Source organism: Pituophis catenifer, unplaced genomic scaffold, assembly GCF_029215685.1.
Source record: "Pituophis catenifer annectens isolate HBS135680 unplaced genomic scaffold, rPitCat1.0.hap2 SCAF_15, whole genome shotgun sequence".
Classification (NCBI taxonomy): domain Eukaryota; kingdom Metazoa; phylum Chordata; class Lepidosauria; order Squamata; family Colubridae; genus Pituophis; species Pituophis catenifer.
The window spans coordinates 16,051,750-16,195,928 of NW_027256895.1; the positions used below are offsets into that span (position 1 = coordinate 16,051,750).

Sequence of the window (144,179 nt, forward strand, 5' to 3'; positions counted from 1 at the left end):
ACTCCATGGCTGAAGAAATTATTTTACAATGTAATGAAGGTTCAACCATTATGTTTTATACAGTGCTTGGCTTTCTGGCGTTCTTGACTGCTGTCAGTTTCACTGTGGCCTTCCTAGCCAGGAATTTGCCTGACACCTTTAATGAAGCCAAATTTATCACCTTCAGCATGTTGGTTTTCTGCAGTGTCTGGGTATTGTTTGTTCCCACCTATTTGAGTACCAAGGGAAAATACATGGTGGCTGTGGAGATCTTCTCCATTTTGGCTTCAGCTGCTGGATTACTGGGATGCATATTTTCCCCCAAATGCTTTATCATTGTTCTGAGACCTAATCTGAATAAGAAGGAGCAACTAATGAAAAAATGAAACTGATTTTAACACCATATCCCTTGAATGAAACCTGATTGGTTGCTTTTAGTATATAGAGATTTTTTCCCCAAATTTGAGGTTCCGCCTTTTTCCGTCCATCACCACATCAATAGGACATACAAAGCAATAATTCTGAAAAGTTCACTTCAGAACCTAGAATATTCCGTTAATCTTTTTTTAATGTTAGATAATGATTCTGAGCCCTGTCATGATATACCCAATGGCAATATGATATCAAAGGGACTGTCCCTTCCCTCCAAGTGCCTATTTGCATAGGACTAAAGGATTGTTATGTGTTATTTGAAATAAAGGTGTTTGTGTGTGTGTGTGTGTGTGTGTGTGTGTGTGTGTAGGAGACAGACACAGAGAGAAAGATGTGGGTAGGCATACTTTTCATACATCAACTATTGAGTTAAAAACTATGTGAAAAATTGCATGTCTTTAAAAAGATGTCATTATCCATATAAGATTAGGGATAGAAAAAATAAGGATACAGAAATACAGAATTACTAACCAATGTCATGTTTAATAAAACTACTTCAGGAGCTACATGGATTATGTCTAATTAAACTGGTTGCAATTCAAGTGCCTGGATGTTCTGGAGACCTCACTTTTTAAAAAATGTATCAATAAGATTAAGTGAGTCCAGAGATGGGCAACAAAAGTGGTACAAGAGCAGAGAGAAAATGTATCGGGAAATATTAGAGGAAGCAAATATATTCATCGTAGAGGGAAGAAGGAAATGAGGTCCATGACTGAAACCTTTAAATGAATTAGAGAGTGTGAATAAGGTTCTAGAAGGCAGTATTCTCAGTATTAATTACAACATAAGAACATGGGGGCATAAACTCACAGTGATAGGAGGGAACTTCAGAACTAATTTTATTATTTCCAGAAAGAGTACTGGAACCATAACCAACTTCCAGAGGAGCTAGTGGTTCAGTCATCAGTAATCAAGTTAAAATGTGGTGAGGAGAAATATATGACACTAGACAAAAAAATTCTGCCATCAGTTTCCTATGTCTCTATCTGATTTTAGCATTATCTCTATCTTATCTGTATTTTCTGAGAGAATTAACCCAGTTCTCTTTTTACACCCTAGATATATAATAGCCTAAAATATGCCCTAGAAGGTTTCTATTTTATATCTGGATGAAATGAAAGGCAAAAAAGCTCAAGATTAACAAGAGAGCTTCTGCAATATTTAGATCAGTGAAAATTTTTTACTTTCAACAAAGGAATTTGTTGAATGAAGGAAGTTTCCTGAAGAGAATGAAATTCATATATTTTATGGTTAAAATAATAATATTCATCTCAATTTCAACATCAGTATTAGGGTAGGTCTAGAATTAAAAAAGGAATAAATACGGTCACTGGAACAAGTCATAACAACTGACTAGCAACCAATACCTTTAAGCATAAAAATGAAAGAAAATGCATCTTTTAGGTGGCAATGTGGGGGAAGAGAAAATGCATTATAAGGAGGAGGAGAAGTAGGAGGATACTTACAGGTACTGATCAAGGACTTCGGAAGAAGGAAGGCTTTGAAAAGTGATCTCATTTGTAAGAAAGAACACTTGAAAAATAATACCAGCAATGATTAAATCTCCAGACTGATAATATTTATGAACAATTGGAAAAGGACTACTAAGTTTGCAGGTGTAGGGAGGAGAAATGCTCATCATGGTTGGGGGAAAAAGTAAAATTAATGTTCTGAATATAACAAATTCTTTGTAATATGTAGTCATTGTAGACATCAAACAGTAGCTCCTTTGTTACCATTCAGCTGGGGGCCACTCATTAACTGTATCTAAAGTTAAGATAATGAACTTTATCTAAAGTTAACAGAATAATAGAGATGGAAGGGACTTTGGAGATCTTCTAATGAAATATCTCAGATGAAACACAAATCCTTTTTCTCCCTTCATGCAGATCTGTATTTCTAAGGAGATATTAATATAATGCAATGTCTTAATCCAATGTCTAGTTTTTACAGTATTTGCTGGAGTTCCCTTAAGGTTTGGAGAAGAAGGGACAATAACTATCCTTAATTACTAATCAGTATCATTCTGTGCCCTGGTGCTTTGAGAAATATCAGAAAGAAATATGTTTATTATATCTGAATAGACACTGCTGCACTGCTATGAACCTTGGAAGATGTGAAATAAAAATGGAGGAATGAGAGTTCATGTACACAAAGGAAAACAAAACACAACTATAGAATAAAGTATGGAAATAGATACTTTGCTGAATACAACAATTTGTTTTTTCTAAAAAAAAAAAAACAATCTTAAATTGTTCTGATTTTAAAGCTTCATTTTGTTGATGAAATTGTCCAGCACGCAGAAGTGCCCCTCTGAAGGAGATGGGAAGTAAAGAAGTATGGAAGTAATAAACAGACAAACAAACAGTCAAACAAACAAATAAAAAAACAAACATATATATGGGATCTACCCTGAAAACCTGTACTATAATAATTATTCGCGCTCTGGAAAGACATCATTTTGGAATGTGGAAGGTGGAGTCCATTAGAAATGAGACTCTGAAATGAGAATTGAGCCTGTTCTGGTGGACATATGGTTCCCAAAAGATCAGATGAGCATTTTCAGAGTGCTCCTTCTGTTGTTCTCAAGATCCTGGAGCAATCAGGAGAATGTTTGAGAACATCCAAATATCAAAATAACTTTTCTTCTTTTTCTTTTTCTTTTTCTTTTTCTTTTTCTTTTTCTTTTTCTTTTTCTTTTTCTTTTTCTTTTCTTTTTCTCTAATTGTTTGATGTGTTTTCAATATAGAGCCTGGGACTCACATCATTACAAGAGGAAAGGGTTAACCACAAGTCTTTTTCAGTTTTGTGAAAATATAGACATTGTATCACTCCAGTAAACAGCTGCCCCAAGAGCTTGAAAGAAGGTAGTAAAAGCTGAAGTGATTATATTAGTCAATGAGTTAAGATGTATTTAGGCTTTCCAAAAAGAGCAGGAATCTAATCTAATCTAATCTAATCTAATCTAATCTAATCTAATCTAATCTAATCTAATTATCTAAATCTTCGATCACCATTGAGCTTGGTTAGGGTGCTAGTTTGATGATCAGCAAGCTCACATTCAAGATCAGGTTACTGCCGCATGTTGCAGAGGAGATGGGCTCTCATCATTTCTCAACAGTTTGAAAGTAGATGGCCATGAATAGATAGATGAGTACCATTTCAGTGGGAAATCTATTGAGGACTTGAAAGGGGCCCCCAACTGAGTGTTCCCCAGACAATGGCGATATCGCCGGCTGATCCTTTCACCATGGAAGCACTATGGGGGGAAAAAAACTATCTATATGTTGTGATCATCAAGAAAGGAAAGTTTATGGAGAATAAAATTTCCTGGACATTGAAACCACCCTTCAGCCACAAGGTTTGTCTGTATTTTTTTTCTAGCTTCCTGACTTGTCTGCCTTTCAAGAGAATCTTTGTGCAAAGCAAAAGAGATATACCACTTTATTTTCCACGGTGTCATAAAGCAAGAATAAATTATGCACCAAAAATCAAAATCATTGTCCAACATATCATAAATCAAATTTACCAAAGTTTCCAGTATTTGCAGAATGATGTCATGACATACCCAATGGCCATATGATATCATAGGGATTGTTCCTTCCCTCCAAGTATCTATTTGTATAGGACTGAAGGATTGTTGTGTCTTCTTTCAAAAAATGTGTGTGTGTGTGAGAGAGAGAGACAGACAGAGAGAGAGAGAGAGACAAAGACAGAGAAAGAGACAGAGAGAGAGAGAGAGAGAGAGAGAGAGATGTGAGGTAAGCATACAACTATTGAGGTAAAAATTACATGAATAGTTGCATGTCCTTAATAAGGTATCATTGTCCATTTGGATTAGGGTAAAAAGAGAAGAAATAAGGATACAGAAATACAGAATTGCTAAACAATTTCATGTTTTTAATTAATATAACAGAACTACTTCAACAGCTACCGTATTTTTTGCAGTATAAGATGCACCAGAGTATAAAACACATCATGATTTTGAAGAGGTAAACAAGAAAAAAAAAAGTTTTTGCTCTCCTCGGCCCCAGGAGCACTCTGCAGGCCTCCCAGACCTTCTGTGCATCCCATTTTTTCACAAAAATGGGGCCTGTGGAGGCTTTGGGAGGCCTGCAGAGCGCTCCTGGGGGCTGGGGAGGGCAAAAAGGCCTGTTTTTACAAAAAACTGACCCGTTTTTAACCTCCCAAAACTCCATGTCGTGTTTGTGCCCTTCCCAGCCCGCATGAGCACTCTGCAGGTCTCCCAAACCCTCTGCAGGCCCCATTTTTTGGGGAAAAAATGGGCCTTTTTTGGCCAAAATGAGACATGCTGGGCAGGGTTTCGGGAGACCAAAATTGGCTGTATTCAGTGTATAAAATGCACCAATATTTCCACCCTCTTTTAGGGGGGGGGGGGGGAGTGTGTCTTATACTCCGAAAAGTATGGTACATGGATTATGTCTAATACAATAGTTGTAATTCAAGTTGTATGTCACCCTTCAAGCTAAGCAGGGCACAGAATATGGTAACTATGGACCCCCCTTTTCTAATTATGTCTGCCTTGCCTATAAGATCTGGAGGAATTTGCTTCTTGTGTGCACCTTTTCTTAGGGAATGTATTAACCAGGATGCAAAGGATAGGCTTTTTCAAATATTTTCTTCCATGTATGGAACAACATTGCCTGGAGATTTTATGGCCCCAACCCTTTTGGAATTCAGGAAAGCCATGAATTCTTGGCTGTTCCCATAGACCTTTGAAGTTCGGATGCTGTTTCCTCTTGTAATACTATCTGATTAATATAAGAAATGGTTCTTGGGATATATTTTTTTCAATAGTAACAATAACTATTTTATTAGTTTGTCAAACATGTACAAGATAGCAGGTAGGGAACCGGAAGCTGATGTCGCAGTGATACGAGCAAGAATTTCTGGAGCTCCAGAAATTCCGCCAAATCCCCCCATTGGACCCCAGACCCCACAGTCTTTTTTTTTTTTTTTTATTGCAAAAGTTTTACAATTACATTTTCACCCCTTTTTTTCACCCCCCCACCTCCCTCCCCAAACTTCCCGTCCTCCCTAACCCTCCCTAATCCTCCCCCCCCAGACTTCCCTATTATGTACTCATAACTAATAACACTGATATATAAACCTGAACCCATCCCTCCCCCTATATAATTTTTCCTCTTTTTCTCTTTACATTAAGATATTTCTAATACATTATTTTCAAATAAAAGCTATTTGATACTTTCTAGTTTGGTATTTGTTCTGAACATATTCTATCCACCTTTTCCATTCCCATTCATAAGTCTCTTGTGAACAATCCTTTAAGTATGCTGAAATCTTCGCCATCTCTGCAAAACTAGCCATCTTCAAAGTCCATTCCTCGATAGTAGGCAAAGCTTCATTCTTCCAATATTTACCTATCAACAATCTTGCTGCAGTTATCATATACAATATTAGTTTTATTTCACCCCGTGTAAAACCCTTAACTATACCCAATAAAAACAATTGTGGAGAGAATTGAATTTTTTTCTTCAAAACATTCTGCATAACCCACCATATTTTTATCCAAAAAGCCTTAACTTTCCTACAGGTCCACCAAACATGATAATACGTAGCATCCAAACATTCGCATCTCCAACATTTTGGCTGAACATTAGGGTACATACATGACAACTTTTTAGGATCTAAATGCCATCTATAAAACATTTTATAAAAGTTTTCCCTCAGGTTCTGCGACTGTGTAAATTTAACATTCTGAACCCAAATTTTTTCCCATGTTTCCAACATCACTGGTTCTTCAAAATTTTGTGCCCACTTAATCATACAATCTTTAACTAATTCAGTTTCTGAATCCCTTTCTAGCAAAACATTATAAAGCCTTTTAATATGCATTGGACCTTTCTCTCTTATATGTCTAACCAATTCTTCCTCATGCAACATAATACCAATTTTTTGGTCCTCTTTCCATCTCAATTGTAGTTGATTATATTGTAACCAAGTTAAATTAATTCCTTCATCCAACAGTGTCTGCAATGTCTTCAGCTGCTTACGATCTTGTGTCATATTTTTAACTATCATTTTAGTCTTTTTTGAATTCAGTCTGAAACCTGAAACTCTACCATAGTCTTGTATAATGTCGTTCATCAAGATTATTGATTCCATTGGTTGTGATAGGGTAACCACCAGATCATCTGCAAATGCCTTTATTCTATAGTCCTCTTGCCTTATCATTATACCTTTCAAAATTTTAGAGTCCCGTATTGTATTTAGCAAGACTTCCAATGTTAAAATAAATAAAAGTGGGGACAACGGACATCCCTGTCTTGTTCCTTTTTCAATTTTAAACTCAGTCGTCAGACTTCCATTAATAATAATCTGTGCTTTTTGCTCTTGATAAATTGCTGAAATCGCCTGTATAAATTGGTCCCCAAAGCCCATCTTTTTTAAAGTCTTTAGTAGAAAATTCCAATCCACTCTATCAAAGGCCTTCTCTGCATCCAGAAAAACCAGCACTGCAGGGATCTGTTTATTCTTATCAAGATATTCCAATAAGTCTATTACTTGCCTTACATTGTCCTTCATATATCTGCCCTCAATAAATCCCGCTTGGTCCTCATGAATCACCTTTTGAATTACTGGCATCAACCTGTTGGCTAATACCTTCGCATAAATTTTATAGTCTGTGTTCAAAAGAGATATTGGTCTGTAATTCTCTGGTTTTTTAGGACCAACTTGTTCTTTTGGTATCAAAGATATATAAGCAGTTGTCCAAGATGGGGGTATTTTACCCCCTTGTTGAATATTGCAAAATAAATCTCTAAGTTGTCCCACCATTTCAGCTTGTAAAGTTTTATAATACACTGCAGTCAAACCATCCGTGCCAGGAGCTTTGGCTGTTTTTAACTGTTTAATTGCTGCTGTTATCTCCTCCTCTGTTATAGGATAATTCATTCTTTCCTTTTGTTGATCAGTAATTTTTGTAACTCTCTTATCATTTAAATATTTTTCTATAAGTCCATTCTGCACCTCTTCTTTGGCATATAGTTTAGTATAATAGTCCACAAAAGCTTCTTTAATTAAATTTTGTTGAAAAATTTCTTTCCCTCCAATATCAATACTATCAATAGTCCGTGTACTTTGTTTTTTCCTCAATGTATAAGCCAACCATCTGCCCGGTTTGTTAGCGTTGCAAAATGTATTATGCTTCGCGTATTGTAGGCTTGTTGCAACTTGTTCCGCCATAAGCATTTGAAATTGGTCTTTCAAAAGTTTTATAGCACTTCGTATTCTTTCATCTGTTGGATTTTTAATAAGTAACTGTTCTTTATTCTTTATTTCCATTTCCAACTCAGATCTTTTCTTTTGTCGGAACAGTCTATGTTTAGAATTCATGTAGATAAGTACCCCTCTCATATAAGCTTTACTTGCGTCCCAAACAATTTCAATTGGGGTACCTTTATTCAAATTTATTTCAAAAAATTCTTTCAAATGCTTTTTAAGTTCTATTGTATTTTTTTCATATCTAAACAAGTTCTCATTTAATCTCCAAGAACGTCTCTCAACCTTGTCCATCTCAATTTCTATCCATACAGGGCTATGGTCAGTCAAAGTTCTTGGAAAAATCTTTGTTCTTTTTGTTTTAACCCCACAGACCCCACAGTCTTGTTTTGACTTGGTAGTGGAAGGCACATCCTGTCGATCCCAGGGACACTGCAAAGTCCCTGGTCGATCCAGGAAAGCCCTTTTTCCAGCGACAGGGCAGCAGCCATTAAGCTGCTGAGGCTGTGACAGTTTCAGGAAGGAGGAAAGAGGAATGACAGGAACAGATCGGTGAGAGACTTTTTACTTTTTCTTAAACAATACAAAGAGCACCCTAAGTGATAAATGATACGGAGATTGAGAGCAAATGATGAGAAGTGGCGAACTTTAAGTGGGATTAATTTTTTTTACCCAAATATATAACTTAAAAAACTTGGAAATTGCTTTACTTTTATTACTGATTTAAACTGGACCGGTCTGAAGAAGAAAAGAGAACATGGAACTGTTTAAAATTTGTCTTTTTTTAGATTGATATTGATTGGACTATCTGGACTGGAACCTTTCATTTTTAGGCAATTTTTGATTAATTTTAAATGAAAAGAATTTTTAAAACAACAGGAGAGACAGGAGAGTGTGTATTGCTAACATTTGCTGCCATCTGCTGGAGAGGAAACTTTGTTTCTATGTTTAAGTAGCAGAAAAAAGAGACTTGTAGCTATAATAAACAAAGAGCCTCTGGACTGAGTGATAAGAGTGGAGAGCAACTGAAGTTGTTTACAAAGGTGCTCTTGTTAGATTCAATTGAAGAAGGAGCCGGAAAATATACTAGAAGGCTTTTGATCTCTTTTGAGCAGCCATTTCTTTTCTCTTTTTTTGTTGTTTGTGGTTTGAATAAAGGAAAAAATCACTCTCTGTATGCTCTCTGGATTTAAAGGAGTTTGAAGGATTACTTATATTTTTTTCTTTCTTTTTCTTTTTTCCCTTGCATTTTCCTTTTAACTTAACTTTTTAGATTTGAGACTTTTACATAATACCATTGGATTAAGGCACTCAAGAGCCTGAAGACTTCTCTCTTTTTTTTCCTTTTTTTTATATTTCCCCTTTTGTTAATATCCTAAGACTTAGGGTTTTGGAAGAACCTGAAGAAATATATTTCTTTTTTTACTTGTTACTTTTATTTTTTTTTCCTTTTATTTTTACCCATCTTGGATTATCTCCCTTTTTCTACTTGGCCTTTTTAAATTTATACTTTTTTTTGTCTTTTGAAAGTGGTTTTGGTTGAAAATTGAACAAAATGAGCAGAAAAGTAGTGACAGTGGGAGCTGCAGTGACTACACCGTCTTCATCACCATCTGGAGGCCAACGTACTATCCAGGCAATGAAACAGCAAGAGAAAGAGAAATAATCATAGACACAAACGATCATACAAATGCTTCAAAGGACGGAACAACAATTATTGAAGACAGATGAAAAAGTTCAGAGAATGGAACAACAACTGCTCAAGACAGATGAAAAGGTGGTTAATATTCAACAACCAATGTCAAAATATGAAGAAAGATTGGCAAAATTAGAAGAAAAAGATGACCAAAAAGAAGAAAAAATGAAGGAAATAGAGAATAGACTGGGAGAGGTTGAACTAGAAACAACTGGCTTAATTGGATGGGAAATGGACAAAGCAGAATTTTATTTAAGATTCCAAAATGTTGAAGAAGAAAAAGGGGAAAATCTAGCGGATATTATGAATGGAATTTTGGCCGAGGCCTTAGAAGTCACTAAAGAGAAGATGATGGAGTGGGTTGACGAGATTTATTGAGTCTACACAAGATACCCAGTGCATAATAAACTGCCAAGAGAAGTACATATAAGATTTACTAAGAAATTGATTAAAGCACAAATTCTCCAGGCAGCCTGAGAAAAGACTCTGAAATATAGGGGAAAGAAGTGACAGTTCTGAAACAAATTCCAAGAAAAGTGAGAGATTTGAGAAGAGGTTATCAATTCCTGACTAAAATCTTGAGGCAAAAAGGAGTTAACTGTAGATGGTTAATTCCAGAAGGATTTAACATGGCAACTTCAAAGATATAGGCTGAACACGATTGATAAAGCGAGAGCTTTTTATGATGAATACCTTAAAGAGAAAGAAGCAGAAATGGAAGTAGAAACTCAACCTACAGTAGCTCCAATAAAATTTACAGAAGAAGAATTGGCAATGCTTGAATCAACAGAAGGTGCAGTTGGTGGGGTTGTGGAATATAAGGAACAACGTGAAGTTAGATCAATTAGAACAGCAAAGCCTACGTATAAAGTATGACTATGGAAGAAAGAAATTTAATTTCAATAAATGTAAATGGACTTAATTCGGCCAGTAAAAGAAAGAAAGTATTTCATAAACTAGAAAAATTAAAATTTGTTTATAGGAAATAAATATTAAAAAACAACATGAGCAATTATTGATTCAACCAAAACTCAGGGAAACTTTTTTATCCTTGTCACAAAATAAAAAAAGAGGAGTCACTTTATATATTAAAAATGTAATAGCGGCAAAGCAGAAATATGTAGATCCAGAAGGTAGAATTTTGATGGTTGAAATAATTGATAATAATACAAAATTACTCTTGGTAGCAATATATGCTCCAAATAACCATCAAAATGACTTTTATAGAAAACTACATAACAAAATAATTGAAATGGCCTACGACAATATTTGTATGACGGGAGATTTTAATGGAATTGTGGATGAAAAGTTGGATTACAAAACGTACAAAACAACAAAACATAATAGAAAGATATTACCGAGATCCTTTTTCAAAATGATAGAAGAAATTAACTTAAAAGATATTTGGAGGGAGAGAAATGGGAAAAATAGACAATATACTTTTTATTCCGATAGACATTCATCTTGGTCAAGATTAGATATGATATGGACAACAATGGACTTGACTTTGAATATAGAACAAACGAAAATAGAAACAAATATATGGGCGGACCATAATCCCGTAACTGCCATTTGGAAAGGGTGGAAAGTAAGATCTAGATGGACCTTAAATAATACAATATTAAAAGAGAAAGATTTTGTACAGAAAATGGAAAGAGAGTTGGACTTTTCCTTTAAAGAAAATAAGAAAGAAGAAACATCGACACAAAATTGTTGGGATACAATGAAGGCCTATGCCAGAGGATTAATCATAGATTATACAAGGAAAAGAAATGTGAAGAAACGACAAGCCTTTAAAATATTAACTGATGATTATAAAGGACATGAAAAGGAACTCCAGAAAGATCCAAATAAGAAAGATGTAAAAATTAAAATGGGTATAATAAAGTATAAAATGGACCTACTGGAGAAGGAAGAATTAGCCCAAAAAATAAGAAACCCCAAACAGAATTACTTTGAAAATGCAAATAAACCAGGAAGATGGTTAGTATATAAACTGAAAAAGGAAAGAGAGTCAAGAAAAAATAATACAACTGATTGATGATCAAGGACAAAGTAAATTTGGAAATAAAGAGATGGGGAAAATAATACAAGAATATTATACACAACTTTATAAGAAAGAGATAATAGAGGAGGAAAAAGTGGCAAAGTATCTGCATAATGCAAAATTACCACAGATTCCCAAAGATATTGGGGAATGTTGAAAGGGCCTATGATGATGATGGAACTAACAGAGGCAATCAAGAAGCAGAAAAATGGGAAGGCACCAGGATTCTGCTGGTCGAATACTATAGGACGCTACAAGAATCCCTAAGTCTCCCGCTACTGGATGTTATGAATGAAGTAATGACAAAAAAGGAAATACCTAAATCATGGACTGAGGCTTATATTATACTGATCCACAAAGAAGACACAGACCCACAACAAATAAAAAATTATAGGCCTATATCATTAATTCAGATTATAAAATTTTTGCTTCAATACTAGCAGAAAGACTCAAGAGATATTTGAATAATTTTATGCACTCAGATCAAAATGGATTCCTGCCAAAAAGACAAATTAGAGACAATATAAAAACAATTTTGGATACTTTAGAATATTATGAAGCACACCCTGAAAAACAGATGGCCCTGGTATTCCTAGATGCACAAAAAGCCTTTGACAATGTGAACTGGCGATTTATGATGCTTCAAATGGAAGAGATGGGCTTTGGCAGGAAATTTCTTCAGGCAATTGAAGCCATATATTCTAAACAGATGGCAAAGGTAATGATTAATGGAGAATTGACTGACTTTATTGAGATAGAAAAAGGCACTAGACAAGGCTGCCCACTATCCCCTTTGTCGTTTATATTAACGCTGGAATTTTAAATAGAAATATTAGAGAAGATAAAGAGATAAAAGGTATGAAAATATGAAAAGAAGAATATAAATTGCAAGCTTTTGCAGACGACCTGGTCTTTATTATTGAAGAACCACTACTATCGATAAGTAAGCTGATAGAAATTATTGGAGAGTTTGGGAAGATAGCTGATTTGAAAATTAATAAAGATAAGACAAAGTTAATGACTAAAAATATGCTGAAAAAGCAGAAAGAAGAATTGATGGAGATCTCAAAGTTGCAGGTCAGAAACAAGATAAAATATTTGGGGATACAATTGAGAGCAAGGTGTAGCTCACTTAAAGAAAATTATTATAATAAGCTTAAGCAACAGATAGGAGAGGATTTGGTGAAATGGGGAAATATGCAGTTATCTTTGATTGGTAGCATTGAAACTATCAAGATGAATATTTTGCCTAGAATTCTGCATTTATTTCAGACAATTCCAGTTAAATTGGATAAGGTTTTTTGCAGATTTGAATAAAATGATTTTGAAATACATTTGGCAGGGAAAGAAAGCTACAATAAAACTTAAGCTGCTAAAAGATGCTAAAATGAGAGGTGGTTTTGGCCTACCTAATTTTGAACTTTATTATCAAGCAGCTAGTTTAATGTAGATTAAAGAATGGATATCTTTGAAAAATACTAGACTATTGAACTTGGAGGGACATGATTTATTGTTGGGATGGCATGCCTTTTTATGGTATAAAGGAACTAAAGCAAAGGGTTATTTTTGAAGATAACAGTTATGGGAAGCCTTATGGCTGAATTGGGAGAAGAAAAAAAAAAATCACTATTTGAAGATTCCAGTCTGGGTATCTACAATTGAAGCTTTTTCATATCCAGTGACATTTAGAAGGGAACAAATTATTAGATATAGGGAATTATTGGATGAAAAGGGTGAACTCAAATTAAAGCAGGAAATAGAAGAACAAGGATGTAAGATGGATTGGTTTTCATATATGCAAATATTTTCTAGATATCGAAAAGATCTCAAACAAGAAGGTTTTTATAATGCTTTGACTAATTTGGATAAGATCTTATTTGGTTCTGATGACCATGTAATTAAAAAGTTATATGGATACTTGTTGGAGGTAAAATTGGAAGATGAACAAGTTAAAGAATCAATGATAGCATGGGGGAACAATTTTGGCTTTGGTATTGATTTAGAGAAATGGCAAAAATTGTGGTCACATAACTATAAAATGATAATGTCTGCCGCCTATAAGGAGAATTTGTATAAGATGTTTTACAGGTGGCATCTACCCCCGACGAGGATAGCCAGGATGTTCCAGAATAAATTGGAGAAGTGTTGGAAATGTCACCAGACTCCAGGATCCTATTACCACATGTGGTGGACATGGCCAGAAGCAAAGAGATATTGGACTAAGATACACACGTGGTTGGAAAAAATGATAAAGAGACATATTGACTTGAAACCAGAGATATTTTTATTAGGGATCTTACCAGAGACATATAACAAAGACTTGCAATATTTAATTGTGAACCTTTTAACAGCGGCTAGAATTATATTTGCCAAAAATTGGAAAGGAGAAAAGATACCTATTGATGAAGAAATTATTAAGAAAATGATGAAATGCGCTGAAATGAGCAAATTGACATTAGAAATAAGAGAACAGGAAGATAAGCAATACTATTTGATATGGGGCTTATTTTATCAATAGATGGACAACAGAACTTGGAGATAATTATGAAATTATTTATAATTTTAAATAAGTGGAAGCTGAGATAAAATAAGTGAAAAAAGGTATATGGAAATAAGTTGAGATGTTTAATGATACTGTGAAAAGAGGAGGAACACAAAAATGTCACCAATCGACATACTGTCTATAATTGTTTTTATTTAATTTATTATTTATTTATTTATTAAATTTTTATACCGCCCACTCTCCCGAAGGACTCGGGGCAGTGAACAGCCAAGATTAAAAAACATATAATATAAATATTAAAATACATTTAAAAGAAAATTAAATCCAAAATGGCTCCCCAATTTAAAACGCCTTACCCATAACCCTATAATTAAAACAAATTTAAAATTTCCACATTTAAAAGGGGGAAGATTTAGGCCAGGCCGGCTTGATGAAATAGAAGAGTCTTAAGCACGCGGCGGAAGGTGCGCAGATCCGGGATCCTCCGTATCTCCGGGGGGAGCTCGTTCCAGATCGTAGGTGCCCCCACAGAGAAGGCTCTCCCCCTAGGGGCCAACAGCCGACATTGTTTGGCCGACGGCACCTGGAGGAGCCCCTCTCTATGGGAGCGTACTGGCCGGTGGGAGGCTATTGGTGGTAGCAGGCGGTCCCGTAAATAACCAGGTCCTAAGCCATGGAGCGCTTTAAAGGTAATAACCAGAACCTTGAAGCGCACCCAGAAGACCACGGGGATCCAGTGCAGCTCGTGCAGGAGAGGTGTTACATGGGAACTCCACGTCGCTCCCATAACCACCCGCGCAGCCGCACTCTGCACCAGTTGGAGCCTCCGAGTGCACCTCAAGGGGAGCTCCATGTAGAGAGTGTTGCAATAGTCCAGCCGAGAGGTAACAAGGGCATGAGTGACTGTGCGTAGGGAGTCCCGATCTAGAAAGGGACACAACTGGTGAATCAGGCGAACCTGATTAAAAATCCTCCCATCAAATGCTCTTCTAAAGACAGCCGTGAATCCAGGAGGACGCCCAAGTTGCAAGCCCTATCCGTGGGGGCCAATGATTCACCCCCAATAGTCAGCGATGGCACCAGCTGACTATATCGGGACGTCAGAAACCACAGCCACAGTTTGAAATGACAATGTTTTTATGTTTTGTTTTTGTTTTAAAAATAAAAAAGTTGATATTTAAAAAAGGTATAAATATGAACATGGACATGAACGAAGGAAATGAATACAAATAAATGGGGACAGTAGGACAGGGATGGCAGGCACACTGGTGGGCTTATGCAAGCCCCCCTTACGGACCTCTTAGGAATGGGGTGAGGTCCATGGTAGACACTTTAAGGTTGAAGCTCTGAGGGTTTGAGGATGTAACAACGGAGTTGGGTAGAGCATTCCAGGCGTTCAAGAATTTTTCATGTCTGTTGCTGCAATTTAAAATTATTTTAGCCATTATGATAAACGTCAAGTGTGGATCATGGTGGGAGTAGATAAAGATTAGACCTCAACAAATAAATATAAAAAACTGTCTTTTGAACTTTTAAAAGGAATGGCAACAAAAGCTCACGGGCTGCAGGATTTAAATCAATTCATGCATATTTTATCTTGTTCTTGATTACTTATTGCCTACTATTCTGATTAGGGCTCAGAATCATTATCTAGCATTAAAAAATAGATTAAGAGAACATTTTTAGGTTCTGAAGTGAATTTACAATTATTGATTTGTATGTACAAATTAGATTTCATTCACGGATATGGTGTTATCAGTTTCATTTTTTCATTAGTTGCTCCTTATTCAGATTAGGTCTCAAAACAATGATATAGCATTTGGGGAAAAAGATGCAACCCAGTAATCCAGCTGCTGAAGCCAAAATGGAGAAGATCTCCACAGCCACCATGTATTTTCCCTTGGTACTCAAATAGGTGGGAACAAATGACACCCAGACACTGCAAAAGACCAACATGCTGAAGGTGATAAATTTGGCTTCATTAAAGGTGTCAGGCAAATTCCTGGCTAGGAAGGCCACAGTGAAACTGACAGCAGTCAAGAACCCCAGAAAGCCAAGCACTGTATAAAACATAGTGGTTGTACCTTCGTTACATTGTAGAACAATTTCTTCAGCCATGGAGTGCATGTCTGAATCTGGGAAGGGAGGAAAAATTGTGAGCCACACCACACAAATGCAGAATTGTGTCAGGGAGCAAGATAGGACAATAGAGATAGCCAGCCTTTTCCCCACCCATTTTCTCATTTTGGATCCGGGTTTGGTGGCCATGAAAGCAAGGACCACTATGATTGTTTTCCCCAATATACAAGAAAGAGCTACAGAGAATAGGATGCCAAAAGCAGTTTGTCGCAAGAGACATTTGACTTGGTCAGGTTGCCCAATGAACAGCAAACTGCAAAGAAAAGAGAGCAGGAGAGCAGCAAGAAGGCTATAAGTGAGGTTCCTATTATTGGCTTTCACAATAGGTGTGTCCTGATGTTTAATAAATATTTCGAGCACCACAGCTGAGATGACAGAAAAGGAGACTGCAATCACCGCCAAAGAAATCCCCAAAGGTTCTTGATAAGTTAAATAAATTATATGTTTTGGAAGGCAACTATCCTTATCCTTGTTTGGATATTGATCCTCTGGACAAGGGAAACAGTCATCCAAGTCTGAAAAAGAAACCATTCATAGAAACATTATCTCATCATTTCATTTTCAGGGTGCTCCAATTTTACAGCATTCTGTAGACTTAATGTGATCCCAATTTGATTACTGGTATGCCCTTTATGTGGTACTGCCCTTGAAGACCATTTCAAAAGCATAAGTGGTTTGCAGTGCAGTGGATATGCACTCAACTCACCTAGTTCAATTACTCTGCTTGAGCTATACTGGCTCCTAGTTGCTTACTCTATACCAGTGATGGTTAACCTTTTTGGTGCCGAGTGCCCAAAGTGCATACACGCATGTGTGAATGCATGAGCGTGTGCCCAAACCCCCAAAATGTAATGTGAGCACCCACCCTGCACAAGCGCCCCATCCATGCATGCACCCTGCCCCCATGCATATACGCGTGTCCCTCACGCATGAGCCCCAGATGAACCCCATTTTGGCTTCCAGGTTGGTGCAAGAGGCCCATTTTGGGCTTGGAAAGCTTCCTGCACCAACCTGCACCTCCCTGCATGTGCGGCAGAGACCCAAAGACCAGCTGGAGCTGGGTTGGGGTGACAGCTGTCGTGCCCACAGAGAGGGCTCTGCATGCCACTTGTGGCATGTGTGCCATAGGTTCACCATCACGGCTCTATTCAATTCAATTTTCTGATTATCACCATTAAATCCCTGGATGTCACTGGGCCAAATTATAGGTGAGATCACCTTTCTTCAATGGATCTGGCTTTCTCAATAAGTCTGATAGGTATGTATGCTTCAGATCTTTTGTGTTAAATGTTGTCATCTGAGAGTTCAGTGTTGTATCTGGTCTGTAGTATCCAGCCTTTTCCAATACTTTTCCATCTAAATTATCCCTAACCTTTTATCCTCATAGCAGGTTTTGAAAACCTTATTGTACCCCTAAAGTATTAGACTACAATGGGGGTTGACTCAGGAGTCTGATTTCTCTGATACCTGGTGGCAAGAGTGGTTTTTTAAATTATTGTGTTTCTAACTATTGTGGTAAGCCACATAGGTTTATTATGTGAGATAGGCAACCATATACATTGCAGAAGTCAATCAGTAAATTAATGAATAATCTGGGTAGAATAGGAGGTAAAAACTAATAGAAAACATTGAAAAAAACCTACCAATTCAAAATTACCACTATTTCCAATAATAAGGAACAAAGGTTTCTGGAAAAAACTGTTTTTAATTTTTGATGTAACAAGGAATAATTGGAATCTGAGACATCTACCAATACTCCAAGTTTGTTTGTTTGTTTGTTTTATTAGATTTATATACCGCCCTACTCCCGAAGGACTCAGGGCGGTGAACAGGCACAAAATAAAATACATAAATACAAAAGTTAAGAACATAATTAAAACCAGATTAAATAATTTAGCCCGAGACAATTAAAAATCCCAGAAAATTAGGGGAGAAAATTAGGCCAGGTCGGCTTGCTGGAATAGGAGAGTCTTAAGAGCAAGGCGGAAAGTGCACAGATCTGGGATCCTAGGTATCTCTGGGGGGAGTTCATTCCAGATAGTGGGTGCCCCCACAGAGAAGGCCCTCCCCCTGGGGGCCGCCAGTTGACATTGTTTAGCTGACGGCACCCGGAGGAGCCCCTCTCTATGAGAGCGTACCGGCCGGTGGGAGGCTGCTTGTGGTAGTAGGTGGTCCCATAAATAATCAGATCCTAAGCCATGGAGCACTCTAAAGGTGGTAACCAAAACTTTGAAGCACACTCGGAAGACCACCGGGAGCCAGTGCAGCTCGCGCAGGAGAGCTGTCACATGGGAGCGCCATGTTGCTCCCATAACCACCCGCGCAGCCGCACTCTGTGCCAGTTGGAGCCTCCGGGTGCTCCTCAAGGGGAGCCCCATGTAGAGGGCATTACAGAAGTCCAGGCAGGAAGTGATGAGGGCATGAGTGACTGTGTGTAGGGAGTCCTGATCCAGAAAGGGATGCAACTGGTGAATCAGGCGAACCTGATGAAAAATCCTCCCGGTCACGGCCGTCAAGTGCTCTTCTAAAGACAGTCGTGAATCCAGGAGGACACCCAAGTTGCGAGCCCTCTCCGTAGGGGCCAGCGATTCGCCCCCAATAGTCAGTGATGGCGTCAACTGACTATATCGGGACATCGGAAACCACAGCCACTCGGTCTTGGATGGGTTGAGCCTGAGCCTGTTCCTCCCCATCCAGATCCACATGGTCTCCAGACACCGGGATATCACTTCAAGGGCATCGTTGGGTGGTCCAGGGTGGAGATGTACAGCTGGGTGTCATCAGCGTACTGATGGTACTTTACCCCGAAACCACGGATGATCTCACCCAGCGGCTTTACATAAATGTTGAACAAAAGGGGTGAGAGGACCTACCCTTGTGGCACTCCACATATGACAGGCATTCTAACTAAGTTAGAATGAAGTGATTGGTTTTATCATTAAGTAGCTCATTGAAATATGGAACGAATTTCAAATGTTTCATTGGTGTCAATCTGTTGTAAAGCTCAGCCCCCATTTATGTTTATTGTATCATTGATACATTTAATATATGACTTACAGCAGTTTATTTAGTAACTGTTGGACATTACAACGGCTCTGAAAAAAATGACTTATGACCGTTTTTCACACGACCATTGCAGCATTCCCATAGTCATGTGCCAAAATTCAGAACTGACTTGTTTTTTTATATTTATAGTGTCCTGGGATCATGTGATCACTTTGTGAGACCCCATGACAAACCAAGTCAATCCAAATTCACTTAACAACTGGTTACTAACTTAACAACTGGTTACTAACTTAACAACTGCAGTGATTCCCTTAACAGCTGTGGCAAGAGAGGTTTTAAAATAGGGCAAAACTCACTTAGCAAACATCTCATTTTGCAACAGATGTTTTGAGATCAATTGTATAACTCTAGGACTTCTTTGCTTACCCAATTGGTCAGCTATCTTCCCTTCTGGACATGGTTTACAGTCATAGCAGCAGGATAATTTTCCTTCCACTTTTATCTTGCTATGGCCAAGAGGACATTCCTTGTTACAGATGGAAAGAGGTAATGCCTGCTCACAAATAAAACCAGAATTTACACAGAATTTATTTTTTGTGATTGTTCTTTTCACACACAAACTCTTCCTATTTAATCCAAACATCCATGTGGCAATTTGCAGTTTTCTCCCTGATGTAAACTCCCTGCTGTATCTTTAATTGCTTATTTCAAACCTATTACATTAACCAATTGATTAATCATTCCCAATAATTGTATTCTAAAGATCAGTTTGGGGCAATATACCAGAAGCTGATTTGGGAAAATCTTTAAATCTGGCTCCCCTCTGAGGTCCCATTTTGTTGTGGTGTCAAATCAAATCAAATATCTATATTATGGTCTTTGAACAGGCTTGATTAAAAAAAAGGGAGTGCTTGAAAATGGATAGTTTAACATAGCAAAATTATTAGGCCATGAAAAGGGAAAAATGAGACATACCTGGTTAAACATGAGAGGCCAAACAGCTTCCTTGGCAGAAATGGTGAGTAGCTTTTCTGGGGGAGCCTGGGGGTCGATCTTTCCAATTTGGACTTTCAGAAAGGACTTGTTTGGAAATATGACCCAATTAAAAATATCAAATCCAGTTTCTAATTCCCCATTCGGGCCAAATGAAACGTGTTCTCCAGCGCTGTTGTTAAAGGAGACTTGTTGCAAAAAATTGTGGAGCTAACGGAAGGAGAAAAAAACAGGAAAGTTATCAGGACTCTTTGAAGGGAATGTGAAAATTTCAATTTGTTTCCTTCAATTTGGCCTAGGCTTAATGAAAAGTAAGCTGTTCAATTTTGCATCAGTCCACAAAATTTCCACCTGCAAAAAAATATGTTTCATCAAATGTATTTTCTATTTAGAAATGAAAAACTGTCAGATGAGAATTCCAAGAGAAAATGAAGAAATTGATAGTTCTGAGAAATCACTGTTTTGATTGAGCATTTCAGAAGTTGTGAATTCAGTTTTCTGCCATAAAGAATAAGCAAGATATAATTCACTGAGATAGACAATTTTAGGACAAGATGGCTTTTTGTTATGTATGTATCTATTTTGTGCGGGAAATTCAAATGCTCAGTGAATTCTGATTGGTTCATGGTTGCCTCTGAAAAGTATATAAAGAGGACTGTTGCCTGTGTTTCTTTGCTGAAGTCTCACCCTGAATTAAAGAGCTGTTGTCACTAGCTTGCTTGTGCCTCTCGTTATTCCCGCACTACAACATTGGCGATGAAGGTGGGATTGAGGCCGCAAGAAGCAAACTAAAAGAGCTCGGACTTCCAGCCAGGGTGACGAGTGGACTACGGAGACATATTGCGATGTCTGCCTATGTCCCACCCAAACCTTTCGATCCAACCCGTGAAAAGTGGGGATTGTATCTGACCAGGTTCGAGGGCTCCCTGGAAGCAAGCGAGATGCAAGGGCTCTCAGTGAACCAAAAAAGAGCTCTGTTCTTAAGCCACTGCGGGCCAGACGTTTTTGAAATGGCCGAGTCTCTCTGCGAGCCAACCCCAGTCCAGACAGTTTCCTGGGACGTTCTTCAAGCAAACTTGAGAGCTCACTACGCTCCAGTTCCTTTGAAATTTGTACAGCGCTACGAACTCCGGCAACGTGTACAAAAGGAAGGAGAACCGGTCAGCGCATATGTGGCCGCACTTCGAAAAGCCGCAACACATTGTGACTACAGAGATCTAGATGATGCGCTACTCGAGCAATTAATTTGTGGCGTTAGAGACACTCGATTACAGAGGTGCCTTCTGGCCAAGCCAGATTTAACGCTAGCCGGCACCCTTGACAAAGCCAGAGTACACGAAGCGTCTACAAAGGCTTCTGAAGCACTACAGCGGCCACTGACAAGCAAAGACGGCCCGAAAACAGCCCCCATGCACAGAGAGGAGGCGTGAACCAGCACGGAGGAAGAGTCGGACGAGGACATCTTCCACACGGAGAAGAAAAAGAGCGAGCAAAGCCGCCACCACAAGAACTGTTCTAGCTGTGGTGGGGATCACGAGAGACAATCGTGTAAATACAGAGATGCCATTTGCAGGCGATGCGACAGGAAAGGCCACCTAGCACGAGTTTGCAGAGCTCAATTTCCGCGTAGTCGCAAGCCACGTGACTAACGCGACCAACCAGAACCGGCTCGTTCAAAACAGCCAATCAAAGATGACGGCGCGAGAAAATGGCGCAAAACTCAAAAGCGGGAAATCTACAGCACGAGAATCAGTCAAGCCAGCACAACCAACGATGAGAAAGTCTACACGAAAGTAGAAATCGAAGGCAAACCGTGCGAAATGGAAATCGACACCAGGTCTACACTGTCAATTATGTCCTGGACAACACTCAAAGAGCTCCTGCCTAAGTTCCAGAAAGCCCAGCTGTCTCAACAAAAAGTTCACTTCCTCGACTACCAGGGAAACTAAGTTCCTGTAGAAGGTGTGGGCACGTTCCGGGTCACCTACGGCGAGTTCCAGAAAGAGCTACCCCTGACCATCATAAGCAAACCGCTACCAAGTCTCCTGGGCATGGCGTGGTTCTGAGCCCTCAGCATGGGCTTCACAGCACCCTCAGCCGATGCCCCTTGCCCGAACTGTTAGACAACCCGACTACGGAAGCCCCAGTTTTACTCATTGACGTTGTGTCCCCAGGCCCCATTTCTTCAAGCGAGGTGGCAAAGGTTTCTGCCAGGGACTCTGTCTTACGCACTGTAATGGGCTGGGTAATGCGGGGTTGGCCTACCAAGGTGGACAGTGGGGATTTTCAATTGTACTTTAACAAGAAAAATGAACTGTCGATGTTAGGGGGTTGCTTATTGTGGGGAGACAGGGTGGTCATCTCTTCGCAGTTAAGGCACAGGATTTTAGAAATGCTGCATGAGGGACACCCTGGTATTGTTCGCATGAAAGGCCTAGCTCGTAGTTATGTTTGGTGGCCACATCTTGACCAAGATGTCACTGAGTGGGTGGGGAAGTGCAGGCCCTGCCAGGAATGCCTCCCAGATCCTCCTATAGCCCCCGTTCAGGAATGGGAAAAACCAAAGGGACCATGGGGGAGGATTCACATCGATTTTGCTGGCCCATTCCATGGCCAGAACTTTCTAATCATTGTAGATGCATATTCTAAGTGGCTAGAGATTGCTTTAATGCCATCTACAACTTCTGAGGCCGTAATTAAAGTACTCAGAAAATTGTGTGTAACACACGGGTTACCGGACACCCAATGGGCCCCAATTCACGGTGACTCAATTCGAGGGCTACCTGGCTGAGTTAGGCATAAGACATGCATTATCTGCTCCTTTTCATCCGGCTTTGAATGGCCTTGTAGAGAGATTTGTGAGAATGGCCAAGGAAACACTGTCCCGACTCGATGCAGGGGACTGGCAGGCTAGGATAGATGAGTTCTTAGCTGTGCAGCACACAACCCCGTGCCCCACTTCAGGCCGCAGCCCAGCTGAGCTTTTAATGGGCCAAAAGCTAAGGTGCATTCTTGATCGATTGCATCCCAATTACTCCCCCGATAGCTTCAAAGGGGAAGGGGGAGGACTAAGACAATTCCAAGTGGGAACACCAGTATTTGCCAGAAACTACACCAACGGGCCATTGTGGGTAGAAGGAACCAGTAGGAATTACCAGTCCAAAATCATACACAGTCAATATAGGGCATGGTAAAATTTGGAGGAGATATATAGATCAATTGCGCAGACGATTACAACACGAAAACTCAATCACTGTGAGTCCTAACTACGAAAGTTTTCCTGACACAGCTACCTCAAGCCCGAGTAAGCCGGAATACTTATCTGGCAAACCAGAGTTCCAGCGCCGCCCCAGCGAGTCGACACTCCCAGCCGGGGATAGCCACACCTCTGGAGAAATCCAGGAGGTTCCATTGGTGGAGCCGGGAGAGACGGGAGGTACCTCTGACCGGCTCGACGCCTCGCCAACAACTGAACTGCACAGGTCAACCAGAACTAAGACACGTCCTGGTCACCTGCGTGATTTTGTATGTAAATATGTAAATAGATAGGATAAGTGCCTTCTGGGAGTGGAGGGGTGTTATGTATGTATCTATTTTGTGCGGGAAATTCAAATGCTCAGTGAATTCTGATTGGTTCATGGTTGCCTCTGAAAAGTATATAAAGAGGACTGTTGCCTGTGTTTCTTTGCTGAAGTCTCACCCTGAATTAAAGAGCTGTTGTCACTAGCTTGCTTGTGCCTCTCGTTATTCCCGCGCTACAACACTTTTAATTCCATACAGGGATGATTCCAGGTGTTGCTTTTGAAAAAAAATAATAAAACAAACTAAACTTGAAATTTTCTTCATGTGATCCATTGACAACTTTTACTTGATAATTAGATTTATATCTATTTTTTTTCTTTCTTTGATACGAAAATATCTATTTTGGTCTCTATATTTAAGCATTAGATTAATATCTATTTTTTTATTTTCTTTCATATGAAAATATCAAGTATTTCCATATAGGTTTCAAAAATATCTGTAAAGCATTATAATTGTTAAAGCAAAACATGACAAAACAAAAAAAACCCCCAAATTTCCTATTATAATTGTTTTTCCCCAAATTTTTCATTACACAACATTACTTGCCATGGTGCTTGGAGGAAGAGCTTCCATCTCCTCTCATTCAGTTTTCGACCCCCTTGGAATTTGGAAGAGAGCATGGCCTTCAGAGCATGTGCCACAGCATAGCCTGCATTGTAGACGCTGTAACTATGTCCATTCATGGTGGTCTCAAAGACAGAATTAGGAAGAGTCTCCAGCTTCTCTTCTCCAGTGCAAATCCTTTCAGCGTTCCTATCTGTAATATCCCTGGAGAAGGAGCATTCAAATGCATCTTTCCAGAAATCCCTAATAAGCCCATCGTGTTTTTCTAAGTTTGGGTTTCTCTTCTGCATAAATTGTTGGAATCCATTCAGCTCCTTTGAGTGAATGGCAAAAGAAAGTGCACCATGGAGAAAATCAATGGGCAATGGTCTTTGCATTAGAATGGATGTGAATTCCATCTGGGCTGTCATGATCCAAACTTTGTCCTTTCTCTCCTTTGAATTATTATCATAATTGAAAAAATACATCATTACTCTTAGAGGCACCAAGCCTGCAATTTCAGCACTTAAGACAACTGCAATGGCTGTACTATCCATGATCACTTTGAATATTTTACCTGCATTTTCTATCCATTCAGCAGCTGCATTACCATATATCATCTGTGGAAGACATTCTATAAAGTCAAAGCAGATTCCTCTCTCAGAAAACATGGAAAGTCTCTTCTGAATGAATCTGTCTCTTTCTTCCTCATACAGTGAAACTAACCCAGCCCAGGTCCATCCAAAATGCAACAATAAGTGCACTATTGCTTTAAATTGATGGGTTTCCTCTGGGAACATCCATTTGACAAACATTGCTGTTTCAGTGTTTACCAAAGGAGCGGATCCATATGAGATCTAAATGGAGAAAGTCAGAAGAACATAGGAATGAAGAATCTCTTCCAAAATAAAAATGAAAATAAAAACTAATGCATGTGTATTTATTTAATCCAATCTCTGGGTTTGAGTGGGATACAAAAATAAAGTGCTTAAAAATTAGTTTTATATGATATCTGCAATGTTGCTCATCAAGCAAAAAGGGACAGTCCTTTTTGTCTCACCTGGGGAAATTTGTAATTGCATAGAGTGATTGCCATGTTGAGACAGGTGCTAATATGGGGTCCTCCAATGAAAGCTACTGTGTTGGTCTGGTCATTGCATTTGTAGTTGGGTATAAATTTAACCTTTGTAGATAGAAATTCCATTTTCAAATGATAAGTTGTAATTTCCACAGTATAGTGAGTAGCGATATGGAAACCAAGGCTAACATTGGGTAAAATCCCAGAATCTTCATTGATCTCTTTTACAGCAAATGCCAGAGCCAAAGTGTGCTGGTAATTTTGAGTGACAAACCTTTAGCGAGATGTAAAATCTGTCAATATATTTCTGTTTCAGAATTTGACAGCTGTTTTAATGTATACATATACATATTATACATATATAAAAATATAAATTAGTGCTTATTGTTTCTTCTGGACACCTGCAATTTGCTTACTAAGAAATACCCCTAGATTGTATCAACTAGGAAACTTAATGCGTAAGTTAAGCTTAATGCATTGTAAGCCGCCCTGAGTCTCCGGAGAAGGGCGGCATATAAATCAAACTAATAAATAAATAAATAAACACTGACCCAGTTGTGACTACTTAATGTTGAGCTAAGGTAGCATTTAGTCAAACCATATTTGAAATACTGTGTTCAGTTCTGGAGACGTCACTTTAAAAAAATGTATCGATAAGATTGAGTGAGTCCAGAGATGGGCAACAAAAATGGTACAAGAGCAGAAAGAAAATATATTAGAAAATATTAGAGGAAGTGAATATATTAATCCTAGAGGGCAGAAGAAAATGGGGTACATGACTGAAACCTTTAAATGAATTAGAGAGTGTGAATAAGGTTCTAGAAGGCAGTATTCTCAGTATTAATTACAACTTAAAAACATGGGGGCATAAACTCACAGTGATAGGAGGGAAGTTCAGAACTAATTTTATTATTTCCTGAAAGAGTACTGGAACCATAACCAACTTCCAGAGGAGCTAGTGGTTCAGTCATCAATAACTGAGTTAAAACTTGCTGAGTAGAAATATATGACACCAGACAAAAAGATTCTGCCATCAGTTTGCTATGTCTCTATTTGATTTCAGCATTATCTCTATCTTATCCATATTTTCTGAGAGAATTAAGCCAGTTCTCTTTTCACACCCTAGATGTATAATAGCCTAAAATATGCACTAGGGGATTTCTATTTTATATCTGGATGAAATGAAAGGCAAAAAAGCTCAAGATTAACTAGAGAGCTTCTGCAATATTTTGATTAATCAAAATTTTTACTTTCAAGAAAGGACTTTGTTGAATGAAGGAAGTTTCCTGAAGGGAATGAAATTCATATATGTTATGTTTAAAATAATAATATTCATCTCATTTTCAATATCAGTATTAGGGTAGGTCTAGAGTTAAAAAATGACTAAATACGATCACTTGAACAGATCATAACAACGGACTAGTAACCAATAGCTTTAAGCATAAAAGTGAAAGAAAATGCAGCTTCAGGTGGCAATGTGGGGGAAGAGGAGATGTGTTATAAGGAGGAGGAGAAGTAGTAGGATACTTACAGGTACTGATCAAGGACGTCATAAGAAGGAAGGCTTTGAAAAGTGATCTCATTTGTAAGAAAGAACACCTGAAAAATAATAGCAGCAATGATTAAATCTCCAGACTGGTAATACTTATGAACAATTGGAGAAGGACTACTAAGTTTGCAGGTGTAGGGCGGAGAAATGGTCATCGTACTTGGGGAAAAAAGTAAAACTAATGTTCTAAATATACAAATTTATACAAATTCTTTGTAATTTGTAGTCATTGTAGACATCAAACAGCATCTCCTATGTTACCATTCAACTACTGTAACTCATTAACTGTATGTAAAGTTAAGATAATGAACTTTATCTAAAGTTAACAGAATAATAGAGCTGGAAGATCTTCTAATGAAATATCCCAGATGAAAAACAAATCCTTTTTTCCCTACATACATGTCTGTATTTCTAAGCATATATTAATAGTATGCAATGTCTTAATCCAAGGTCTAGTTTTTACAGTGTTTGCTGGAATTCCCTTAAGAGTTGGAGAAGAAAGGACAATAACTATGCTTAATTTCTAATCACTACCATTTTTTGCAATGGTGCTTTGAGAAATATCAGAAAGAAACATGTTTATCATATCTCACTGCTATGAACTTTTGGAAGACGTGAAATAAAAATGGGGGTGCTGAGAAGAAAAGAAAATAGAACTATAGAAAAGAAAATAATGGAAATAATTCTGTTGGGGTCATTTTTCTCAATAATTTTGTTATTTACACTTATGTACACTTTGCTGAATACAACACTTTGGTTTTTAAAAAACAATCTTAAATTGTTCTGGTTTTAAAGCTTCATTTTATTGATGAAATTGTACACCACTCCGAAGTGCTCTCTTAAGGAGATGGGAAGTAAAGTAGTGTGAAATTAATGAACGAACAAATGAATGAATGAATGAATGAATGAATGAATGAATGAATGATCTACCTTGAAAAAGTGTACTATAATCATTATTCAGGCTCTAAAAAGACATCATCTTGGACTGTGAAAGATGTAGTCCATCAGAAATGAGGCTCTGGGATGGGAATTGAGCCTTTTATGGCAGACGTATGGTTCCTGAAAGAGTAGATGAGCATTTTGTGAGTACTCCTTCTGCTCTCTTTTTCTCAAGATCCTGTAGCAATAAGCAGCATTTTTATTTTTTTTATTTATTTTTTTAAAAAGTTTTTTTATTAATAATTCAAATTAAAAACAATGGACATGGTTTAACGTCACTGGCTTTAAACATTGTTGTCAAATTTAAGCTAATAAATGATATATTTCTTTATCTTTGTACAAATTTTCATTACTTCTTACATGTCTAGTATGTAGGTTGATTCCTCTTAGACAGCTACATCTATATTCAATGTAAACATATCTCACATACAAGTTTAACATACATTGACATATCCACTTCTAGACATTCATTACTTCATCTTAGCATTCCTCTTCCTGTCCAACCATTCATAAAACTTAGTCCAGATTTCATAATACACTGATTCAGTTTTATCCTTGAGCTCCAAGGTAAGTCTGTCCATTTCTACACAATTAAATATTTTAGTTAGCACTTCATCTTCCGAGGGGGTTTCTTTGCTCTTCCATTTTTGGGCAAAAGCTATTATTGCTGCTGTTAATATATGTAATATTAAATAAGTTGTATTCTTATTATATTTGCTCTCTATAATGCCTAACAAGAAAAATTCCAGTTTAACTTCTATTTTTAATATTAAGATCTCTTCTAACCAACACCTTATTTGATGCCAAAATTTTTTGGCCTTTGGGCATTCTTACCACATATGGTAAAAGGTTCTTGGGACTACCTCACATTTACAACACATTGAAGAGTATTTTTTATTTATTCTTGCTAATCTTTGGATTGGAAATGCAACCTGTAAAACATCTTATATAACTTTTCTTTGTATGATGTTGCTAAAGTAATTTTTATGGGTTTTTTTTTCATAAATTCTGCCAATTTTCCAAATCAATACTATAGCCGAAATATTTGCTCCAAATTATCATGGTGTCCTTCACTTGCTCTTCTAACATTTCCTGTTCTAATAAATAGTGATATAGCTTCCTTATGGCCTTCTCCCCCATACCTAGTAGAATTTTGTCCAGTTCTGTTAATTCTGTTTTTATACCCCATTTCTTCTTGTTCTTCATATACTTAAATTGTACTTGAAGATATGCCCACCATTCTAGTTCAATTCCTTCCTCCTTTAAATTATTCCTAGATTTCAATTCTCCTTTATCATTCAATACATCTTTATATGTGACAACCCCTCCTAATTTAGTAAAATTTGGATGTATGAGCATCTCCAATGTTAATATCCAATTGGAGACTTCCATATAATTGCCTCTTTTAGTCTTAATCCAAGTATCTAAGAGTGCCCATCCAGAGTGCCTCTGAAAGCACTGGTGAACTTTGTGCTTCTCCTCCCAAAGAATAGCGTGCCATCCTATTTGCAAATCGTGGCCTTCAATGTCAGCAATCTTCTATTTTTAAGATGTATCCAATTGCTTGCCCACACCAAATTTGCTGTTTGATAATATTTTTCCCAATTTGGAAGGCCGAATCCCCCTCTTTCTTTGACATCATTCATCATTCATTTGTTTAATTACATTGGTTCTAATTCAAGTTGCTGGATCTCACTCTTCAACCTAAGCAGGGCACAGAATATGATAACTATGGATGAGGTTTGGGTTAGAAAGATCTTTCAGGAGAGAGATTAGTTGAAAACTGAGTTAGTGCACACTAGAATAGGCCAAGGGTCAAGTTTAAAAAACTGAGGTTCCAGAAGAACATAGATCACCCACACTAGAGAATGAATCTGAAGTTGGTACAAATTTTCTGACAAGGTGCAGCTATTAGCAACAAGGGGGAAGGACTCATTTAAACTGTCAACACTTTTCTTTTTAAGGAGAGAGTACTATGTGTCAGCTTGGCTCTACAAATTTTACAAAATGTCCTAAGCCAGGGGGCTGTATGTGTTCAAGACCTTGATTGGCTGACTTCCCTTGTACATTGTTTGGTTGATAAGAGATGGAGTCTGATATTGTGTTGAGATAAGTTCTTCTGCTTCTCTGGAGAAGCAGAGAAGATGATGAAATATACAGCCATATTATTGCTTTCTGTCACACTTTCAAAGTTGGCAGGGGGAAAAATTGGAATCCCTTGAATTCTGGAATGAACATTATTTTTAGTGAAGTAACCTATTTTCAGTGAAGTAACCTGGAAAAAATGTTGAAAATCTCTCAAAACTATTCGGAAGATCAACTTATTTCTAGCAAAAATTAGGAAAAGATATTCTGAATCTCTTTCTTATGCCCTGCATTCCTGGGGAATATCTTCTGTAAAAGTCTTTTCATTCTATTTAGCTACACTTTGCTAAGATTCACTTTGCACATACTGATCTTTAGTTGTATTTCCTTGGTATTTTCTTTAAATATCTAATTGTCTTAATAGATTGTCTATTATTAACATATATACCACAATTCCATCCTCTCCCTGGAACCTCAATTACATCAGGATTTTGCCATGAGCAGACAATCAACCTACACTGCAAAACTCATCTCCTACAATAAAAACAAACAAACTGTCCAAAAATCTATAGGTATCTATTCACCAGAATAGGACTGATACTAGAAGATGTTAGGTATTGCAAATTTTAATGCAAACTATTAAACATATTGTGTAAGATTGCCCACAAAGTATATTTTCTTGATCTTGATTGGCTGACTTCTCTTGTCTGGCTGATAAGAGATGGATTCTGACATTATGTTCACATAAATTCTTCTGTTTCTCTGGAGAAGCAGAGGAGATGATGAAATATACAGCCATATGATTGCTTTCTGTCACACTTTCAAAGTTGGCAGGGGGTCAAATAGGAATCCCTTGCATTTGTGGAATGACCTTTATTTTGAGTGAAGTAAATGTGAAAAAACCTTGAAAATCTCTCAAAACTATTCTAAAGATCAACTTATTCCTAGCAAAATTTAGGAAAAGGAATTCTGAATTTTTCTTATGCCCTGCCTTTCTTTTACTGAGGAATATCTCATTTTGATAGGGATGTTGTGAAGCTCATGGGCTGCAGGATTTAAATCAATTCATTTTTCTATTCATGCATATTTTATCTTGTTCTTGATTAGCTGTTCCCTACTATTTTGATTAGGGCTCAGAATCATTATCTAACTTAAAAGAAAGATTAAGGGAACATTTAGGTTCTGAAGTGAACTTCTCAGAATTATTGCTTTGTATGTCCTATTGATGTGGTGATGGACGGAAAAAGGCAGAACCTCAAATTGGACAAAAAATAATCCATATACACTAAAAGCAACCAATAAGGTTTCATTCAAAATATATGGTGTTAAAATCAGTTTCATTTTTTCATTAGCTGATCCTTCTTATTCAGATTAGGTCTCAGAACAATGATATAGCATTTGTGGGAAAATATGCAAAGCAGTAATCCAGCTGCTGAAGCCAAAATGGAGAAGATCTCCACAGCCACCATGTATTTTCCCTTGGTACTCAAATAGGTGGGAACAAATGATACCCAGACACTGCAAAAGACTAACATGCTGAAGGTGATAAATTTGGCTTCATTAAAGCTGTCAGGCAAATTCCTGGCTAGGAAGGCCACAGTGAAACTGACAGCAGTCAAGAACCCCAGAAAGCCAAGCATTGTGTAAAACATAGTGGTTGAACCTTCATTACATTGTAGAACAATTTCTTCAGCCATGGAGTGCATGTCAGAATCTGGAAAGGGAGGAGAAATTGTGAGCCATACTACACAAATGCAGAATTGTGTCAGAGAGCAAGATAGGATAATAGAGATAGCCAGCCTTTTCCCCACCCATTTTCTCATTTTTGAGCCAGGCTTGGTGGCCATGAAAGCAAGGACCACCATGATTGTTTTCCCCAATATACAAGAAAGAGCTACAGAAAAAATGATGCCAAAAGCAGTTTGTCGCAAGAGACATTTCACTTGGGTAGGTTGCCCAATGAAGAGCAAACTGCAAAGGAAAGAGAGCAGGAGAGCAACAAGAAGGCTGTAAGTGAGGTTCCTATTATTGGCTTTAACAATAGGTGTTTCCTGATGTTTAATGAATATCCCGAGCACCACAGCTGAGATGACAGAAAAGGAGACTGCAATCACCGCCAAAGAAATCCCCAAAGGTTCTTGATAAGTTAAATATATTATATGTTTTGGAAGGCAACTATCCTTATCCTTGTTTGGATATTGATCCTCTGGACAAGGGAAACAGTCATCCAAGTCTGAAAAAGAAACCATTCATAGAAACATTATCTCATCATTTCATTTTCAGTATATTCCAATCTTACAGCAATCTGTAGACTTAATGAGATCCCAGTTTGATTACTGGAATGACCTTTATATGGTGCTGCCCTTGAAGATCATTTCAAAAGCATAAGTGGTTTGCAATGCAGTGGACATGCACTTAACTCACCTAGTTCTTTTACTGTGTCTGAGCTATACTGGCTCCTAGAAAATTCAATTTTCTGATTATCACCATTAAATCCCTGGATGTCACTGGGCCAAATTATAGGTGATGTTCCATTTCTTCAATTGTATCTGTCTTTCTCAATAAGTCTGATAGGTGTGCATATTCCAGATATTTTGTGTTAAATGTCATTTTTGAGTTCAGAGTTGTATCTGGTCTGTAGTGTCCAGCCTTTTCCAATACTTTTCCATCTCAATTATGTGGGTTCCCTACCCTTTTTGTGAGCCAGATTTCTTTGGTATCTGATGGCAAGAATCATTTATGTTTCTAAAGATTTTGGTAAGCCACATAGGTTTATTATATGAGATATGCAACTATATACATTCCAGAATAAAATCAATCAATCAATCATTTGGATAGAATAGGAAGAAAAACAAGTAAAAAATGTGAAAAAAATTACCAGTGCAAAATTCCCTTTATTTAAAAATAAATAAATAAATAAAGACATGGGTTTCTGAAAAAAACTGTTTATAATTTTAGAGAGAAACATAAGAAGCAATAATTAAAATCTGAGGAATCTACTGATACTTCAAGTCAGAATGAATTGATTGGTTTTATCATTAAGTAGATCACTGAAGTATGAAAAAAAATTGAAATATTTCATTGGTGTCAATATCAATATGTTGTAAAGCTCAGCCACCATTTATATTTATTGTATCATTGATACATTTAATATATGACTTACAGCAGTTCATTTAGTAACTGTTGGAAATTACAACGGCAATGAGAAAAGTGACTTATGACTGTTTTCCACACTTACAACCATTGCAGCATCCCCATAGTCATGTGTCAAAATTCAGAACTGACTTGTTTTTTATATTTGCAGAGTCCTGGGATCATGTGATCACTTTGTGAGACCGTCTGAAAAGCAAAGTCCATCCAATTCACTTAACAACTGGTTACTAACTTAACAACTGCAGTGATTCACTTAACACCTGTGACAAGAGAGATTTTAAAATAGGGCAAAACTCTCTTCACAAATATCTCATCTAGCAAAAGAAGTTTTGACATCGATTGTAGTCATAACTCGAGGGCTACCTGTATTTCTTTGCTCACCCAATTGGTCAGCTATCTTCCCTTCTGGACATAGTTTACAGTCATAGCAGCAAGATAATTTCCCTTCCACTTTTATCTTGCTATGGCCAAGAGGACATTCCTTGTTACAGATGGAAAGAGGTAATGCCTGTCCATAAATAAAATCAGAATTCACAAAGAATTTATTTTTGGGAATTGTTCTTTTCATCAACTGTGCACACACAAGCTCTTCCTATTTAATCCAAACATCCGTGATACATTTTCCAGTTTTCTTCCTGATGTAAAGTCCCAACGGTATCTTTAACTGCTTCCTATTTCATACCTATTACATTAACCGATTGATCATTTCCAATAATTGTATTCTAAGGATCAGTTTGGGGCAATATACCAGAAGCTGATGCGGGAAAATCTTTAACTCTGTGTATGTGCTCCTTGAGGTCCCATTTTGTTGTTGGTATCAAATCAAATCATATATCTAAATTATGGTCTTTGAACAGGCTTGATAAAAAAAGGAGTGCTTTAAAATGGATAGTTTAACATAGCAAAATTATTACGCCATGAAAAGGGGGAAATGAGGCATACCTGGTTAAATATGAGAGGCCAAACAGCTTCCTTGGCAGAAATTATGACTAGCTTTTCTGGGGGAGCCTGGGGGTCGATCTTTCCAATTTGGACTTTCAGAAAGGACTTGTTTGGAAATGTGACCCAATTCAAAATATCAAGTCTAGTTTCTAATTCCCCATTGGGGCCAAAAGAAACCTCTTCTCCAGCACTATTGTTAAAGGAGACTTGTTGCAAAAAATGGTGGAGCTAAAAATAAAAGAAAAAAACAGGAAAGTTATCATGACTCTTTGAAGGGATATGAAAATATCAATTTGTTTGTTTCAATTTGGCCTAGGCTTAATGAATTGTAAGCTGCTCAATTTTGCATCACTCTACACAATTTCAACCTGGGAAATAATATAATTGTTATCAGATGCATTTTCTATTTTCAGATAAAAAATTGTTAGATGAGAATTCAAACAGAAAATCAAGAAAGGGGTGGATCTGAGAAGTCACTTTGTTTTGATTGAGCATTTCACAAATTGTGAATTCAATTTTGTGCTATAAAGCATAGGAAAAATATAATTCAGTGAGATAGACAATTCTAGGACAAGATGGCTTTTAATTCCATACAGGAGTAATTCCAGTTGTTACTTTTGAAAAAAAAAAGAACAAATTAAACTTGAAATTTTCTTCATGGGATTCATTGACAAATTTGCTATTCCCTTGGAGTAATGCTATTCCTATTTTCACAAGATTTCTTCTTATTATTTTATTATTATAATTCCCTTCAAATCTTAAACTCTAAGGAGATTCTCGGTCATCTAAGCATTGGTTGTCCCTAAGGTCTTTTTTTTCAAAAGGCAACTGAACTTTTTTGTTTTTCCTTACAGATGTTTTCCTTCTCATTCAAGAAGCTTCTTCAATTCTGAATTGAAGCAAAACACTTTCAAGGAAAAACAAAGTTTAGTTCACTTTTGAAAAAGCACCTTTGCGACTTTTGAATCTTAATAACTCCAAAATTCAACTGGTGAGTAATAATAATGCTATTCAGTAGCAAAGTAGTTTTCAGGTTTCTATATTAAAAATTGTCAAATATAATGGATTGAATAAGATTCTGCACATACTATTTTAGACATAAAAGAAAGTTGGCATGTTACATATTTCTAACTGTCTCTATATTTAACTATTATATTTATATTTTATTTTATTTCATATGAAAGTATCAAGTACTTCCATATAGCTTTCAATGTATGTATGCATTATAATAGTTAAAAGAAAACAAAATAAAAAACTAAAACCTATTCTTATTCTTAATTTTCCCCAAATTTTTCATTACACAACATTACTTGCCAAGGTGATCGGAGGAAGAGCTTCCATCTCCTCTCATCCATTTTTTGACCCCCTTTGAGTTTGGAAGAGCGCATGGCCTTCAGAGCATGTGCTACAGCATAGACTGCATTGTAGATGCTGTAACTATGTGCATTCATGGTGGTCTCAAAGACAGAATTAGGAAGAGTCTCCAGCTTCTCTTCTCCAGTGCAGATTCTTTCAGCGTTCCCATCTGTAATATCCCTGGAGAAGGAACATTCAAATGCATCTTTCCAGAAATCCCTAATAAACCCATCATCTTTCTCTAAGTTTGGGTTTCTCTTCTGTATAAATTGTTGGAATTTGGTCAGCTCCTTTGAGTGAATTACAAAAGAAAGTGCACCATGGAGAAAATCAATGTGGAACTGTCGTTGTATCAGAATGGAAGTGAATTCCATCTGGGCTGTCATGATCCAAACTTTGGCCTTTCTCTCCTTTGGAATATTATCAACATTGAAAACATTGATCATTACTCTCAAAAACAACATGCCTGTAATTTCAATACTCAAGATGACTGCAGTGACCGTACTCTCCATAATGACTTTGTATAATTTTTCTCCATTTTCCATCATTTCACCAGCTTCACTACCATACAGCATTTGGGGATAACATTCTATAAAGTCAAAGCAGATTCCTCTCTCTGAAAATGAGGAAAGTCTCCTTTGAATGAACCTGTCCCTATCTTCTTCATACATAGAAACAAACCCAACCCAGGTCCATCCAAAATGCAACAATAAGTGCAATATTCCTTTAAATTGGTGGTTCTCATTTGGGAACATCCATTTGACAAATATTGCTGTTTTCGTATTCATCAATGGAGCTGATCCATATGAGATCTAAATGGAGAAAGTCAGAAGAACATAGGAATGAAGGATCTCTTCCAAAATAAAAATAACAATAAAAACCAATGCATGTGTGTTTATTTAATCCATTCTCTGGGTAAAGTGGGATACAAAAATAGGGTGCCTAAAAATTAGTTTTACATGACATCTGCAATTTTGCTCATCAAGCAAAAAAGGACAGCCCTTTCAAGATATTCTTACTTGTGGTTTTGCTCAAATTTTTATTTCACCTTTTGAAATGAAAATGACTCTCCTTTTGAATATAATAAATAGCTGGTGAACTTCTCATATTGATCCATTTTTGTGTCTCACCTGGGGAAATTTGTAGTTGCACAGAGTGATTGCCATGTTGTGACAGGTGTTACTACGGGCTCCTCCAATGACAACTACTGTGTTTGTCTGGTCATTGCATTTGTAGTTGGGTATAAATTTATTCTTTGTAGATAGAAATTCCATTGCTAAATGATAAGTTGTAATTTCCTCATTATAGTCAGTAGCAATATGGAAACCAAGGCTAACATTGGGTAAAATCCCAGAATGTTCATTGATCTCCTTTACAGCAAATGCCAGAGCCAAAGTGTGCTGGTAATTATGAGTGACGAACCTTCAGTGAGAGTTAGGAACTGTCAATATACTTCTGTTGCAGAATTGGACAGCTGTGTTAATTTATACATATGTTTAATTTATACATATAATAATAACTTTATTGTCATTGTACATGTACACACAGTATACCCATACAACGAAATTCATTTAACACCCCAAAACCAGGTCCAACACATATAACATAACAAACCCCAAACACACTCCCACCCACCACAATTCCCCACCCCTAAACCACCCAAACATCCACACAACAGACCAAGTAATGCTGTCCAACAGCTCACTGATGGTGGCCCATTGTTGAGTGCAATTATAACTCTGGGATAAAAACTATTCAGAAAACGTGTGGTCCGACTTTTAATTGTTCTATATCTTCTACCAGAAGGAAACAGTAAATTATACCTACATAAAGATATAAATTAGTGTTTATTTTTTGTTCTGGACACCTGCAATTTGGTCACTTACAAATAGCCCTAGATTGTATCAACTAGGAAACACTGACCTAGTTGTGGCTACACGGTGGTGCAGTGGTTAGAGTGCAGTAATGCAGACTATTTCTGCTGACTGCTGGCTGCCTGCAATTTGGCAGTTCAAATCTCACCAGGCTCAAGGTTGACTCATCCTTCCATCCTTCCGAGTTGGTGAAAAGAGGACTCAGATTGTTGGGGAAAATATGTTAACTCTGTAAACCGCTTAATGAGGGCTGTAAAGCATTGTAAAGCAGTATGTAAGTCTAAGTGTTATTGCTATTGCTACTTAACATTGAGCTAAGGTAGCATTTAGTCAGATCCTATTTGAAATACTTTGTTCACTTCTGGAGACATCACTTAAGAAAATGGATTCATAAGATTGAGTGAGTCCAGAGATGGGCAACAAAAATGGGGCAAGAGCTGAGAGACAAAACATATCAATAAATATTAGAGGAAGTGAATATATTCAGCATAGAGGAAAGAAGGAAAGGATGACTGAAACCCTTAAATATATTATCAAATTATTATATCTGTCAAGAGCTATGGACATTAAAGAGTGTGAATAAGATTCTAGAAAGCAGTATTCTCAATATTAATTCAAACATAAGAATACGGGGGCATAATTTCACCGTGATAAGAGGGAAGTCCAAAAGTAATATTATTATTTAACCATAACTAACTTCCAGAGGAGGGGGTAGATCTGTCATCAAAAACTGAAATTAAACTCACTGGGGATAAACATATGACAAAAGATTTTTGCGATCTGATTTCAATATTATCTATATCTTATTCATTTTCTGAGAGGATTAAGCCAGTTTGCTTTTCACACCCTAGATGTATAATAGCCTAAAATATGCCCTAGAGGATTTCTATTTTATATCTGGGTGAAATGAATGGCAAAAAAGCTCAAGATTAACAAGAGAGCTTCTGCAATATTTAGATTTGTTGTTGTTGTTAGTTGCGAAGTCATGTCCGACTCATCGTGACCCAATGTACAATGTTCCTCCAGGTCTTCCTGTCCTTGACCATCCCTTCATATCTCCAATTTTCTTGAAGAGATCTCTGTCCTCCCTATTCTATTGTTTTCTTCTATTTCTTTGCACTGCATATTTAGATTAGTCAAACTTTTTACTTTCAACAAGAGAATTTGTTGAATTTGTTTTCTGAAGAGAATGAAATTCATATACTTTATGATTAAAACTAATAATATTCATTTCAATTTCAACATCAATATTAGGATAGGTCTAGAATAAAAAAAAAAGACTAAATACAATCACTGGAACAGGTCATAACAACTGACTAGCAGCCAATACCTTTAACCATAAAAGTGAAAGAAAATACCGCTTTTAGGTGGCAATGTGGGAGAAGAAGAGATGCATTATGAGGAAGAGGAGAAGTAGTTGGATACTTACAGGTACTGATCAAGGATGTCAGAAGAAGGAAGGCTTTGAAAAGTGATCTCATTTGTAAGAAAGAATACCTGAAAAATAATTGCAGCGATGATTAAATCTCCAGACTGATAATATTTATGAACAATTGGAAGAGGACTACTAAGTTTGCAGGTGTAGGGAGGAGAAATGTTCATCATAGTTGGGGGGAAAAGTAAAACTAATGTTCTGAATATAACAAATTCATTATAATATATAGTCATTGTAGACATGAAACAGTAACTCCTATGTTACCATTCAACTGAGGACCACTTATTAACTGTATCTAAAGTTAAGATAATGAACTTTATTTAAAGTTAACAGAATAACAGAGTTGGAAATGACTTTGGAGATGTTCTAATGAAGTATCACAGATGAAACACAAATCCTTCACCCCCACACATGCATGTCTGTATTTCTAAGCAGATATTAATAGAATGCAATGTCTCAATCCGAAGTCTAGTTTTTACAGTGTTTGCTGGAGTTCCCTTAAGATTTGGAGAAGAAGGGACAATAACTATCCTTAATTACTAATCAGTACCATTCTTTGCAATGGTGCTTTGAGAAATATCAGAAAGAAACATGTTTATCATATCTCAACAGACACTGCTGCACTACTATGAACCTTTGGAAGATGTGAAGAAAAAATTGGGGAATGAGAGTTTATGTGCACAGAAGAAAACAAAACACAACTATAGAACAAAGTATGGAAATACATCTGTTGAAGTCATTTTTCTCAACAATTTTGCTTAAGACTTAATACTTTACTAAATACAACACTTCATTTTTTTTAAAAAGCAACCTTAAATTGTTCTGGTTTAAAAGCTTCATTTTATGTGAAATTGTACAGCACCCAGAGTGCTTCTCTGAAGGAGAAGGGAAGTAAAGAAGTGTGAAAGTAACAAACAAAGAAAAATTAAATAAATAAATGAATGAATAAGGGATCTACCTTGAAAAGGAGTGCTATAACAATTATTCACGGTCTAGAAGGACATCATTTTGGAATATAAAAGATGGAGTCCATTAGAAATGAGACTCTGAGATGGGAGTTGGGCCTGTAAGGTTGATGTATTTATATTTATTTGTATTTATTAGTTTGTCAAACATGTACAAGATAGGAGGTATAAATATAAACATGGATATGAATGAAAGAAATGAATATAATTAAATGGAACATTAGGACAGGGAAGGTAGGCACACTGGTGCGCTTATGCACACCCCCTTTACAAATCTTTTAGGAATGGGGTGAGGTCCACGGTAGACAGTTTAAGGTTCAAGCTATAAGGATTAAAGGATGTAACAACTGAGTTGGGTACAGCATTCCATGCATTGACCACTCTGTTGCTGAAGTCATATTTTCTGCAATTGAGTTTGGAGTGGTTTATCATGAGTTTGTACCAATTGTTATTGAGGTTGAAGCTGAAGAAGTTGTTGACAGGTTAGACATTGTAGCAGATAATTTTGTGTACTGTTCGTAGATCATACCACAAGTGGCGCAGTTCCAAATTGTCCAAGCCTAAAATTTGAAGTCTGGTGGCATAGGGAATTCTATTGTGAGTAGAGGAGTGGAGTACTCGTGAAATACATCTGGACCTGCTCAATCATATTAATGTCCGATATACAGTGTGGATTCCAGGCGGATGAGCTGTATTCAAGAATTGGTCTGGAATTTGTATGCCCTAGTTAGCAATACAATGTTACCGGAGAAGAAGCTTTGTAAAATTAGGTTAACAACTCTTAATGCCTTTTTGGCAATGCTGTTACCGTAGGCTCTGGGGCTTAGATCATTTGAGATGCATACTCCTAGGTCCTTGACAGAGTGGTAAGATTACCCACAAAGTGCATTTTTTAGTTCCTAGAAGACCTGCACAAAGCAACACCAGAGTTGATTGTCTGGATAGCTGAATTGGACATCCAATTATGAAGCCACTGTGATATCCCATATATGTTTTGTATATAATTATGTGTCTTGTCTGTATATGTTTACTGCTCTTATGTCATGTTCTCATCATAAACTAAATAATAATAGCCATAATGGTAGGATTCCACAGGATCCTCTCTCCTCCTCTGGCCCCAATATTGTGAACCCATCCAGGAACACATTCAGCTGAGATTAACCTAATAGATTCCAGGACAATATATCATTGCAGATCACACCAAATTTCCAATTCCTTTTTTAAAAAGACACATCCAGATGAATGAAATAATGAATTGGATGTCTATAATAATTGCCTTCACCATCCAGCTTAACCCAAAATAATCAAGGCTCAAGGCTCTCTTTATGCATTAATCTCAGTAGGGCAGAATTAGATCTCATCCAAGCACTGTAATAATAGTGACATCATAATTAAGTAAGAAGACAAAGGTGGGACAGTAGTCATTATGAATAAGAGATGTTTCTCGGAGAAGCTGAGAAGCAGTTCTCCAATGCCATTTTCTTCAAACATATCTCCCCTGTTCCACAACAACATTTCTTTTAGACTTTCATGGCTAAAAGGATAACATTGTCCCCCTGTTTTTGACCCAGCACCTTACCTGCTATACCAAAGTGACTCTCAAACTTTCAAAATTGTGGAAAAGGATGTTAATTTAGATTTTCCAGTACTTTAAAAAAGGATTACAAGGAATACGGAGGAGCTTTGAGTGGTAAATAAGGCACATGTTATCCCTAGTTTTCTTCTTTATTAACAGCATCTCAAAACACCCCAAAAGATGACAAACCTTTGCCTTCACACATACCAGGGATGGTTTTTAATTTTATGAGTGATATAAAATAGGCATTTTTTAAAAATTTTGATAGGGATATTGTGAAGCTCATGGTCTTCAGGATTTAAATCCATTGATTTTTACATTCGTGCATATTATATCTTTTTCTTGATTGAAATGAAATTTAATGTAGCAAAAAGTAAAGTCTTACACTTAGGCAAGAAAATCCAAAAGTAGACATATAGACTGGATGAAATCAGGTTTAATTAGCAGTAATGTGAGAGGGATCCTGGGATCTTAGTGGACGACCAATTAAATATAAGCCAACAGTGTGTGGCGGTAGCCAAAAAAGCCAGTGCAATCCTAAATTGCATTAACAGAGGGATACAATCAAGATCAAGTGATGTATTAATACCACTCCATAAAGTCTTAGTAGGACCATACCTAGAATACCGCATCCAGTTTTTGTCACCACACTATAAATAAGTTATTGAGACTCTAGAAAGAGTGCAGAGAAGAGCAACCAAGATGATTAAGGGATTGGAAGCTAAAACATACGATGAATGGTTTCAGGAACTGGGCATGACTAGTCTAGTGAAGAGAAGGACTTGGGAAACATGATAGCAGTGTTCCAATATTTGAGTGGAGGGAGTCAACCTATTTTCCAAAAAACCAGAAGGCCAGACATGAAACAATGTATGGAAACTGAACAAGGAGAGATTCAACCTGGAAATAAGGAGAAATTTTCTGACAGTGAGAGCAATCAACCAATGGAACAGCTTGCCTTCAGAAGTTGTGAGAGCTTCATCACTGGAAGCGTTCAAGAAGAAACTGGACTGCCATCGGTCACAAATGGTGTAGGGTAGGGGTGAAATCTAAAAAAATTTGCTACCAGTTCTGTGGGCGGGGCTTAATTAGTGGGTGGGGCTTGCTGGTAAGGTGACTGGGAGGGCGTGGCTTGTTGGTCAGGTGGGCGTGGCCAAGTCAATGTCACTTCTTTTCCCTTTTTTAAGCTACAAAACACAACACAACACAACTGGCTCACCCACAATGTAAAAGCAGCTGTGCTAGACCCAAAATGGCCCTTGCAACAAGCAGGAACCTCATACAGCCACAAAAAGCCCAGAAAAACAACTTTCACACTTTACACACACAAAATTCCACATATAGCTTTGTGAGATTTTGTGTGTTTGTGTAGTTAGAGTGAAACACTACAGAAACACACTAAATCTCAGAAAGCTGCACAAATATTATTTTATTTTTATTTATTTTTATTTTTATATAAAAGCAGCTAATTTTTTTTTTTAAATTTGATTTTATTATAACATATAGTGATACAATCGGTACATTTTTGGTTCATTGGTGCAGTTATATACATATATACATCTACATACATTATTGCTTGTCTTTTGTTGATATTATTTCTTGAAGCTAGATTTAATTTCAAACACTTAAAAATAATAGTGCTCAACTCCCTAAGACTAAATCTAATACTATTCATATAGATTTTGTTAATTAGTTAAAATTTAATCTCTATTACCTTCTTTATTTCTTTCCCCCATCCATTCGTACCACATGTCCCACACGCTATAAAATTCTGAATCTTCTCTGTCATTAATTTCTGAAGTCAATTTGTTCATTTCGGCGCACTCCAATATTTTTCCAATAACATGTTCTTGAGGTGGTATTTGTTTTTCTTTCCAATACTGGGCAAAGGAAATTCTAGCGGCTGTCAGAATATGTATAATTAAATATTTTTTCTTTTTTGCATATTCAGTTTTCAAAATTCCCAGGAGAAAAGCTTTTGGGTCAAAATCAAAATTTTCTTTTATTATTTCTCTAATCCACACCCATATCATCCTCCAGAATTTTTGTGCCTGATTACATGTCCACCAGCAATGATAAAAAGTACCCTGCTGATGGTCACATTTCCAACATTTAGGGCTCGAATTGGGGTAGATCTTCGCTATCCTGGCTGGGGCCATATGCCATCTATAAAACAGCTTGTATTGGTTTTCCTTATAAGCCGTCGCCTTTGTCATTTTAAGGTTATTATTCCATATTGAATCCCATTCGTTCAAATTTATATTCTGTCCTATATTTTTGGCCCATGCTAACATCGGTTCTTTAACTACTTCCTCTGCCATATCGTACTCCAATAAGTAATTATATAATTTAGCTAACATTTTGTCGTCCGTACCCATCCATATCTTATCAAATCCATTTATGCTCATTTCAATGCCAAATTCCTCCTTATCTTTTTTATATCTGGATTTAATTTGGTTATATGGCCACCAGTCTATAGAAATACCTTGTTCCATCAATTCTTCCCTTGTTTTAAGGTTCCCTCCCCCATCTAATAATTCATTGTATCTGAACGTTTTACCCATTTCTAATACATTTGGATATATTATAGCCTCCATGGTGGAAAGCCATCTCGGAATTTTCCTATAGTGCTTCTGTCTCATCTCTCCCCATATTTGTATCAAGATCTCCCTTATTTTATGTCTATGGAAGTAAGTTTTTATCTTCTTCCCAGTATCCCAGAGATATGCATGCCAACCCTTCTGGAGATCATACCCTTCTAGACTTAACAGTCTTTTATTTCTTAGGGTTGCCCATTCTTTCAGCCATACTAGGTTTGCAGCTTTTTGATATAACTCCCATTTAGGTAATCCGAAACCCCCTCTTTCCTTCTTGTCCTGTAAATTCCTAATTGCTATCCTTGGTTTCTTTCCCTCCCAAATAAATTTCCTGATGATGCTATTGAGCTCCAGAAAGAATTTTTTATCTAATTTAACAGGGACCGTTCGGAATAGATACAATAACTTGGGTAATATGCTCATTTTTATTGCCGCGATTCTGCCTAATAATGATATCTGTAGTCTTCCCCACTTTTCCAGATCCTGTTTAATATTTCTAATCAATGGTAAATAATTATAAAAAAAAAAAAAGCAGCTAAATTTAAAACTTCCTAAAATTTAAATGGCTAGGTCTAAAAAAAGAACAACTAAAAAAAACCCCAATTAACTATTTTTTTTAAAGCTCCCAAAGGGGAAAAAAAATTACCCAATACAACAGGGGTCTCTAACCTCAGCAACTTTAAGACTTGTAGACTTCAACTCCCAGAATTCCTCAGCCAGCTTTGCTTTGCTGGCTGAGGAATTCTGGGAGTTGAAGTCTACAACTCCCTGCCTGCTTGATTGCAGGCAGGGAGATTCAGTTGCTTGCTGATGCAATGGATTTGCAATGGGATTACAGCAAGGCGTTGCGACCAGCAGCTAAGGTAAGCAAACTGAGGGGGGAGGGGGAGGGATTTTTGCTATGAGCCATTTAAAAGGAAAAAGGTTTTTTTCTTTTATATGGCTCTGGCGATCCAAGCTGAGTTGCCTGATTAGCAGGCAACTCAGCTGGGATCATCAGAGCTTGGCTGGTCAGAGCCATTTAAAAGAAAAAAAAAGGCTCTGATGATCGCGCGGCTCAGCTGGGCATGGGGGGCGGGGGCAGGGATTTTTGCTACCAGTTCTCTGAACTGCCCACCGCCATCGCTACCTAATCGCCCGAGCCGGGAGCATTTCACCTCTGGTGTAGGGTCTCCTGCTTGGGCATGTGGTTGAATAGAATAGGATAGAATTCTTTATTGGCCAAGTGTGATTGGACACACAAGGAATATGTCTTGGTGCATATGCTCTCAGTGTACATAAAAGAAAAGATACGTTTATCAAGAATCATAAGATATAACACTTAATGATAGTTATAGGGTACAAATAAGCAATCAGGAAACAATATCAATATAAATCGCAAGGATCCAAGCAACAAAGTTGTAGTCATACAGTCATAAGTGGAAGAAGATGGATGGTGGGAACGATGAGAAGATTAATAGTAGTGCAGACTTAGTAAATACTTTGACAGTGTTGAGGGAATTATTTGTTTAGCAGAGTGATTGCATTTGGGAAAAAACTGTTCTTGTGTCTAGTTGTTCTGATGTGCAGTGCTCTATAGCATCATTTTGAGGGTAGGAGTTGAAACAGTTTATGTCCAGGATGCGAGGGGTCTGTAAATATTTTCACAGACCTCTTTTTGACTCGTGCAGTATAGAGGTCCTTAATGGAAGGCAGGTTAGTAACAATTGTTTTTTCTGCAGTACTAATTATCCTCTGAAGTTTGTGTCTGTCTTGTTGGGTTGCAGAACCAAACCAAACAGTTATAGAGGTGCAGATGACAGACTCAATAATTCCTCAGCAGCTCCTTGGGCAGTTTGAGCTTTCTGAGTTAGTGCAGAAAGAATATTCTTTGTTGTGCTTTTTTGATGATGTTTTTGATGTTAGCTGTCCAAGCTGTCCACCTTCTGCCACCGATAACCTCGCACCGGCTAATATGCTCCCACAGAGAGGGCCTCCTCAGGGTGCCGTCGGTCAGGCAATGTCGGCTGGCAACCCCCTGGGGAAGAGCCTTCTCTGTGGGGGCACCCGCCCTCTGGAATGAGCTACCCCCAGGGATACAACTGATCCTGGACCTCTGTACCTTCCGCTGGGCTCTGAAGACTTTTTTATTTCAGCAAGCCGGGCTGGGTTAAAAATCTTTTAATTGCTGAATTTTATGGGTAAGGGGTTTTAAATTGGGGGAAGCCAATATAAATTTAATTTTGTTTTTATAGTATTTTAATGTTTATATTGTATGTTTTTTAATTTTGGCTGTTCACTGCCCCGAGTCCTTCGGGAGAGGGGGCAGTATAAAAATTTAATAAATAAATAAATAAATAAATAAATAAATAAATAAATAAATAAATAAATAAATAAATAAATAAATAAATAAATTTAGATCTTGTGATATGGTAGAACCTAGAAATTTATTATTATTATTATTATTATTATTATTATTTTTCATATTTGTATACCGCCCTACTCCCGAAGGACTCAGGGCGGTGAACAGCCATAATAAATACAAATACATATAGAAGTTAAAAACTATTAAGAAACAGATTAAGTAATTTAGGCTCAAAGATTAAAAACATCCAAATTTATCTAAAGAGGTTTAAAACCCAATTTAAAAGACAGTTTAAAAGCCAATTAAAATTTGAAGGTCTCTACTGTTGATACTGTGTTGTCTAGTATTGGGAGAGGTGGAAGTATGGAAGGGTTTCTCCTAAAGTCTACCATATTTCTACGGTTTTAAGTATGTTCAGTTCCAGATTGTTCCAGTCGCACCACGAGGCTAGTTGTTCAACCTCCCATCTGTATGCAGATTCATCATTGTATCAAATGAGACTGATCACTGTTGTGTCATCTGCAAACTTCAGTAGTTTAACAGATGGATCGTTTGAGATGCAGTCATTGATATACAGAGAGAAGAGAAGCGGGGTGAGCGAACAGCCTTGGGGGGGCCCCTGTGCTAATTGTACAGGTATCTGATGTGATTCTGCTTAGCTTCACCTGCTGCTTCCTGTTTGTTAGGAAGCCTGTGATCCACTTACAAGTTGGACTAGATGACCTACAATGTCCCTTTCAACTCTGTTCATCTGTTAAAAAAGCTATTGCCTGCTGTTCAAAAAGAAGCTACTCTGAAAAGCTAAAGAATCAGTTCTCAACAAATGAACCAGCAAACATGTGGAAAATTCTTAAAAATATCACCAGTTATGGCAAACCTCCTTCCCAAGCAGAAGGAAATCAACAACTGGCAGATGACCTGAACGTGTTTTAGTCCAGGTTTGAAAGGAAACTACAGCAACCTATCTCTACAACCCCCATCTCAGACACACTAACAACAGCCAAGCCTCCTACAACTGACCCCATCTCAGACACACCAACAACAGCCAAATCTCTAAAACTGACTCCATCCCATTGGGTTCACAGTCCCTAGTGATTACAGAAAAGGAAGTGCAAGACCCATTTCACAGGCAAAAGCCAGGAAAAGTTCCAGGCCCAGACAAGATAACTCCTTCTTGCTTAAAGGTCTGTGCTGACCAATTGGCCCACATCTTCACCCGTATCTTCAATAAATTGCTAGAGAGGTGCTATGTTCCTTCTTGCTTCAAATGCTCTACTATCATCCCAGTCCCGAAGAAGCCCACCATCAAGGAATGGAACGACTACAGACCAGTTGCTCTAACATCTGTAGTTATGAAAATCTTTGAAAGGCTAGTGCTGTCCCACTTGAAAACCATCACGGATCCGTTGTTACACCTCCTGCAATTTGCATACCAAGCAAATAGATCAACAGATGATGCTGTTAATATGGCTCTGCACTACATCCTACAACATCTTGAATCTCCAAAGACCTATGCAAGGGTCCTCTTTGTAGACTTTAGTTCAACATTCAACACCATCATTCCAGACATTCTTCTAACTAAGCTAAACCAGCTATCGGTACCTGAACACACTTGTAAATGGATCATAACAGACAGGAAGCAGCAGGTGAAGCTAAGCAGAATCACATCAGATACCTGTACAATTATCACAAGGGCCCCACAAGACTGTGTGCTCTCTCCACTTCTTTTCTCTCTATATTCCAATGACTGCATCTCAAACGATCCATCTGTTAAAATACTGATGTTGTGCAGATGATACAATAGTGATCGGTCTCATTCGAGACAATGATGAATCCACATACAGACGGGAGGTTGAACAACCAGCCTCATGGTGTGACCAGAACAATCTGGAATTAAACACACTCCAAACTGTAGAAATGGTGGTAGACTTTAGGAGAAACCCTCCCATGCTACCACCTCTTACAATACTAGACAACACAGTATCAACAGTAGAGACCTTCAAATTTCTAGGTTCTACCATATCTCACGACCGAAAATGGACACCTACATCAAAAATGTCATTAAAAAGAACAAAGAATGTTCTTTCTGCCCCAACTCAGAAAACTCAGGCTGCCCAAGGAGCTGCTGATACAGTTCTACAGAGGAATTATTGAGTCTGTCATCTGCACCTCTATAACTGTTTGGTTTGGTTCTGCAACCCAACAAGACGACACAGACTTCAGATGATAATTAGAACTGCAGAAAAAACAATTATGACCAACCTGCCTTCCATTGAGAACCTGTATACTGCACAAGTTAAAAAGGGGGCTGTGAAAATATTTACAGACCCCTCACATCCTGGACATAAACTGTTTCAACTCCTACCCTCAAAACGATGCTATAGAGCACTGCACATCAGAACAACTTAACACAAGAACAGTTTTTTCCCGAATGCCATCACTCTGCTAAACAAATAATTCCCTCAACACTGTCAAACTAGTTACTAAGTCTGCATTACTATTAATTTTCTCATTGTTCCTATCATCCATCTCCTCCCACTTATGACTGTATGACTGTAACCTTGTTGCTGGTATCCTTAAGATTTATCCTTTAAGATTGACTGTTTCCCTATGACTATTGTACCTTATGATTCTTGATGAATGTATCTTTTCTTTTATGTACACCGAGAGCGTGTGCACCCAGACAAATTCCTTGTGTGTCCAATCACACTTGGCCAATAAAGAATTCTATTCTATTCTATTCTATTCTATTCTATTCTATTCTATTCTATTCTATTCTATTCTATTCTATTCTATTCTATTCTATTCTATTCTATTCTATTCTATTCTATTCGGGCTGAGAATCATTATCTAACGATCAACAATTATCTAACAATTAAGAAATGATTAAGGGGAATCATTTTTTTAAATTTTGAAGTTAACTTCTTAGAATTATTGCTTTGTATGTCCTATTGATGTAGTGATGGAAGGGAAAAGGCCTGATTTTTTTGGGGGGGGGAACCCTATATGTTAAAAGCAACTAATTAGATTTCCTTCAAAGGGTACGGTGTTAAAATCACTTTCATTTTTTCATTAGTTGCTCCTTCTTATTCAGATTAGGTCTCAGAACAATGATATAGCATTTGGGGCAAAATATGCAAAGCAGTAATCCAGCTGCTGAAGCCAAAATGGAGAAGATCTCCACAGCCACCATGTATTTCCCCTTGGTACTCAAATAGGTGGGAACAAATGATACCCAAACACTGCAAAAGACCAACATGCTGAAGGTGATAAATTTGGCTTCATTAAAGCTGTCAGGCAAATTCCTAGCTAGGAAGGCCACAGTGAAGCTGACAGCAGTCAAGAACCCCAAAAAGCCAAGGACAACATAAAACATTGTAGTGGAACCCTCATTACATTGCTGGATAATTTCTTCAGTCATGGCATGCATGTCAGAATCTGGGAATGGAGGAGAAATTGTGAGCCATACCAAACAAATGCAGAATTGCATCAGGAAGCAAGATAGGACAATGGAGATAGCCAGCCTATTCCCCACCCATTTTCTCATTTTGGATCCGGGCTTGGTGGCCATGAAAGCAAGGATCACTATGATTGTTTTCCCCAATATACAAGAAAGAGCTACAGAGAACAGGATGCCAAAAGCAGTTTGTTGCAAGAGACATTTGACTTGGTCAGGTTGTCCAATGAAGAGCAAACTGCAAAGGAAAGAGAGCAGGAGAGCAGCAAGAAGGCTATAAGTGAGGTTCCTATTATTGGCTTTCACAATAGGTGTTTCCTGATGTTTAATGAATATCCCGAGCACCACAGCTGAGATGACAGAAAAGGAGACTGCAATCACTGCCAAAGAAATCCCCAAAGGTTCTTGATAAGTTAAATAAATTATATGTTTTGGAAGGCAACTATCCTTATCCTTGTTTGGATATTGATCCTCTGGACAAGGGAAACAGTCATCCAAGTCTGAAAAAGAAACCATTCATAAAAGCATTATTGTTTTGAAGCATCTTCATTTCATTTTCAATATGCTACAATTTTACAGTATTCTATAGACATAATGATATCCCAATTTGATAACTGGAATGCCTTTTATATGGTGCTGCCCTTGAAGACCATTTCAAAAGCATAACTGGTTTGCAATGCAGTGGACATGCACTTAACTCACCTAGTTCTATTATTCTGCATGAGCTATATTGGCTCCTGATTGCAATTCAGTTTTCTGATTATCACGATTAAATCCCTGGATGTCACTGGGCCAAATTATAGGTGAGAACACCTTTCTTCAATGGTATCTGCCTTTCTCAATAAGCCCAATAGGTGGGCATGCTACAGATTTCTCTGCTAAATGTTGTCTCTGTGAGTTCAGAGTTGAATCTGGTCTGTAGTTTCCAGTCTTTTCCAATAATTTTCCATGAATTATTTGAGTTCCGTACCCTTTTATCCTTGTAGCAGGTTTGGAAAACCTTATTGTTCCCCTAAAGTATTAGGCTAGATTGGGGGTGACTCAGGAGCTTGATTCATCTCGTACCTGGTGGCAAGGGTGATTTGTGTTTCTAAAGATTTTGGTAGGCCACTGAGATTTATTATATGAAATAGACACCGATATACATTCCAGAATCAATCAATCAATCAATCAATCAATCAATCAATCAATCAATCAATCATTTGGGTAGAATAGTACAAACTAGTAAAAACCATGGAAAAATTACCAATACAAAATTACCATTATTTCCAAAAAATAATGACAAAGGTTTCTGGAAAAAAACTGTTTATAATTTTTCAAGGAAACATAAAATGGAATAATTCAAATCTACTGTTGCTCCAAGTTAGAATGAACTAATTGGTTTTATCACTAAATAGCTCACTAAAGTATGAAAAAAAATCAAATGTTTCAATATGATGTCAAGCTCAATATTTTCAATTACCATAATATTTATTACAAATATTTATTTATTAAAAATAAACCCCCATTTATATTTATTATATCATTGATAAATTTAATATATTCCTTTGCTTACCCAATTGGTCAGCTATCTTCCCTTCTGGACATAATTTACAGTCATAGCAGCAGGATAATTTTCCTTCCACTTTTATCTTGCTATGGCCAGGAGGACATTCTTTGTTACAGATGGAAAGAGGTAATGCCTGCTCGTAAATAAAACCAGAATTCACACAAAGAATTTGTTTTTGGTGGATTGTTCTTTTCATCATTTATATATATGCAAAGTCTTCATATATAATCCAAACATTAGTGTTGCAATTTCCAGTTTTATTCCTGGTGTAAATTCACTATTGAATGTTCAATTGCTTCTTATTTCATACTTATTCATACTCATTCTTCTTTCCATCCTTCTGAGGTGGGTAAAATGAGGACCCAGATTGTTGGGAGCAACATGCTGGCTCTGTAAACCACTTAGAGAGGGCTGTAAAAGCACTATGAAGCGGTATATAAGTCTAAGTGCTATTACTATTACATTAATCGATTGATCAATCCCAATAATTATATTCTAAAGATCAGTTTGAGGCAATGTGGAAAAATCTGTAACTCTGAATCACTCTAAGTATGCCCTCCTTGAGGTCCCATTTTTTGATTCGTGTCAAATCAAATCAAATAAAATATCTATATTCCTTCCTTCACTGACCAGTTTGTAATTTATTTTTAGAAAAAAATTATATGCATCCTCTTCTTTAATGAATTTTGTATCTTATTTGAAATGCTGCTGCATTATAATTACATAATTAAGTAATAGATAAGAGAGATAAAGAGGCAGAATTCTCAGCAGAAATTCTTTGTTTTTGAATCATATATATGTGTGTGTGTGTGTGTGTACAGTTAATATTTCGGGTTTCTTCCCGTGTAATTGTGAACATATCCCTAAAAGGGTAGAAGCGACATTTCGACAGAATCTCATCTGCCATCATCAGGCTTATGTTTGGGGTCTTTTGCAGTAACTGCCGTTACTATTTCAAATCTGGTGCTGGTAGTCTGGGATGGCTCCACCTTTTCATTCTGATTGGTTGGGAGTCCCAGTTTGTGTTTATTGGCTTGGCTTCGGGTGTATGGTCGGTTTTTCTCCACCAGGTGGCAGGGCTTCATCTTTGTGGCTGGCTGGAATGTGATTTGGCTGGAACTTGTGGCAATACAGGCCTTTTGATTAACACTTGATCTATGTTTTAGATAATATATAAATATAAAAATATATATTTTTATATATATATCAAAATATATATCAAAATATAAAATATAAAAAAATATCAAAATATAAAACATAGATCAAGTGTTAATCAAATGTCTTATCAGTATTTTTCTCAAGGTGGTAGAAATATAATGTATTATATTCACCAGTAGATGGCGCTTTCTGTTTAACTTCAATGTTGCATATATTCTAACAAGTTCTGTTTGTATTTTCAAACAATCAAAATTCTGACAAGTAATTCCAGCATTTTAAATGGCTTATTGCCAATAAAAATTAGAGATCCAATCTTTCTATATTTTTAAAGGTTTTGTGCCCTCTTCTTAATATGCTTTTTCTTTTTTCGTTTTCTTTTGGGTCTATGATTTTTCTCTCTGTAATTGTTAAGAGTTTGCTTAAACAGACTCTTCAAAGAGTCCCTTTTCCAGAGTTTATTTTCATTAGGGTAAGTTTCAGGTTAAAAACAAAGTCACCTCACCCAGTTCCAGTCACTATTTTTTTTGAAATTTTATTTATTTATTTTTAAACATAAAACATAAAACACATCTTTTTAGAGCAAGGGTTTGATCCAGTATAAAATAGGTACAAGATCCAAATTTCATCCATTAACATCTTAAAGAAAAAAAAGAAAAAAGAAAAAAAAAAGAACAAATCTAAACCCAACTTTTATCATTCAGTGTAACATCTTATCCTAGAATTAGACATTCTACTATGTATCACCCTAAATCTTAAACTCCAAATCTAAACAGCTCTTTATAATATTCATTTATCATTTTAACAATCATGGCTTAGGACCGGGGTATATACAAAACTGCCTTCTGCCACCGATAGCCTCCCACCGACCAATACTCTCCCACAAGGAGGGGTTCCTCAGGGTGCCGTCGGCCAAACAATGCCAACTGACGACACCCAGAGGGAGAACCTTCTCTGTGGGGGCACCAGCCCTCTGGAATGAGCTGCCCCTAGAGGTTCGTACGATCCCCGACCTGCATACCTTTCACCACGCCCTGAAGACCCTTCTGTTCCAACAAGCCGGGCTTGCCTAATATGAATTTTATAATGGGTGTTTTTAATTTGTGGGCCAAATTTTCTATATATTCAATTTTAAATTGTTTTTAAATTTTGTAAATTTATATGTGTTTTAATATGGCTGTACGCCGCCCTGAGTCCTTCAGGATAAAGGCGGTATAGAAGTCCAATAAACAACTTAACAAACAATCAGTATTTCATATATTTTCCTTACTTCAAAGACCCAAATCAAATCAATGTTTCTTTTGAATCACATCTAATGACCAACATAAAATATTTTACTCCTCTCTTAAAAACATTTCAAAATCAATTCCCTTTAAAATTTATTCCACATTTCCACCTATAATTTATTATACCCAAAATATTTTGTTTTTGCTAATTACAAGCTTCTTCTCCATTACAACTAATTCTAATGTTTAGATGGTTCATAACTTATATAGCTATTCCCCAACAATATTTTCCTCCACTTCTATCAATTTGGCTTTAATTGTTCTTCAAAGATATCTCCTTCACTCCTCCTCGGTTTATTTTTGGCTGGATTACAGTTTAATTAACTGATTTCCAGAAATGCTTTCCTCCACTCCTAACCTTATTTGTTGGCTGGATCACAGTTTGGTTTTAACTGCTCTCCAACATTTTCTCCTCCACTCCTCCTAGGTTTATTTTTAGCTGGATAACGGCTTAGTCAGCTGTTTTCCAGGGATGCTTCCCTCCACTCCTAACCTATATTTAGCTGGTTCACAGTTTGGCATTAACTGCTCCCCAGCATTGTCTCCTCCACTCCTCCTAAGTTTATTTTTGGCTGGTTCACAGCTTAGTTAGCTGTTTTCCAGGGATGCTTTCCTCCGCTCCTTACCTTTTATTTGACTAATTCACAATTTAGCTTTAATCATCTAATCACCAAAATCATACTGCCTTACCAATTTAAAATAATAACGCATTTTAATATATATCTTCTCTTCTACTCTTTCCTGAACTATTAATTTTCTTTAAATTTCTCCCCTTTCCTATTTGTTTCTTGTTTTTCTATGAAATGCAACATTTTAAACCATTTTGGAAACCAGTTTACCATAATTATAAAATCTATAAACAAGTCTTATTAATATTCCAAAAATTCATTCCCATTCTCTTATTTACTATAAAAAAAACAACATTTTAAACCACTTTAAAATCAATTTTAAAGTGGCTTAGGACCTGGTTATTTACGGGACCGCCTGCTACCACCAATAGCCTCCCACTGACCAGTACGCTCCCATAGAGAGGGGCTCCTCTGGGTGCCGTCAGCCAAACAATGTCAACTGGTGGCCCCCAGGGGAGAGCCTTCTCTGTGGGGGCACCTACTATCTGGAATGAGCTCCCCCTGGAGGTACGGAGGATCCTGGATCTGTGTACCTTCCGTCGTGTGCTCAACACTTTCTTATTTCATCAAGCTGGCCTGACTTAAGTCTTTCCCCTTTTTAAATGGAAATTTTAAATTTGTTTTTAAATTATTGGGGTTTTAAATTTGCTCAGCCAAATTATTTAATTCATTTTATTTTATTTTAAATTTTGTATTTATATGTTTTATTCTATGGCTGTTCACCGCCCTGAGTCCTTTGGGAGTAGGGCGGTATATAAATTCAATAAAATAAATAAATAAATAAATAAATAAATAAATAAATAAATAAATAAATAAATAAATAAATAAATAAATAAATTTTCTGTAACTGTTAGAACTCTTATTTGTATTTTAAAAAAATCTTTCAAAGTCTTCACATTTTTTGTAGTTTTTCTACAATGACATTTCTTGCTTTAAGAATAATCATAAAATATATAAACAATTCTTGTTAATAATCAAAGCTTCATTCATGTTTTCTTATTTTCTATAAAGAAACCATATTTTAAACCATTTTAAAGAAACAATTTTCTATAATTGTTAAATCTATCAGCAATTCTTATTAATAATCAAAAATTCATTCATAATCTTCATATTTCTTATAGTTTTTCTATAATCACATTTTCCCCACCTTGAGAATCACTTCTCTCAATAATAATAATGAAAAGTAAAAAAAAAAAGGGAAAGAGAAAGGGAGAAGAAAAAAAAGAATAAAAGTATGGCAAAAGAAATCAAAAAGAAAGATTCAAAGAAAGAAAGAGAAAAAAGAGAGGAATAAAATAAGAAAATAATAAAGAAAAGAAAGGGAAAATGAAAAAATAAAAAAGAGAGAGAAAGAAGAAAGAGGAAATCTCCTCCTTACATTATTTAGACATCAATTACATAGAAAGCATTTACATCCATTTTAATCAAACTGTAGTACTTTTCTCATCTTGCTACCCAATATATTCCAGTTTTTTCCTTTCTCCAATCTGTCCAAACTTTTTTTTTTTTTTTTTTTTTTAATTTGATTTATATGCCGCCCTTCTCCGGAGACTCAGGGCGGCTTACAATGCGTTAAGCAATAGCCTTCATTCTTTTGTATATTTTATACAAAGTCAGCTTATTGCCCCCACAAACTGGGTCCTCATTTCACCTACCTTAGAAAGGATGGAAGGCTGAGTCAACCTTGAGCCTGGTGAGATTCGAACCTGCAGTAATTGCAGGCAGCTGTGTTAATAACAGGGTGCACTAAACCACTGTACTATCAAGGCTCTTTTTTCTTTTCAGTTTCAATATCAGTAAGGTTATAAAGACTAAAGGATTTAGTTCTTTTGTGTTCCATATATGGTATCATCATGTCTTCTTCTGTTGTTACGCCCTTCCCTTTTGTTGCCACACCATTAATCAGCAATTTTAATTGTTCCAATTAATTTTTTCTTTCCAACTGTCCATAAGTAGTCCAAAGACAGATTAATTACATCTAAAATCAAGCCTCCTTAGTTTTTCTTCAAAATAATCCAATTTGGGAAACAAAAGACAAAGTTTCTTCTTTAAATAGCAAGCAAGCCACAATTTGCCCTTTCACTTCTTCTCAGCAGGCAACCATTTTACCTTCCTCCACTTGTTATTTCTCATAGCTTTAAAAAGACATTCTGCTTATTTCCTCTTCTCCTTCTCCCTCTTCAAAGATAATCCATTCTCATTAAGAACCAGGAAAATATCAAATTTTAAATCCATCTAAAGAAACATTAATTCCAAAAGCAATCAATAAGTACTATTGTCCTTTAATGGGTCTTCTCTTTGTTAGTTGTTTTGAATCCTTTGCCCAAATAGTTCTTAGCTGCTATTAGGGCCAAGGCATTATTTGTAACCAATTATTTGAAGGCTGTTCCTGCCTGGGCTAGTCCTACTCACCCGGCATTCAAACACCTTGCTCCTGCATCTCCTCCTGCACTTTGCTTGTCCTGGTTGCTGCAGCCTTGGGGCAGCCACCATGGCTGCTGCTCCCACCACCGCCAACACAGAGGGCAATCCTCTGGACCCAAGGAACCTGCTCGTTCCTCTTGGCCATCCAAGGAGTTCCTCTCTAATCCCCTGTCCCTTCAGGACAGGGTAAGTGCTGGGGGCGGCTTGACAGGCGGGGTTTTTGTGGGGCTCCGAAGAGCCCCGCTATTTCCCCATCCAAATCACCAACTGGAAGTCCACCCAGTTCCAGTCACTATTCATCCACACCGCTCCAGCACAGTCTTTGTTTCTTCAGCTACCCCAGCTTCACAGCAGCCATAATGGCTGCCTCTCCTCTTTGTCATCGGATGAGGGGAAATTAGCCCTGGATCAAGCAGGAAAGCCGCCGCTTTCTGCAACCTGTAGAGCACCCCTTTTCTGTTTGTCACCCCTATAGGTAGCTCCTTTTGGGGCCCTCCAACGAAGGGATTCGGGACGAGTTCACAGAGCCCCACTTTTCGCGTCTGATAGTGCTGCAATATCAACTGTAAATCCTGGGTTATCCATTTTTTAAATCATTGAAACTACAGATCAAAAATGAATTTTTTTCCTTTTTTCATGCAAAAAGTGTTGTCATGGGTTTCCAGACAGCTATATACCATATTTTTAGGCATATAAGACGAACCTAAATTTACAAGACTAAAAAAAGAAAAAAAATAGTTTTTTGCCTCCCACATCATATTTTCAGCCTCCCAGGCCCCAGAAGCACTCTGAAGTGTTCTGCACAGCCTGGGCTCCCAAGCCTTCTGCGCATTACGTTTTCACCCTCCCAGAATGCCCAGAAGCAATTTGCAGGAAAAATGACAAGAGAGAAGCAAGAGCCGATCAGTCAATACGCAAAAGAATATGAACAAAGTTGTTTTCTGCAAATTGCCTCAGTTGTCGACATTCCTTAAATAGGCTAGGGGAGTGGCCAATTAGCCCCAAGCCTTACTCTCAAGAAGACCTCTTTCTGAGGAGCCATTCCTGCCTTTTGGCAGTTCTGCGCACCTGTGCATTCAGAAGAGGCTCCTCCTCCTCTTCCTCTTCATTTCTGGAGGTTCTGAAGGCCCTGGCTGAATCCCCGCCTCTGGCACCAACTCTTCTCCAGCCTCCTCATTGTCTGACTCAGGTGCCAGCTGCACAGGCTCCTGGCAAATCACCACACCAGCCTCCTCACTGTCGGAATCAGCTACCTGCACAGGCTGCTGGTGGGCCACAACACCTCAGAAGAACTCTGCAGTGGTCCTTATGGCCCGTTTTTGCCAAAAACACACCCATTTTTGGCCTGCAGAGTTCTTCTGGAGGCCAGGGAGGGCAAAAACGAGAGTCGTGGAGGGCTTGGGAGCCCAATAATGGGCCCATTTTTTGGGTGAAAATGGGCCATGCAGAGCATGGCAGAGTGCTTCTGGGAGCGAGGGAAGGCAAAACCACAATGCATGGAGGTGTCAAGAGGCCAAAAATGCCTGTATTCGGTCTATAAGATGCACCTAAATTTTCACTCACTTTTAGGAGGAAAAAAGGTGTGTTTATAGTAGATACTATATATTCTCTAATCAAAGAATTTGATCAACCATCTCCAATTTCAGAGGATGTTATTAAAAAGTTAATTCTAAAGTATTGAGCTAAGCTAAGATCCTAACTCTCCCTTCCTTCTCATCTTGTCAATCTTAAATCAATTTCATGTCAATGTCAATATTTATTTTTTAATGTTTTACAATTACAAGCCATCTCTATGTGAGATAGGCAGCATATACGTTTAATAAATAAAAAATAATACATGTAAGTCGAGCCCAATATGAGCCCAAAATTTCTGTTGCTAAGTGTGAAAGTTGTTAAGTGAGTTTTGCTCCATTTTATGACATTTCTCGCCACAGTTGTTAAGTGAGTCACTGCAGTTGTTAAGTTAGGAACACAGTTGTTAAGTGAATCTGACTTCCCCAGTGACTGGCAAAAGGTGATCACATGACTCTGCGACACTGTAACTGTCATAAATATGAGTCATTGCCAAGCATCTGAATTTTGATCACAAGACCATGAGGATGCTTGTATGGTTGTGAGTGTGAACACTATTAATACATATACTTTTTTCAATGTCATTGTAACTTCAATGAATAATATACAGTATGAGCTGCTAAATGCTTGCTTACTCCAAATGTTACTGTGATTTTGATTGTTTAATCATTTATTCCACAGATATCAAACTTGCGGTATCCCTTGCCGCCTGTTGTGGCCTGCCAGCGGCCTGCACAGATCGTGGCTGATCTCGACGATAAGGAGGCTGGTATGGTGTTGTGTCAGCAGCCGGCGCAGCTGGTGCTCGCGTAGGACAGCAAGGAGGCTGAAGAGGGTGTGGTGCCAGAGGCAGAGACTCAGCCAGGGCCTTCAGAACCTCCAGAGGCTCCTTCAAGTGGAGAGAGAGAAGTGGAATAGCCTCTTCTCAATGCTCGAGCATGCAGGGCTGCCAAAAGGCAGGAGTGGCTACTCAGGAGGAGGAGGAGGTCTCCTTGAGAGTAAGGCTTGAGAATAATTGGCCAATCCCTTAGCCTATTTAAGTCACACGCTGTTAGTAAGTTTCTTGCTGGAAACAACTTGTAATTATCATCAGAGCATTTTTGGAAAAGTCTTATCATATCTTGTTTTCTGGACTTGTTGCCAACCTTTTCCAGACTTTGGTTTATTCTTGCTACTTAATAAATTTGATAAGGACCGTTGGTGTGTGTCAATATCCTCGGGAATCCAGAGCTGGGGCAGAACACCGCCACGTGACGTATCGTTGATGAATGGTGGGGTGAGCGTGACCTGCATGTGACACACCTGGCCTGTGGCTGCCAGTTTGGCACCCCTGATTTATTCCATCAATTAGTGGTAATAAGTTCAGGAAAAGGGAAAAATGAGACATACCTGGTTAAATATGTGAGGCCAAATGGCTTCCTTGTCAGAAATGGTGAGGAACCTTTCTGAGGAAGCCAGGGGATCGATCTTTCCAATTTTTTTTTTCAGAAAGGACTTATTTGGAAATGTGATCCAATTTAAAATATCAAGTCCAGTTTCTAATTCCCCATTGGGACCAAAAGAAATCTGTTCTCCAGCACTGTTGTTAAAGGAGACTTGTTGCAAGAAACGGTGGAGCTACAGGAAGATGACAAAAAAGAGGAAAGAAACAGGAAAGTTATCAGGAATCTTTCAAGGGGATGGGAATATTTCAATTGTTTCTTTCAATTTGGCCTAGGCTTAAAGAAAAGTAAGATGTTCCATTTTGCCTCAATCAAACTATTTCAAACTGGTAAACAAAATATATTCTTATCAAATACATTTTCAACTCTCATCTGAAAAACTGTCAGATGAGAATTCCAACAGAAAATCAAGGGACAGATCTGAGAAATCACTTTGCTTTGATTGAGCGTTTCAGAAATGGGGAATTCAGTGTTCTGCCATATAAAAGGCAAGATAGAGAGTGGCATGTTAACAGTGGCCAGAATTGTGTTCACACAACATTGGAAGGGCGAGGAGATCCCCACAGAAGAAAAGATAATAACAAAATTTTTAGAATGTGCAGAAATGAATAAACATTAATCTCACTACTAGGGTTGTTTATTGTAACTTATTAATTTTGATTAATTTTGATTAGTGTTAATAAGTATAAATGTTATGAGAGAAAAGCACTGTTATTATGAAACTATGATTAGAGGATACTATTATTACGACTATGACAAATATTACTCTAAAGGACTGTAACCAGGCAACACACTGTATATATGGATTTTGAACATGTTGCTCTTTTTTATCTATATTATTAAAAGAAAAGAAAAGAAAAGAAAAGATAGAGTGGCATGGCACTCTAGAGTGGCATAGTGGCATAGTGGTGAAGACCCTTGCATCCCATTTGTCCTAATCAGCGAGAACTGTTTCTCCATGAGGGTACAAAGAGAAAATATCTGCTGTGAACTCTGTGTGGCATCAGGAAGGGAATCCGGCCAGTAAACATTCAAATCCATTCAGTTGCCCCAACTCTACCTTGAATTAAGGGATTACAGAGTTATAAAAAGAGACTTAGTGTAGGCAAGGTAGAATTTTCTGAGACAGACAATTCTAAGACAAGATGGCTTTTACTTCCATCCAGGGTAATTCCAGGTGTTACTTTTGAGAAAAAAAAATAAACTTGAAATGCAATTCATTGACAACTTTGTTATTCACTGGAAGTAACACTAAGTATAGTTGCCTTATGAATCTGTACCTCTGAAACCTTTGAATCTTAATAACTCAAGGTTATAATAAGGAGGTGAGGAATAATAATGCTATTCAGTAGTAAAACAGTTTTCAAATTTCTACATAAGATTGTCAAATATAATGGATTGAGTAAGATCCTGTACATACCATTTTAGACATAAAATGAACCTCATATGTTACATATTTTTGTATCTTTATCTAAGCCTTAGATTTATATTCCATTTTTCATTTTCTTTCATATGAAAATATAAACTACTTCTATATAGCTTTCAAAGCTATCTATAACGCATTCTAGCTGTTAAAACAACACAACAAAACAGAACACAAAGCACTTTCCTATTCTGGTACTTGATGATTAACCCAAATTTTGTATTAGTCAACATTACTTGCCAGGGTGATTGGAGGAAGAGCTTCCATCTCCTCTCATTCATTTTTTGTCCCCCTTTGAGTTTGGAAGAGCGCATGGCCTTCAGAGCATGTGCCACAACATAGATTGCATTGTAGACACTGTAACTATGTCCATTCATGGTGGTGTCAAAGACAGAATTAGGAAGAGTCTCCAGCTTCTCTTCTCCAGTGCAGATCCTTTCAGCATTCTCATCTCTAATATTACTGGAGAAGGAGCATTCAAATGCATCTTTCCAGAAATCCCTAATAAACCCATCATCTTTTTCTAAGTTTGGGTTTCTCTCCTGCATAAATTGTTGGAATCCGGTCAGCTGCTTTGAGTGAATTGCAAAAGAAAGTGCACCATGGAGAAAATCAATGGGCAACGGTCTTTGCATTAGAATGGATGTGAATTCCATCTGGGCTGACATGATCCAAACTTTGGCCTTTCTTTCCTTTGGAATAGGATCATAATTGAAAAAATAGATCATTAGTCTCAAAGGCACCAAGCCTGAAATTTCAGCACTTAAGACAACTGCAATGGCTGTACTATCCATGATCACTTTGAATCTTTTACCTGCATTTTCTATCCACTCAGCAGCTGCATTACCATATATTATCTGGGGAAGACATTCTATAAAGTCAAAGCAGATTCCTCTCTCTGAAAACGTAGGAAGTCTCTTTTGAATGAACCTGTCCCTATCTTCTTCATACTTAGAAACTAACCCAACCCAGGTCCATCCAAAATGCAATAATAAGTGAAGTATTGCTTTAAATTGATGGGTTTCCTCTGGGAACATCCATTTGACAAACATTGCTGTTTCAGTATTTACCAAAGGAGCTGATCCATATGTGATCTAAATGGAGAAAGTCAGAAGAACATAGGAATGAAAGATCTCAATAATAATAATAATAATAATAATAATAATAATAATAATAATAATAAAAATAATAATAACAACAACAACAACAACAACAACAACAACAACAATAATAAACCAACATACAGGATGAAAATCCTCCTGTGCAACAGCTTGAAAGTGTAGAGCTAAGTGATCTAGCAAAAATGCTGAAAGAAAAGAAAACTACAGTTTTTTTTAAAGACCTACATATAAAATTAGCAGAATTAGAATATGATGATATTTGTGTAATAGGGGATTATAATGCAATAATAGATGCAAAGAAGGACTACAAAACCGGGAAGAAAAAATAAAAGAAAAAAGAAATACTTCCAAAAGAATTCTTTACTATGGCTGAAGAATTAAACCTGGCAGACGTATGGAGGGAAACACATGAAGAAGAGGCCCAATACACCTTTTACTCCCATCCACATAACTCCTGGTCAAGACTGGACATGGCATGGATGACCCCAAATATTAAAATAGAATTAGAAAAAATTGAGATAGGCACAAACCAATGGGCAGACCACAATCCACTATTCATAAACTGGAAAGGAAGACGTAAAAGATGGACAATGAACCAAAGATTATGTAAAGAAAAAGAATTTAATTCGATGTTAGAAAAGGAAGTAAAAATATTTTTTCAGATAAATAAAATAGAGGAAACCTCTTTACAAAACACATGGGATACTTTAAAAGCATATATAAGGGGCCTAGTAATAGCATATACGAGGAAAAAGAATAAAGAGAAGAAAAAACAATTAGATAATTTAGAGAAAGACCTAAAACAAATAGAACAAAAACTCCAGGAAAAGCCCCAGAACAAAACAATAAGAGAAGAATGGGAAATGATTAAGCATAAATTGAATTTGATAAACCAAATAGAACTAGCCCAAAAAATAAAAATGGTGAAACAAAATTATTTCGAACAGGCAAACAAAACGGGCAGATGGCTAGCCTATAAACTGAAAAAAGAACAGAAAAAAAGAATGATATACCAATTGAAAGGTGATAAAGGAGAAATTCAACATAGTAAAGAGGCAAAAAAAGAAATTATTAAGAAATTTTATGCGAACCTATATAACCAGGGGAAAATAGAGGAAGACAAAATAAAACAGTGCATAGGGAAATCAGGAATGCCAAAAATCACAGAAGAACAAAGAATTACTCTCAATAGGCCAATAATTAGAATTACTCTCAAAAGACCAAATTAGAATTAGATGAAGTACTGAAAAAGCAAAAAAACAATAAAACACCGGGACCCGACGGGCTACCGGTAGAAATATACAAAACAATGCAAGAAGTATTGGGAGAGAATATGTTGCGATTATATAATGAAGCTATGGAGAAAGCCAAAATACCAAATTCATGGACAGAAGCCATAATAACAATTATCCCAAAAGAAGATACAGATCTCCAGTTAATACAAAACTATAGACCTATTTCATTATTGAATGCCGATTACAAAATATTTGCAGCAATCTTGGCCGAAAGGATTAAATTAGTATTAAATACATATATACACCCAGACCAAAATGGATTTCTGCCGGGACACCAAATAAAGAACAACATGAGAATAATACTTAATGCTCTAGAATATTATGAATCACACCCGGAGAAGCAGTCAGCGTTAGTTTTTCTTGATGCCCAAAAGGCCTTCGATAACCAAAATTGGGAATTTATGATTGAACAACTACAAAATATGCAAATTGGGGAAAAATTTGGGAAAATTATAGCAGAAATCTATACCAAGCAATCAGCAAGGATAATTATGAATGATGACATAACAGACAAATTTAATATAACAAAAGGAGTCAGACAAGGCTGTCCACTTTCCCCCTTACTATATATTCTATCATTGGAAATCCTGTTGAAAAAAATTAGAGAAGACCAAGGAATTGAAGGTTTAAGGATCAATAGAGAAGAATACAAAGTTCAGGCCTTTGCTGATGACTTAGTATTTTTGACAGAAAATCCTATGGAATCTATACCTAATTTGTTTCAAAAAATAGAAGAATTTGGAGAAGTGGCCGGACTAAAAATCAATAAAAGTAAATCGAAGCTAATTGTTAAAAACCTTACGGAAATCCAAACAAAAGATTTGACAGATAATATACAAATTCAAACAACAAAAAAAATAAAATATCTAGGAATCTGTTTATCTACAAGAACATCAACAATTAAAGAAAACAATTATGATAAATTACTAGAACAAACAAAGAAAGACTTAGAAAAATGGAAAAATTTACACATTTCATTCCTAGGAAGAATTTCGACCATTAAAATGATTATATTACCTAAATTTTTATATTTGTTTCAGGTCACTCCAATTAAAATAGACAAACCGTTTTTTGAAAAGCTGAACAAAATAACATCTAAATTTATATGGCAAGGGAAAAGGCCACGAATAAAATTTAAACTGCTTCAGGATACAAAAGATAGAGGAGGAGCTGCACTCCCTGATTGGGAGATATATTACCAAGCAGCAGTACTATCGTGGGTTAAAGATTAGATAGAATTAAAGGACTCTAGAATTTTAACAATTGAGGGACATGAACTTCAATCTGGCTGGCATTCTTTTATGTTGGATGAGAAATACAAAACACATTCATATTTTAAAACACACACAATAAGGAATTCATTATTACAAATTTGGCTTAAAATTAAAAAACAACATTATATGAAGATACCAAATTGGTTAGCACCGGCAGAATCAATTAGGCACCCAAATTTAACAGATAAGACAAAAATAATTAGGTATAAAGATATAATTGATTATCAAGGCAAATTAAAGACAAAACAACAATTGGAGACAGATTTACACAGAGGAATAGACTGGTGGACTTACACTCAAATACAATCCAAATACAGAGAACATATAAAAACATATGAAATTTATAATCAAAAACAAGAAATAGATAAAATTATATTAGATTCAGAAAATAAATTAATTAGTAGAATTTATAAATTTCTTTTACACTATAAATTGGAAGAAGAGACAGTCAAAGAAACGATGATTAAGTGGGCTCAAAATATCAAACACAAAATACCTTTGGAAAAATGGGAAAAGTTCTGGCAGGTAAATCTAAAGTTAACGATGGCAACGGCGTACAAGGAAAACCAACTGAAAATGTTTTATCGGTGGCATATGTCTCCAACCAGATTGGCAAAAATACAACCTAAAAATAGCCCAATTTGTTGGAAGTGCAAAAAGGCGCAAGGGACTTTCTATCATTTATGGTGGACGTGCCCGGCAGCAAAGAAATTTTGGTCTAACATCAAAAAATGGTTGGAACAAATAACAAAAACACAGATTGAAAAAGAACCAGAAACATTTTTATTAGGAATCTTTAACAAATCATACCCTAAGGATATTAAATATCTTACAATTCACATATTAACTGCTGCAAGAATAACTTACGCAAGAAATTGGAAACAAGAACAAATACCAAGTGAAACAGAAGTAATAGGGAAAATTTTAGAATGCGCTGAAATGGATAGGTCAACCAAAGAATTACAAGAAAGAGAAGAATCAGACTATTATAAAATATGGAATAATTGGTATAATTGGTTAAAAATCAGAAATATACAAAAAATATAGGGGATATATTACCGATTTATATATATATATATATATATATATATATATATATAATAAAAAATATTATTAGATTAAAGAGAGGTGAAGGAATATATTATAAGTAGAATTGTAGAACGTCACTCTGAAAAAATGCTTAAGAAGAAATTACACTCTTTATGTGTATATGTTGTATAAATGGTCGTTGTGTATATGTTACGTATGTCTTTTTTAATATTTATATTCAATAAAAACTATTTTTTAAAAAAAATGCTGAAAGAAAAGATTGAAAACCACATCAAAGAAAACACAGAAAGAAAAAGACTACCTACCATTTGCGAAGTGCATAGCAAACGAGTGAAAGATCTATTAATAGCCATGAACAGCATTTTAACATCCATCCCATCCAGCACACCATATGAAACCAACCAACTAATGTATAGCACAGCCACCATTATAACTGCAGAACTGGGTTATAAAATGCCAAAAACAACAACAACAACAACAACAACAACAACAACAACGGAACACCAACATGGAAAATTCGACTTGAAAATAAAATTAAAAAACTACGAGGGGATGACACCAATCTGAACTACTTGAAAGAAGGAAAACTAAATAACAAAAAGCTGAAAAATAGTTTACACAATAAATACAACCTGGAGGAAAAAACAATAACTGAAATCATGGAAGAACTAAAACAACTTGTAATAGCAACAGCAAAGAAAATTGAAAGATATGAAAAATGAATTAAACAATATCGTGAAAATATTTCCGGTTCAGAAAAAACCAACACCTCTTCTACCAGTCCCTTGACAAAAACCGAGTCCAAACTAATGTTCACCCATGTAAAGAAAAAACTTTGAACTTTTGGAAAGAACTGTGGGAAAACCCAGTGGAACACAACAAAACTGCCTCCTGGATCAAAGATATTCAACAACAAACAACACGAAACAAAATGGAAAATATTGCAATAACAACTGACATGGTTACAAAACAAGCAAAGAAAGTCAAGAACTGGAGTGCACCTGGCCTGGACGAACTGTATGGATATTGGCTAAAACACCTGACCAGCCTCCATTATCGCATGGCCACTCAATTTGATCAAATGCTTCAAAATGCAACAAGTGAAGAATGGTTAACAGCTGGTTGAACATATTTGATAATGAAAGATCCAGAAAAGGGGACAGAGCCAAGCAACTATCGCCCAACAACATTCAAACTTTTTACAAGAATACTGGCAAATTCAGTATTCAATCCTCTGACGGAAAACAATTTGTATCCAGTAGAACAAAAGAGAAATTATAAAAAATCAAGAGGAACAAAAGATCAGCTGCTCATTGACAAAATGGTACTAAAAAATGCAAAAAAAAGAAAAAAATTAAATATGGCATGGATTGATTACAAGAAGACATTTGACTCGTTACCCCAAAGCTGGATTAACACCTATCTGGAAAACTTTGGAATCAGCAAAAATATTTGTAGATTTTTGAAAACAAATATGCAAAAATGGAAAACAGTTCTAACAGCAAATGGGGAGAACATTGGTGAAGTCAACATCAGACGAGGAATCTTCCAGGGGGACTCACTTTCACCACTACTGTTCAACATCACATTAATTCCATTGAAAATAATCCTACAAAACACAAAACTGGGATACCAAATCTCAAGCCAACATGGCAAGATAAACCATCTACTATACATGGATGACTTAAAAATGTATGCGAAAAGCCCCACTGAACTTAAATCAATACTCAACACAGTTCAACTGTTCAGCAGCGACATCAAAATGAACTTTGGACTTGAAAAATGTGCTATATTATCCATACAGCAAGGAAAAATGAAAAAAAAAAAATAGAAGGAATAGAACTGGAAAATGGAAACACAGTAAAAGCATTAGCAAAGGATGATTACAAATACCTAGGCATATTGGAAGCAGATAACATCTTGAATGGAAAAGTCAAAGAGTCAACGCAAAAGGAATATATCAGGAGGGTTCACAAAATATTAAAATCAAAGCTGAATGCTGGAAACATAATTAGAGGCATTAATACATGGGGAGTTCTGGTGATACGCTATTCAGCTGGAATCATCAACTGGACTTTGGCTGAACTGGAAAACCTGGACTGGAAAACAAGCAAACTTTTCAATATGTACCATGCTTTACATCCACAAAGTGACATTGACAGCTTATACCTGCCAAGAAAAATAGGAGGGCTATTGCAAATCCATCAAACTGTAGAAGAAGAAAAACGAAGTTTGAATGATTATGTGAACCAAAGTACAGAAAAATTGCTGCAGGCTGTGAAAACAAGAGAACATTATAAAAAGAACAGAAACAATGGCAGAATATAAGGAAAAACAGCTGGATGACAGATTAAATAGATGGAAAACCAAACCTTTGCATGGACAGCACTTGAAAAACATTGAAGGAAAATGTGATGACAACTTTACATAGGCATGGTTTAAGATGGGAACCATCAAGAAAGAAATGGAAGGTTTAATACTCACTGCTCAGGAAAAAGCACTACAAACTAATGCCATGAAAACAAAGATACAAAAATTCACCGACAATCCAAACTGCCGACTTTGCAATAACAAAGTCGAAACTGTTTCACATTTAATATGTGAATGCAGCCAAATCACACAAACTGATTACAAAGCTAGACACTACTGAGTTGCTAAATTAATCCACTGATCATTATGTAAAAAATAAGTGGAAAAAGTTATAGAAAATGAGAAGGTGAAGATCTTGTGGGACTTTCGAATACAGACTGATCAACACTTGGAACATAACACGCCAGATATCACAGTTGTTGAAAACCAAAATGTCCAATTTATTGCTACATGTACAATTTATCTCCGGTACCAGGAGATGCCAGAGTCGAAGAAAAAGAACTGGAAAAAATAATAAAATATCATGACCTGGCCATTGAAAATACACGGCTATGGATGAAACATGTAACAGTGATACCCATTGTCATCGGAGCACTTGGTACCATGTCCAAAAATTTTATGAGATACATCAACAAATTGCAGCTTCCTGCAATAACACCAGCGGAACTGCAAAAAACTGTGCTACTTGGAACATCATACATCTTAAGAAGGTACTTGGTTGATACCTAGGACGCTGGCAGCAACCCGTATCAGCCATTAGCACCAGTCAATGGTATTTGTGATGCATTTTTGAATGTTCAGTTGACTGAGTTTCATGTTTAATGAATAAAGTAAATAATAATAATAACAACAACTGTAACAATAAACCAATGCATGCATGTATATTTAATCAAATCTGTGAGTTTGAGTGGGATACAAAAATAGGGTGCTTAAAAATTAGTTTTATATGACATCTGCAATTTTGCTCATCAAACAAAAAGGGACAGCCCTTTCAAGATGTTCTTAGTAATGGTTTTGCTCAAATTCTCATTTCAGTGACCCACCTTTTGAATATAATTAATAGTTGGTGAACAACTCATATTGAACCATTTTTTGTCTCACCTGGGGAAATTTGTAGTTGCACAGAGAGATTGCCATGTTGAGACAGGTGTTACTATGGGGTCCTCCAATGACAACTACTGTGTTGGTCTGCTCATTGCATTTGTAGTTGGGTATAAATTCATCTTTTGTAGATAGAAATTCCATTGATAAATGATAAGTTGTACTTTCCACAGGATAGTCAGTAGCAATACGGAAACCAAGGCTAATATTGGGTATAATCCCAGAATGTTCATTGATCTCCTTTACAGCAAATGCAAGAGCCAAAGTGTGCTGGTAATTATGAGTGACGAACCTTCAGCGAGAGTTAGATATTGTCAATATATTTCTGTTTCAGAATTATATATACAGAAAGATATAAATTAGTGATTATTGTTTGTTCTGGACACCTGGAATTTGGTCACTATCAAATAATAGACCTAGATTGTATCAACTAGAAAGCACCAATCTAGCTGTGGCTACTTAACATTGAGCTAAGGTGGCATTTACTCAGACCCCATTTGAAATACTGTGTACAGTTCTGGAGACCTCACTTTTAAAAAAAAAAGATATTGATAAGATTGAGCGAGTCAAGAAATAGACAAGAAAAATGGTGCACAGTTTGAGGGACAAAACATATAAGGAAATATTAAAGGAACTGAATATGTTCAGCATAGAGGACAGAAGGAAAGGAGGACATGAGTGAAACCATTAAATATATTAAGGAGTATGAATAAGATTGTTTAAGGTAGTATTCTCAATATTAATTAAAACATTAGAACATGGGATCATAATCTCTAACTGACAGGAGGGAAGTTCAAAACTATTGTTAAAAGATATTAACTTCACAGAAAGTGTAACAGAACCTTGGAAACAACTTCCAGGGGAGGTAATGGATCAAACACCAGTTTACTGAGTTTAAACATGAAACACATCCCTTTTCTATGTTTCTATCTGATTTCAGTATTATCTATATCTTATCTATATTTTCATAGAGAAGGAAGACAACTCAGACTTAAATGTATAATAGTCTAAAATATGCACTAGACAGTTTCTCTTTTATATCTGGATGAAATGAAAGACAAATAAGCTCAAGAATAACCAGAAGATATCTGCAATATTCAGATTAGCCAGTTTCTTGAGGAGAAAAAAATTCATGCAGTATTATCTATATCCTATCTGTATTTTCTAAGGGAGGAAGCCAGCTTCATTTTATATCCTAAACATATTATAACCTAAATTATGCACTAGAGGGTTTCCTGTTTTATATCTGGATGAAATAAAAGGAAAAAAAAAACACCACAAGATTCAACAGAGAGCTTCTGCAATATGTAAATTAGTCAAATTTTTCTTTACTTTCAACAAGGAACTTTGTTGAAGGAAGGAAATTTTTGAGGAGAATGAAATTCATATACTTTACGATTAAATCTAATAATATTCATCTCAATTTCAACATCAATGTTAGGACAGCTCTGAAATTAAAAATGACTAAATATGGTCACTGGAATGGGTCATATCCACTGACTAGTAACCAATACTTTTAAGCATAAAAGCGAAAAAAATACATTTAGGTATCAATGAGGGCAAAGAAGAGGTGCGGGATGAGGAGGAGGAGAAGTAGTCAGATACTTACTGGTACTGATCAAGGACTTTATAACTAGGAAGGCTATGAAAAGTGATCTCATTTGAAAGAAAGAGAACCTGATAAATAATAGCAGCAATGATTAAATCTCCAGACTGATAGTATTTATGAACAATTGGAAGAGGACGACTAAGTTTGCAGGTGTAAGGAGAAGAAATGCACATCATAGTTGGGAAAAAAAGGAAAACTAATGTTCTGAATATAACCAATTGACTATAATATGTAGTCATTGTAGACCTCAAACAGTAACTCTTAAGTTACCATTCAACTGAGTAGCTGATCATTCATTAATATTATCTAAACTTAAGACAATGAATTTTATTTAAAGTTAAAAAACTGAAGTGTCACAGATGAAATACTACTCCTACCTACGTGCACGCCTGTATTTCTAAGCAGATATTAATAAAATGCAATGTCTTAATCCGGGGTGATCATTTTTACAGTGGCAGCTGGAATTCCCTTATGATTTGAAGAAGAAGGAACAATAACTATCTTTAATCAGTAATCAGTATTATTCTTTGCAGCAGTACTTTCAAAAATATCAGAAGGAAACATGTTTATCGTATTGCAAGAGTCCTTGCTGCATGGTTATGAACCTTTGGAAGTAAGGCATGAAGCAAAAAAAGAGGGGAGTAAGAGTTCATAAAATGAAAACACCACTAGAAGGGGAAGAAAAGGAATAGCAACATACCCATTGAGGTCTTTTGGCCCACCAATTTTGCTTCATACATATTACTTTTAAAAAAAATGTTTAATACTTTGCTTTAAAATAACTTAAGTTATTCTGTTTTTGATGCTTAATTTAATTGTATACCACCCAGAATGGCTCTCTGAGAGAGATGCGAAGTGAAGAAGAGTGAAATACACATACATACATTCATACATACATACATACATACATACATACATACATACATACATACGTAGAATCTCCCTTGAATACTGTAATATTTATTCAAGTCCTAGAAGGACATCATCCTGTAATTTAGAAGATAGATTCAGTTGGAAATGGAGCTTTGGAATGTGAATCTACCCTGTTATGGTGGAGTTATGCTTCCCAACTAACAGATGGACATGTTCAGAATGTTCCTTCTGCTCTCTCTGGATCTCAAGTTCCTGCAGCAATCAGCAGAACATTTGTGGTACCCTACATGGCACACCAGCTATGACCATTCCAGTGGTAGATTGATGAGGCCATGTGTATTCCCTAGATCTACATCACTCATCTGCCTAAATCAATGATTAAAGTGTAGTATGTTTTCCTAAAAATAGATAAAGGGAACCCAGTTGAAGAAATGAATCAAAAACTTTATTCTTGTTCATTTATTTATTGAGCAGTGCTGATCCGTAGAGTAGCCGAGGGTCAGACATGACTGAGTGGCTAACTATGATAACAACAATGCATGGATAAAATGCACCCAGATGAAAGCAACAATGAATAGGATGTCTACAATTATTGCCTTCACCATCAGACTAAAGCCAAAATTATCAATACACTAATCTCAGTAGGAAAGTATTAGATGTCATCTAAAGCTCAAGAATAATAATTAAGAATAATTCTTAATTAAAGAAGCCACCAATCCTGAGACAGTGGTCATCATGAATAAGACTACGTTATTCTCAGGGAAGTTGAGAAGAAGTTCTAAAAAACAAATTGCAAAAGAATTGCAAAACAAAGTGTACCATGGAGAAAATCAAAGGGCAACGGTCTTTGCATTAGAATGGATGTGAATTCCATCTGGGCTGACATGATCCAAACTTTGGCCGTTCTCTCCTTTGGAATATTATCATAATTGAAAAAATAGATTGTTAGTCTCAAAGGCACCAAGCCTGAAATTTCAGCACTTAAGACAACTGCAATGACTGTACTTTCCATGATCACTTTGAATTTTTTACCTGTATTTTCTATCCACTCAGCAGCTGCATTACCATATATTATCTGGGGAAGACATTCTATAAAGTCAAAGCAGATTCCTCTCTCTGAAAACGTGGGAAGTCTCTTTTGAATAACCCTGTCCCTATCTTCTTCATACTTAGAAACTAACCCAACCCAGGTCCATCCAAAATGCAACAATAAGTGAAGTATTGCTTTAAATTGATGGGTTTCCTCTGGGAACATCCATTTGACAAACATTGCTGTTTCAGTATTTACCAAAGGAGTTGATCCATGTGTGATCTAAATGGAGAAAATCAGAAGAACATAGGAATGAAAGATAATAATAATAATAATAATAATAATAATAATAATAATAATAACAACAACAACAACAACAACAACAACAACAACAACAACAACAACAAAAACAACAACAACAAAAATCAACATACAGGATGAAAATCCTCCTGTGCAACAGCTTGAAACTGTAGAGCTAAGTGATCTAGCAAAAATGCTGAAAGAAAAGATTGAAAACCACATCAAAGAAAACACAGAAAGAAAAAGACTACCTACCATTTGCGAAGTGCATAGCAAATGAGTGAAAGATCTATTAATAGCTATGAACAGCATTTTAACATCCATCCCATCCAGCACACCATATGAAACCAACCAACTAATGTATAACACAGCTGCCATTATAATTGCAGAACTGGGTTATAAAATGCCAAACAACAACAACAACAACAACAACAACAACAACAACAACAACAACAACAACAACAACACTGGAACACCAAAGTGGAAAATTCGACTTGAAAATAAAATTAAAAAACTACGAGGGGATGACACCAATCTGAAATACTTGAAAGAAGGAAAACTAAATAACAAAAAGCTGAAAAATAGTTTACACAATAAATACAACCTGGAGGAAAAAACAATAACTGAAATCATGGAAGAACTGAAACAACTTGTAATAGCAACAGCAAAGAAAATTGAAAGATACGAAAAATGAATTAAACAATATCGTGAAAATATTTCCGGTTCAGAAAAAACCAACACCTCTTCTACCAGTCCCTTGACGAAAACCGAGTCCAAACTAATGTTCACCCATGTAAAGAAAAAACTTTGAACTTTAGAAAAGAACTGTGGGAAAACCCAGTGGAACACAACAAAACTGCCTCCTGGATCAAAGATATTCAACAACAAACAACACGAAACAAAATGGAAAATATTGCAATAACAACTGACATGGTTGCAAAACAAGCAAAGAAAGTCAAGAACTGGAGTGCACCTGGCCTGGACGAACTGTATGGATATTGGCTAAAACACCTGACCAGCCTCCATTATCGCATGGCCACTCAATTTGATCAAATGCTTCAAAATGCAACAAGTGAAGAATGGTTAACAGCTGGTTGAACATATTTGATAATGAAAGATCCAGAAAAGGAGACAGCGCCAAGCAACTATCGCCCAACAACATTCAAACTTTTTACAAGAATACTGGCAAATTCAGTATTCAATCCTCTGACGGAAAACAATTTGTATCCAGTAGAACAAAAGAGAAATTATAAAAAATCAAGAGGAACAAAAGATCAGCTGATCATTGACAAAATGGTACTAAAAAATGCAAAACAAAGAAAAAATTTAAATATGGCATGGATTGATTACAAGAAGACATTTGACTCATTACCCCAAAACTAGATTAACACCTATCTGGAAAACTTTGGAATCAGCAAAAATATTTGTAGATTTTTGAAAACAAATATGCAAAAATGGAAAACAGTTCTAACAGCAAATGGGGAGAACATTGGTGAAGTCAACATCAGATGAGGAATCTTCCAGGGGGACTCACTTTCACCACTACTGTTCAACATCACATTAATTCCATTGACAATAATCCTACGAAACACAAAACTGGGATACCAAATCTCAAGCCAACATGGCAAGATAAACCATCTACTATACATGGATGACTTAAAAATGTATGCGAAAAGCCCCACTGAACTTAAATCAATACTCAACACAGTTCAACTGTTCAGCAGCGACATCAAAATGAACTTTGGACTTGAAAAATGTGCTATATTATCCATACAGCAAGGAAAAATGAAAAAAAAATAGAAGGAATAGAACTGGGAAATGGAAACACAGTAAAAGCATTAGCAAAGGATGATTACAAATACCTAGGCATATTGGAAGCAGATAACATCTTGAATGGAAAAGTCAAAGAGTCAACGCAAAAGGAATACATCAGGAGGGTCCACAAAATATTAAAATCAAAGCTGAATGCTGGAAACATAATTAGAGGCATTAATACATGGGGAGTTCCGTGATACACTATTCAGCTGGAATCATCAACTGGAGTTTGGCTGAACTGGAAAACCTGGACTGGAAAACACGCAAACTTTACAATATGTACCATGCTTTACATCCACAAAGTGACATTGACAGCTTATACCTGCCAAGAAAAATAGGAGGGCTATTGCAAATCCATCAAACTGTAGAAGAAGAAAAACGAAGTTTGAATGATTATGTGAACCAAAGTACAGAAAAATTGCTGCAGGCTGTGAAAACAAGAGAACATTATAAAAAGAACAGAAACAATGGCAGAATATAAGGAAAAACAGCTGGATGACAGATTAAATAGATGGAAAACCAAAGCTTTGCATGGACAGCACTTGAAAAACATTGAAGGAAAATGTGATGACAACTTTACATAGGCATGGCTTAAGATGGGAACCATCAAGAAAGAAATGGAAGGTTTAATACTCACTGCTCAAGAACAAGCACTACAAACTAATGCCATGAAAACAAAGATACAAAAATTCACCGACAATCCAAACTGCCGACTTTGCAATAACAAAGTCGAAACTCTTTCACATTTAATATGTGAATGCAGCCAAATCACACAAACTGATTACAAAGCTAGACACTACTGAGTTGCTAAATTAATCCACTGATCATTATGTAAAAAATAAGTGGAAAAAGTTATAGAAAATGAGAAGGTGAAGATCTTGTGGGACTTTCGAATACAGACTGATCGACACTTGGAACATAACACGCCAGATATCACAGTTGTTGAAAACCAAAATGTCCAATTTATTGGTACATGTACAATTTATCTCCGGTACCAGGAGATTCCAGAGTCGAAGAAAAAGAACTGGAAAAAATAATAAAATATTGCGACCTGGCCATTGAAAATACACGGCTATGGATGAAACATGTAACAGTGATACCCATTGTCATCGGAGCACTTGGTACCATGTCCAAAAATTTTATAAGATACATCAACAAATTGCAGCTTCCTGCAATAACACCAGTGGAACTGCAAAAAACTGTGCTACTTGGAACATCATATGTCTTAAGAAGGTACTTGGTTGATACCTAGGACGCTGGCAGCAACCCATATCAACCATTAGCACCAGTCAATGGTATTTGTGATGCATTTTTGAATGTTCAGTTGACTGAGTTTCATGTTTAATGAATAAAGTAAATAATAATAATAACAACAACTATAACAATAAACCAATGCATGCATGTATATTTAATCAAATCTCTGGGTTTGAGTGGGATACAAAAATAGGGTGCTTAAAAATTAGTTTTATATGACATCTGCAATTTTGCTCATCAAGCAAAAAGGGACAGCCCTTTCAAGATATTCTTAGTAATGGTTTTGCTCAAATTCTCATTTCAGTGACCCACCTTTTGAATATAATTAATAGCTGGTGAACAACTCATATTGAACCATTTTTTTGTCTCACCTGGGGAATTTTGTAGTTGCACAGAGAGATTGCCATGTTGAGACAGGTGTTACTCTGGGGTCCTCCAAAGACAACTACTGTGTTGGTCTGCTCATTGCATTTGTAGTTGGGTATAAATTCATCTTTTGTAGATAGAAATTCCATTGATAAGTGATAAGTTGTACTTTCCACAGGATAGTCAGTAGCAATATGGAAACCAAGGCTAATATTGGGTATAATCCCAGAATGTTCATTGATCTCCTTTACAGCAAATGCAAGAGCCAAAGTGTGCTGGTAATTATGAGTGACGAACCTTCAGCGAGAGTTAGATATTGTCAATATATTTCTGTTTCAGAATTATACATACAGAAAGATATAAATTAGTGATTATTGTTTGTTCTGGACACCTGGAATTTGGTCACTATCAAATAATAGACCTAGATTGTATCAACTAGAAAGCACCAATCTAGCTGTGGCTACTTAACATTGAGCTAAGGTGGCATTTACTCAGACCCCATTTGAAATACTGTGTACAGTTCTGGAGACCTCACTTTAAAAAAAAAGATATTGATAAGATTGAGCGAGTCAAGAAATAGGCAAGAAAAATGGTGCACAGTTTGAGGGACAAAACATATAAGGAAATATTAAAGGAACTGAATATGTTCAGCATAGAGGACAGAAGGAAAGGGGGACATGAGTGAAACCATTAAATATATTAAGGAGTATGAATAAGATTGTTTAAGGTAGTATTCTCAATATTAATTAAAACATTAGAACATGGGATCATAATCTCTAACTGACAGGAGGGAAGTTCAAAACTATTGTTAAAAGATATTAACTTCACAGAAAGTGTAACAGAACCTTGGAAACAACTTCCAGGGGAGGTAATGGATCAAACACCAGTTTACTGAGTTTAAACATGAAACACATCCCTTTTCTATGTTTCTATCTGATTTCAGTATTATCTATATCTTATCTATATTTTCATAGAGAAGGAAGACAACTCAGACTTAAATGTATAATAGTCTAAAATATGCACTAGACAGTTTCTCTTTTATATCTGGATGAAATGAAAGACAAATAAGCTCAAGAATAACCAGAGGATATCTGCAATATTCAGATTAGCCAGTTTCTTGAGGAGAAAAAAATTCATGCAGTATTATCTATATCCTATCTGTATTTTCTAAGGGAGGAAGCCAGCTTCATTTTACATCCTAAACATATTATAACCTAAATTATGCACTAGAGGGTTTCCTGTTTTATATCTGGATGAAATAAAAGGAAAAAAAACCACCGCAAGATTCAACAGAGAGCTTCTGCAATATGTAAATTAGTCAAACTTTTCTTTACTTTCAACAAGGAACTTTGTTGAAGGAAGGAAATTTCAACATTAATGTTAGGACAGCTCTGAAATTAAAAATGACTAAATATGGTCACTGGAACGGGTCATATCCACTGACTAGTAACCAATACTTTTAAACATAAAAGCGAAAGAAAATACATTTAGGTATCAATGAGGGCAAAGAAGAGGTGCGGGATGAGGAGGAGGAGAAGTAGTCAGATACTTACAGGTACTGATCAAGGACTTTATAACTGGGAAGGCTATGAAAAGTGATCTCATTTGAAAGAAAGAGAACCTGATAAATAATAGCAGCAATGATTAAATCTCCAGACTGATAGTATTTATGAACAATTGGAAGAGGACGACTAAGTTTGCAGGTGTAAGGAGGAGAAATGCACATCATAGTTGGGAAAAAATGGAAAACTAATGTTCTGAATATAACCAATTGACTATAATATGTAGTCATTGTAGACCTCAAACAGTAACTCTTAAGTTACCATTCAACTGAGTATCTGACTATTCATTAATATTATCTAAACTTAAGACAATAAATTTTATTTAAAGTTAAAAAAATGAAGTGTCACAGATGAAATACTAATCCTACCTACGTGCACGTCTGTATTTCTAAGCAGATATTAATAAAATGCAATGTCTTAATCCGGGGTGATCATTTTTACAGTGGCAGCTGGAATTCCCTCATGATTTGAAGAAGAAGGAATAATAACTATCTTTAATCAGTAATCAGTATTATTCTTTGCAGCAGTACTTTCAAAAATATCAGAAGGAAACATGTTTATCGTATTGCAAGAGTCCTTGCTGCATGGTTATGAACCTTTGGAAGTAAGGCATGAAGCAAAAAAAGAGGGGAGTAAGAGTTCATAAAATGAAAACACCACTAGAAGGGGAAGAAAAAGTATAGCAACATACCCATTGAGGTCTTTTTGGCCCACCAATTTTGCTTCATACATATTACTTTTTAAAAAAATATTTAATACTTTGCTTTAAAATAACTTAAGTTATTCTGTTTTTAATGCTTAATTTAATTGTATACCACCCAGAACGGCTCTCTGAGTTAGATGGGAAGTGAAGAAGAATGAAATACACATACATACATACATACATACGTAGAATCTCCCTTGAATACTGTAATATTTATTCAAGTCCTAGAAGGAAATCATCCTGCAATTTAGAAGATAGATTCAGTTGGAAATGGAGCTTTGGAATGTGAGTCTACCCTGTTATGGTGGAGTTATGCTTCCCAACTAACAGATGGACATGTTGAGATTGTTCCTTGTGCTCTCTCTGGATCTTAAGATCTTGCAGCAATCAGCAGAACATTTAATAATAATAATAATAATAATAATAATAATAATAATAATAATAATAATAATAATAATAATAATAATTTTTCTTGCTGCTTATCTTCAATCCGTGCATCACCAGGTATTACAATGTCAATGAACCATACTTTTTTCTTTTCAACTATTGTTATGTCAGGTGTGTTGTGGATCAAGTGCCTGTCAGTCTGAATCCTAAAGTCCCACAAGATCTTGAGTTTCTCATTCTCTAAAACTTTCTCAACCTGATGTTCCGAGTACAGCAAAAACCACTGGGAACATCAGGTTGAGAAAGTTTTAGAGAATGAGAAACTCAAGATCTTGTGGGACTTTAGGATTCAGACTGACAGGCACTTGATCCACAACACACCTGACATAACAATAGTTGAAAAGAAAAAAGTATGGTTCATTGACATTGCAATACCTGGTGATGCACGGATTTAAGATAAGCAGCAAGAAAAAATCACAAAGTACCGGGACTTACAAATTGAAGTTGAGCGACTGTGGAAAAAGAAATTGTGTGTTGTCCCGATTGTAATTGGAGCCCTCGGAGCAATACCCAAAGGGCTACCCCGCTATTTAGAAATTCTAAATTTGCCGGACTTGAACATTTTGACTCTACAAAAAACCACCTTACTCGGAACAGCTTACATCCTCCGACGATACCTTAACAGTTCCTAGGTCCTTGGTTAGGACTCGAGCTGCTGAGCTATTAACCAGCCTCAAAGGCTGTGAATCTCACTAAAGATTAACTAATAAATAATAATAATAATAATAATAATAATAATAATAATAATAATAATAATAATAATAGTAGTAGTAGTAGTAGTAGTTGCTTGCCACATGCAATTCAAATTGCTGGTAATCAGCATTATATCTCTGAATGTCAGTGGGCCAATTTATATGTGAGACCACATTCAATCTTTCTGAATAAGTCAGATTGATGGGCATGCCCCAGATCTTTTATGTTAAATGTTGTCATATGGGGGTTTAGAGTTTTTATTTTTTATTTATTCAGTGTGCTTGTAATTATGAGGGAAGAACCTTCAGTGAGAGTTAGGATCTGTCAATACATTTCTGTTTTAGAATTGGACAGGTGTTTTAATTTATACATACGTATTCATAAAGATATTCATTAGTGCTTATTCTTTGTTCTGAATGCTTGCAATTTGGTCACTAACAAGTGAGTTCTGGAGACCTCACATAAAAAATTTATCAATAAGATTGAGTGAGTCCAGAGATGGGCAACAAAAATTGTACAAGAGCAGAGAGAAAACGTATCAGGAAATATTAGAGGAAGTGACTATATTCAGCCTAGAAAGCAGAAAGAAAGGGGGTACATGACTGAAACCTTTAAATGAATTAAAGAGTGTGAATAAAGTTCTAGAAGGAAGTATTCTCATTATTAATTAAAACATAAGTACATGAGGGCATAATCTCACAGTGACAGGAGGGAAGTTCTAAACTAATTTTATTATTTCACAGAAAAAGTAGTGGAACCATAACCAGCTACCAGAGGAGCTAGTGGATCAGTCATCAGTAACTGAGTTAAAACTCCCTGGGGATAAATATATGACACCAGACAAAAAATTATGCCATCAGTTTCTTATGACTCTATCTCTACCAGCTGTACATCTCCACCCCAGACCACCCCAACGGTGCCCTTGAAGTAATGTCCCGGTGCCTGGAGGCCATACAGATCTGGATGGGAGAAACAGGCTCAGTCTAAACCCATCCAAGACCGAGTGGCTGTGGTTTCTGATGTCCCGATATAGTCAGCTGGTGCCATCACTGACTATTGGGGGCAAATCTTTGGCCTCCATGGAAAGGGCTTGCAACTTGGGTGTCCTCCTGGATTCACGGCTGTCTTTAGAAGAGCACTTGACGGCCATGACCGGGAGGATTTTTCATCAGGTTCGCCTGATACGCCAGTTGTATCCCTTTCTAGATCGGGACTCCCTACGCACAGTCACTCATGAGCTCGTCACCTCTCGTCTGAACTATTGTAATGCTCTCTACATGGGGCTCCCCTTGAGGTGCACTCGGAGGCTCCAACTGGCGCAGAGTGCGGTTGCGCGGTTGGTTATGGGAGCGACTGCACAAGCTGCACTGGCTCCTGGTGGTCTTCTGGGTGTGCTTCAAGGTTTTGGTTATCACCTTTAAAGTGCTCCATGGCTTAGGACCTGTTATCTACGGGACCGCCTGCTACCACCAATAGCCTCCCAAGGGCCAGTACGCTCCCATAGAGAGGGGCTCCTCCAGGTGCCATCAGCCAAACAATGTCAACTGGCGGACCCTAGGGGGAGAGCCTTCTCTGTGGGGGCACCTACGATCTGGAACGAGCTCCCCCCGGAGATACAGAGGATCCCGGATGTCGCACCTTCCGTCGCACGCTCAAGACTCTCTTATTTCATCAAGCTGGCCTGGCCTAAATCTTCTCCCCTTTTAAATGTAAATTTTAATTTGTTTTTAAATTATTGGGTATTTTAAATTTGTTTCAGCAAAATTATTTAATTCGTTTTTATTCTATTTTAAATTTTTGTATTTATGTGTTTTATTCTGTGGCTGTTCACCGCCCTGAGTCCTTAGGGATTAGGCGGTATAGAAATCCAATAAAATAAAATAAAATAAAAAAATAAATAAAAAAATAAATAAAAAAATAAATAAATAAATAAATAAATAAATATTTTATCCATATTTTTTTGAGAGAATTAAGCCAGTTCTCTTTTCACATCCTAGATGTATAACAGGCTAAAATTTGCCCTAGAGGGTTTCCTCTTTTATATCTGGATGAAATGAAAGGCAAAATAGCTCAAGATTAACTAGAGAGCTTCTGCAATATTTAGATCAGTCAAAGGTTTTATTTTCAACAAGGGACTTTGTTGAATGAAGATGAAAAGAGCAGAGGCTGATGTGATAATGATAAAATATAGAGACGTGGAATTTGCTCTGAGAATATAAGGAGGTTGTGGTACAAGGAGGAAGAGAAGTAGTTGGACATTTACAGGTACTGATCAAGGACGTCAGAAAAAGAAAGGCTTTGAAAAGTGATCTCATTTATAAGAAAGAAAACCTAATAGAAGCAATGATTCAATCTCCAGACTGATAATATTTATGAACAATTGGAAGAGGACTACTAAGTTTGCAGGTGTCGGGAGGAGAAGTACTCTTCATAGTTGGGCAAAAAAGTAAAACTAATGTTCTGAATATAACAAATTCATTGTAATATGTAGTCATTGTAGACATCAAACAGTAAATCCTATGTCACCATTCAACTAACTCATTAACTGTATCTAAAGTTAAGATAATGAACTTTATCTAAAGTTAACAGAATAACAGAGCTGGAAGGGACTTTGGAGGTCTTCTAATGAAATATCACAGATGAAACACAAATTCTTTTTCTCCCTATGTTCATGTCTTTATTTCTAAGCAGATATTAATAGAATTAGTCAATGAGTTAAGGTTTATTTAGGTTTTCCAAAAAAGCAGGTATCTAATCTTATCTAATCTAATCTAATCTAATCTAATCTAATCTAATCTAATCTAATCTAATCTAATCTAATCTCTAATCTCTAATCTCTAATCTCTAATCTCTAATCTCTAATCTCTAATATCTAATCTAAATCTTCCATCAGTCAAGGGCTCTCATCAATTGCTCCATCTCCTTCCGACACAACAGATGGACATGAGTAGATAGATGATAGGTTTTCCATTTCAGTGGGAAACCTATTGAGGAATTGAAAGGGTCCAAGAATCTATTTGTATAGGACTGAAGGATTGTTGTGTCTTCTTTCAAATAAGTGTGAGTGTGTGTTTGTGTGTGTGAGAGAAATAGAGAGACAGAGAGAGAGAGAGACCGAGACACACAAAGACACACATTGAGTTAAAACTTGCATGAACAGCTGCATGTTCTTAATAAGGTATCATTGTCTATTTGGATTAGGGGTAAAAAGAGAAGAAATAAGAATAAAGAAATAGCAATACGGAATTGCTAAACAATCTCATGCTTTTAATTTATATAACAGAACTACTTAAAGAGCTACATGGATTATGTCTTATTACACTAGTTGCAATTCAAGTTGGATGTCGCCCTTCAAGCTAAGCAGGACACCGAATATGGTAACTATGGATCCCCCTTTTCTAATTATGTCTGCCTTGCCTGTGAGATCTGGAAAAATATGCTTCTTGTGTGCACTTCCTTTTAGGGAATGCCATGAGTCAGGATGTGGAGGATAGGCCTTTCCAAATATTTTCTTCCATGCATGGAACAACATTGCCTGGAGATTTTATGGCCCCAACCCTTTTGGAATTCTGGAAAGCCATGAATTCTTGGCTGTTCCCACAGACTTTTGAGGTTGGGATGCTGTTTCCTCTTGTAATACTGTCTGATTAATATTAGAACTGTTTCTTGGGATATACAGTATGTTTAAGAATTGTTCATGTCTGTTGCTGCAATTTAAAATTATTTTAGCTATAATGATAAATGTCAAGTGCGGATCATGGTGGAAGTAGATAAAGATTGGACCTCAACAAATAAATATTAAAAAGTGTCTTTTGAACTTTTAAAAGCAATGGCAGACAGAGCCCCAATGTACCCACACTCCAGCAGCAGTTATGCAAAAGAAAAATCTTCCCAGACAGAGAGTAGTGGAAAACTGAGTTACTGAACACTACAATAAACCAAGGATTGAGGTTCAAAAGCTGAGGTTCCAGAAACACATTGATTCACCCATACTGGAGAATGAATCTGATCAGTGGTGAAATCTAAAATTTTTTGCCACCGGTTCTGTGGGCGTGGCTTGGAGGGCGTGGCCAACATGACATCACTCATGTCACTCTGGCTTTCTTTTTTTCCTTTCTTCTCTCTCTCTGTCTCTGTCTGTCTGTCTGTCTGTCTGTCTGTCTGTCTGTCTGTCTCTCTCTCTCTCTCTCTCACATACACACACACAGTAGTAGCGGCCAGAGAAGGAAGAAAGTGAGTGGCCCCTCTCAGTGCTTCCTCCGCTACCCCTCTCAGCCCCAGCACAATGGTTGTGTCTCCCCCAAGGGCTGCCGGGCCAGCGGGAAGCAACTCTCTCCCACGCAAAGGCTGGATTCCTACCGCAAGTGACAAGAAAAACTAATCAGTCCTCAGGTTGGATGTGTAGGGTTTCTCTTCCTTCCTTGTGAATTAAAAACCCACATTAGAACTGCGGAGGAGAAGGAGGAAAAGGGGGGCTTGCTGCACAAAAGCCCCAAAGGCCGTGCAAAGTTGCAAACCTCGGGCAAGCTTGCAAAACAAATTCAATGAACCCTGCAAGAAGGAGGAGGAGAAAGTTGCAGTCACCTTGCCTTCCCTCTTGCCACTTGAGCCCTGCCCAGCCTTGAAGCTGGTGGAGGAGAAGAGGAGGATGAGGAGGGCTGCTTGGTATGATGCCTGCAATCTCCACCCCCCATGGGGCAAAGGTAGCAGCCACTGTGTTTTTTACCCAAGGGTGTAGGATTGGGGTTAGCTGGATGCTGACCTCGGAAGTCAAGCAGTGTGGGGGACCATCGGGAAGGCAGCATGGAAGGCAGGTAAGCATGGAAGGGCTTTGGGGAAGGGAGTAAGCTGCTAGCTCCTTCCCTGCAGCCCTGCCATGCTTGCCTGCCTTCCACGTAGCCTTCCGCTTGCCTGCCTTCGCAAACTAGCACAGGGATGCAGGGAAGGGCACGTGGAAGGCAGGGAAGCATGGCAGGACTGTGGGCCATGGACTGGTTCGGGAGCGTGGCCAGCCGGCCATTTTTTAATATATATTTTTTATTTATATGCCGCCCTTTTCCAGAGACTCAGGGCGGCTTACAAGGCATTAAGCAATAACCTTCACACTTTTGTATATTTTATACAAAGTCAGCTTATTGCCCCCACAAACCGGGTCCTCATTTTACCTACCTTAGAAAGGATGGAAGGCTGAGTCAACCTTGCGCCTGGTGAGAATTGAACTTGCAGTAATTGCAGGCAGCTGGAAGCTAAATACTACCTTTAACAGTAGCATTAGTCTGCTGCCCACTCAGGCTCCCTCAGCCATTGCTACCAGTTCAGCGAACCAGCCCCAATCTCCACTACTGGTTCACCCAAACCGGTCCAAACCGGTAGCATTTCACCCCTGAATCTGAGGGTGGTGTAAATTTTCTGAGAAGGTGCAGCTAGTGGCAACATGGGGGAAGGCTCATTTAAATTGATGACCCCATTCTTTTTCAGGAGAGAGTACCATGTGTCAGTTTGGCTCTCCAAATGCGACAAAATACCCTGAGATTAGGGATGTATGTTTTCATGACGTTGCTTGAGTGACTTCTCTTGTAACTTGTCTGGCTGATAAGAGATAGATTCTAACATTCTGTTGAGATAAGTTCTTCTGCTTCTCTGGAGAAGCAGAGAAGATGATGACATATACAGCTGTACTATGGCATTCTGTCATGCTTTCAAACTTAGCAGGTTGAAAAATTGGAATACCTTGGTTTTTTAGAATGACATTTATTTTTAGTGAAGTAAATGGGAAAAAACCTTGAAAATCTGGCAAAGCTATTCTAAGGATCAATTTATTTCTGGCAAAAATTGAGGAAAAGGTATTCTGAATCTCTTTCTTATGCCCTGCCTTCCCTTTCCTGAGGAATATCTACTGTAAAAGTCTTTTTCCTCTATTTACCTACACTTTGCTAAGATTCCCTTTGTACATTCTGATCTTTAGTTCTATTTCTTTGGCATGTCCTTTAAATATGTAATTCTTGTAATTGTCTTAATAGGTTGCCTATTATTAACATATATACCACCATACCATCCTGTCCCTGGAATCTCAATTACATCAGGATTTTGCCAGGAGCAGACAATGAACTTACAATGCAGAACTCATCTCATTCAGTAAACACTATAGCTATCTATTCACCAGAATAGGAGTGATACTAGAAGATGTAAGGTATTGCAAACTTTAATGCAACCTATTAAACATATTGTGTAAGATTACCCACAATGTGTATTTTCTAACTCCTAGAACACCTGCACAAAGAAACAACAGAGTTGATTGCCTGGATAGCTGAATTGGATATCCGATTATGAAGCCACTGTGATACCCCATATATATTTTGTATCTAATTACGTGGCTTGACTGTATATGTTTACTGCTCTAATGCCATGTTCTCATCATAAACTAAATAATGATAGCCATAATGGTAGGATTCCACAGGATCCTCCTTCCCTCTCTGGCCCCAATATTGTGAACCCATCCAGGAACACACTCAGCTGAGATGAACCTAATAGATTCCAGGATAATATATCATTGCAGATCACACCAAATCTCAAATGCATTTTTAAAAAGATACATCCAGCTGAATGAAACAATGAACTGGATGTCTACAATAATTGCCTTCACCTTCAAGCTTAACCCAAAATAATCAATGCTCCCCTTATGCATTAATCTAAGTAGGGCAGAATTAGATCTCATCCAAGGCACAGGAATAATAGTGACATAATTAAATAAGAAGACAAAGGTGGGACAGTAGCAGGGTGGGTTCTACTTATCTTTACTATTGGTTTGCAGTGGGGCCGCGCGTGTTCGTGCTTCGCTCTTCTGCGTATGTGCAGCAGCTTCTGCGCATGTGCAGAAGCGTTTTGGTGACATCGGGTTCGGTGAGCGGAGCCTCTGCCAGTTTTACTACCAGTACTATAGAACCGGTGCGAACCGGGGGCAACTCACCACTGGACAGTAGTCATTATGAATACGATTAATTAGTCAGGGAAGCTGAGAAGCAGTTCTCCAATGCCATCTTCTTCAAACATATCTCCTCTGTTCCACAACAACATTTCTTTTAGGCTTTCATGACTAAAGGAAGACAAGAACACATTGTCCCCCTGTTTTTGACCCAACACCTTACCTGCTATATCAAAGTGACTCTCAAACTTTCAAAATTGTGGAAAAGGATGTTAATTTGGATTGTCCTGCACCTTAAAAAAGGATTAGGGGAAATATTAAGATGCTTTAAGTGGCAAATAAGGCACATAATATTCCTAATTTTGTATTAACAGCATCTCAAAACACCCAAAAAGATGACAAACCTTTGCCTTCACACACATACCAGGGATGATTTTCAGTTTTATGAGTGATATAAAATAGGCATTTTCTTTCTTTTGATAGGGATGTTGTGAAGCTCTTGGGATGCAGGATTTAAATCCATTGATTTTTACATTCATGCATATTATATCTTCTTCTTGATTGAAATGAAATTCAATTTAGAGAAAAGTAAAGTCTTACACTTAGGCAAGAAAAACCAAAAGTAGACATATAGACTGGGTGAAACCAGGTTTAATAATATGAGAGGGATCTTGGGGTCTTAGTGGGCAACCAATTAAATATGAGCCAACAGTGTGTGGTGGCAGCCAAAAAAGCCAATGCAATTCTAAATTGCGTTAACAGAGGAATCACAATCAAGATCAAGCGATGTAGTAAAATCATTCTATAAAGTCTTAGTAGGACAACACCTAGAATACTGCATCCAGTTTTTGTCACCACACTATAAAAAAAGTTTTTGAGACTCTAGAAAAAGTGCAGAGAAGAGCACTTTTGCTCTTGATTAGGTCTGACTGATTAGGTCTGAGAATCATTATCTAATAATCAACAATTATCTAACAATTAAAAAGTGATTAGGGGACCTTTTTTTACATTGTGAAGTGAACTTCTCAGAATAATTCCTTTGTATGTCCTATTGATGTAGCGATGGAAGGAAAAAGACCAAACTTCAAATTGGGGGTGGGTGGGACCTATATACTGAAAGCAAATAATTAGATTTCCTTCAAAGGGTACGGTGTTAAAATCATTTTCATTTTTTCATTAGTTGCTCCTTCTTATTCAGATTAGGTCTCAAAACAATGATATAGCATTTGGGGGAAAATATGCAGCCCAGTAATCCAGCTGCTGAAGCCAAAATGGAGAAGATCTCCACAGCCACCATGTATTTTCCCTTGGTACTCAAATAGGTGGGAACAAATGACACCCAAACACTGCAAAAGACCAACATGCTGAAGGTGATAAATTTGGCTTCATTAAAGCTGTCAGGCAAATTTCTAGCTAGGAAGGCCACGGTGAAACTGACAGCAGTCAAGAACCCCAAAAAGCCAAGCATTGTGTAAAACATAGTGGTTGAACCTTCATTACATTGCTGGATAATTTCTTCAGCCATGGAGTGCCTGTCAGAATCTGGGAAGGGAGGAGAAATTGTGAGCCACACCACACAAATGCAGAATTGTGTCAATGAGCAAGATAGGACAATAGAGATAGCCAGCCCTTTTCCCACCCATTTTCTCATTTTGGAACCGGGCTTGGTGGCCATGAAAGCAAGGACCACTATGATAGTTTTCCCCAATATACAAGAAAGGGCTACAGAGAAGATGATGCCAAAAGCAGTTTGTCGCAAGAGACATTTCACTTGGTCAGGTTGCCCAATGAAGAGCAAACTGCAAAGGAAAGAGAGCAGGAGAGCAGCAAGAAGGCTATAAGTGAGGTTCCTATTATTGGCTTTCACAATAGGTGTGTCCTGATGTTTAATGAATATCCTGAGCACCACAGCTGAGATGACAGAAAAAGAGACTGCAATCACTGCCAAAGAAATCCCCAAAGGTTCTTCATAAGTTAAGTAAATTATACGTTTTGGAAGGCAAGTATCCTTATCCTTGTTTGTATATTGATCCTCTGGACAAGAGAAACAGTCATCCAAGTCTGAAAAAGAAACCATTCATAGAAACATTATCTCATCATTTCATTTTCAGTATACTTCAATTTTACAGCATTATGTAGACTTAAGTAGATCTCAGTTTGATTACTAGAATGACCTTCATATGGTGCTGCCCTTGAAGACCATTTCAAAAGTGTAACTGGTTTGCATTGCAGTGGACATGCACTTAATGGACATGGCTCCAAGTTGCTTAGTCTATGCAATTCCATTTTCTGGTTATCACCATTAAATCCCTGAATGTCATAGGGCCAAATTATAGGTGAGATCACCCTTCTTCAATGGTATCTGTCTTTCCCAATAAGTCCGATAGATGGGCATGCTACAGAGTTTTGTGCTAAATGTTGCCTCTGGGAGTTCAGAGTTGTATCTGGTCTGTACTGTCCAGTCTTTTCCAATACTTTTCCATGTATGTGAGTTTCCTACCATTTTAACCTTGTAGCAGGTTTGGAAAACCTTATTGTTCCTCTAAAGTATTAGGCTAGAATGTAGGTTGACTCAGGAGCCTGATTTATTTGGTACCTGATGGCAGGGGTGATTTGTGTTTCTAAAGATTTTGGTAAGCCACCAAGGTTTATTATATGAGATAGGCAACCATATACATTCCAGAATCAATCAATCAATCAATCAATCAATCAATCAATCAATCAATCAATCAATCATTTGGGTGGAATAGGAAGTAAAAACTAGTAAAAGCCATGGAAAAATTATCAATGAAAAATTACCTTTATTTCCAAAAAGTAATGACAAAGGTTTCTGGAAAAATGCTGTTTATAATTTTTCAAAGAAACATAAGAAGGAATAATTCAAATCTACTGTTGCTTAAAGTTAAAATGAACTGATTGGTTTTATCACCAAGTAGCTCACTGAAGTATGAAAAAAAAATTAAGAATCTAAATTGTAAAATTCAAGAATGCGATAAAGAAATAATGGAATCACAAATAGAAGAAAAGTAGATATTGGAAGTTATTAATACATTGAAAATAGGTAAGACACCAGGGTTAGATGGACTAGGCGTAGAATATTATAAAAATGTTAAAAGACTATTGTTGCCAAAGATGAATATATAAATATTAAATATATAATATTTAATAAAATAATGGATGTGGAAAATATTCCACATTCCTGGAAGCAATCTTTGATAATACTGATAGCAAAACCAGATAAAGATCATACAAACCCTGGATCGAATAGACTAATATCCCTTATTAATCAGGACGCTAAGATTTTTACAGCAACGTTGGCAAATAGTCTGAATATATTTATAGAGAATTATATTAAAAATGACCAGTGTGGATTTATAAGAGGCCAACAAATGTCAAATGTAGTAAGAAGGGCATTAAATGTAGGTTACTATATAAAGAATCAAAAATTAAAGGCAGGTTTATTTGCATTAGATGTATTTAAGGTGTTTGATTGTGTGGAACAGCCTACGTTGAAGATATTTATAGAAAAGTTAGGTTTTGGAAAAAAAGTTAGAGAATAATTCAGAGAATAAAGCAAGAATAATTATAAATGATGGTATTACAGAGACATTAACCTTAAGCCGGGAATGACAGGGTTGCCCTTTATTCCCAGTTTTATTTTCATTATTGATGGAGGTTTTGGCAAATGCAATTAGGGAAGATTCATTGATTGAAGGAATTGGTGTACATAAAAAACTAAAATAAATTTATTTGCAGATGATATATTATTAACATTTCAAAATTGCGTAGTTATTATACGGAGGATATATTTACACCTGAACAAATTTTGATAATATAATGGATTACAAATAAACTGAAAAAAATCAGAAATGATGTTATATAACCATAGTAAAGAAGAAATGGAGGAAAATATAAATTAAAAATAGTAGAGTTGAAACAATTAAGGGAAATAGGTGAACCTATAGAAACGTATTGGTTTTAAAAAATTGTAAGATGATTCAAAACCCTTTTTTAAAAAAATTGCTAGAACTATGGAATAAATGGAGATACCAATTAGTGCTAGGAATTTCTCCTTTAACACCAGTGGTGGAAATAGAGAAATTACCTAAGATTAAATTGAAAGAATGGATTAGTAAATTAAAAGAAAATCAGATGTATAAATGGGAAGAATGGAAGAACAAGATAAAAAATATAACACAACAAAAGAATGCTTTATCAGATATTAAATTAAATTGGTTGAATTAAATACAATCAGAGAAATGGATAAAAATTGAAGAAAGATTTGAAGAGAAAGATAGACAGTTAAAAAAATTGAAATGATTATATGTATGGCAACAAATGATAAATTAACAACAGAAATTAAATTTTAAAAAGGGATAATTAATGTAAACAATTATAATGAAATATGAGGCAATTTTATTAGAACAGTGTTGTTGGAAGGCAAAGGGAATAAACCTATTCAAGAATATATGTTGTTTTGGAGGGGATAAGGGCACAATTGGCATATATTGTATATCTTTTAGTTGTTATAGAAGAAGAAATATAAGAAATATAAGGGGGGGGAGTCTCAGGCGGGATGCACTGTTTCAATAAGTTGCTACGCTCAATATTTTCAATCATCATACTATTTATTAAAGATATTTATTTATTAAAAATAACCCCCATTTATATTTATTATATCATTGAAACATATAATATAATTCTTTGCTTACCCAATTGATTAGCTATCTTCCCATCTGGACATATTTTACAGTTATAGCAACAGGATAATTTCCCTTCCACTTTTATCTTGCTGTGGCCAAGAGGACACTTCTTGTTACAGATGGAAAGAGGTAATGCCTGCTCAGAAAATAAACCAAAATTCACAGAAAAAATGTAATCTTGGCGGAGTGTTCTTTCCATCAATTACACATATGCAAACTCTTCATTGGAAAAATGTGGAATATGCTCTGCACGGCCTGTTTTCACCAAAAATGCACCCGTTTTTGGCCTGCAGAGTGTAATGAGGGCCAGGGACGGCGAAAACACGACACACAGAGGGTTCAGGAGAGGAAAAATGCCTGTATTCAGTCTATAAGATGCACCTAAATTTTCACCACTTTTAGGGGGGGAGGGAAAGTGCGTCTTATGCTCAGAAAAATACGGTATGTAGATGTTATATTTTCTTTAATTAAAGAATGTGATCAACCATCCCCTATTTCAGAGGAGGTTATTAAAAAGTTAATTCTAAAGTGTTGAAATCATGAAATTTGTATTTTTTTAAAAAAAATCATTCTGTTTTAATAAATTTTATTTATCTTAAAGTACATACACCTCTAAACAATTACCCACTTACTCCTTCAGGCATTGCAAAGGGGTGGGAGACCACATCCTGCCAACTGGTTTGGTTATATCATTCTGAGGGTGGTTGAAGGACTAAGCTAAGATCCTATCTCCTCCCTTCCTTCTCATCTTGTCAATCTTAAATCAATTTCAAAGTCAATATTTATTGTTTTAATGTTTTACAATTACAAGCCACCTAGTGTCACCTCTAGGTACCCATTCCTAGGTGAGATGGGCAGCATATAAGTTTAATAATAAATAATAATACATGTAAGTTGATCCCAATTTGCGCCCAAAATTTCTGCTGCTAAGTGAGACAGTTGTTAAGTGAGTTTTGCCCATTTTATGATCTTTCTCACCACAGTTGTTAAGTGAATCACTGCAGTTGTTAATAGCAATAGCAATAGCACTTAGACTTATATCACAGTGCTTTACAGCCCTCTCTAAGCAGTTTACAGAGTTAGCCTATTGCCGTCAACAATCTGGGTCCACATTTTACCAACCTCAGAAGGATGGAAGGCTGAATCAACCTTGAGCCTGGTGAGATTTGAACTGCCAAATTGAGAACAGAGGGTGGAAAAGAACTGAGGCGAGACAAGGTGTACCTTGAGATAACAGTTTATTAACACTAAAAGTTTGGCTAACAGTGACAGCTCAGCTAACGGCAACAGCTGATTCTCCATCTGACAGCTTCTTTTATACTCAGCTGTCAGATGGCCAGCCAGTCAGGTTGAATCTCTCTTCCTGCTTGAGAGACGGACCAGAATGAAGCCTTAGTACACGACAAATAGCAAAAGCCCTTAGACTTATATACCGCTTCATAGTGCTTTACAGCCCTCTCTAAGCAGTTTACAAAGTCAGCCTATTGCCCCCAACAATCTGGGTCCTCCTTTTACCCACCTCAGAAGGATGGAAGGCTGAGTCAATCTTGAGCCTGGTGACATTCGATCTGCCAAACTGCTGGCAGCCAGTGAACAGCAGAAGTAGCCTGCAGTACTGCACTCTAACAACTGCACCACTGCGGCTCTGTGTTCAGTTAGTAACACAGTAGTTAAATGAATCTGACTTCCCCAGTGACTAGCAAAAGGTGATCTCATGACTCTGGGACACTGAAACTGTCATAACTATGAGTCAGTTGCAAAGCATCTGAATTTTGATCACATGACCATTAGGATGCTGCTATGGTTGTAAGTATGAACAGTGGTCATACATATCTTTTGTCAGTGTCATTGTAACTTCAATGAATAACATATGGACTGCTAAATGCTTCCTTACTCCAAATGTTGCTGTGATTGTTATTGTGTAATCATTTATTCAGGTATCAAACTTGCGGCATCCCGTTGCTGTCATGTGACGTATAGTGACATTTTCCCCCTTCATGGAGCTGGGGTGAGCGTGGCCTGCATGTGAGACACCTGGCCTGTGGGCTGCCAGTTTGACAACCCTGATTTAGTCCATCAATCTGTGGAGAATAATTTCAGGTAAAGGGAAAAATGAGACATACCTGGTTAAACATGAGAGGCCAAACAGCTTCCTTGTCAGAAATGGTGAGGAGCTTTTCTGAGAGAGCCAGGGGGTCAATCTTTCCAATTTGGATTTTCAGAAAGGACTTATTTGGAAATGTGACCCAATTTAAAATATCAAGTCCAGTTTCTAATTCCCCATTGGGACCAAAGGAAATCTGTTCTCCAGCACTGTTGTTAAAGGAGACTTGTTGCAAAAAAAGGTGGAGCTAAAGAAGATGACAAAAAAGAGGAAAAAACCAGGAATGTTATCAGGAATCTTTGAAGGGGATGGGAACCTTTCAGTTTTTTTCTTCCAATTTGGCCTAGGTTTAAAGAAAAGCAAGCTCTTCCATTTTGCCTTGGTCAAACTATTTCAAACTGGTAAAAAAATATAGTTTTATCCAATACATTTGAAAAACTGTCAGAAGAGAATTCCAACAGAAAATCCAGAAAGGGACAGATCTAGGAAATTACTTTGCTTTGATTGAGCATTTCAGAAATGGGGAATTCAGTGTTCTGCCATATAATAGGCAAGATAGAGAGCTGCATGTTAAAAGGAGCCAGAATTGTGTTTGCACAACATAGGAAGGGCGAGGAGATCCCCACAGAAGTAAAGATAATAACAAAAATTTTAGAATGTGCAGAAATGAATAAACTAACATTTCAAATTAAAGAAAAGGAAGACACTGAATATTTTGAGGTATGGGATCTGTTCTATCGATGGTTAAATAAGAGAAACAGGAGTTAGAATCTCGAGGATGACAAGAAAAAGATTAATCTCACTACTAGGGTTGTTTACTGCAAATTATTAATTTTGATTAATTTTGATTAGTTAATGTTATGAGGGAAAAGCACTGTTAATTATCAAGTTACCATTAGAGGATACTATTATTATGACTATGACGAATACTACTCCAAAGAACTGTAACCAGGCAACAGACTGTATATATGGATTTTGAACATATTGGTCTTTTTTATCTATATTATTATTTTTTTAAAAAAAGATAGAGAGTGGCATGGTTGTCTAGTGGTGAAAACCCTTGCATCCCTTTTAGAAGATTAAGAATTCAATACTAAGTAGTGAAAACTGTTTCTCCATGAGGGTACAAAGAGAAAATATCTGCTATGAACTCTGGGTGGTGTCAGGAAGGGCATCCGGCCAGTAAACACTCAAGTCCATTCAGTTGCCCCATCTCTACCCTGAATTAAGGGATTACAGGGTCATAAAAAGAGACTTAGTGTAGGCAAGGTAGAATTCTCTGAGACAGACTATTCTAGGTCAAGATGGCTTTTACTTCCATCAGGGGGTAATTCCGGGTGTTACTTGTGAGGAGAAAAAAATAAACTTGAACTATTCTTCATGCAATTCATTGACCATTTTGTTATTCACTGGAAGTAACACTAAGTATAGTTACCTTTTGAATCCGTACCTTTGACACCTTTGAATCTTAGTTACTCAAAAATTAAGCTGGTGAGGAATAATAATGCTATTCAGTAGTAAAGCAGTTTTCATTTTCTACATATAAAATTGTTAAATATAATGGATTGAATAAGATCCTCTACATACCATTTAAGACATAAAATGAAGTCCATATGTTACATATTTTTGTGTCTTTATCTAAGCCTTAGATTTATATTCCTTTTTTTAATTTTCTTTCATATGAAAATATCAACTACTTCTATATAGCTTTCAAAACTATCTATAAAGAATTCTAACTGTTAAAACAACAGAACGCAACAAAACAACACAAAACACAAAACCAGTCTCCTATTCTGGTACTTGGTGATTTCCCCAAATTTTGTATTAGCCAACATTACTTGCCAGGGTGATTGGAGGAAGAGCTTCCATCTCCTCTCATTCATTTTTTGTCTCCCTTTGAGTTTGGCGGAACGCATGGCCTTCAGAGCATGTGCCACAGCATAGACAGCATTATAGACGCTGTAACTGTGTCCATTCATGGTGGTCTCAAAGACAGAATTAGGAAGAGTCTCCAGCTTCTCTTCTCCAGTGCAGATCCTTTCAGCATTCTCATCTCTAATATCACTGGAGAAGGAGCATTCAAATGCATCTTTCCAGAAATCCCTAATAAACCCATCATCTTTTTCTAAGTTTGGGTTTCTCTTCTTCATAAAATGTTGGAATCCCGTCAGCTCCTTTGAGTGAATTGCAAAAGAAAGTGCACCGTGGAGAAAATCAATGGGCAATGGTCTTTGCATTAGAATGGATGTGAATTCCATCTGGGCTCTCATGATCCAAACTTTGGCCGTTCTCTCCTTTGGAATGTTATCATAATTGAAAAAATAGATCATTAGCCTCAAAGGCACCAAGCCTGTAATTTCAGCACTTAAGATAACTGCAATGACTGTACTCTCCATGATCACTTTGAATATTTTACCTGTATTTTCTATCCACTCAGCAGCTGCATTACCATATATTATCTGGGGAAGACATTCTATAAAGTCAAAGCAGATTCCTCTCTCTGAAAACATGGAAAGTCTCTTTTGAATAAATCTGTCTTTATCTTCCTGAAGCAGAGAAACTAACCCAACCCAGGTCCATCCAAAATGCAACAATAAGTGCAATATTCCTTTAAATTGGTGGTTGTCATCCAGGAACATCCATTTGACAAATGTTGCCGTTTCAGTATTTATCAATGGAGCTGATCCATATGTGATCTAAATCGAGAAAGTCAGAAGAATATAGGAATAAAGGGTCTCTTCCACAACAACAACAACAACAATAATAACCAATGCATGTCTATTTATTTAATCCAATATCTGGGTTTGAGTGGGATAGAAAAATAGTGTGCATAAAAATTAGTTTTACATGATGTCTGCAATTTTGCTCATCAAACAAAAAGGGACAGCCCTTTCAAGATGTTCTTAGTAATGGTTTTGCTCAAATTCTCATTTCAGTGACCCACCTTTTGAATATAATTAATAGCTGCTGAACAACTCATATTGAACCATTTTTTGTCTCACCTGGGGAAATTTGTAGTTGCACAGAGAGATTGCCATGTTGAGACAGGTGTTACTCTGGGGTCCTCCAATGAAAGCTACTGTGTTGATCTGCTCATTGCATTTGTAGTTGGGTATAAATTCATCTTTTGTAGATAGAAATTCCATTGATAAATGATAAGTTGTACTTTCCACAGGATAGTCAGTAGCAATATGGAAACCAAGGCTAATATTGGGTATAATCCCAGAATGTTCATTGATCTCCTTTACAGCAAATGCAAGAGCCAAAGTGTGCTGGTAATTATGAGTGACGAACCTTCAGTGAGAGTTAGATATTGTCAACATATTTCTGTTTCAGAATTATATATACAGAAAGATATAAATTAGTGCTTATTGTTTGTTCTGGACACCTGGAATTTGGTCACTATCAAATAATAGCCCTAGATTGTATCAACTAGAAAGCACCAATCTAGCTGTGGCTACTTAACATTGAGCTAAGGTGGCATTTACTCAGACCCCATTTGAAATACTGTGTACAGTTCTGGAGACCTCACTTAAAAAAAAAAAGATATTGATAAGATTGAGCGAGTCAAGAAATAGGCAAGAAAAATGGTGCACAGTTTGAGGGACAAAACATATAAGGAAATATTAAAGGAACTGAATATGTTCAGCATAGAGGACAGAAGGAAAGGGGGACATGAGTGAAATCTTTAAATATATTAAGGAGTATGAATAAGATTGTTTAAGGTAGTATTCTCAATATTAATTAAAACATTAGAACATGGGATCATAATCTCTAACTGACAGGAGGGAAGTTCAAAACTATTGTTAAAAGGTATTAACTTCACAGAAAGAGTAATAGAACCTTGGAAACAACTTCCAGGGGAGGTAATGGATCAAACACCAGTTTACTGAGTTTAAACATGAAACACATCCCTTTTCTATGTTTCTATCTGATTTCAGTATTATCTATATCTTTTCTATATTTTCATAGAGAAGGAAGACAACTCAGACTTAAATGTATAATAGTCTAAAATATGCACTAGACAGTTTCTCTTTTATATCTGGATGAAATGAAAGACAAATAAGCTCAAGAATAACCAGAGGATATCTGCAATATTCAGATTAACCAGTTTCTTGAGGAGAAAAAAATTCATGCAGTATTATCTATATCCTATCTGTATTTTCTAAGGAAGGAAGCCAGCTTCATTTCACACCCTAAACATATTATAACCTAAATTATGCACAAGAGGGTTTCCTGTTTTATATCTGGATGAAATAAAAGGAAAAAAACACCTCAAGATTCAACAGAGAGCTTCTGCAATAGATTAGTCAAACTTTTCTTTTCTTTCAACAAGGAACTTTGTTGAAGGAAGAAAATTTTTGAGGGGAATGAAATTCATATACTTTACGATTAAATCTAATAATATTCATCTCAATTTCAACATTAATGTTAGGACAGCTCTGAAATTAAAAATGACTAAATATGGTCACTGGAACGGGTCATATCCACTGACTAGTAACCAATACTTTTAAACATAAAAGCGAAAGAAAATACATTTAGGTATCAATGAGGGCAAAGAAGAGGTGCGGGATGAGGAGGAGGAGAAGTAGTCAGATACTTACAGGTACTGATCAAGGACTTTATAACTGGGAAGGCTATGAAAAGTGATCTCATTTGAAAGAAAGAGAATCTGATGAATAATAGCAGCAATGATTAAATCTCCAGACTGATAGTATTTATGAACAATTGGAAGAGGACGACTAAGTTTGCAGGTGTAAGGAGGAGAAATGCACATCATAGTTGGGAAAAAAAGGAAAACTAATGTTCTGAATATAACCAACTGACTATAACATGTAGTCATTGTAGACCTCAAACAGTAACTCTTAAGTTACCATTCAACTGAGTAGCTGACCATTCATTAATATTTTCTAAATTTAAGACAATGAATTTTATTTAAAGTTAAAAAAATGAAGTGTCACAGATGAAATATTAATCCTACCTACGTGCACGTCTGTATTTCTAAGCAGATATTAATAAAATGCAATGTCTAAATCTGGGGTGCTCATTTTTACAGTGGCAGCTGGAATTCCCTTATGATTTGAAGAAGAATGAATAATAACTATCTTTAATCAGTAATCAGTATTATTCTTTGCAGCAGTACTTTCAAAAATATCAGAAGGAAACATGTTTATCGTATTGCAATAGTCCTTGCTGCATGGTTATGAACCTTTGGAAGTAAGGCATGAAGCAAAAAAAGAGGGGAGTAAGAGTTCATAAAATGAAAACACGACTAGAAGGGGAAGAAAAGGAATAGCAACATACCCATTGAGGTCTTTTGGCCCACCAATTTTGCTTCATACATATTACTTTTTAAAAAATATTTAATACTTTGCTTTAAAATAGTTATTCTGTTTTTAATGCTTAATTTAATTGTATACCACCCAGAACGGCTCTCTGAGGGAGATGGGAAGTGAAGAAGAATGAAATACACACACATACATACATACATACATACATACATACATACATACATATATGCTTATATACATACATACATACATACATACATAGATACATACATATATGCTTATATACATACATACATACATACATACATACATACATACATACATACGTAGAATCTCCCTTGAATACTGTAATATTTATTCAAGTCCTAGAAGAAAATCATCCTGTAATTTAGATGATAGATTCAATTGGAAATGGAGCTTTGGAATGTGAATCTACCCTGTTATGGTGGAGTTATGCTTCCCAACTAACAGATGGACATGTTCAGAATGTTCCTTCTGCTCTCTCTGGATCTGAAGATCTTGCAGCAATCAGCAGAACATATAATAATAATAATAATAATAATAATAATAATAATAATAATAATAATAATAATAATAATATTTTATTTATATACCGCCCTTCTCCCGAAGGACTCAGGGCGGTGTACAGCCAAGATTAAAAACATAAATATACAATATCATAGTTAAAATTAATTAAAATCATTAAATAGTTTTGGCCAAATTTTAAAACCCAATATTAAAACCCAATTTAAAATCATTCAGTTAGACAGCCCCGCCTGTCAGAACAGTAGGGTCTTGAGGGCACAGCGAAAGACCCGGAGGACAGAAATGTTACAAATATCCGGAGGCAATTCATTCCAAAGGGCAGGAGCTCTGACAGAGAAGGCTCTCCTCCTGGATATTGCCAACTGACATAACTTGGCCGTGCCAAGTTATGTTGGTACCCTGAGGAATCCCTCTCTGTGGGAGAAGGCGATCCCATAAATATCCTGGTCCTTTGCCATGGAGCATTTTAAAGGTGGTGACCAACACCTTGAATTGCACTCGGAAGACCACTGGGAGCCAGTGCAGCTCGCGCAGGAGAGGTGTTACATGGGCATAACGAGGTGCACCCATAACCACCTGCGCAGCCACATTCTGGACCAGTTGGAGCCTCCAAGTGCTCTTCAAGGGGAGCCCCATGTAGAGAGCATTACAGTAGTCCAGACAGGACGTGATGAGGGCGTGAGTGACCGTGCGCAAGGCATCCGGTCCAGAAAGGGATGCAACTGGCAGATCAGGAGAACCTGATAAAAAGCCTCCCTGGCTACGGCCATCATATGCTCTTCTAAAGACAGCCGTGAGTCCAGGAGGACACCCAGATTGCGAGCCCTCTCTGTGGGGGGCAAAGATTCATCCCCAATAGTCAGCGATGGCACCAGCTGACTATACTGGGACGTCGGAAGCCACAGCCACTCAGTCTTGGAAGAGTTGAGCTTGAGCCTATTTCTCCCCATCCAGACCCGCACGGCCTCCAGGCAGCGGGACATCACATCAAGGGCATCATTGGGGTGGTTTGGGGTGGAGATGTACAGCTGGGTGTCATCAGCGTACTGATGGACTCTCACCCCAAAACCACGGATGATCTCACCCAGCGGCTTCATATAAATGTTGAACAAAAGGGGCGAGAGGACTGACCCTTTCGGCACCCCCCCAAGCGAGGCGCCTCGAGGTCGACCTCTGCCCCCCTGCCAACACAAACTGTGAGCGGTCAGAGAGGTTGGAGGAGAACCACCATAACACGGTGCCTCCAATTCCTAACCCCCTCAACTGCTGCAGCATGATACCATGGTCGATGGTATCAAAAGCTGCTGAGAGATCTAATAGGACCAGGACAGAGGAGCAACCCCTGTCCCGAGCCCTCCAGAGATCATCAACCAACGCGACCAATGCTGTTTCTGTGCTGTACCCCCACCTGAAGCCCGACTGGTATGGGTCCAGATAGACAGCTTCCTCCAGGTACCGGGGTAGCTGTCGTGCCACCACACTCTCAACAACCTTCGCCACAAAACGAAGGGTACATGTGGTACCCTACATGGCACACCAGCTATGACCATTCCAGTGGCAGATTGATGAGGCCCTGTGTATTCCCTAGCTCTACATCACTCATCTGCCTAAATCAATGATTAAAGTGTAGTATGTTTTCCACACAAGCCCTAAAAATAGATAAAGGGAACCCAGTTGAACAAATGAATCAAAAACTTTATTCTTGTTCATTTGTTTATTGAGCAGTGCTAATCCGTAGAGTAGCCAAGGGTCAGACATGACTGAGTGACAACAACAGTGCATGGATACATCCAGATGAAAGCAACAATTAATAGGATGTCTATAATTATTGCCTTCACCATCAAACTAAAGCCAAAATTATCAATGCACTAATCTCAGTAGGAAAGTATTAGATGTCATCTAAAGCTCAAGAATAATAATTAAGAATAATTCTTAATTAAAGAAGCCACCAATGCTGAGACAGTGGTCATCATGAATAAGACTACATTATTCTCAAGGAAGCTGAGAAGAAGATCTCCAATATCACCAATTTCAAACATGTCTCCCTAGTTTCCAGAACAACATATCTTTCAGGCTTTCATGACTAAAAGAGAGAAAAAAGATGGCTCCATTGTTTCTGGCCGTACACGTTTCCTGCTGCACAATATTGGCTCTCAAACTTTCAGAATTGTGAAAGGGATTTTAATTTGACTTTTCCTGTATGATGAGGGAGAATATTGGAAGAAGTGGCAAATAAGGCACACATGTTATCCTTTAGTTTTTTATTAACAGCATCGCAAAACATCTACAAAGATGATAAACTTTTGTCTACGCATGTACCAGGAATGTGTTTGATGTTATGAGTGATATAAAATAGGCATTTTCTTTCCTTTTGACAGGGATGCTGTGAAACTCATGAGATGCAGGATTTAATTCATTTCATTTTAACATTAATGCACATGATATCACTAAAATACTTTGAATATCTTCTTGATTAGCTATCCCTTACTATTCTGATTAAGACTCAGAATAATAATCTAAGATGATTATTCAAAGAAAAGATGCAGGGCAGTTATCTAGGTTATGGAATGAACTTCGAGTGCAATAGGTATATTGATGTGATGATGGAGGGAAGAATACAAAATCAGAAACTGGGGGAAAAACCTTTGTGCTAAAAGTTACCAATTCAGCTTTATACAAAGGGTCTGATGTTGAAATTGTTTTCAATTTTTCATTAATTGCTTCTTCATGTTTAGATCAGGTCGAAAAATAATGATATAGCATTTTGGGAAAAAGTTACAGCCCAGTAATCCAGCTGCTGAAGCCAAAATGGAAAAGATCTCCACAGCCACCATGTATTTTCCCTTGGTACTCAAATAGGTGGGAACAAATGACATGCAAATACTGGAGAAGACCAACATGCTGAAAGTGATAAATTTGGCTTCGTTAAAGCTGTCAGCTAAATTTCTAGCTAGGAAGGCCACAGTGAAACTGAGAGCAGTCAAGAACCCAAAAAAACCAAGGACTATATAAAACATTGCTGTTGAACTTTCATTACATTGCAGAATCTGGGAAGGGGGGAGAAATTGCCAGCCACGCTTTACAAAGGATGAATTGAGTCAGGAAGCAGGATAGGACAATATTGGTGGCCAGCCTTTTCCCCACCCATTTCCTTATTTTGGAGCCAGGCTTGGTGGCCATGAAAGCAAGGACCACTATGATTGTTTTTCCCAATACACAAGAAAGGGCTACAGAGAAGAGGATGCCAAAAGCAGTTTGTCGCAAGAGACATTTCACTTGGTCAGGTTGCCCAATGAAGAGCAAAGTGCAAAGGAAAGAGAGGAGGAGAGCAGTGAGAAGGCTATAGGTGAGGTTCCTGTTATTGGCTTTAACGATAGGTGTATCCTGATGTTTAATGAAGAGCCAGAGCACAAGAGTTGAGATGTCAGAAAAGGAGACTGCAATCACCGCCAAAGAAATCCCCAAAGATTCTTGATAAGTTAAATAAATTATACATTTTTAAGGCAACTATCCTGTTCCTTGTTTGGATATTGATCCTATGGACATGGGAAACAATCATCTAAGTCTGAAAAAGAAACAATTCATAGAAACATTATTATTTTGAAGTGTCATTTCATTTTCAGTATGCCCTGATTTTACAACATTCTCATTTACTACATTGCCCTTTATTTGGTGCTGCCCATAAAGACTATTTCAAAGCAATAACTGGCCTGCAATGTAATGTCACATGGGCTTACAGTATGTGTGCTCTATAACTCATTTGTTCTACTACTCCTGCATGAGCTATACAAGTTAAGATAATGAACTTTATCTAAAGTTAACAGAATAACAGAGCTGGAAGGGACTTTGGAGGTCTTCTAATGAAATATCACAGATGAAACACAAATTCTTTTTCTCCCTATGTTCATGTCTTTATTTCTAAGCAAATATTAATAGAATTCAATGTCTTAATCTAGGGTCATCATTTTTACAGCGTTTGCTGGAATTCCCTTAAGATTTGGAGAGGAAGGGACAATAATTATCCTTAATCACTAATCAGTACCATTCTTCGCAATGATGCTTTCAGAAATATCAGAAAGAAACATGTTTATCATATCTCAATTGATACTGCTGCACTGCTATGAACTTTTGGAAGACGTGAAATAAAAATGTGGGAATGAGAGTTCATATGCACAGAAGAAAACAAAACACAACTATAGAACAAAGTATAGAAAAACATTTGTTGAAGTCATTTTTGTCAACAAATTTGTTTGACACTTAATACTTTGCTGAAAACAGCACTTTGGTTTTTATTATTATTAAAAACAATCTTAAATTGTTCTGATTTTAAAGCTTCATTTTATTGATGAAATTGTACAGCCCCCAAAGTGCCTCTCTGAAGGAGATGAGAAGTAAAGAAGTGTAATACAAACAAACAAACAAACAAACAAACAAACTTTTCAGGGATCTACCCTGAAAAGGTGTACTATAACAATTATTCACGCTCTTGATGCACATCATTTTGGAAAGTGGAAAATGGAATCCATCAGAAATGAGGCACTAAGATTGGAGTTGAGCCTGTTATGGTGGATGTATGGTTCCTCAAAAAGCAGATGAGCATTTTCAGAATGCCCCTTCTGCTATTCTTAAGATCCTGGAGCAATCAGGAGAATGTTTGAGAACATCCAAATATCAAAATAACTTTTGGGAGAAATCTTTTTTTTTCTTTTCTTTTCTTTTTCTTTCTTTTCTTTTCTTTTTCCTTTCCTTTTCTTTTCTCTTTTCTCTCTTCTCTTCTCTTCTCTTCTCTTCTCTTCTCTTCTCTTCTCTTCTCTTCTCTTCTCTTCTCTTCCTTCCTTCTTTCTTTTCGTTTCATTTCATTTCATTTCATTTCATTTCATTTCATTTCATTTCATTTCTTTCTAATTGTTTGATGTGTTTTAGAGCCTGGCACTCACATCATTACAAGAGGAAAGGGAGAAGCAAAAGTCTTTTTCAGTTTTGTGAAAATATGGACATTGTATCACTCCAGTACACAGCTGCCGCAAGAGGTTGAAAGAAGGTAGTAAAAGCTGAAGTGACTGTATTAGTCAATGAGTTAAGATTTATTTAGGTTTTCCAAAAAAGCAGGTATCTAATTTTATTTTATCTAATCTAATCTAATCTAATCTAATCTAATATCTAATATCTAATCTAAATCTTCCATCACTCATGGGCTCTCATCAATTGCTCCATCTCCTTCCGACACAACAGATGGACATGAGTAGATAGATGATAGGTTTTCCATTTCAGTGGGAAACCTATTGAGGAATTGAAAGGGTCCAAGAATCTATTTGTATAGGACTGAAGGATTGTTGTGTCTTCTTTCAAATAAGTGTGAGTGTGTGTTTGTGTGTGTGTGTGAGAGAGAGAGACAGAGAGAGAGAGACCGAGACACACAAACATGCATGTTAAAACATGCATGAACAGCTGCATGTTCTTAATAAGGTATCATTGTCTATTTGGATTAGGGGTAAAAAGAGAAGAAATAAGAATACAGAATTGCTAAACTATCTCATGTTTTTAATGTATATAACAGAACTACTTCAAGAGCTACATGGATTATGTCTTATTACACTAGTTGCAATTGAAGTTGGATGTCACCCTTCAAGCTAAGCAGGACACCGAATATGGTAACTATGGATCCCCTTTTTCTAATTATGTCTGCCTTGCCTGTGAGATCTGGAAAAATATGCTTCTTGTGTGCACTTCCTTTTAGGGAATGCCATGAGTCAGGATGAGGAGGATAGGCCTTTCCAAATATTTTCTTCCATGCATGGAACAACATTGCCTGGAGATTTTATGGCTCCAACCCTTTTGGAATTCTGGAAAGCCATGAATTCTTGGCTGTTCCCACAGACTTTTGAGGTTGGGATGCTGTTTCCTCTTGTAATACTGTCTGATTAATATTAGAACTGTTTCTTGGGATATACAGTATGTTTAAGAATTGTTCATGTCTGTTGCTGCAATTTAAAATTATTTTAGCTATAATGATAAATGTCAAGTGCGGATCATGGTGGAAGTAGATAAAGATTGGACCTCAACAAATAAATATTAAAAAGTGTCTTTTGAACTTTTAAAAGCAATGGCAGACAGAGACCCAATGTACCCACACTCCAGCAGCAGTTATGTGAAAGAAAAATCTTCCCAGACAGAGAGTAGTGGAAAACTGAGTTACTGAACACTACAATAAACCAAGGATTGAGGTTCAAAAGCTGAGGTTCCAGAAGCACATTGATTCACCCATACTGGAGAATGAATCTGAGCAGTGGTGAAATCTATTTTTTTTTGCCACCGGTTCTGTGGGTGTGGCTTGGAGGGCGTGGCCAAGATGACATCACTCATGTCACTCTGGCTTTCTTTTTTTCCTTTCTTCTCTCTCTCTGTCTCTGTCTGTCTGTCTGTCTGTCTCTCTCTCTCTCTCTCTCTCTCACACACACACACAGTAGTAGCGGCCAGAGAAGGAAGAAAGTGAGTGGCCCCTCTCAGTGCTTCCTCCGCTACCCCTCTCAGCCCCAGCACAATGGTTGTGTCTCCCCCAAGGGCTGCCGGGCCAGCGGGAAGCAACTCTCTCCCACGCAAAGGCTGGATTCCTACCGCAAGTGACAAGAAAAACTAATCAGTCCTCAGGTTGGATGTGTAGGGTTTCTCTTCCTTCCTTGTGAATTAAAACCCCACATTAGAACTGCAGAGGAGAAGGAGGAAAAGGGGGGCTTGCTGCACAAAAGCCCCAAAGGCCGTGTAAAGTTGCAAACCTCGGACAAGCTTGCAAAACAAATTCAATGAACCCTGCAAGGAGGAGGAAGAGAAAGTTGCAGTCACCTTGCCTTCCCTCTTGCCACTTGAGCCTTGCCCAGCCTTGAAGCTGGTGGAGGAGAAGAGGAGGATGAGGAGGGCTGCTTGGTATGATGCCTGCATTCTCCCCCCCCCCATGGGGCAAAGGTAGCAGCCACTGTGTTTTTTACCCAAGGGTGTGGGATTGGGGTTAGCTGGACACTGACCTCAGAAGGCAAGCAGTGTGGGGGACCATTGGGAAGGCAGCATGGAAGGTAGGCAAGCATGGCAGGGCTTCAGGGAAGGGAGTAAGCTGCTAGCTCCTTCCTTGCAGCCCTGCCATGCTTGCCTGCCTTCCACGTGGGCTTCCGCTTGCCTGCCTTTGCAAGCTGGCCACCGGGACTCCAGGAAGGCAGCATGGAAGGCAGGCAAGCATGGAAGGTCTTTGGGGAAAGGACTAAGCTGCTAGTCCTGCCATGCTTGCCTGCCTTCCACGTAGCCTTCCATTTGCCTGCCTTCGCAAACTAGCACAGGAATGCAAGGAAGGCGACGTGGAAGGCAGGGAAGCATGGCAGGACTGTGGGCCATGGACTGGTTCGGGGGCGTGGCCAGCCAGCCATTTTTAAATTATTATTATTTATATGCCGCCCTTCTCCAGAGACTCAGGGCGGCTTACAAGGCATTAAGCAATAACCTTCACACTTTTGTATATTTTATACAAAGTCAGCTTATTGCCCCCACAAACCGGGTCCTCATTTTACCTACCTTAGAAAGGATGGAAGGCTGAGTCAACCTTGCGCCTGGTGAGAATTGAACTTGCAGTAATTGCAGGCAGCTGGAAGCTAAATACAACCTTTAACAGCAGCATTAGTCTGCTGTGCCACTCAGGCTCCCTCAGCCATTGCTACCAGTTCAGCGAACCAGCCCCAATCTCCACTACTGGTTCACCCAAACCGGTCCAAACCGGTAGCATTTCACCCCTGAATCTGAGGGTGGTGTAAATTTTCTGAGAAGGTGCAGCTAGTGGCAACATGGGGGAAGGCTCATTTAAATTGATGACCCCATTCTTTTTCAGGAGAGAGTACCATGTGTCAGTTTGGCTCTCCAAATGCGACAAAATACCCTGAGATTAGGGATGTATGTTTTCAAGACGTTGCTTGAGTGACTTCTCTTGTAACTTGTCTGGCTGATAAGAGATAGATTCTAACATTCTGTTGAGATAAGTTCTTCTGCTTCTCTGGAGAAGCAGAGAAGATGATGACATATACAGCTGTACTATTGCATTCTGTCATGCTTTCAAACTTAGCAGGTTGAAAAATTGGAATACCTTGGTTTTTTAGAATGACATTTATTTTTAGTGAAGTAAATGGGAAAAAACCTTGAAAATCTGGCAAAGCTATTCTAAGGATCAATTTATTTCTGGCAAAAATTGAGGAAAAGGTATTCTGAATCTCTTTCTTACGCCCTGCCTTCCCTTTCCTGAGGAATATCTACTGTAAGAGTCTTTTTCCTCTATTTACCTACACTTTGGTAAGATTCCCTTTGCACATACTGATCTTTAGTTCTATTTCTTTGGCATGTCCTTTAAATATGTAATTCTTGTAATTGTTTTAATAGGTTGTTTATTATTAACTTATATACCACCATACCATCCTGTCCCTGGAATCTCAATTACATCAGGATTTTGCCAGGAGCAGACAATGAACTTACAATGCAGAACTCATCTCATTCAGTAAAAACTATAGATATCTATTCACCAGAATAGGAGTGATACTAGAAGATATAAGGTATTGCAAACTTTAATGCAACCTATTAAACATATTGTGTAAGATTACCCACAATGTGCATTTTCTAATTCCTAGAAGACCTGCACAAAGCAATGGCAGAGTTGATTGCCTGGATAGCTGAATTGAATATCCAATTATGAAGCCACTGTGATACCCCATATATATTTTGTATCTAATTACGTGGCTTGACTGTGTATGTTTATTGCTCTAATGCCATGTTCTCATCATAAACTAAATAATGATAGCCATAATGGTAGGATTCCACAGGATCCTCCTTCCCCCCCAATATTGTGAACCCATCCAGGAACACACTCAGCTGAGATGAACCTAATAGATTCCAGGACAATATATCATTGCAGATCACACCAAATCTGAAATGCATTTTTAAAAAGATACATCCAGCTGAATGAAACAATGAACTGGATGTCTACAATAATTGCCTTCACCTTCAAGCTTAACCCAAAATAATCAATGCTCCCCTTATGCATTAATCTAAGTAGGGCAGAATTAGATCTCATCCAAGGCACAGGAATAGTAGTGATAACATTAAATAAGAAGACAAAGGTGGGACAGTAGCAGAGGTGGGTTCTACTTACGTTTACTATCGGTTTGCAGTGGGGCTGCATGCGTGCGCGTTTCGCTCTTCTGCGCATGCACAGGACAAGTGTTTTGGTGACGTCGGGGTCGGTGGGCGAAGCCTCCTGCCAGTTTTACTACCAGTACTATAGAACCGGTGCGAACCGGGGGCAACCCACCACTGGACAGTAGTCATTATGAATACGATTAATTATTCAGGGAAGCTGAGAAGCAGTTCTCCAATGCCATCTTCTTCAAACAAATCTCCTCTGTTCCACAACATTTCTTTTTTTTAAAGTTTTTTTATTTTAAACATAGTTAAAAAGACATACATAGACATACAACATATACAAGAATCTTAGTTTCTTTTTCAGCTACTTAACAGTGACCTATTTGTTACTATATATTAATATTGACAGATATTATAAAGTTAACTTATTCAGCCTTTTTCTCCTATTGTATTTCATTTCTACTAACATGTTAATTGATCTATCACATTTTTCTCTTTCCCTTCTTCATTCCTTTAATTTATTTCCTTATTTTTCAGCCATTCATACCAATTATTCCACACTTTATAATATTTGGTTTCCTCTTTCCCCTGAATTTTTTTAGTTAGTTTATCCAGTTCTGCACATTCCAAAATCTTTTTAATTATATCCTTATCAGATGGTAATTCTTCTTTCTTTCAGTATTGCGCATATATAATATGTGCTGCTGTCAATATATGTAGTATGAGATACTGTGTTTCTTTAGTATAATTTTCTATTGACATCCCTAATAGAAACTGTTTAGGTTTTCCCTCTATTGAATTCTGGATTATTTCTTCGATCCAATTTTTAATTTTCTTCCAAATTTTTTTTGCCACTGGGCATATCCACCATTGGTGATAGAATGTTCCATAACTAATCTTATACTTCCAGCATTTCAGAGAATTGCTGGGAAACATTTTCGCTATTCTTGCTGGTGGAAGATGCCATCCGTGAAACATTTTCATCTGGTTTTCCTTGTATGCAGTTGAGATTGTTAATTTCATATTTGTTTTCCACATCTTCTCCCACTTCTCCAACTCTATTGGATAATTAAAATTTTGGGCCCATTTGATCATCGTTTCTTTCACAGTTTCCTCTTCCAGTTTATACCATAATAGAAATTTGTATATTTTACTAATTAGTTTTTGTTCATTCTTTAACAGAATTTTATCAAGGTCGGTTAGTTCTACTCTAATTTGATCCGTTTTCCTCTCCTCAATATATTTTGATCTTATTTGTAGGTATGACCACCATTGTATTTCCCTACCTAAGTCCTGTTCCATTTCGTGTTTTGCTTTTAGTGTTCCCCCTTCATTAACAATATCCCTATATCTAATAACTTTGGACCAGTCTACTAAATTTGGGTGTGTTAATATTTCTTCTGGGGAGATCCAGGACGGTACTCCTATATAGTGATGTTTCTTAATTTTGTTCCAAATTGTTATTTTTTTTTAAAAAAATAGTTTTTATTGAATATAAATATTAAAAAAAACATACGTAACATATATACAACAAACATTTACACAGCATATACACAAAAAAGGTGTAGTTTCTTCTTAAGCATTTTTTCAGAGTGACGTTCTACAATTCTACTTATAATATAATCCTTCACCTCTCTTTAGTCTAATAATATTTTTTTATTACATATATATGTATCAATCGGTAATATATCCCCTATATTTTTTGTATTTTTCTAATTTTTAACCACTTATACCAATTATTCCATATTTTATAATAATCTGATTCTTCTTTTTCTTGTAATTCTTTGGTTAGCCTATCCATTTCAGCGCATTCTAAAATTTTCCCTATTACTTCTGTTTCACTTGGTATTTTTTCTTGTTTCCAATTTCTTGCGTAGGTTATTCTTGCAGCAGTTAATATGTGGATTGTAAGATATTTGATATCCTTAGGGTATGATTTGTTGAATATTCCTAATAAAAATGTTTCTGGTTCTTTTTCAATCTGTGTTTTTGTTATTTGTTCCAACCATTTTTTAATGTTAGACCAAAATTTCTTTGCTGCCGTGCACGTCCACCATAAATGATAGAAAGTCCCTTGTGCCTTTTTGCACTTCCAACAAATTGGGCTATTTTTAGGTTGTATTTTTGCCAATCTGGTTGGAGACATATGCCACCGATAAAACATTTTCAGTTGATTTTCCTTGTACGCCGTTGCTTTCGTTAACTTTAGGTTTACCTGCCAGAACTTTTCCCATTTATCCAAAGGTATTGTGTGTTTGATATTTTGAGCCCACTTGATTATCGTTTCTTTGACTGTCTCTTCTTCCAATTTATAGCGTAGGAGAAATTTATAAATTCTACTAATTAATTTATTTTCTGAATCTAATATAATTTTATCTATTTCTTGTTTTTGATTGTAAATTTCATATGTTTTTATATGTTCTCTATATTTGGATTGTATTTGAGTGTAAGTCCACCAGTCTATTCCTCTGTGTAAATCTGTCTCCAATTGTTGTTTTGTCTTTAGTTTGCCTTGATAATCAATTATATCTTTATACCTAATTATTTTTGTCTTATCTGTTAAATTTGGGTGCCTAATTGATTCAGCCGGTGCTAACCAATTTGGTATCTTCATATAATGTTGTTTTTTAATTTTAAGCCAGGTTTGTAATAGTGAGTTCCTTATTGTATGTGTTTTAAAATATGAATGTGTTTTGTATCTCTCATCCCACATAAAGGAGTGCCAGCCAGTTTGAAGTTCATGTCCCTCAATTGTTAAAATTCTAGAGTCCTTTAATTCAATCCAATCTTTGACCCACGATAGTCTTGATCCGAGGGAGACCACTGTTCCACAGATAGCCGGATGTGAGTCCCTTTTTGTGAGATGGGGTCGTGGAGTACAGATGGGCTTGTTGATCACGTACCTGGCTCCCTGCCGCGTGGCAACGGCCCTGCTTGAGCTGCTCAACATCATAGCTGAGGTGGCGGTTGGTACCCCCAGACTTCTAGTCATGGGGGATTTCAACCTGCCATCTGTCGGCGAAACGTCTGAGGTGGCTCGGGAGTTCATGGCTTCCATGACGGCCATGGACCTTACTCAGTTAATTCATGACCCCACTCACATGGGTGGACACACTCTGGACTTAGTTTTTGTCTCTGGTCAGTGGTCGAGTGGCCTTGATACAGGGGATATAGTCATCGAACCCTTGTCATGGTCTGACCACTCGCTCCTTCGACTGGACTTTCTAACCGCTGCACCCCGCCGCAGGGAGGTGGGACCGACCAGGTGGTTCCGCCCCAGGCGCCTGATGGACCCTGATAGGTTCCAGATGGAGCTTGGGCGATTTCCTGAGACTCTGGCTCACGACTCGGCTGAGGACCTGGTGGCCGCCTGGGATAGTGCGGCTGCCGGGGCCTTGGACTGTGTCGTGCCTTTGCGGCCTCTGACCCGGCACCGAACTCACCTAGCTCCTTGGTTCTCCGAGGAGCTTAGGGAGATGAAGCGCCGGAAAAGACGCCTGGAGAGTAGTTGGAGGACCAGCCGCTCCGAATCCGACCGAACACTGGTGAGGTCTCATATTAAGACCTACCTGGTGGCAATAAAAGCGGCAAAATCTAGCTATTTTGCCGCTCTTATCGCGTCATCAGATAATCGCCCGGCCGCCCTGTTTAGGGTGACCCGCTCCCTCCTCCATCTGGAAGCGCGGGATGACCCCTTGCAGGGCCGAGCTGAGGACTTTGTGCAGTATCTGTATGACAAAATCGCTCAGATTCGGGAAGGGCTGGCCTCTGACTGGGTATGTCCGGATGGGATGACTGAGGCAGGTCTTGAGAGTGTTATCTGGGGGGAGTTCGATCCTGTGGCTCCCGAGGACATGGACAGGGTCCTGGGACGGCTGAATGCGACCACATGTTTATTGGACCCGTCTCCCTCCTGGTTGGTACTGGCTTCCCGGGAGGTGACACGAGGCTGGCTCCAGAAGATTGTTAACGCTTCTTTGAGTGAGGGGGTCCTGCCGGCCGCTTTGAAAGAAGTGGTTGTGAGGCCCCTCCTCAAGAAGCCCTCTCTGGATCCGGCTGTTTTGGCTAACTATCGTCCAGTCTCCAACCTTCGCTTTGTTGCGAAGGTTGTTGAGAGTGTGGTAGCACAACAGCTTCCCCGGTACCTGGATGAAACTGTCTATCTAGACCCGCTCCAGTCCGGCTTCCGACCTGGGCACAGCACGGAAACGGCATTGGTCGCGTTGGTGGATGATCTCTGGAGGGCTCGGGATAGGGGTTGCTCCTCTATCCTGGTCCTGTTAGACCTCTCAGCGGCTTTTGATACCATCGACCATGGTATCATGTTACACCGGTTGGCGGGGTTGGGGGTGGGGGGCACCGTTCTGCAGTGGTTCTCCTCCTACCTCTCTGACCGGTCGCAATCTGTGTTGACGGGGGGCAGCGGTCGACCCCGAGGCACCTTGCTTGTGGGGTGCCACAAGGGTCGGTCCTCTCGCCCCTTCTGTTCAACATTTATGTAAAGCTGCTGGGTGAGATCATCCGTGGCTTCGGGGTGGAGTTCCATCAGTACGCTGATGACACCCAGCTGTACATCTCCACCCCAGGCCACCCCAACGATGCCCTTGAAGTGATGTCCCAGTGCCTGGAGGCCGTGCGGGCCTGGATGGGGAGAAACAGGCTCCGACTCAACCCCTCCAAGACCGAGTGGCTGTGGCTTCCAGCGTCCCGATATAGCCAGCTGACGCCATCGCTGGCTATTGGGGGCGAATCACTCGCCCCCACGGAGAGGGCTCGCAACCTGGGCGTCCTCCTGGACGCACGGCTGTCTTTAGAAGACCATTTGACGGCCGTGGCCAGGGGGGCTTTTTATCAGGTTCGCCTGATACGCCAGTTGCGCCCCTTTCTAGATCGGGACTCTCTACGCACAGTCACTCAGGCACTAGTCACTTCCCGCCTGGACTACTGCAACGCTCTCTACATGGGGCTCCCCCTGGGGTGCACCCGGAGGCTCCAGCTGGTCCAGAATGCGGCCGCGCGGGGTTTATGGGGGCGACGAGGCGCTCCCATGTGACACCTCTCCTGCGCGAGCTGCACTGGCTCCCGGTGGTCTTCCGGGTGCGCTTCAAGGTGTTGGTGACCACCTTTAAAGCGCTCCATGGCTTAGGGCCGGGGTACTTACGAGACCGCCTACTGCCACCAATAGCCTCCCACCGGCCAGTACGCTTGCACAGAGTGGGCCTCCTCAGGGTGCCGTCTGCCAGACAATGTCGGCTGGCAACCCCCAGGGGGAGAGCCTTCTCTGTGATGGCGCCCACCCTCTGGAATAACCTTCCCCCGGAGTTACGTATAATAACAGACCTCCGGATTTTTCGTCGGGCCCTGAAAACTTATTTATTTCAACTAGCTGGGCTGGCTTGAGCTAAATTTTAAATTGGTTTTAAATTGGGTTGTTTTAATTTACGGCCAGAATATCTAATTATTTTAATACTGTTTTTTAAATTTTGTATGCTTTGTTTTTACTTAGGCTGTGCACCGCCCTGAGTCCTATTTGGAGAAGGGCGGTATAGAAATTTAAACAAATAAATAAATAAAGTACTGCTGCTTGATAGTATATCTCCCAGTCAGGGAGTGCAGCTCCACCTCTATCTTTTGTGTCCTGAAGCAGTTTTAATTTTATTCGTGGCCTTTTCCCTTGCCATATAAATTTAGATGTAATTTTATTCAGCTTTTCAAAAAACGATTTAACTAATTTAATTGGGGTAACCTGGAACAAATATAAAAATTTAGGTAGTATAGTCATTTTGATGGCCGAAATTCTTCCTAGGAATGAAATGTGTAAATTTTCCCATTTTTCTAAGTCTTTCTTTGTTTGTTCTAGTAATTTATCATAATTGTTTTCTTTAATTGCTGATGTTCTTGTAGATAAGCAGATTCCTAGATATTTTATTTTTTTTGTTTTTTGAATTTGTATGTTATCTATCAAATCTTTTGTTTGAATTTCCATAAGGTTTTTAACAATTAGCTTCGATTTACTTTTATTGATTTTTAGTCCGGCCACTTTTCCAAATTCTTCTATTTTTTGAAACAAATTAGGTATAGATTCCATAGGATTTTCTGTCAAAAATACTAAATCATCAGCAAAGGCTTGAACTTTGTATTCTTCTCTATTAATCCTTAAACCTTCTATTCCTTGGTCTTTTCTAATTTTTTTCAACAGGATTTCCAATGATAGAATATATAATAAGGGAGAAAGTGGACAGCCTTGTCTAACTCCTTTTGTTATATTAAATTTGTCTGTTATGTCATCATTCATAAGTATCCTTGCTGATTGCTTGGTATAGATTTCTGCTATAATTTTCCCAAATTTTTCCCCAATTTGCATATTTTGTAGTTGTTCAATCATAAATTTCCAATTTTGGTTATCGAAGGCCTTTTGGGCGTCAAGAAAAACCAACACTGCCTGCTTCTCCGGGTGTGATTCATAATATTCTAAAGCATTAAGTATTATTCTCATATTGTTCTTTATTTGGCGTCCCGGCAGAAATCCATTTTGGTCTGGGTGTATATATGTATTTAATACTAATTTAATCCTTTCTGCCAAGATTGCTGCAAATATTTTGTAATCGGCATTCAATAATGAAATAGGTCTATAGTTTTGTATTAACTGGAGATCTGTGTCTTCTTTTGGAATGATTGTTATTATGGCTTCTGTCCATGAATTTGGTATTTTGGCTTTCTCCATAGCTTCATTATATAATCGCAACATATTCTCTCCCAATACTTCTTGCATTGTTTTATATATTTCTACCGGTAATCCGTCGGGTCCCGGTGTTTTATTGTTTTTTTGCTTTTTCAGTACTTCATCTAATTCTAATTTAGTTATTGGCCTATTAAGAGTAATTCTTTGTTCTTCTGTGATTTTTGGCATTTTCCTATGTCCTGTTTTATTTTATCTTCCTCTATTTTCCCCTGATTATATAGGTTCGCATAAAATTTCTTAATAATTTCTTTTTTGGCCTCTTTACTATGTTGAATTTCTCCTTTATCATCTTTCAATTGGTATATCATTCTTTTTTTCTGTTCTTTTTTCAATTTATAGGCTAGCCATTTGCCCGTTTTATTTGCGTGTTCGAAATAGTTTTGTTTCGCCATTTTTATTTTTTGGGCTAGTTCTATTTGGTTTATCAAATTCAATTTATGCTTAATCATTTCCCATTCTTCTCTTATTGTTTTGTTCTGGGGCTTTTCCTGGAGTTTTCGTTCTATTTGTTTTAGGTCTTTCTCTAAATTATCTAATTGTTTTTTCTTCTCTTTATTCTTTTTCCTCGTATATGCTATTACTAGGCCCCTTATGTATGCTTTTAAAGTATCCCATGTATTTTGTAAAGAGGTTTCCTCTATTTTATTTATCTGAAAGAATATTTTTACTTCCTTTTCTAACATCAAATTAAATTCTTTTTCTTTACATAATCTTTGGTTCATTGTCCATCTCTTACATCTTCTTTCCCCTTTCCAGTTTATGAATAGTGGATTGTGGTCTGCCCATTGGTTTGTGCCTATCTCAATTTTTTCTACTTCTATTTTGATATTTGGGGTCATCCATGCCATGTCCAGTCTTGACCAGGAGTTATGCGGATGGGAGTAAAAGGTGTATTGGGCCTCTTCTTCATGTGTTTCCCTCCATACGTCTGCCAAATTTAGTTCTTCAGCCATAGTAAAAAATTCTTTTGGAAGTATTTCTTTTTTCTTTTGTTTTTTCCCCCCAGTTTTGTAGTCTTTCTTTGCATTTACTATTGCATTATAATCCCCTATTACACAAATATCATCATATTCTAATTCTGCTAATTTTATATGTAGGTCTTTAAAAAAAACCTGTAGTTTTTGGTTAGGTGCATAAATCCCTACAATTAACATTTTCCCCTTTCCTATTTCTAATTCAACCATCACCACTCTACCTTGCTCATTGGTATAGACTAGTTTAGATTGTATTTTTTCTTTTACGTAAATCACTACTCCTTTTTTCTTTTTTTGGGCCAAAGATAAATATAGTTTTCCTAATTTGGGGTTTTCTAGGATTTTTTGATAATCTTTTTGAATGTGTACTTCTTGCAGACATATCACATCTGCTTCTAATTTTCGTAATTTTGTGAAAATTTGATTCCTTTTCTTTGGGGCATTTAAGCCATTAATGTTTACCGAAAAGAGTTTGATCTGTTCATCCATTGCCTATTGTTTCTGTTTTTTTGTGTTTCTTGTTTCCATCCATTCCCTAGGTTTTGCACCTTCTCTCTGTTCTCTCTCTTTTTCTTGCCTCTGTCTTATTTCATTTTCTTCATTTGTTTCTATTGGTTCTTCTTCTTGACTTTTACTATCTGTTTCCTCCTTGCTTCCCTGTTCTACTTCTAGTCTAAAATGTATGTTATGAAATTCTCTTGCCTTTTCTAGAGTGTCTATTTTATATTTTTTTTGTCTTCCCACGTAATTAAGATCCCCTCTATTGGCAGCCATCTATACATTATCTTGTATTTAATCAGTAGTTGTGTTAAAAACTGATATTGTTGTCGTAGATTTCTTACTCTTCGGGGTATCTGTTTTAAAATTATAATTTCTTTTTCATTATAGATCACCGTTTCTTCTCTAGATTTCTTATAGGCTTCATCTCGGATTGATTTTTTTAAAAATTTAACATGGACTTCTCTCGCCAATCTGTGTCTTCTTATATAATTTGTTTGTACACGGTAAGTTTCTTCCAATTGTCCTTTTATTTCTTCTGGCTCTTTTTGTATCATTCCTGCAATAATCTCCACCATCTTTCCTTCTAAATCCTTATTTTTTTCTTCTGGAACATTTTGAAAACGCAAGAAGTATGAGGCCTTTTCCATTTCGAGCATTGCCAAGGAATCTGACATTTTTTTGTTTAGTTGTAGGGTTTTTTGTTGCATTGCTTCTACTTTTAATTCCACATGATCTATTTTTGTTTCCGTTTTCCTAATTCTTAATTCATTTTCTGCTATAGAATTTTGAATGCCCCCAATTTTATCCTTCATGGTCTTGATATCTTCCTTAACTTCTCCTAATTCATTTCTGATCTCTGCATGGAACGTTCTCATTTCTTCCTGATTTTCAGCTATTTTTTCTTGTGTTTGAAACAGTGTTTCCTGGATCTTTTGAAACATATCTTGTATTACATTAAGTGCCATTTCCAGTTTTTCTTTTTCTTTTTCTTTCCCCATCATGCTATCTATTGTTTTTTGTTGTGAGGGGGAAGGAGTCATTACTAACGTATTGGTTGTAGGTTTTTTCCCTGTCTTTGTTATGGTGGATGTTGTAGACATTTTTAATATTCGTGTAAAGCTTTCCAACCTTAACATCAATTATTAAGTTATTCCTTAATATCTCTTTTCCCCTCCAAATACTACTTATACACCGCACAACTTATATATAGTTATATTATATTATATTGCCAGTTATCCCAATTGAGCAATTAATTCTTATTCACAGTATAAATCTATTTACTTATCAATCAAGATTTAAATTTAATTTTCTTAATTTTCTAATTAGCAATCTTTTCAATTACCCCCTTTTCAATCAATCTATCTCAGAAATACAATCAACTCATCTATTATTTTGTATAAAAATCAGTCTTTCACTTTAACAATAATTCCTTGTCTAACTACAATTTCACAATACAATTTATAGTTATAAAAATATTGTCAACTTATATATTTCTTTCAAATATTAAACTTATTAACTAATTAAACAGTTCAAAATTAATAATTCACTTAATTTTTATTTTCTTTAGTCCTTTTTGTCTTCTTGCTTTACCTCTCTCAGTCTGTTCTTTCACAATCATAAAAAACATGATCTGTGTTGTCTCAGTCTTTTTTTTTATTTCTTCTCCCAGTAATCGGATCTCTGCATCAGTTTTCAAATCTTTTTTTTTAGACTTGAGTTCTTATTATCCAAAAGATTAATTTAAAGTACATAAATAAGTACGTAAAATATCCAAAGTTATTTGTAAATCCAGAGCTCGAAATCCAGACAGGTCTTCTGTATCCGTGAAATTCACCACTTAGTCTGGTATTTTAGTCTCTGCACTCGGTTCCGATGTTTGGGATTTGAATCAGTTATAATTCCCAAGTTCAAACGACTTGTTTATATCCACAGAGTCCACAGGCTGCTCCCTTTGATCAACTGTAAAAGTCCGCAGTCAAACCGCTTTGAGCGCTATTTCTCCTTTTCTTATATTTGCTTGGTCATTCTATGGGTTTCTGTCTTCCGCGCTGTAGTTATTCCCCCTTTTTTCCTTCTCCTCTTGTATCGCCGCTGTTATAACTCACTTGTCTTCCTCTGATTTGATCGTGCGTCCCGTTTGCTGTCTCTATTGTAGGTGATCTATCTGACAGTCGCTCGGATTTGCTTCCACTTTTTGCTTCGATCTAGGTGGGTGCCATCACTCCTGTCCGCCGATAAGGCCGACTTCTTCTCCACCAATTTAAGAGGTTGATCGCTCGTCCTCCCTGATGACAGCGCAACACCAGGGGGCTTCGCAAATTCCTCTTTCGTTTCCCGATCCCTCCAAGTTCGGGAATGCCCTTAAAGAGCAATTAATGAGGAAATTTGGGTTTCAGAGACGGAGCCTCCGTTTCCTCACCTGTTCGTGATGACGTCACCGCCGGAAGTCCTCTGTTCCAAATTGTTATGAGTGAGTTCCTAATTACATGTCTTTTGAAATATCCATGAGTGCTCTGTTCCCCCCCCCCATAGAAATGTGTGCCACCCTACATGAAGATTGTGTCCCTCTAATATTAAGAGCCTTTTATTTTCTAATTCTATCCACTCCTTTATCCAGACTAAGCCAGCTGCTTGGTAATAGGTCTCCCAGTCCGGGAAGGCTATTCCTCCTCTGTCTCTTGTGTCTTGTAATACTTTTAATCTGATTCTGGCTTTCTTCCAGCAACAACATTTCTTTTAGGCTTTCATGACTAAAGGAGGACAAGAACACATTGTCCCCCTGTTTTTGACCCAACACCTTACCTGCTGTACCAAAGTGACTCTCAAACTTTCAAAATTGTGGGAAAGGATGTTAATTTGGATTGTCCTGCACCTTAAAAAAGGATTAGGGGAAATATTAAGATGCTTTAAGTGGCAAATAAGGCACATGATATCCCTAATTTTGTATTAACAGCATCTCAAAACACCCCAAAAGATGACAAATCTTTGCCTTCACACACATACCAGGGATGATTTTTAGTTTTATGAGTGATATAAAATAGGCATTTTCTTTCTTTTGAAAGGGATGTTGTGAAGCTCTTGGGACGCAGGATTTAAATCCATTGATTTTTACATTCATGCATATTATATCTTCTTCTTGATTGAAATGAAATTCAATGTAGAGAAAAGTGAAGTCTTACACTTAGGCAAGAAAAACCAAAAGTAGACATATAGAATGGGTGTAACAGGGTTTAATAGCAGTAATATGAGAGGGATCTTGGGGTCTTAGTGGACAACCAATTAAATATGAGCCAACAGTGTGTAGTGGCAGCCAAAAAAGCCAATGCAATTCTAAATTGCGTTAACAAAGGGATCACAATCAAGATCAAGCGATGTAGTAAAACCATTCTATAAAGTCTTAATAGGACCACACCTAGAATACTGCATCCAGTTTTTGTCACCACACTATAAAAAAGTTTTTGAAGAACAACCAAGATGATTAGGGGACTGGAGGTTAAAACATACGATGAATGGTTTAGGAACTGGGCATGACTAGTCTACTGAAGAGAAGGACCAGGGGAGACATGATAGCAGTGTTCCAATATTTGAGTGGTTGCCACAGACAGGAGGGGATCAACCTATTTTCCAAGGCACCAGAAGGCCATGAAACAATGTATGGAAACTGAACAAGGAGAGATTCAACCTGGAAATAAGGAGAAATTTTCTGACAGTGAGAGCAATTAACCAGTGAAACAGCTTGCCTTCAGAAATTGTGAGAGCTTCATCACTGGAAGCGTTCAAGAAGAGACTGCCATCGGTCAAAAATGTTCTGGGGTCTTCTGCTTGGGCAGGGAGTTGGACTAGATGACCTACAACATCCCTTCCAACTCTGTTCATCTGTTAAAAAAGCTATTGCCTACTACTCTAATGCCTACTACTCGTGGCATTAGATCTCCTGGGTGATTGTGGGGCACTGTTTGGCCCTTGGTTGTCCCAGAGGCCTTCATGTTGATCTATGAAGGCTGGGCGAGATGAGCAGCATGATTATAAGGCAGATCTGGAGGGATGGGGGAGAGCTGGACCATGACTGAGGGTTTTTCCCCCCTCTGGCGTTTGTTTGCCTTGGCTCTCCTCTTTTCCCCCCCATCATCATCTCCTGGACTAGGTGTCATCTTGACCTCCCTATAGTTTTTTGATGACTACGATCTCCACCGTTGAGCCTGCCCTGGACTATGTGGACTGACCTGATCCCATTCTTTCCCTCCATTGAATGGAGGTTTACATCTGGGGATTCAAGTCTTGGTGGAGTGGGTCTACAGCTGCTGTCTCACCTCCGGTTCTCTGGACGATCGTGGTTGACCAGCCGCCGTGAGAGGGGGGCTGGGTCACCCCTCACCGGTCCGAAACAGCATTCTTACTCCTGCCATTGCCGTGAGAGGGCAATGAGGTCCTATGTGTCCCATTGGAATTCTATTGAAGCCTGACATTTACTCTTGACTGTGATAACATCAAATTGTCCCCTGGCTACTGGCCATGGATTGTCACCTCCCCTTGATGTCCAGATGTACTCGGTGAATGACCTTCATGCCCTGCGAGATTCCCCCCTCTCGCAGGTTTGGCCCTCTTCGTTATCGAGGGCCTATCTTGATGACGGGCGTTGGAGCCCCGAGAGATGGCATGCAGCAAAGAAGAGTTTGAGGGGTTTTTTAAGTGGGTTTTTTAGTAGGTTTTTAACAAATATTCTAAGGGGTTCGGGGGGGATTAGGGTGGGTTTTGGGGGAAATCCACCGGGTTCAAGACCAGCCTTAGCGAAGGGCTGCGACACTAGGGACGTAGAACCGGAGGTCGGGGAGGGGGTTGGAGTTCGATTTGAAGAGGGCTGTTCCATCAGCATAGTGAGTGGGAGGGGCAGATATGGCGGTAGCTGGGGACCACATCATGTTTGGGGAATGCGCACTCGCTATTTTAGAGCGATTGCGCACTCCGGTCCCCAATGCTTTTCTCGTTCCCCAGGCTGTCCAGATTCTCAGGGCCAGAGCCTTCGGCTGATGTTATGCAACGCCAGGTCCGTTGTTAATAAAGCCCCCCTCATTCACGATCTTATTCAGGAGGGGGAGGCGGACCTGGCGGGAATTACGGAGACCTGGTTGGGCCAGGAGGGGGGAGTTCCCCTCGTGGATATATGCCCACCAGGCTTCCGTGCATTTCATCAGCCGAGGGCTCAGGGCAGGGGTGGGGGGGGGGTGGCGGTTATTATAAAGGAAGGTCTGGATCCAAGGGAGACCACTGTTCCACAGATAGCCGGATGTGAGTCCCTCTTTGTAAAGTGGGGTCGTGGAGTACAGATGGGCTTGTTGGTCACGTACCTGGCTCCCTGCCACGTGGCAACGGCCCTGCCCGAGCTGCTTAACGTTATAGCCGAGGTGGCGGTGGACACCCCCAGACTTGTTATTATGGGGGATTTCAACCTGCCATCTATCGGTGAAACGTCTGAGGTGGCTCGAGAGTTCATGGCTTCCATGACGGCCATGGACCTTACTCAGTTAATTCATGGCCCCACTCACACAGGGGGACACACTCTGGACTTAGTTTTTGTCTCTGGTCAGTGGTTGAGTGGCCTTGATATAGGGGATATAGCCATCGAACCCTTGTCATGGTCTGACCACTCGCTCCTTCGACTGGACTTTCTAACCGCTGCACCCCGCCGCAGGGAGGCGGAACCGACCAGGTGGTTCCGCCCCAGGCGCCTGATGGACCCTGATAGGTTCCAGATGGAGCTTGGGCCATTTCCTGAGACTCTGGCTCATGACTCGGCTGAAGACCTGGTGGCCGCCTGGGATAGTGCGGCTGCCGGGGCCTTGGACCGTGTCGTGCCTTTGCGGCCTCTGACCCGGCACCGAACTCACCTAGCTCCTTGGTTCTCCGAGGAGCTTAGGGAGATGAAGCGCCGGAAAAGACGCCTGGAGAGTAATTGGAGGACCAGCCGCTCCGAATCCGACCGAACACTGGTGAGGTCTCATATTAAGACCTACCTAGTGGCGATAAAAGCGGCGAAATCTAGCTATTTTGCCGCTCTTATCGCGTCATCAGATAATCGCCCGGCCGCCCTGTTTAGGGTGACCCGCTCCCTCCTCCATCTGGAAGTGCGGGATGACCCCTTGCAGGGCCGAGCTGAGGACTTTGTGCAGTATCTGTATGACAAAATCGCTCAGATTTGGGAAGGGCTGGCCTCTGACTGGGTATGTCCGGACGGGATGACTGAGACAGGTCTTGAGAGTGTTATCTGGGGGGAGTTCGATCCTGTGGCTCCCGAGGACATGGACAGGGTCCTGGGACGGCTGAACGCAACCACATGTTTATTGGACCCGTGCCCCTCCTGGTTGGTACTGGCTTCCCGGGAGGTGACACGAGGCTGGCTCCAGAAGATTGTTAACGCTTCTTTGAGTGAGGGGGTCCTGCCGGCCGCTTTGAAAGAAGCGGTTGTGAGGCCCCTCCTCAAGAAGCCCTCTCTGGATCCGGCTGTTTTGGCTAACTATCGTCCAGTCTCCAACCTTCGCTTTGTTGCGAAGGTTGTTGAGAGTGTGGTGGCGCAACAGCTTCCCCGGTACCTGGATGAAGCTGTCTATCTAGACCCGCTCCAGTCCGGCTTCCGGCCTGGGCACAGCACGGAAACGGCATTGGTCGCGTTGGTGGATGATCTCTGGAGGGCTCGGGATAGGGGTTGTTCCTCTATCCTGGTCCTGTTAGACCTCTCAGCGGCTTTTGATACCATCGACCATGGTATCATGTTGCACCGGTTGGCGGGGTTGGGGGTGGGGGGCACCGTTCTGCGGTGGTTCTCCTCCTACCTCTCTGACCGGTCGCAATCTGTGTTGACAGGGGGGCAGCGGTCGACCCCGAGGCACCTTGTTTGTGGGGTGCCACAAGGGTCGGTCCTCTCGCCCCTTCTGTTCAACATTTATGTAAAGCCGCTGGGTGAGATCATCCGTGGCTTCGGGGTGGAGTTCCATCAGTACGCTGATGACACCCAGCTGTACATCTCCACCCCAGGCCACCCCAACGATGCCCTTGAAGTGATGTCCCAGTGCCTGGAGGCCGTGCGGGCCTGGATGGGGAGAAACAGGCTCCGACTCAACCCCTCCAAGACCGAGTGGCTGTGGCTTCCGGCGTCCCGATATAGCCAGCTGACGCCATCGCTGGCTATTGGGGGCGAATCACTCGCCCCCACGGAGAGGGCTCGTAACTTGGGCGTCCTCCTGGATGCACGGCTGTCGTTAGAAGATCATTTGACGGCCGTGGCCAGGGGAGCTTTTTATCAGGTCCGCCTGATACGCCAGTTGCGCCCCTTTCTAGATCGGGACTCCCTACGCACAGTCACTCAGGCACTCGTCACTTCCCGCCTGGACTACTGCAACGCTCTCTACATGGGGCTCCCCCTGGGGTGCACCCGGAGGCTCCAGCTGGTCCAGAACGCGGCCGCGCGGGGGATTATGGGGGCGACGAGGCGCTCCCACGTAACACCTCTCCTGCGTGAGCTGCACTGGCTCCCGGTGGTCTTCCGGGTGCGCTTCAAGGTGTTGGTGACCACCTTTAAAGCGCTCCATGGCTTAGGGCCGGGGTACTTACGAGACCGCCTTCTGCCACCAATAGCCTCCCACCGGCCAGTACGCTCGCACAGAGTGGGCCTCCTCAGGGTGCCATCCGCCAGACAATGTCGGCTGACGACCCCCAGGGGGAGAGCCTTCTCTGTGGCGGCGCCCACCCTCTGGAACAACCTCCCCCCAGAGATACGTACAATAACAGACCTCCGGATTTTTCGTCGGGCCCTGAAAACCCATTTATTTCAACTAGCGGGGCTGGCCTGAGTTAATTTTAAATTGATTTTAAATTGGGTTATTTTAATTTTTGGCCAATAATATTTAATTATTTTAAATTGTTTTTAAATTTTGTATGTATTGTTTTTTATTCTGGCTGTTCACCGCCCTGAGTCCTATTCTGGAGAAGGGCGGTATAGAAATTTAAATAATAAATAATAAATAAATAAATACTCTGATTAGGGCTGAGAATCATTATCTAATAATCAACAATTATCTAACAATTAAAAAGTGATTAGGGGACTTTTTTTTAGATTGTGAACTTCTCAGAATAATTCCTTTGTATGTCCTATTGATGTACCGATGGAAGGAAAAAAAGCCAAACTTCAAATTGGGGGTGGGTGGGACCTATATGCTGAAAGCAATTAATTAGATTTCCTTCAAAGGAGGAAGGATTTTACGGTGTTAAAATCAGTTTCATTTTTTCATTAGTTGCTCCTTCTTATTCAGATTAGGTCTCAGAACAATGATAAAGCATTTGGGGGAAAATATGCAGCCCAGTAATCCAGCTGCTGAAGCCAAAATGGAGAAGATCTCCACAGCCACCATGTATTTTCCCTTGGTACTCAAATAGGTGGGAACAAATGATACCCAAACACTGCAAAAGACCAACATGCTGAAGGTGATAAATTTGGCTTCATTAAAGCTGTCAGGCAAATTCCTAGCTAGGAAAGCCACAGTGAAACTGACAGCAGTCAAGAACCCCAAAAAGCCAAGGACTGTATAAAACATAGTGGTTGAACCTTCATTACATTGCTGGATAATTTCTTCAGCCATGGAGTACATGTCAGAATCTGGGAATGGAGGAGAAATTGTGAGCCACACCGCACAAATGCAGAATTGTGTCACTGAGCAAGATAGGACAATAGAGATAGCCAGCCCATTTCCCACCCATTTTCTCATTTTGGATCCAGGCTTGGTGGCCATGAAAGCAAGGACCACTATGATTGTTTTCCCCAATATACAAGAAAGGGCTACAGAAAAGATGATGCCAAAAGCAGTTTGTCGCAAGAGACATTTCACTTGGTTAGGTTGCCCAATGAAGAGCAAAGTGCAAAGGAAAGAGAGCAGGAGAGCAGCAAGAAGGCTGTAAGTGAGGTTCCTATTATTGGCTTTCACAATAGGTGTGTCCTGATACTTAGTGAATATCCCGAGCACTGCAGCTGAGATGAATGAAAAGGAGACTGCAATCACCGCCAAAGAAATCCCCAGAAGTTCTTTATAAGTTAAATAAATTATACGTTTTGGAAGGCAACTATCCTTATCCTTGTTTGGATATTGATCCTCTGGACAAGGGAAACAGTCATTCAAGTCTGAAAAAGAAACCATTCATAGAAACATTATGTCATCATTTCATTTTCAGGGTGCTCCAATTTTACAGCATTCTGTAGACTTAATGAGATCTCAGTTTGATTACTAGAATGACCTTCATATGGTGCTGCCCTTGAAGACCATTTCAAAAGTGTAACTGGTTTGCATTGCAGTGGACATACACTTAATGGACATGGCTCCAAGTTGCTTACTCTATGCAATTCCATGTTCTGGTTATCACCATTAAATCCCTGAATGTCATTGGGCCAAATTATAGGTGAGATCACCCTTCTTCAATGGTGTCTGTTTTTCCCAATAAGTCTGATAGATGGGCGTGCTACAGAGTTTTGTGCTAAATGTTGCCTCTGGGAGTTCAGAGTTGTATGTAGTCTGTACTGTCCAGTCTTTTCCAATACTTTTCCATGTATGTGAGTTTCCTACCATTTTATCCTTGTAGCAGGTTTGGAAAACCTTATTGTTCCTCTAAAGTATTAGGCTAGAATGTCGGTTGACTCAGGAGCCTGATTTATCTGGTACCTGATGGCAGGGGCGATTTGTGTTTCTAAAGATTTTGGTAAGCTACTGAAGTTTATTATATGAGATAGGCAACCATATACATTCCAGAATCAATCAATCAATCAATCAATCAATCAATCAATCATTTGGGTGGAATAGGAAGTAAAAACTAGTAAAAGCCATGGAAAAATTATCAATGCAAAATTACCTTTATTTCTAAAAAGTAATGACAAAGGTTTCTGGAAAAATGCTGTTTATAATATTTCAAAGAAACATAAGAAGGAATAATTCAAATCTACTGTTGCTTAAAGTTAAAATGAACTGATTGGTTTTATCACCAAGTAGCTCACTGAAGTATGAAAAAAAAATTAAGAATCTAAATTGTAAAATTCAAGAATACAATAAAGAAATAATGGAATCACAAATAGAAGAAAAGTAGATATTGGAAGTTACTAATACTTTGAAAATAGGTAAGACACCAGAGTTAGATGGACTAGGCGTAGAATATTATAAAAATGTTAAAAGACTATTGGTGCCAAAGATGAATATATAAATATTAAATATATAATATTTAATAAAATAATGGATGTGGAAAATATTCCAAGTTCCTGGAAGCAATCTTTGATAATACTGATAGCACAACCAGATAAAGATCATACAAATCCAGGATCGTATAGACTAATATCCCTTATTAATCAGGACGCTAAGATTTTTACAGCAACATTTGCAAATATCTGAATATATTTATAGAGAATTATATTAAAAATGACCAATGTGGATTTATAAGAGGCCAACAAATGTCAAATGTAGCAAGAAGGGCATTAAATGTAGGTTACTATATAAAGAATCAAAAATTAAAGGTGGGTTTATTTGCATTAGATGTATTTAAGGTGTTTGATTGTGTGGAATGGCCTACGTTGAAGATATTTATAGAAAAGTTAGGTTTTGGAAAAAAAATAGAGAATAATTCAGAGAATAAAGCAAGAATAATTATAAATGATGGTATTACAGAGACATTAACCTTAAGCCGGGAATGAGACAGGGTTGCCCTTTATTCCCAGTTTTATTTGCATTATTGATGGAGGTTTTGGCAAATGCAATTAGGGAAGATTCATTGATTGAAGGAATTGGTGTACATAAAAAACTAAAATAAATTTATTTGCAGATGATACATTATTAACATTTCAAAATTGCGTAGTTATTATACGGAGGATATATTTACACCTGAACAAATTTTGATAATATAATGGATTACAAATAACCTGGGAAAAATCAGAAATGATGTTATATAACCATAATAAAGAAGAAATGGAGGAAAATATAAATTAAAAATAGTAGATAGTATTAAATATTTAGGTACTGACATCCCGCAAAATATTCAAGAGTTAAAAAAAATAAACTATGAAAAGTTAAAGAATGATATAAAAGATAAGCCCCAGACCATCCCAATGATGCCTTGGAAGTGATGTCCTGGTGCCTGGAGGCCGTGCGGGTCTGGATGGGGGGAAACAGGCTTCGACTCAACCCTTCCAAGACCAAGTGGCTGTGGCTGCCGGCGTCCTGGTATAGCCAGCTGACGCCATCGCTGGTTATTGGGGGCAAATCATTGGCCCCCACGGAGAGGGCCCGCAACTTGGGTGTCCTCCTGGATGCGCGGCTGTCTTTAGAGGGGCATATGACAGCCGTGGCCAAGGGGCCTTTTTGTCAGGTTCGCCTGATACGCCAGTTGCGCCCCATTCTGGACCGGGACTCCCTACGCACGGTCACTCAAGCACTCGTCACTTCTCGTCTGGACTATTGTAACAATCTCTACATGGGGCTCCCCTTGGGGTGCACCCGGAGGCTCCAACTGGTGCAGAATGCGGCTGCGCGGGGGATTATGGGAGCGACGGGGTGCTCCCATGTGACTCCTTTTCTGCGCGAGCTGCATTGGCTTCCGGTGGACTTCCGGGTGCACTTCAAGGTGTTGGTGATCACCTTTAAAGCGCTCCATGGCTTAGGGCCAGGGTACTTACGGGACCGCCTTCTGCCACCAATAGCCTCCCACCGGCCGGCTCACTCCCACAGAGAGGGCCTCCTTAGGGTGCCGTTGGCCAGACAATGCCGGCTGACGACCCCCAATTCTCTGTGGTGGCACCTACCCTATGGAACAATCTACCCCCAGAGATACGAGTGATCTCCGACCTCCGGATTTTTCGTCGGGCCCTAAAAACTTATTTTTTTCAGTTAGCCGGTCTGTCCTGATTTTAGGGTTAGTTTTAAAATTTTAATATTTATTTTAATTGACAAGTTTTAAATTATGGGCCAAATTTATAAATTATTTTAACTGTATTTTTTTAACTGTGATGTTTGTATATATGTTTTTTATCTGGCTGTTCACTGCCCTGAGTCCGAAAGGAGAAGGGCGGTATAGAAATCTGAATAAATAAATAAATAAATAAATAAATAAATAAATAAATAAATAAATAAATAAATAAATAAAATAGATAAATATGAGAAAGTAAAATTATCATGGTTTGGAAGAATTGCGATGATAAAAATGAAAGTTTTACCAAAAATTTAATTTTTTTCTTTTGGATGATCCCAATTAAAGTTTTGAATCAAAAATTAAAGCAAATACAGAGATTGCTGGAGGTGTATTGTAATGGAGGTAAGAGAGCAAGAATAAATAAAGGGTTATGGTATGAACTATTAAAAAAGGGTGGGCTGGGTCTTCTAAATGTTAGAAATTATTGGGTAGCTAATCAATTAAAGGTGGTCCCACAGATTATAGCAGTAACTAAAGATTTAATATGAAGGGATATAGAGTTGAAACAATTAAGGGAAATAGGTGAACCTATAGAAAGATATTGGTTTTAAAAGGATATTTTAAAAATCACTAAGATGATTCAAAATCCTTTTTTAAAAAATTTTTTCTAGAACTATGGAATAAATGGAGATACCAATTAGTGCTAGGAATTTCTCCTTTAACACCAGTGATGGAAATAGAGAAATTACCTAAGATTAAATTGAAAGAATGGACTAGTAAATTAAAAGAAAATCAGATGTATAAATGGGAAGAATGGAAGAACAAGATAAAAAATATAACACAACAAAAGAATGCTTTATCAGATATTAAATTAAATTGGTTGAATTAAATACAATCAGAGAAATGGATAAAAATTGAAGAAAGATTTGGGAGAAAGATAGTTTAAAAAATTGAAATGATTATAAAAGAATGTGAGGTGAATGAAGAATATATAGGTAAAGGAAGAACTGGGAAAATACAGTATATAGAATATTACCTGAATTAGAAGGTCAGGCAAAAGATTTAAAATTAATTTGGGAATCAGATTTAGGAGAAATAAATGATAATTATTGGAAAAATATTTGGAACAGAAGGATATATAAGAATATATCAGTTAGAGTTAAGGAAAATGGATATAAAGTGATATGGAGGTGGTATCTAACACCAGGTAAATTAAATCAAAGAGATATTAAACATATCTCTTTGTTGGAGGTGTGAGAAAGAGGTTGGAACATACAAACATATGTGGTGGGATTGTGATAGTGCACAAAAAATATAGGACATGGTGTTTAGAAAAATTAGAGCACTTTTGAATGTAAACTAGATATGTCACTGAGGATTGCATTACTGTTGCTGTTGGAAAAACAGTATATAAATGAAGCAAAAAAGGAATTGATTGTAAAGTTGATAATGGTAGCTAGATTAGTGATGGCTAAATATTGGGGACAAAATTGGGATATTCAAAGAAAATGAGTGGTATATTGAAATTTGGAGGATGGCAACAAATGATAAATTAACAACAGAAATTAAATTTTAAAAAGGGATGATTAATGTAAACAATTATAATGAAATATGAGGCGATTTTATAAAAACAGTGTTGTTGGAAGGCAAAGGGAATAAACCTATTCAAGAATATATGTTGTTTTGGAGGGGATAAGGGCACAATTGGCATATATTGTATATCTTTTAGTTGTTATAGAAGAAGAAATATAAGGGGGGGATGCACTGTAATATTTGTATTTTTTTTCTCTTTTTCTGTATTTTGAATTATAAATACATGTGTGTATAAATATGTGTATTATTTGTATTCAAAATAAATAAATTTTTTTTAAAAAAAAAATCAAATGTTTCAATAAATTGCTACACTCAATAATTTCAATCATCATACTATTTATTAAAGATATTTATTTATTAAAAATAATCCCCACTTACATTTATTATATCATTGAAACATTTAATATAATTTAATATGAGCCCTGGTGGCGCAGCAGACTAAAGCACTGTTACTAACATCAGCTGCCTGCAATTACTGCAAGTTCAAATCTCACCAGGCTCAAGGTTGACTCAGCCTTCCATCCTTTTTAAGGTAGTTAAAATGAGGACTTAGACTGTGGGGGCAATAAGCTGACTTTGTATAAATATACAAAAGTATGAAGGCTATTGCTTAATGCATTGTAAGCCGCCCTGAGCCTCCGGAGAAGGGAGGCATATAAATCAAACCAAAAAAAAAAAAATTCTTTGCTTACCCAATTGATTAGCTATCTTCCCATCTGGACATATTTTACAGTTATAGCAACAGGATAATTTCCCTTCCACTTTTATCTTGCTGTGGCCAAGAGGACACTTCTTGTTACAGATGGAAAGAGGTAATGCCTGCTCAGAAAATAAACCAAAATTCACAGAAAAAATGTAATCTTGGCGGATTGTTCTTTCCATCAATTACACATATGCAAACTCTTCATTGGAAAAATGTGGAATATGCTCTGCACGGCCTGTTTTCACCAAAAACGCACCCGTTTTTGGCCTGCAGAGTGTAATGAGGGCCAGGGACGGCGAAAACACGACACACAGAGGGTTCAGGAGAGGAAAAATGCCTGTATTCAGTCTATAAGATGCACCTAAATTTTCATCACTTTTAGGGGGGGAGGGAAAGTGCGTCTTATGCTCTGAAGCTTATTACTCCTTCAGGCATTGCAAAGGGGTGGGAGACCACATCCTGCCAACTGGTTTGGTTATATCATTCTGAGGGTGGTTGAAGGACTAAGCTAAGATCCTATCTCCTCCCTTCCTTCTCATCTTGTCAATCTTAAATCAATTTCAATGTCAATATTTATTGTTTTAATGTTTTAAAATTACAAGCCACCTAGTGTCACCTCTAGGTACCCATTCCTAGGTGAGATGGGCAGCATATAAGTTTAATAATAAATAATAATACATGTAAGTTGATCCCAATTTGCGCCCAAAATTTCTGCTGCTAAGTGAGACAGTTGTTAAGTGAGTTTTGCCCATTTTATGACCTTTCTCACCAGAGTTGTTAAGTGAATCACTGCAGTTGTTAATAGCAATAGCAATAGCATTTAGACTTATATCACAGTGTTTTACAGCCCTCTCTAAGCAGTTTACAAAGTCAGCCTATTGCTCCCAATCTGGGTCCTCCTTTTACCCACCTCAGAAGGATGGAAGGCTGAGTCAATCTTGAGCCTGGTGACATTCGATCTGCCAAACTGCTGGCACCCAGTGATCAGCAGAAGTAGCCTGCAGTACTGCACTCTAACAACTGCACCACTGTGGCTCTGTGTTCAGTTAGTAACACAGTAGTTAAATGAATCTGACTTCCCCAGTGACTAGCAAAAAGTGATCACACGACGCTGGACACTGTAGCTGTCATAAGTATGAGTCATCTGAATTTTGATCACATGACCATGAGGATGCTGCTATAGTTGTAAGTATGAACAGTGGTCATACATATCTTTTGTCAGTGTCATTGTAACTTCAATGAATAACATATGGACTGCTAAATGCTTCCTTACTCCAAATGTTGCTGTGATTGTTATTGTGTAATCATTTATTCCACAGGTATCAAACTTGTGGCATCCCGTTGCTGTCACATGACATATAGTGACATTTTCCCCCTTCATGGAGCTGGGGTGAGCGTGGCCTGCATGTGAGACACCTGGCCTGTGGGCTGCCAGTTTGACACCCTTGATTTAGTCCATCAATCTGTGGCTAATAATTTCAGGAAAAAGGAAAAATGAGACATACCTGGTTAAACATGAGAGGCCAAACAGCTTCCTTGTCAGAAATGGTGAGGAGCTTTTCTGAGAGATCCAGGGGGTCAATCTTTCCAATTTGGATTTTCAGAAAGGACTTATTTGGAAATGTGACCCAATTTAAAATATCAAGTCCAGTTTCTAATTCCCCATTGGGACCAAAGGAAATCTGTTCTCCAGCACTGTTGTTAAAGGAGACTTGTTGCAAAAAAAGGTGGAGCTAAAAGAAGATGACAAAAAAGAGGAAAAAACCAGGAATGTTATCAGGAATCTTTGAAGGGGATGGGAACATTTCAATTTTTTTCTTCCAATTTGGCCTAGGTTTAAAGAAAAGCAAGCTCTTCCATTTTGCCTTGGTCAAACTATTTCAAACTGGTAAAAAAATATAGTTTTATCCAATACATTTGAAAAACTGTCAGAAGAGAATTCCAACAGAAAATCCAGAAAGGGACAGATCTAGGAAATTACTTTGCTTTGATTGAGCATTTCAGAAATGGGGAATTCAGTGTTCTCCCATATAATAGGCAAGATAGAGAGCTGCATGTTAAAAGGAGCCAGAATTGTGTTTGCACAACATTGGAAGGGCGAGGAGATCCCCACAGAAGTAAAGATAATAACGAAAATTTTAGAATGTGCAGAAATGAATAAACTAACATTTCAAATTAAAGAAAAGGAAGACACTGAATATTTTGAGGTATGGGATCTGTTCTATCGATGGTTAAATAAGAGAAACAGGAGTTAGAATCTCGTGGATGACAAGAAAAAGATTAATCTCACTACTAGGATTGTTTACTGCAAATTATTAATTTTGATTAATTTTGATTAGTTAATGTTATGAGGGAAAAGCACTGTTAATTATCAAATTACCATTAGAGGATACTATTATTATGACTATGACAAATATTACTCCAAAGAACTGTAACCAGACAACACACTGTATATATGGATTTTGAACATATTGGTCTTTTTTATCTATATTATTATTTTTTTTAAAAAAGATAGAGAGTGGCATGGTTGTCTAGTGGTGAAAACCCTTGCATCCCTTTTAGAAGATTAAGAATTCAATACTAAGCAGTGAAAACTGTTTCTCCATGAGGGTACAAAGAGAAAATATCTGCTATGAACTCTGGGTGGTGTCAGGAAGGGCATCCGGCCAGTAAACACTCAGGTCCATTCAGTTGCCCCATCTCTACCCTGAATTAAGGGATTACAGGGTCATAAAAAGAGACTTAGTGTAGGCAAGGTAGTCTGAGGCAGACTATTCTAAGACAAGATGGCTTTTACTTCCATCAGGGGGTAATTCCGGGTGTTACTTTTGAGGGGAAAAAATAAGCTTGAACTATTCTGCATGCAATTCATTGACCATTTTGTTATTCACTGGAAGTAACACTAAGTATAGTTACCTTTTGAATCCGTACCTTTGACACCTTTGAATCTTAGTTACTCAAAAATTAAGCTGGTGAGGAATAATAATGCTATTCAGTAGTAAAGCAGTTTTCATTTTCTACATATAAAATTGTTAAATATAATGGATTGAATAAGATCCTCTACATACCATTTAAGACATAAAATGAAGTCCATATGTTACATATTTTTGTGTCTTTATCTAAGCCTTAGATTTATATTCCTTTTTTTTACTTTTTTCATATGAAAATATCAACTACTTCTATATAGCTTTCAAAACTATCTATAAAGAATTCTAACTGTTAAAAGAACGCAACAAAACAACACAAAACACAAAACCAGTCTCCTATTCTGGTACTTGGTGATTTCCCCAAATTTTGTATTAGCCAACATTACTTGCCAGGGTGATTGGAGGAAGAGCTTCCATCTCCTCTCATTCATTTTTTGTCTCCCTTTGAGTTTGGCGGAACGCATGGCCTTCAGAGCATGTGCCACAGCATAGACAGCATTATAGACGCTGTAACTGTGTCCATTCACGGTGGTGTCAAAGACAGAATTAGGAAGACTCTCCAGCTTCTCTTCTCCAGCGCAGATCCTTTCAGCATTCTCATCGGTAATATCTCTGGAGAATGAGCATTCAAATGCATCTTTCCAGAAATCCCTAATAAACCCATCATCTTTTTCTAAGTTTGGGTTTCTCTTCTGCATAAATTGTTGGAATCCGGTCAGCTCCTTTGAGTGAATTGCAAAAGAAAGTGCACCATGGAGAAAATCAATGGGCAATGGTCTTTGCATTAGAATGGATGTGAATTCCATCTGGGCTCTCATGATCCAAACTTTGGCCGTTCTCTCCTTTGGAATGTTATCATAATTGAAAAAATATATCATTAGCCTCAAAGGCACCAAGCCTGTAATTTCAGCACTTAAGATAACTGCAATGACTGTACTCTCCATGATCACTTTGAATATTTTACCTGTATTTTCTATCCACTCAGCAGCTGCATTACCATATATTATCTGGGGAAGACATTCTATAAAGTCAAAGCAGATTCCTCTCTCTGAAAACATGGAAAGTCTCTTTTGAATAAATCTGTCTTTATCTTCCTGAAGCAGAGAAACTAACCCAACCCAGGTCCATCCAAAATGCAACAATAAGTGCAATATTCCTTTAAATTGGTGGTTGTCATCCAGGAACATCCATTTGACAAATGTTGCTGTTTCAGTATTCATCAATGGAGCTGATCCATATGTGATCTAAATCGAGAAAGTCAGAAGAATATAGGAATAAAGGGTCTCTTCCACAACAACAACAACAACAACAATAATAACCAATGCATGTCTATTTATTTAATCCAATATCTGGGTTTGAGTGGGATAGAAAAATAGTGTGCCTAAAAATTAGTTTTACATGACGTCTGCAATTTTGCTCATCAATAAAAAAGGGACAGCCCTTTCAAGATATTCTTACTCTTGGTTTTGTTCAAATTTTCATTTCAGTGACCCACTTTTTGAATATAATAAATAGGTGGTGAACTTTTCATATTGATCCCTTTTTTGTCTCACCTGGGGAAATTTGTAGTTGCACAGAGAGATTGCCATGTTGAGACAGGTGTTACTCTGGGGTCCGCCAATGAAAGCTACTGTGTTGGTCTGGTCATTGCATTTGTAGTTGGGTATAAATTTGTCTTTTGTAGATAGAAATTCCATTGCTAAATGATAAGTTGTACTTTCCATATTGTAGTCAGTAGCAATATAGAAACCAAGGCTAACATTGGGTAAAATCCCAGAATATTCATTGATCTCCTTTACAGCAAATGCAAGAGCCAAAGTATGCTGGTAATTATGAGTGACAAACCTTCAGAGAAAGAAATAAACTATGGCAATATATTTCTGTTTCAAAGTTGGACAGCTGTTTTTTACATTTGTATTCATGAATATATAAATTGGTGCTTATTGTTTGTTCTGGATAGCTGGAATTTTGTCACTGTCAAATAATACTCCTAGATTGTATCAACTAGAAAGCTAATCTCGATGTGGCTACTTAACATTGAGCTAAGGTGGCATTTACTCAGACCCCATTTGAAAGTTCAGTTCTGGAGACCTCACTTTTAAAAAAAGATATTGATAAGAGAGAGTCAAGAAATAGGCAAGAAAAATGGTGAATGGTTTGAAGGACAAAACATATAATGAAATATTAGAGGTACTGAATATGTTCAGCCCAGAGGACGGGAGGAAAGGGGGACATGATTGAAATCTTTAAATATATTAAAGAGTATGAATAAGGTTCTAGAAGGTAGTATTCTCAATATTAATTAAAACATAAGGACATGTGGACATAATTTCTAACTGACAGGAGGGAAGTTCAAAACCATTGTTAAAAAGTATTAACTTCACAGAAAGTGTAACAGAACCTTGGAAACAACTTCCAGGGGAGGTAATGGATCAAACACCAGTTTACTGAGTTTAAGCATGAAACACATCCGTTTTCTATGTTTCTATCTTATTTCAGTATTATCTATATCTTATCTATATTTTCAGAGAGAAGGAAGACAACTCACACCTAAATGTATAGTAGCCTAAAATATGCACTAGAGGGTTTCTTTTTTATATCTTTATGAAATGAAAGACAAATAAGCTCACGGTTAACCAGACGATATCTGCAATATTTAGATTAGTCAGTTTCTTGAGGAGAAAAAAATTCATACAGTATTATCTATATTGTATCTGTATTTTCTAAGGGAAGGAAGGCAGCTCCATTTTATACCCTAAACCTACTATAACCTAAATTATGCACTACAGGGTTTCCTGTTTTATATCTGGATGAAATAAAAGAAAAAAAAAACACCTCAAGATTCACTGGAGAGCTTCTGCAATACATAGGTTAGTCAAACTTTTCTTTACTTTCAACAAGGTGCTTTGTTGAAGGATAAACGTTTCTTGAGGAGAATGAAATTCATTTACTTTATGATTAAAATTAATAATATTCATCTCAATTTCATCATCAGTATTAGGACAGCTCTGAAATTAAAAATAACTAAATATGGTCACTGGAACTGGTCATATACCCTGACTAGCAAAAAATACTTTTAAGCATAAATCTGAAAGAAAATACATTTAGGTGTCAATGAGACCAAGAAAAGGTGCAGTATGAGGAGGAGGAGAAGTCGTCAGATACTTACATGTACTGATCAAGGACATCATATTTAGGAAGAGTATGAAAAGTGATCTCATTTGACAGAAAGAGAACCTGATAAATAATAGCAGCAATGATTAAATCTCCAGACTGATAGTATTTATGAACAATTGGCAGAGGACTACTAAGTTTGCAGGTGTAGAGAGGAGAAATGCACATCAGAGTTGGAAAAAAAAGGAAAACTAATGTTCTGAATATAACCAACTGACTATAACATGTAGTCATTGTAGACATCAAACAGTAGTTCCTTTGTTACCATTCAACTGAGTAGCTGACTATTCATTAATATTATCTAAACTTAAGACAATGAATTTCATTTAAAGTTAAAAAATGAAGTGTCACAGATGAAATACTAATCCTACCTACATGCACTTCTGTATTTCTAAGCAGATATTAATAAAATGCAATGTCTTAATCTGGGGTGATCATTTTTACAGTGGCTGCTGGAATTCCCTTGAGATTTGGAGAAGAAGGAACAATAATTATACTTAATCAGTAATCTTTGCAGCAGTATTTTGAAAAATAGCAGAAGGAAACATGTTTATCATATTCCAATAGTCCTTGCTGTACGGTTATGAACTATGGCAGTAAGGCATGAAGCAAAAAAATAGGGGAGTAAGAGTTCATATGCACAGAAGAAAACAAATGAAAACACCACTAGAAGGGGGGAAAAAGAATAGAAACATACCCATTGAGGTCTTTTGGCCCACCAATTTTGCTTCATACATATTACTTTTTTAAATACTTAATACTTTGCTTTAAAAAAAAAAACCTTGTTATTCTGTTCTTAATGCTTAATTTAATTGATTAAATTGTATACCACCCAGAACGCTTCTCTGAGGGAGATGGGAAGTGAAGAAGAATGAAATACACATACATACATACATACATACATACATACATACATACATACATACGCTGAATTTCCCTTGAATACTGTAATATTTATTCAAGCCCTAGAAGGACATCATCCTTGAATGTAGAAGATGGATTCAATTGGAAATGGAGCTTTGGAATGTGAGTTGACAGTGTTATGGTGGAGTTATACTCCCCCAACTAACAGATGGACATCTTCTGACGACACCCAGCTGTACATCTCCATCCCGGATCACCCCAACGATGCCCTTGAAGTGATGTCCCGATGCCTGGAGGCCGTACGGATCTGGATGGGGAGGAACAGGCTCAGGCTCAACCCATCCAAGACCGAGTGGCTGTGGTTTCTGACATCCCGATATAGTCAGTTGGCGCCATCACTGACTATTGGGGGCGAATCATTGGCCCCCACGGAGAGGGCTCACAACTTGGGCGTCCTCCTGGACTCACGGCTGTCTTTAGAAGAGCATTTGACAGCCGTGACCAGGAGGATTTTTCATCAGGTTTGCCTGATTTGCCAGTTGCGTCCTTTTCTGGATCGGGACTCCTTACGCACGGTCACTCATGCCCTCGTCACCTCCCGCCTGGACTGTTGCAATGCTCTCTACATGGAGCTCCTCTTGAGGAGCACCCAGAGGCTCCAACTGGCGCAGTCTGCGGCTGCGCAGGTGGTAATGGGAGCGACATGGCGCTCCCATGTAACACCTCTCCTGCGCGAGCTGCAATGGCTCCCAGTGGTCTTCCGGGTGCGCTTCAAGGTTTTGGTTACCACTTTTAAAGCGCTCCATGGCTTAGGACCTGGTTATCTACGGGACCGCCTACTACCACCAATAGCCTCCCACCGGCCAGTCTGCTGTCATAGAGAGGGGCTCCTCCGGGTGCCGTCAGCCAAACAGTGTGACTGGCGGCCCCTAAGGAGAGAGCCTTCTCTGTGGGGCACCTACTGTCTGGAATGAGCTTCCCCCAGAGATACGGAGGATCCCAGATCTGCGCACTTTCCGCCGCGCTGTGAAGACCTTTTTATTCCACCAGGCGTGGCCTAATCTTTTCCCTCTTTTTAATATGTAAATTTTAATCTGTTTTTAAATTATTGGGGTGTTTTAATCTGTCTGGGCCAAAATGATTTAATTCAATTTTATCTGGTTTTTTAAATTTTTTGTATCTATGTATTTTATTGTTTGGCTGTTCACCGCCCTGAGTCCCTCAGGAGTAGGGCGGTATACAAATGAAATAAACTAAACTAAACTAAACTTAAACTTCTGAATTTTCCTTCTACTGTCTCTGGATCACAAGATCCTGCAGCAATCAGCAGAACATTTGTGGTTCCCTACATGGCACACCAGCTATGACCATTCCAGTGGCAGATTGATGAGGCCATGTGTATTCCCTAGCTTTATCTCACTCATCTGCCTAAATCAATGATTAAAGTGTAATATTTTCCACACAAGCCCTAAAATAAATAAAGGGAACCCAATTGAACAAATGAGTCAGAAACGTTAAATTGAATTGACTGGATTGATTATTGATGATACATTTAAAACTGAGATTTGAAGTTTGGAAGTTTTGTATTGAATTAATGTGTTGCATCTTTAAGTACAGATGCAACACAAGACAGAAGTGAGAGAAGTAAAGTATAATGGAGTTGTTTCAAAGCATTAAGGAAATATTTGACCGTATAGACCAAAAACTGGAAAATATATTACAAGGGATAATGGACAAAGGCTAGGACAATGAGGAAAGAATGGAACCATCAGAAGGAATAGAGGGAAAAGCAGAACTGAGAAACCAGCAAGAAGAAGTCAACAAGGAGGAGATATTACTAAAAGTAATAGTGGTTAAGGAATTAAAAAAGGAGGGAAAATACTGTAAAAGACATAAAAAGGGAAGAGGAGAAACAGGAAGAGAGCTGGAGAAAAGAAATGGGGTCAGGAACAGAAGTTCTGGAATCAGACAGTGGGAAATGGTAGAGAAGGGAGAAAAAGTTAGATCACCGAAGCAGAAGATAGATCTAGAAGTAGAGGGAGTAAGAGACTTAAGGGACGAATATGGGAGGCAAACCAAAAAGAAGACAAGATTAAAGGTTCGGATATGGGCAAGAGATGATGGATAAGGGGAGGGTGAATGAAAGGAATACTTCATAAATATATCTTAATAAATATGTATTAATATTAGAACTACATAACCTGGCTATATTTTATAAGTAAGGTAATAGACACTAGTATAACACTCTAATATAAATAGATATGAAGAGTGGAATAAGGGAAATAGGAGAATTATGAATAAGAAGTAAACAACAAGTGAAATTAGAATTTGAATGATTAAAGATGCATAAAAATATGATTAGCAGCGAAATACTAGAACTAAATAATGGGTGATTAGATAATGAAAGAATTTATTTTAATGTTCACATGTATATTAATAGTAGAATTATACTTTATATTATAGGCTTATGTATTAATGATTGTGATTGGTACTAGAAGTATATATTGAGACAATGAATAATGAAAGATTGAAGGATGAAATTTTGATATAAATTGATGTGAAGAGTTAACTAAGGTAAGAAGAAAAACAAAACATGTCTTTGAATATTATAGTGATATTGGAAGGGGAAAAATGAAAAGAAAATAGAGAAAGAAACAAGAGGGGAATAATAGTATATATATATATATATATATGTAGGTCTTTGGTTATTCGGGTCTTCTCCCACGTAAAATTGGAAGTGTCTTGGCGACGTTTCGACGAAGTCTCATTCGTCATCTTCAGGCTGGTGTTCTCGGCTTCGTGCTTCCAGGAGCAACGTGCTTCCAGGAGCTTGCTCCTGGAAGCACGAAGCCGAGAACACCAGCCTGAAGATGACGAATGAGACTTCGTTGAAACGTCGCCAAGACACTTCCAATTTTACGTGGGAGAAGACCCGAATAACCAAAGACCTACATACAAACACCCGCGAAAACCTGAGAATATATATATATATATATATATATATATATATATATATATATATATATGCAAAAAAACCTTGGCTACGAAGGGAAAACCTGGCTAGAAGAAAAACATATATATATATATATATAGGTCTTTGGTTATTTGGGTCTTCTCCCACGTAAAATTGGAAGTGTCTTGGCGACGTTTCGATGAAGTCTCATTCGTCATCTTCAGGCTGGTGTTCTCGGCTTCGTGCTTCCAGGAGCAATGTGAGATCGCAGCTGTCTCTTCCTTTTAACTGCTAGTGGGGGTGTGAGCTGATTGGGTGGGAACTTGGCTGTGTTCTGATTGGGTGGAGGTGTGTTTTGATTGGTTAGGGGCTTGGATGTGCTCTGATTGGATGGGGGGTTGGTTGTGCTCTGATTGGCTGGGGGGGTGTTCTGTTTGGGTGGGGGCTTGGTTGTGCTCAGCTTAGTCTGAGTTGCAGGGGGATTTGAGCTGGTGAGCTGCGTTGTTGTTGTTTGGCTTCGTGTTTGTGGCCGTGCGAGATCTTCTAAAGACAGCCGTGTGTCCAGGAGGACGCCCAAGTTGCGAGCCCCCTCTGTGGGGGTCAGTGACTCACCCCCAATAGCCAGCAATGGCACCAGCTGGCTATACCGGGACGCCGGCATCTACAGCCACTCGGCCTTGGAAGGGTTGAGCCGAAGCCTGTTCCTCTCCATCCAGACTCGCACGGCCTCCAGACACTGGGACATCACTTCGAGGGCATCATTGGGGTGGTCTGGGGTGGAGATGTACAGCTGAGTATCAACAGCGTACAGATGGCATCGCACCCCAAAACCACAGATGATCTCACCCAGCAGCTTCACATAAATGTTGAACAGGAGCGGCGAGAGGACCAACTCTTGTGGCACCCCGCAAGCAAGGCGCCTCAAGGTCGACCTCTGCCCCCCTGCCAACACAGACTGCGACCGGTCAGAGAGATAGGAAGAGAACCACCACAACACGGTGCCTCCCACCCCCAATCCCTCCAGCCAGCGCAGCATGATACCATGGTCGATGGTCTCAAACGCCGCTGAGAAGTCTAACAGGACCAGAACAGAGGAACAACCCCTGTCCCGAGCCCTCCAGAGATCATCCACCAATGCGACCAATGCCGTCTCCGTGCTGTACCCAGGCCTGAAGCCGGACTGGCATGGATCTAGATAGACGGTTTCATTCAGGTACTGTGGGAGCTGTCGCGGAACCACACTCTCCACAACCTTCACAACAAAGCGAAGGTTGGAGACCGGACGGTAGTTTGCCAAAACGGCCGGGTCCAGAGAAGGCTTCTTGAGGAGGGGCCTCACCACCGCCTCTTTCAAGGCAGGAGGCAAGAAACCCTCACTCAGAGAAGCATTTATAATCCTCTGGAGCCAGCCTCGTGTTACCTCCCGGGTGGCCAGTACCAGCCAGGAGGGGCACGGGTCCAATAAATATGTGGTTGCGTTTAACCTCCCCAGAATCCTGTCCACGTCCTTAGGAGTCACAGGGTCGAACTCATCCCAGGTAACATTCTCAAGACCAGCCTCAGTCACCCCGCCGGGATCTACCCAGTCAGAGTCCAAGCCTTCCCGAATCTGAGCAATTTTATCGTGCAGATACTGTGCAAAATCCTCAGCCTGCCCTTGCAAGAGGTCTTCCCGTGCTCCCTGATGTAGGAGGGAGCGAGTCACCCTAAACAAGGCAGCTGGGCGGTTATTGCCAATGCAATAAGAGCGGAAAAGTGGTTATGCTTTGCTGCTTTTATAGCCACTAGATAGGTCTTAATATGAGACCTAACTAGTGTTCGGTCGGATTCGGAGCGACTAGCCCTCCAACCGCTCTCTAGGCGTCTTTTCCAGTGCTTCATCTCCCTCAGCTCCTCGGAAAACCAAGGGGCTGGGCAGGTTCAGCGTTGGGTCAGAGGCCGCAAAGACATGACTCGGTCCAGAGCACCAGCGGCTGTCCTATCCCAGGCAGCCACCAGATCTTCAGCCGAGTTGTGAGCCAGAGTTTCAGGAATTGGCCCAAGCTCCCTCTGGAACCTATCAGGATCCATCAGGTGCCTGGGGCGGAACCACCTGGTCGGTTCCGCCTCCCTGCAGTGGGGTGCAGCAGTCAAAAATTCCAGCCTCAGGAGAGAATGGTCTGACCATGACAGGGGTTCAGTAACTATATCCCCTATATCCAGACCACTCCGCCACTGACCAGAGATAAAAACCAAGTCCAGGGTGTGTCCTCCCGCATGAGTGGGGCCATGAATTAATTGTGTCAGGTCCATGGCTGTCATGGAAGCCATAAACTCCTGAGCCATCCCAGACGCCTCACCGGCAGATGGTAGGTTGAAATCCCCCATGACCAAAAGTCTGGGGGTATCAACCGCCACCCTGGCAATAATGTTGAGAAGCTTGGGCAGGGCCGTTGTCATGTGGCAGAGAGCCAGGTACGCAATCAGCAGGCCCACCTGCATCCCACTTCACCAGGAGAGACTCACATCCGGCTATCTGAGGTACAATGGCCTCCCTCGGATTAAGACCTTCCTTTATAACGACCGCCACCCCCCCACCCCTGCCCTGGGCCCTTGGCTGATGGAATGCACAGAAACCTGGTGGGCACATCTCTACGAGGGGGACCCCCCCTTCTTGGCCCAGCCAAGTCTCTATAATACCTGCCAGGTCCGCACCCCCCTCCTGTATTAGCTCACAAATGAGGGGGGCCTTATTAACCATGGACCTGGCATTGCACAGCATCAGTCTAAGGCCTGGGCTCTGAGACTCTGGACAGCCAGGGAGATGAGAAGAGTCATGGAGGCTGAGGCATGCCACCACTTGTAGATAGCGGGTGCGTGCCCCCACCACCTGATGTGGCCCTCTACTCCCACCATATCTGCCCCTCTCAACCACGGTCCTGATGGAATTGCCCTCCACCCTATCAGCACTGAGCTCCTCCACACCCTGCTCCCCACCTTCCATTCCATGCCCCTGTAACGAGCCTGACCTATGCCCCTCCCTCCCCACCCTAAACCCCTTAAAAGATTACAAAAAGACAATTTTAAAAAACCCCACAACCCCCTCTTTGTGGCATGCCACCTCTCGGGGTTCCAAAGCCCGTCATCGAGGTAGGCCCTCGATAGAGTGGAGGGCCAAGCCTGCGAGAGGGGGGAGTCTCGCAGACCAAGAAGCTCCGCTGCGGAATACATCTT

The 144,179-nt window shown here is 38.1% G+C and overlaps 6 protein-coding genes across 6 annotated transcripts in view; 1 reads left to right on the plus strand and 5 right to left on the minus strand.

Annotated features, from left to right (window-relative positions):
- Nucleotides 1–365, plus strand: part of LOC139325001 (vomeronasal type-2 receptor 26-like) — a 5,419-nt gene extending 5,054 nt beyond the window's left edge. Inside the window, exon 4 of the mRNA XM_070954789.1 lies at nucleotides 1–365. This exon is cut by the window's left edge and continues 531 nt beyond it. Within this exon, the coding sequence (XP_070810890.1) occupies nucleotides 1–365 (365 nt within the window).
- Nucleotides 366–15,681: 15,316 nt separating this feature from the next.
- On the minus strand, nucleotides 15,682–26,965 carry LOC139324444 (vomeronasal type-2 receptor 26-like). The gene is made up of 6 exons (XM_070954156.1): nucleotides 26,793–26,965; nucleotides 25,244–25,535; nucleotides 24,183–25,040; nucleotides 20,041–20,268; nucleotides 19,492–19,618; nucleotides 15,682–16,574 (listed from the first exon to the last, which is right to left on the minus strand). The coding sequence occupies exons 1-6, from the start codon at nucleotides 26,963–26,965 to the stop codon at nucleotides 15,682–15,684; spliced, it is 2,571 nt and encodes an 856-aa protein (XP_070810257.1).
- Nucleotides 26,966–31,171: 4,206 nt separating this feature from the next.
- On the minus strand, nucleotides 31,172–36,073 carry LOC139324445 (vomeronasal type-2 receptor 26-like). Its single transcript, XM_070954157.1, has 4 exons — nucleotides 35,240–36,073; nucleotides 33,930–34,157; nucleotides 33,369–33,495; nucleotides 31,172–32,067 (listed from the first exon to the last, which is right to left on the minus strand). Exons 1-4 carry the CDS (start codon nucleotides 36,071–36,073, stop codon nucleotides 31,172–31,174), a joined length of 2,085 nt encoding a protein of 694 aa, XP_070810258.1.
- Nucleotides 36,074–49,137: 13,064 nt separating this feature from the next.
- LOC139324446 (vomeronasal type-2 receptor 26-like) lies at nucleotides 49,138–71,009 on the minus strand. Its single transcript, XM_070954158.1, has 6 exons — nucleotides 70,834–71,009; nucleotides 69,225–69,516; nucleotides 61,250–62,107; nucleotides 59,538–59,765; nucleotides 51,089–51,215; nucleotides 49,138–50,033 (listed from the first exon to the last, which is right to left on the minus strand). Exons 1-6 carry the CDS (start codon nucleotides 71,007–71,009, stop codon nucleotides 49,138–49,140), a joined length of 2,577 nt encoding a protein of 858 aa, XP_070810259.1.
- Nucleotides 71,010–75,069: 4,060 nt separating this feature from the next.
- On the minus strand, nucleotides 75,070–98,385 carry LOC139324447 (vomeronasal type-2 receptor 26-like). The gene is made up of 8 exons (XM_070954159.1): nucleotides 98,210–98,385; nucleotides 96,608–96,899; nucleotides 95,444–96,301; nucleotides 93,625–93,852; nucleotides 91,511–91,637; nucleotides 88,160–88,859; nucleotides 76,477–76,768; nucleotides 75,070–75,213 (listed from the first exon to the last, which is right to left on the minus strand). Exons 1-8 carry the CDS (start codon nucleotides 98,383–98,385, stop codon nucleotides 75,070–75,072), a joined length of 2,817 nt encoding a protein of 938 aa, XP_070810260.1.
- Nucleotides 98,386–125,094: 26,709 nt separating this feature from the next.
- Nucleotides 125,095–144,179, minus strand: part of LOC139324448 (vomeronasal type-2 receptor 26-like) — a 23,924-nt gene continuing 4,839 nt past the window's right edge. The window contains exons 2-6 of the mRNA XM_070954160.1: nucleotides 135,529–135,820; nucleotides 134,362–135,219; nucleotides 132,554–132,781; nucleotides 131,038–131,164; nucleotides 125,095–125,990 (exon numbers count right to left, since the gene is read on the minus strand). Coding sequence (XP_070810261.1) covers nucleotides 125,095–125,990; nucleotides 131,038–131,164; nucleotides 132,554–132,781; nucleotides 134,362–135,219; nucleotides 135,529–135,820 — 2,401 coding nt within the window. The remainder of the gene's footprint in view (nucleotides 125,991–131,037; nucleotides 131,165–132,553; nucleotides 132,782–134,361; nucleotides 135,220–135,528; nucleotides 135,821–144,179) is intronic.

Excerpts from the sequence above, each read along its gene's own strand:
- LOC139324444 (XM_070954156.1), bottom strand. The coding sequence starts at position 26,965 with ATGACCATTTCTCCGCCCTACACCTGCAAACTTAGTAGTCCTTCTCCA. Across the intron at positions 25,536-26,792 it reads GACGTCCTTGATCAGTACCT|GTTTGTCACTCAAAATTACC; the intron begins GTAAGTATCCTA and ends ATCTCGCTAAAG. Across the intron at positions 19,619-20,040 it reads GGCCTCTCATGTTTAACCAG|GCATTACCTCTTTCCATCTG; the intron begins GTATGTCTCATT and ends ATTTGTGAGCAG.
- LOC139324445 (XM_070954157.1), bottom strand. The coding sequence starts at position 36,073 with ATGAATACGAAAACAGCAATATTTGTCAAATGGATGTTCCCAAATGAG. Across the intron at positions 34,158-35,239 it reads TCCTCCGATCACCTTGGCAA|CTCCACCATTTTTTGCAACA; the intron begins GTAATGTTGTGT and ends TTTTATTTTTAG. Across the intron at positions 33,496-33,929 it reads GGCCTCTCATATTTAACCAG|GCATTACCTCTTTCCATCTG; the intron begins GTATGCCTCATT and ends ATTTATGGACAG.
- LOC139324446 (XM_070954158.1), bottom strand. The coding sequence starts at position 71,009 with ATGATGTGCATTTCTTCTCCTTACACCTGCAAACTTAGTCGTCCTCTT. Across the intron at positions 69,517-70,833 it reads AAAGTCCTTGATCAGTACCA|GTTCGTCACTCATAATTACC; the intron begins GTAAGTATCTGA and ends CTCTCGCTGAAG. Across the intron at positions 62,108-69,224 it reads GCAACTACAAATTTCCCCAG|ATCACATATGGATCAGCTCC; the intron begins GTGAGACAAAAA and ends TTCTCCATTTAG.
- LOC139324447 (XM_070954159.1), bottom strand. The coding sequence starts at position 98,385 with ATGATGTGCATTTCTCCTCCTTACACCTGCAAACTTAGTCGTCCTCTT. Across the intron at positions 91,638-93,624 it reads GGCCTCTCATGTTTAACCAG|GCATTACCTCTTTCCATCTG; the intron begins GTATGTCTCATT and ends TTTTCTGAGCAG. Across the intron at positions 88,860-91,510 it reads GAAGATAGCTAATCAATTGG|ACTTGGATGACTGTTTCTCT; the intron begins GTAAGCAAAGAA and ends TTTCTTTTTCAG.